This window comes from Meles meles, chromosome 18, assembly GCF_922984935.1.
Source record: "Meles meles chromosome 18, mMelMel3.1 paternal haplotype, whole genome shotgun sequence".
Classification (NCBI taxonomy): domain Eukaryota; kingdom Metazoa; phylum Chordata; class Mammalia; order Carnivora; family Mustelidae; genus Meles; species Meles meles.
In genome coordinates, this window is record NC_060083.1 from 58,709,651 (window position 1) to 58,814,931 (window position 105,281).

Genomic DNA, 105,281 nt, shown 5'->3' on the forward strand with positions numbered 1-105,281 from the left:
GCCACCCGGGTGCCCCCAATTTTATGTTTTGATGTGTGCGTACATTGCCATGCGATAGTGAGCATATGTCCGTGACTCCAAAAGATTCCTCACCTTCCTTTATGATCCCACCTTCTTCTTCTCTCTTCCCCAGGCAATCACTGATCTGCTTTCTATCATGTAGTTTAGTCAGCCTTTTATAGAACTTTATATAAATGGGATTATACCTGATGTTCTTTTTGTCTGGCTCCTTTCCCTCAGCATAATTACTCTGAGATTTATCCATATCGTGTGTATTATGAGTTGATTCCTTTCTCTTGCTGAATAATATTCCCCTGTATGGCTGGGCAACAATTTGTTTATTTATTTGGGTTGTTTCCAGTTCAGGGCTATTACAAACAAAGCTGCTGTAAATATTCATTCACAAGTCTTTGTATGGACATCTGCCTTAGTTTCTCTGGGGTGTAGACTTTGGTGGGGAATGACTGGATCATCGCGTCAGTGTATGTTTCACTGTTCGAGATACTGCCCCATTTTTACGAAGCGATCGTACTATCTCACGTCCCTGCGTGCAGGACGACTTTTCTAGTTCTTCCACATCCTCGGTGAGGTCATTCTTTATAAACCTCTCCATCTTAACAGATAAGTAGTCAAATCTCACTGTGGTTTTAATTTGCATTTCCCTAGTGACTAAGGTTGAGTGCCTTTTTGTGCACTTACTTGCTATCCTTATATCTTCTTGGTGAAGAATTGGTTCAAATCTTTCACGCATTTTTAATTGGATTGCTTTCTTCCTTATTGTTGAATTTTGGGAGTTTTTCCGCTTTCTGGATATACGCCACTTGTCATTATATATGTAGCTTACTATTCTTTTTTTTTTTTAAGATTTTATTTATTTATTTATTTGACAGACAGAGATCACAAGTAGGCAGAGAGGCAGGCGGAGAGAGAGGAAGGAAGCAGGCTCCCTGCTGAGCAGAGAGCCCGACGTGGGGCTCGATCCCAGGACCCTGGGATCATGACCTGAGCCAAAGGCAGAGGCTTTAACCCACTGAGCCACCCAGGCGCCCCTGTAGCTTACTATTCTATATGTGGCTTGAAAGACTCATGTCTTTCAAAGAACAGAAATTCTTAATTTTAATGAAATTCAGTTTATTGACTTTTTTCCCTTTACTGGATCATGTTTTTGATATCATACCTAAGAGTTCCTAGCCTAGCCAAAGGCCATAAGGATTTTTCTCCTACATTTTCTAATAGAAATTTTGTAGGTTTAGGTTTTACATGTAGGTCTCTGATTCATTTGGGGTTCTTCTTCTTCTTCTTCTTCTTCTTCTTCTTCTTCTTCTTTTTTTTTTCAGGCAAGCTCTAGGCCCAACATGGGGCTTGAACTCATGACCTCAGGATCAAGAGTCACACGCAAGATGCCTGGCTGACTCAACTGGAGAATGTGTGACTCTTGATCTCAGGGTCATGGGTTTGAGCCCCACATTGGGTGTAGAGATTACTAAAAAAATAAATAAACTGAGAGAATTGCAAGCTCTCCCAGCTGAGCCAGTCAGGCACCCCTGGTTTTACTTATGTGTATGTGTGAGATATGGATTAATGTTCTACTTCCTTTTTTGGGGTTTTGGGTTTTGTGTTTGTGTTTTTTTGTTTTGTCTTGTTTTTGCATTTGGATATTTCATTGTTTCAGCACCTAGAAGTCACTGTTTTTGTGGAAAAGTCTATTCTTTTCCCCCTGAATTGCCTTTTGCCCCTTTGCTGACCCACCCAGGCACCCCTTTGTAACCTTGTTGAAATCAGTTGTCTCATATGCGCACAACGTTTTGACTTCTGCTTCTCTTCATTCGATGTTAAGTGCTGATAAGCATGGTCCACACGGGAAAAGGGTAGTTAAAAATGTTAAGGTGGGGCGCCTGGGGGGCTCAGTCGGTTAAGTGTCTGCCTTTGGCTCAGGTCATGATCCCAGGGTTCTGGGATCAAGTTCCGCATCCGGCTTCCTGCTCAGTGGGAAGCCTGCTTCTCCCTCTCCTCCCTGCATGTGGTTTCTCTCTCTCTCTCTCAGATGAATGAATAAAATCTTAAGGAAAAAAAAAGAAAAAAAAAATGGGGCATCTGGGTGGCTCAGTCGGTTAAGCATCTGCCTTTGGCTCGGGTCATGATCCCAGAGTCCAGGGATCGAGCCCCACGTTGGGCTCCCTGCTCAGCGTGAAGCCTGCTTCTCCCTCTCCCTCTGCCTGCTGCACCCCCTGCTTATGCACTTTCTCTCTCTGTTACATAAATAAATAAATAAATAAATAAATAAATAAATAAATAAAATCTTCTAAAATAAGAAAAAAGAAAAAAGAAAGTTAAGGTGACCCATAGTGGGCAGAACCAGGTACAGAAATTTGACTTTCTGTCCTTCTTTTTTTTTTTTTTTAAATTTATTTGACAGAGAGAGAGATCACAAGTAGGCAGAGAGGCAGGCAGAGAGAGAGGAGGAAGCAGGCTCCCCGCAGAGCAGAGAGCCCGATGCGGGACTCGATCCCAGAACCCTGAGATCATGACCCGAGCCGAAGGCAGCGGCTTAATCCACTGAGCCACCCAGGCGCCCAGTCTTTCTGTCCTTCTTGAAAATGCGCCCCACTTTGTCCTCCCTTACCTCCTCTACCTCTTTGCTTGGTCATTGCCTTATGTCCCCATGAAAGCCCAGCCTCTGTGTTATATGTCTGTTTTCATCAGTTTTGTGGGCTGACTGCTACCTCTCCCCACACAATCTCCTCAGCTCGAGAGACCTTTGCTTCTATTTTGTTCTGGACGAGAACGAGCCCCCATTTCAGAAGAGACCTCCCGATGGCCACCCCACACCTAAGCCAGCAGGACTTTAGCTACTGGCTAATTGCGGAGTGAGTTAGACCCAGGCAACTACAGATCGTGAGAACTGGAAAGACTCATGGAAATCACTTAGTCCTGCGGGGTCGGATGGCAAATTTCTGGCCCAGCTGAAATGAGATCCGTAGCAGGTGCCGGCTTTCCTGGGCTTACACCTTGGCTCCAGTTTTTGTATATTTAAAATCTGGTCGTTTCATTTCAGGTTAAATATGTTAAGTAAGTCCTATCACGTGAAAAGAGAAACCAGAGAAAAACGTTTCCCGTCAGCATGGGGAAGTGAATCCTTCTGTGACCTCATCAAAATTTACCCTAAAGAGACCTATTAAAAGCTTCCTTGGACTTCCCCTGCCTCCTCAGAGGAAGTAAATATCCCCTTGGCCTTGACCAAATAGTGTCGGTATTTATCAACTGCCTCACCGATGATCTTTTCAATCACAGGGAAAGAGTCACTTACTGCCTGAGTGGGCTGGTCAGCCGTGCCATCCGGAAGAGCCCTGAGATCCAGGAGGTCACTCGCTGTGTCTCTGTGGCAAGGCGCTCCTTTCCCTGGGCTGCAGCCTCCCCACCTATGAAAACGGAGGCTTTGGATTACAGGCTGTACAGGCTGCCCAAGCTTTGCTGTTTCTATACCTCTAAAGGTCTAAAATAGCTGCATTTGTAGTGGGCGTTCAAGGGTTCTCAACTTCAGCTCAAGACCTGGGATGCTTATTTTAAAATGCAGATACCCCTCCATAGGGACGCTCATCCTGATCAAGCGGGTCTAGTTTGTGGGCCCGGGAATAAGGATTTTGGCTGGTGGTCCATATTTGGATGGACATCGAATTAGGGGTACGCATCTTAGCTGATCATCCAAGGCTCCCCTTGTTTCTTTCCTCTTTCTTATGATTCAGGAGGAGATGAAGGGCCTCTGTGCCCCATCACTTTTTTCCATCAAATATTGATTGAGGGTCTGCATGGCCAGACACTGTGTTAGAAGCTGGGCATCTAGCAATGAACAAATCAGACTTTCTTCCCTTTTGGAGCTTTCTTTCACTTAGAAATATGTATCTAAGTTTCTCTATCTATGTATCTCTCTGCAGCGTGATAGCTCACTTCTTTCTAGTGCTAAGTAATTGTCCGCTGTCTGAACTTATCACTCATTCTCCTACTGTAGGACATCTTGGTTGCTTCCACGTTTCAGTGATTATGAATAAAGCTTCTGGAAATAGGGTGCCTGGGTGACTCAGTTGTTAAGCGTCTGCCGTTGGCTCAGGTCATGAACTCAGGGTTCTGGGATCGAACCCCGCATCGGGGGGGGGTCCCTGCTCAGCAGGAGGCCTGCTTCTCCCTCTCCCACTCCCCCTGCTTGTGTTCCCTCTCTCTATATCAAATAAATAAATAAAATCTTTTTTTAAAAAAAGCTTCTGGAAATATCTGTATGTGGGTTTTTGTGTGCACGGAAGTTTCCTTCATTTTTACTTGCTTATTTTTTACGCTTTGGGCTGTAAGTTTGAGAAAATCATGAAAAAGCAACAACTGATGGAGGGCTCCTGGAGGAAGCTCTAATGGGCCACATGAGGCCAAAGATAGAGGCACGGCTGGTCAAGTTCCCTTTTCTGTCCTTTCAGATTTACTCAGCAAATGAGTCAAAGACCAGTAAATTAACCAAAGGGCAAGGGGGGAAGCACAAGAAAGAAGGAGGATTCACTGTCCAGTAACTTTAAAGAGCTGATTCCTTATGCATTTTAACTTTCTTCTGCTGTTCTTCTCAGGACAGCCAAACGTCAAGGGGCCTATCAGGAATGTCAATGTCACCCCAAAGAGAAAAAAGCTTCCCAAGTTTGCTGGAGGTGTCTCTGGCTTCCAGCTTTCTGGTTTTCAGCATTTGGTTCTCTCTGATGAGATCATCCACTTTCATGGGTGATAGCATCTTTACCTGCTACCCATTTCTGAGCTCCCCCAAGGTGGTTTCCTGGGGTGTCCATGCGAAGACAGTCTTCACTCACCACCCAGTGCTCAGAGGGAGAGCGGGTGCGGCTCTACCATGAAGGAAGGGCTGGTGTGTGCCAGGTTAACGGCAGACCACCTCTTCTTTCTCCACGACTTCTAATCTCACCAGACTCAAGGACGACTGCTTCTCGGCCGGTCGAATTTGGATGCAGAGTTGACGATAAAAAGGTGAACAACCCAATAAACAAATCAGGCAAGAGAGTCGCGCAGACATTTCGTAAAGAGAGAGAGAACCAAGTGGGTAATGAGCAGAAAAGCACTCAACATCGTTAGCTCAAAGGAAGTGCAAATTAAATCCGTAATGAAATACCACCACACATCCGCCAGAAGGGCTAAAATGTAAAAGATCCATGACATCAAATGTTAGCGTATCTGTGGAGCAACTGGAACTCCCTCACACTGTCAGTGCGGTTAAGAAATGGTACAAACATGAGAAGAGGTCAGGCAGTTTCTTATTAAATTAAATATCTACACACCTGTGACCCAACCATTCCCACTTCAAGTTTTATCCAAGGGAAATGAAAACATGTTTACAAAAAGATTGTGTAAGAACGTTCAGTGCAACCCAGACTGGAGAGATCTGAGATGCCCATGGACAGAATGTGTAGGAAGTGATACATCCAGGCCACGGACTGCCACTCAGTGATAAAGGGGAAAGAATGACGGAAACCCCCCACAAGACGCATGTCTCAAAAACATCCATGTCTTCTGCTACATTCTGTTCTATTCATCCAACTCTTCTGAGAGCAGAATTAGATCGTTCCCTACGCTTGATCTGGTGGGCAAGTTTGATTCTTCTAGAATTCAACATCCTTTATGTACACGTGTGTATATGTGTATGTGTAAAATTTGCTACTTAAAATTTAAAAATTTGGGGCGCCTTCGTGGCTTAGTGGGTTAAAGCCTCTGCCTTCGGCTCAGGCCATGATCCCAGCATCCTGGGATCGAGCCCCACATCGGGCTCTCTGCCTGGCAGGGAGCCTGCTTCCTCCTCTCTCTCTGCCTGCCTCTCTGCCTACTTGTGATCTCTGTTTGTCCAATAAATAAATAAAATCTTAAAAAATAAATAAATAAATAAATAAATAAAATTTAAAAATTTAAAAATATTTTATTTTTTAGTGATCTCTATACCCAACGTGGGGCTCGAACTCATGACCCTGAGATCAAGACTCACATGCTCTATGCCTAAGCCAGACAGGCTCCCGATTTTCAAGCTTTTTTTTTTTTTGAGAGAGAGAGACAGACAGACAGAGTGAAAGAGCATGAGAGGGGAGGTCAGAGGGAGAAGCAGACTCCCCATGGAGCTGGGAGTCTGATGTGGGACTCCATCCCAGGACTCTGGGATCACGACCTCAGCCGAAGGGCAGTCGCCTAACCAACTGAGCCACCCAGGCGTCCCTCAAGCATTTTTTTTAAAAAAAGATTTTATGTATGTTTTTGAGAGAGCTAGAGAGAGAGAGAGAGAAAGCATGAGTAGGGGGAGGGGCCGGAAAGGGAGACACAGACTCCCAGCTTAGCATGGAGACCTTTGTGGGGCTTGATCACACCACCTCAGGACCTGAACTGAAATCAAGCATCAGAGGCTTCACTGACGGAGCCACCCAGGTGCCCCTGCAAGGTAGATGAACCTTGAAAACATTCAAAGTGTTTTGAATGTGAAAGAAGTGAAAGAAGACACAAAAGGAATATTGTATGGTTCTACTTATATGAAGGGTCTAGAATAGGCAAATCCATAGACATGGAAAGTAGAGTAGGGGTTTCCAAGGACCAGCAGGAGGAGTGGGATGGGGAATTATTGTGAAATGGCTACAGAGTTTCTGTTTGGAGGGATGAAAAACATTTTAGAATTAGTGATGGGTGTACAACATTGCAAATGGAGCGAATGCCACCGAATTCTACACTTAAAATTGGTTGAAAATTGGGGTGCCTGGGTGACTCAGTTGGTTAAGCATCTTTCAAAAAGACAGGTTTATTTATTTGAGTGAGAGAGAGTGAGCAGGGGGAGGGGCAGAAGGAGAGGGAGAAGGAGAGGGAGAGAAGCAGGCTCCCCACTGGGGACAGAGCTGACACAGGGCTCAATCTCACGACCCCAAGACCACGACCCAAGCCAAAATCAACAGTCAGATGCCCAACCAACTGAACCAATCAGGTGCTCAATAAATACATCTTTAAAAAAAATCTTAATTATCTTAATTATTGCATGAATCAGAACTTCATTCTTTTATATGGCTGAATAATATTCAATTCCATGTATATACCGCATTTGGTTTATGCATTCATCTTTTTTTTAAATTTATTTGACAGAGAGAGATCGCAAGTAGACAGAGAGAGAGCGGGAAGCAGGTTCCCTGCTGAGCAGAGAGCCCAATGTGGGGCTTGATCCCAGGACCCTGAGATCATGACCTGAGCCGAAGGCAGATGTTTAATGACTCAGGTACCCAGGTGCCCCATTTTTTAAAAAAATTAATTTATATAATTGAGAGAGAGAAGGAGAGAATGCAAGTGGGGAGAGGGGCAGAATGAGAGGGAGAGAGAATCCTCAAGCAGATTCTCCGCTGAGTGGAGCCTGAGGCAGGGCTCCATCCCAGAACCTCGAGATCACGACCTGAGCTCAAATCGAGAGTCAGACACTGAACCAACTGAGCCACCCAGGCGCCCTAGATGTCATGTGCTTCTGCATATACAATTTTCTCTTCTTTCCCTCAGCGTCTCTCTGAAGCCAGTGTTCCCCTGCCCTCCCCGTGCGCCCACCCCTATCCTGAGATAGGTCATCGGTCAGCTTCCTCCACGTTTTGAGCTCCCTGAAGGTTGGCATTTGGTGACCTTCCCATTCTCTCTGTCTCCAGTACCTGGCACAGATCCACGTTCAAGTGCTCTGTAGTTGGGGCACCTGGCTGGCTCAGTCAGTAGAATGTGTGACCCTTGATCTCGGGGTCATCAGAGTTCGTGGCCCATGTTGGGTGTAGAGATTACTAAAGACAAAAAAACAAAAAAACTTAAAGAAGAAAACCAACTGCTTCATAGTTGATGCTACGGAGTGTAGGGATGGACGAAACCGTACCCCACTCTGACTCCAAATGAGATGACTTCCCCCTTCCACATCTGCCTCCAGCCCTCAGAAAGTATTTATGGACCGGGAATGTGGGTGTGGAGGAGGGTTATACACGTCCAGAGCTGAATGGGGAGAGGCTGTGAGGCATCTCTGGATGTCTTTTTTTTTTTTTTTGGCTCATCTTGGGTGTGTACTCCCGCCCCCTCCTTGAACTCCGGAGAGAAAGAGCAGTCAGGGAATGTGGGGAATGAGCCCTCGGTAGGCACGCAGGAACGGCAGGGTATCAGGGTTAGAATCAGCCACAGGGAGAGTGACAGAGCCCTACAGGAGCAGCGGTTAAATTCATCAAAGTCCAGGGTAGGCTGTCCAGGGCTGGTCTGGCAGCTGTCCTCACAAACTTCCCAGGGGCACAGAGTCCTATTCACCACGCCAGCATCCTAGGTGTGGCCCTCACTGTCTGACCCAAGGCAGCAGCTGGGATTCCAGCAACAGAACGGAGGAAGGACTGAAGCAGAAGGGAATTCTGGGAGGTTACGTGGAGTTGCCACGTGAGACTTTCGCTTGAATCCTACTGGCAAGAACTCAGTCACAGGGCCACACCTAAAAGCTAGAGTGGCTGAGACAAATGGTCTTTATTCGGGCTAGTAATAAAGGAACAAGGTACAAACGAGCATCTGCTACTCTGGAGGAAGAGAAGAGGATAAAATGGCGGGTAGCCAGCCCCCACCGCACATGGATGGAGAGAACGATGTACTGAGCAAATACCATATTTCCAGCACGTGCTCGATGTCGTGGATATTACTCACTTCTCCCCAAACCCTAGGAGGCAGACACCATATTCCATCATACTGATGAGGAAACAAAGTCAGAGCCGTTGGGTAACTCACCCAAGGTTACACAACTGTCCAGACGAGGACTACAAACTTTGCCATCGACTGAATGTGGGTGTCCCCGCCCCCAACCCTGCCAAACCCAGATGTTGAAGCCCTAACCCCCAGTGTGATGGTCTGAGGACGTGGGGCCTCTGGGAGAGAATTAGATCTAGATGGGGTGATGGGATAGGGGTCTTCATGGTGGATTAATGGTCTTATAACCAGAGCTCCCTCTTTCCCACTTTGTGAGGAAGAGAGACTTCTCCAAAAACCAAACCTGCCAGCTTTGTGATCTTGGCCTTGCCAGTCTCTGGTATTTTGTTACAGCAGCGCCAAGCTGACTGACACAGACTTCAAGGCTCTTCCCACCACATCCAGCTACCTTGGGAGTCACAGAGGGTGGGAGGTGGGGAGAGAAGTCCAGTCATCTTTTTTCTGAAGTTCAGACCAGCTTGCCACGCCAGGAAAGGCAGCAAAGAAAGGCTTGAGGGGTGGAGGAAGTCCTATTTTTTAAATGTATTTCCTCCTTGTTTTCACCTCTTAGGGTAAGGGATGGAGCTGGAGAGCAGGAGGACAATGTTGTCACTGGTCTGGTCCTCACGGCACTGAAAACAAGATGACTGTGCAAGGAAGAACTAGGGGTCTGAACCCTTGGACAAACCCCTCAATACTGCCTCTGGGTGTCTAATCCCTCGCTCATCCTGTCAAAGGAGGACGGTGGGCTAGAGCAGGGCTCATCCTGTGATAGAATTGTTGGGGAGCTTTGCAAAGAATATTTTTCTTACATGCGTATCTCCTACTTTCCCTTTTCTGTGAGGTTCCAGAACCAGCTGTTATAGCCAACAATGTTTATTTTCTTTTTCTTTTTTTTTTAATTTTTTTTTAAATTTTATTATTTGTTTGTCAGAGAGAGAGAGACAGAGAGAGAAAGATCACAAGTAGGCAGAAAGGTAGGCAGAGGCAGAGGGAGAAGCAGGCTCCCTGCCGAGCAAGGAGCCCGATATGGGACTTGATCCCAGGACGCTGGGATCATGACCTGAGCCGAAGGCAGCCGCTTAACCAACTGAGCCACTCAGGCGTCCCTATTTTCTTTTTCAAATTAAGTAGGCTCCACTCCCAACCTGGGGCTTGAACTCATGACCCTGAGATCTAGAGTCACATGCTCTACCGACTGAGCCAGCCAGGCACCCCATTTCTTTCTTTCTTTTTTTTTTTTAAGATTATTTATTTATTTATTTATTTGACAGACAGAGATCACAAGTAGGCAGAGAGGCAGGCGGCGGGGGGGGGGGGGGGGGGGGGGCGGAAGCAGGCTCCCTGCCGAGCAGAGAGCCCGATGCGGGGCTCCATCCCAGGACCCTGGGATCATGACCTGAGCCGAAGGCAGAGGCTTTAACCCACTGAGCCACCCAGGCGCCCCTCTATTTTTTTTTTTAAAGTACGCTCCTCGCCCAGCATGAACCCATGACCTTGAGATCAAGACCTGAGTTGAGATCAAGAGTTGGACTCTTTTTTTTTTCTTTTTAAAGACTTATTTATTTATTTGAGAGAGAGAGTGAGAGAGAGAGAGAGAGAGAGGGAAAGCACAAGAGGGGAAGGGTCAGAGGGAGAAGCAGACTCCCCGCCAAGCAGGGAGCCTGACGTGGGACTCGATCCAGCATCATGACCCAAGTCAAAGGCAGATGCTTAACCGAATGAGCCACCCAGGCACCCAACTGAACTAGTCAGGGGCCACCCACGTTGTATTCCCACCAACAGTACAGGAGGGTTCTGATTTCTCCACAGTCTCACAATACTTGCTGCTTTTGCCTTTTTTTTTTTTTCTTGATAATAGTCATCCTCACAGATCTGACATTTTCTGGAAAAGGCAACCTCTCCTCACAGGTTACTTTTCTCAGGCTATAAAAGTGTTCGTAAGTTTATGGTCAAAAAGCATTTGGAAAAGAACTTGTATCCTTTGCTCAGAACAAAATGTTTGAGCTAAAAAAAAAAATGTTTAGAATTTTGTGCAAATCAGATTTTGGCACAGAGAGAGCCAGATTTCATGACCGGAGTCATCGAGCATCTCATTTAGCCCTTCGTCTCGTAGACTCAGTCGTTTGCTTATTAAATAAATTCTGTGGGGGGCACCTGGTGGCTCAGTCATTAAGCGTCTGTCTTCGGCTCCGGTCATGATCCCAAGGTCCTGCGATGGAGCCCCACATCGGGCTCCCTGCTCAATGGGAAGCCTGCTTCTCTCTCTCCCTGTGCCCCACTTCTGTTCTCTCTCTCACTCTCTCTCTCTTTCAAATCTTTAAAATCTTAAAAAAAAAAAAAGAAGCTTCTCTCTCTCCCTCTGCCCCTAACTTCACACCCCCCATGCACTCCCTCTCTGATATAAAAATAAAATAAAATAATTCTGTGGGGCCAGTCCCAGTGCAGAGAGGTCTAGAAGCAACGGAAGACCCTTCTCAGAGCTGCCCTAGTTGTGGAGTTTAACCTTGAGATTTAAACACACTGCCAAACCACTTCAAACAGTCCAGGAATTCAGTAGGAAAGTGAGATCAAAACCTGTATCAAGAAATCGATACCTTCCCGTATACAAACACCCAGCAGTGAGACGGCATGACCGAAGAGGTCTGATTTCCAATGTCAACAAAAGAGATAAAATATCTGGGGATAAACATCACAGGAAACATGCAAATCCTCCCCGAGGAAAACTCTGAAGCATTCCCAAAGGACATGAAACTGAAAAGAATGTGCTGTGTTCTTGGAAAGGGAAACCGACCATCATAAAGATGTCAGTTCTTCCAAAGGTAGTTTATAAATTGAACAGGATCCAAATAAAAACATCCAAAGCCTTTTTTTCCCCCCTAGAACTAGAAAATCTGAAGTTTACACTGAAAGCATGAAGAAGCAGAAGAGCCAGGAGAACTCTGGAAGGGAGAGAGGTTGGGGAGGAGTGGCCCATCAGACACCCAAACCTTCTGGGAAGCCTCGGGAACGAGCGTGGTGGGCGTACCCAGCACCATAATGGAAACTCAGCATGTAAAAATGCATCCTCTCAAATCTGACAGCTGACAAAGGACAAATTTATTTTGTCAGCAAGCTGTCAGCAAGCTGACAAATTTATTTGCTTGCTTTGGAGAAAGAGACCGCGGGTGCAGGGGGCAGGGGACAAAGAATGTCCAGTAGACTCCCAGCTAAGTGCAGAGCCCAATAGGGGACTCGATCTCACGACCCTGAGATCATGACTTGAGCCAAAAATCGAGAGTTGGATGCTTAACCGACTGAGCCACCCAGGTTCCGCTGACAATGGCCCTTTTAGTAGATACTATCTGGACAACTGGGTAGCTTTCTGGAAAAGGACAGCGGGGTCTAGGGGTCTAACCTCATGCCCATCACCAGGGTAGCCTTCAATGGGTCCAAGGTTGAAACATAGAGGAGTGAAAATACAGATGAATTCTTTTGCCCTTGACAAGAACGGGAGCTGTGGGTGGACCCAGGGCGGACGGGGAGCGTGCATGGATTGCCAGGTTTGGGAGCTGGCAGCGAGGGGCCCACAGTATCCCGGGCGAGCCTCGCGGAGTTTGGGGAACCGGGTTTCTCGAGGCTTAGGAAGGTAGCTTGTGTAAGGTCTGCTCCCAGTTGCTCCCAGAACGCAGGAGGCAACCTGTCCCAGGCAGGCTGGGGTCTGGGTCCTAACCATGGCTCTGTGGCTCCTGACTGCAGGTAAGAGCGGCCACCAGGGGGTTACTGAAGAGGGGTGCTGGGCTTGGGGGCGACAGGAGGGCGGGTCGAGGAGGGGGCCGGCCTTCAGGAGCAAAGAGCCTGGAGACACACCGGCTGGACCAAAGGCCGGCATTTGGGTTACGAGGCCGGGGCGGAGCAAGCAGAGCGCACCGGGAGCTGGTCAGGAAAGGCTTCTCAGAGGGTGTGGGGTGCGTGGAGGCAGCACATGGTCGGGCTGAGGGTAAGTAGATGGCAGAGAGGGAGAGAGTCCACGGCCTCAGATCAGGGAAAGAAGTGGACGCTGGGTAAAGCCAGGGACTCTCAGAAGGGATGTAGAGGCCAAAGAATTGGAGAATTGGCCCAGAGAACCAGGCTCGGACTATAAAAGGCCTTGAATGCCAAGATCATAATTAGTGTCGATCCCGGAGCACCTAATAGTTTGAAAACACCTACACAGGGGCGCCTGGGTGGCTCTGTCCGTTAAGCCGCTGCCTTCAGCTCAGGTCATGATCCCAGGGTCCTGGGATCGAGCCCCACGTCGGGCTCTCTGCTCAGCAGGGAGCCTGCTTCCTCCTCTCTCTCTGCCTGCCTCTCTGCCTACCTGTGATCTCTGTCAAATAAATAAATAAAATATTTAAAAAAAAAAAGAAAGAAAACACCTACACAAAATCGCCTTGGATCTTCAGGCCAATCTGATGACATTGGCTTTTATTTTTATTATTTTTTTAAGATTTTATTTATTTATTTGACAGAGTAGGCAGAGAGGCAGGCAGAGAGAAAGGGGGAAGCAGGCTCCTGCTGAGCAGAGAGCCCAATGCAGAGCTCGATCCCAGGACCCTGGGGTCATGACCTGAGCCAAAGGCAGAGGCTTTAACCCACTGAGCCACCCAGGTGCCCCATTTTTTTTTTAAGGTTTTATTTATTTATTTGAGAGAGAGGGAGACAGAGAGAAAGAGAGAGCCCGAGCAGGGTGAGCGGTGGAGGGAGAGGGAGAAGCAGACTCCCCGCTGAGCCTCGATCCCAGGACCTGGAATCACGACCTGAGCCAAAGACAGACACTTAACTGACTGAGTCACCCAGGTGCCCCACCCCCCACTTTTTTTTTTTTTTTTTAAGAGATGGGCAGAGGGATTGGAGTTTAAGGCGCTGGCCAAAGTCACATAGCCCGGATTAACGCCCTGGGCCTCCGACTCCTGTCCTGCCCTTTCCCCTACCTCACACCATTCCTGAGGGTCAGGCGTCCGCCCTGCGTCCTGGAAGCTGGGGCAGGTTTCTCCGCAGAGGAGGGAAGAAGTGGCAGGGCAGTCCCAGCTGGGTTGGGGTGGAGGCCGAGGGGCCGGCAGAGGATGGCCTCTTGTCCTTGAGCCCCCGGGCTGCCTCCCTCCTCTTCCGCCCCTCCCCTGCTGCTTCCTCCTCTCCCCCCTGTCCCGCTCTCAGGGCCTGGCCTTCCTCGGGCCCCACCGCTCTCTGCCCTGTTCCCTCACCAAGAGTGGTGAGTATGGGGTCCCAGCCAGGGCTGCGGCTTCGGGGCCACCTCCATGCCCACAGCCCCTCATCCTGGGTCCCTTGCTCAGATTCGTGTCCCTGAGCAGCAGGTGACAACGTCCAGCTGCCCCGAGGCCTCTGTCCGGTGACACTTCCAATTCCACTTGTCCAACCCTTTTCCCCACCTCAGCCCCGCTCCCCCGACTCCAGGGCTCCCCGACCTACCAACCCCCGCGGCATCCGCAGGCCCCCACTACTCAAGCAAGGACCCTGAAGGTCATTGGCACCCCTCTGAAGGTTAAGCTCCAACAGGTCTCCACTCTTGTCTCGCTTTTGTTTTCCGAGAGAGTGTGAGCAGGCGGGGACAGGGCAGGCGGGGAGAGAATCGTAAGCAGGCTCTGCGCCTAGCGCGAAGCCTGGCCCAGAGCTCGATTAACCCACGGAGCCCCCCGGGCGCCCCGGGTTTCCTCTGTCATAAGGCAAGTGACTGGTTAAGCTTGAATGGCTGATCCACTTCCGACGGCTCTCGGGAATAGCACACCGCCAGCCCCACGACCGGAGAGGGCGAGAGCCTGCTGCTTCCCAGCACTGAGGCTCCTTTGCTGGAATGATCCCGGTTGATTTCCATGACTGATTCCACTCACTTGTTTTTTACCCTTCCTGAGCTTTAAACGCCCACTCCTTAACACCCTCGGCCTCCACCCTGGGCCCCAATTAAAGAAAAGCCCAGGCCCCTGCCGCCGCCTTCCTTCTCTCTCCCTGTGACCTCACCAAGTGGCCCCAGGTGTGCTGTGGAATTTCCAGGTCCTGTAAGTGGCGCGTCTTTATTTTTTCAGTTTCCTGACGGTTATTGCTGAAGGGCGCCTTGTCACCACAGTAAGAACCACGAGGGCCTGTCCAGTCACAGCCCTGGTTACCGATGGGCTGAGGCTCGCACGCAACACCCTCCTTCCTCCCCGCCCCCCCGCTCCCAAGTCTTGCCAACCTGTCCTCCTAAATACGGCTAAAATCACCCAGTTTCAATCAATGAGTGAGAAATGAGATGTATCTCAGTAAAGCTATCCTTACTCCGAGCCCCAGCACATTCCTGCTGCACCTGGCCTCTGCCCTGTGCCAGCTCCCTCCTTGGGCCCCGGCATCCCTCCAACCCCACACTCAGCTCTTTCTGGAACTTGGCTTGTCCAAGGCTTCCTCCCTGGGGTATATTCCTTCCCCCTCTCCACAGAGCAGTCATCCTGTCCAGCTTTTAGCTGGGTCTGCCTGTCTGGTCTTCCCCGAGCTCTAGACAGGTGGGAGCCGCTGCTGAATGTCCCCCAAAGTCCTGCACTGCCCTCAGCCATGACACTCCTCCCACTGGGTCGCTATCTGGCTGCCCTCCCTGCAGGCGGGAGGTTGGGAGCGGCTGGATATCACTGGCCTTGTTCATGAGCAGCGACTCTGGGACACAGCGTTGTTAAATCAGACCATGAATACGAAGGCCACTCGGGATGTTTCCGGCACTCTTCTAAGTGGGAGGGGGTGCAACGGTGCCCGAATTCTGGCCCTGCCGAGCGCAGGTCGGGGAGATGGGCAGAGAGACCGTCTACCTTCTATAAGGAACCCGGGAGGCAGTCAGAAGGGCTGTGAGGAAGGACAGCACCATAGGGAACAGAGAGTGCTGGGGGCGCGGCGATTACTGATTATATTTCGGGACGGCCTCTCTGGGCCGAGGACTCCTCTTTGAGCAGAGGCCTGAATGGGCCCCATGATGAACTCAGCAAACTCCACCCCAGTGACGGATCAAGGACACCAGATGGAGGGTCAGAATAGTAGGAGGGAAATGGGCAGGCCGGGCCAGGGAGAGGAGCACGGCCCCCGGGCACCGGTGGAGTCCGCTGGAGGACGGTCGGATGCCGGTCAGCCCTCAAGCTTCTCCCCTTGCTCGCTACTCCCCAGCGTGGCTCCTGGAAAGTCAGGCTCGGGCGACAGCTGTAGCTAAGAGCCCCTGATGTCGGCAGAGCAGCACGGCCAAGGACAGCGGGAGGAAGGAATGAGGGGGTTCACATGGGCCAGACAAGCCTCGAAGTGGCACGGGTCACATTCCAGGATGTCACGCGGCCACATGGAACTGCAAGGAGGTTGGCACATAGTCCAGCTGACTGACTGGAAGGTGGGAGAAGCGGGCAGGGCTTTGCTGGCCTTCTTTATGCCCTTGGACTATCACGGCCTCATCCGCCTCATCCGGGCGATCCTGATTTGCTCTGGGCACCCATGCGCGGGTCAGGTCTCCCTCCAGCTCAGGCCTTGTGCTGTGCATCTGCAGGACCACGGAACCCTTCGTGCCCGCAGTGACGTCAGTGACATGGCCATTGCTCGGCCGGTGCAGAAGCCCGGCAAGACCAGCTGGAATCCTGCCTCCGTGAGGAAGGCTCCTTGAGGAGGCTGCTCAGTTTCCTTCATTCATTCAGGATATTATTTCTTTATCTGATAGAGGGAGGGAGCACAAGCAGAGGGAGAAGCAGGCTCCCCGCTGAGCAGGGAGCCTGACGTGGGGCTCGATCCCAGGACCCTGGGATCATGACCTGAGCCGAACGCAGATGCTGAACCGCCTGAGCCCCCCGGCGCCCCTGCTCAGGTTCCTTTACAGCATCCAGAGGCCATGCCGGACTGGTCTCCAGCTCACACCTCTCCCAACCCTGAACCTCCTGCTGTGTGTGGGTGCAGCCTGCTGGTCCCAGCCCAGACAGCCTCCCCCAGGACCGGGCTCAAGTCCCGCCTACCCCATCCTCCACACCCCACAGCAACTTTGAAATTCTCTCCCCCGCGGGCTCGCAGGCTCCCAGGGGGGTCGCTCCGGAGGCAGCATCGGTGTCCTGGCGCAGAAGCCTCAAGCAGGGTTCTCTCTAGTGTCAGGCCGACTGAGAGCCGCGGTGGAAATGGGAAAGGAAACGCGCTCCCCTCAGCCTCTAGCTGGAGGGGCGGGTGCGTGTCACTGGCTCGAGGCAGAAGAGAACACCCCACGGCCCAGGACCCCAGCCGATGGTGGAAATGGCTCCCAGGTGTGGTCAACAGGCCTGAAAGGGAGGACACGGCAGGGTGGGGGCACCCGGTGCCCTTTGATTCCCCAGCAGAGGACAGACCAGGGCAGGGGAGGAGCGAGAGCAGGGCCCAGGCCTGCGCCCTTCATGCCTCAGGGCACTTGCACACGCCCAGAGCAGACACGCCGTGGTTCTGTGGGAGGCCAGTCGGACTCAGGACAGCTGCAGCGACGGCTTTCTAAACCGGAGTTCTGGGTACGTCTGACGAGGGGATGCAGTCTTTAAAAGTAAGACTGTCCTTGGAGACCGAAGACCAGTGTCGCTTATGCGATGGGCCAGAATCAAGTCTTGAAAGGCTGTCTTAGTAATCTTTTTTTTAAAAAAATATTTATTTATTTATTTATTTATTTGACAGAGAGAGATCACAAGTAGGCAGAGAGGCAGGCAGAGAGAGGAGAAGGAAGCAGGTTCCCTGCTAAGCAGAGAGCCCAATGCGGGGCTGGATCCCAGGACCCTGAGATCTTGACCTGAGCCGAAGGCAGCGGCTTAACCACTGAGCCACCCAGGCGCCCCAGTAATATCTTTTTTTAAGTTTTTTTTTTTTTTTAAAGATTTTTATTTTATTTATTTGACAGAGAGAGAGATCACAAGCAGGCAGAGAGGCAGGCAGAGAGAGAGGAGGAAGCAGGCTCCCTGTGGAGCAGAGAGCCCGATGCGGGGCTCGATCCCAGGACCCTGAGATCATGACCTGAGCTGAAGGCAGCGGCTTAATCCACTGAGCCACCCAGGTGTCCCCCTTTTTCTAAGTTTTTAATTCCGGTTAACATACAGATTACATTAGTTTCAAGTAGTATCTTTCAGACGGGAGATAGTATGCCTTTTAAACGAACGACCTTAGGGTGTCTGGGTGGCTCAGTCCGCTGGGCATCCAGCTCTTGATTTGGGCTCAGGTCACGCTCCTGGGGTTGTGGGACTGAGCCTCGCCTTGGGCTCCGAGCCCCGTGTTCGGCTCAGTGCTCAGTGCTGAGTCTGCTTAGGATTTTCTCTTTCCCTCTCCCTCTGCTCCTCCCCATCCCCTACTCATGCTCTCTCTTTAAATAAAAAAAAATCTTAAAAAAAATAAACTAACCTTGTCAATAGTAAGAAGAAATAGTATTGTGCGATGACAGAAAAAAAATCACCTGAAGAACTACAATGTAGCAAAAAGTAACCTATGGCAGAATCTGGCCACAGACAGGGGAGTATTTTGTTCCAATCCGTAATCTCATCTAATTTTAATAAAATCCTCACATGTCTGGGGACACATGGCTGGCTTAGTCGGGAGAGCACACAACTCTTGATCTCGGGGTTGTGAGTTCAAGCCCCACATTAGGTGTGGGGGCACCTGGGTGGCTCAGTGGGTTAAAGCCTCTTCCTTTGGCTCAGGTTATGATCCCAGGGTCCTGGGATTGAGCCCCTCATCGGGCCCTCTGCTCAGCAGGGAGCCTGTTTCCTCCTGTCTCTCTGCCTACTTGTGATCTCTGTCAAATAAATAAAATCTTTAAAAAAAAAAAAATCTTCAAGGCGCCTGGGTGGCTCGGGTCCTGGGATCGAGTCCTGCCTGGGGCTCCCAGCTTCTCCCTCTGAACTTCTCCTCTCTCATGCTTTGTCTTTCAAATAAATAAATAGTCTTTTTTTTTTTTTTTAAGTACAGCTATTTCTATTAAAAAAATAATAAAATAAAATCTTCAGGGGTGGAGAACCTGGGTGGCTCAGTTGGTTCAGTGCTCGACTCTTGATTTCAGCTCAGGTCATGATCTCAGGTGGTGAGACTGAGCACCATGGCGGGCTCCGCTCTGTGCTGGGCATGGAGCCTGCTTAAGATTCTCTGTCGCTCAGCCCCCAATCACCCCCAAACACATGCTCCCACTCTTGCTGAAGAAAAAAAAATATCCCCAAGTCTCATTATTTAAAAAAAAAACCCAAACCCACAAGAAAAAACCCCACACCCCAGGACATGAGTTTTAAATGTTTTAAAAGTAGTGTTTGGAAGGCTCTGAGTACCAAGTGGGTTAGTCAACAGCATATCCGAGCTGTTGGCACACGGAATTGTTCTTCCCTCCTTTTTTTTTTTTTTTAAAGATTTTATTTATTTGACAGAGAGAGAGATCACAAGTAGGCAGAGAGGCAGGCAGAGAGAGAGGAGGAAGCAGGCTCCCTGCGGAGCAGAGAGCCCGACGCGGGGCTCGATCCCAGGACCCTGAGATCATGACCCAAGCCGAAGGCAGCGGCTTAATCCACTGAGCCACCCAGGCGCCCCTTGTTCTTCCCTCCTTAACAGCGATGGACAGCCCACGATATAATGGTGGTTCAGGATTCTGGTGTCGGCCATCTTGGTAGTAAGCACAGGGCTCACTTGCCTCAGGGCTCTGCCTGGAGGGAGGGGCCTATGGCCCCCGGGACTAAGCTTAAGAACCCCCCAATGAACACACACTCTAAGAACATACACAGTATCCCCTTGTGCTTTAATATAAAATAGAGCTCACAGGTCGTGATCCCAGAGTCCTGGGATCGAGCCCCACGTCCGGCTCTCTGCTCCGCAGGGAGCCTGCCTCCTCCTCTCTCTCTGCCTGCCTCTCTGCCTAGTTGTGATTTCTCTCTGTCAAATAAATTAAAAAAAAAAAAAAAAAGAAAAAAAGATAAAAAAAATATAAAATAGAGCTCAGACCTGGAGAATTTGCATTTCATGGAAGTTGAGTGTCTTAGGAATGAAAGAGCTGCCAGGGTGCCCAGATACAGTCCCACTTTCATTTTTCCCAGTTATCCAGGCACTTTGGTAAAGCAGAGTTCAGCCTGAAGATTCCCCTACGGTCAGCAGGTCAAGGCCACTTGTGCCCCTTGCCTTAACCTCTTTCCAACATCAACCGTTTGGGCCGCAACCACCATGCCGGAGGACCGGAAGGCGGGGTCCGGGGCTGCGGACGGCCGCGAAGCCCTGGGTAGGAGTGGTCACTACGGTCCCCTCTATAGCCGTGCTTGAAGATGAATCTGTTACAAACTCCCAGGTCCGCGAGCAGGTGCACTCGGGCTCCAGCTGCTGCAGGTCACAGAGGTGAGCGCAGGAAGAGGGAGCCTCGAGGCCACTTGCCCACCGGTTCCTCTGTCAGCAGCCGCAGCCGAGCTTTCCGCGGTGGAGTCCTCCCTGAGGTGCTCCCACCCAGATGCCTTCCCAGAATTACAGCTCCATGGCGGAAGGGGATAGAATCAGCAAGAAGCCTGTGACCCAACCGTGCAAAAGCATCGACCTTCCCATTAATTACGATGCTGCTGAGGCCAGGAGTCAGAGAGAGCACAGTCTCACCGAGGCGGTCACGGCCTGAGGTTCTCACCTCAGTGGCCCCACGTTGGAAGCATCTGCACACCGTAGCTCACAGGTGGTCTGTGAGACCGGCAGCGTCCAGCAGGACGGTGTCAGGTCAAGTTCCTTCTCCCCGAGGTCATCACAGAAAAGCGAAGCGGACGACTACCACCCAAGTAGGGGCCCGCCGATGAGGTAGCACGACGCACTCTATTTACGAACGGGACCAAGAATGTGAATGGAAATTCCTTGGGTTTAGTTTCTGTCCACGCTCTCCCTAACCACCCCCCTCTGGTCTACAACAGCCGGCGCGGTGTGGTTAGGCCTGGCCTCAGCCACCATCTCCCAGCTCCCGAGGGCGCTGGCTGGGCGTCCACACTGTGAACAAGCCCCAGGGATTCCGATGGGCCGCTGAGTGTGGGCCGCGCGACCTCGGGGCCCAGCAAGTCCCAGGCGCACCCCCGAGGAGCTGGGGGAGTGGGCAAGTAGGACACGGGAGTCCTGCCTGACACTTCACACATGGCTTTTAGGTTTTTATTTTAAGTAAGGTGGAAGGGGGGTGGGGCGGAAAAAAGAGCAAAGATACAGAGTGAAGAATTCATTGTATGTTTATTATTCACAGTTAATCACTACCTACCAAATGCTATCCGCGGAGTTAAAGGATTAAGTACATAGGTCTTTTTATTTAAACACTGATTTTTTTTTAAATATATACACACACATCTTCGTTCAGCAAGGCTTCATGATATACACCAATTCCAAAATAAAACAATCAAATGGTCCAGGTGTAGAATGCCAGAGATTCCTTTTATCATCACCAAGGAAAGAAGCTACCAGAAAGGGAGCGAGAGGGCGGGCGCTCTGTCCTGAAGAGCAGCTGCCTCCGGGGCCTGAGCACTCCGGGCTGAGTCCGGCTCCATAAGCAGAGTCCAGGGGAGACTCCAATCGACCACGTCAGAACCCAAAGGCCGTCACCAGCTCCCAGGGAGCCCCGTTTTTGTTGCGGGCAGGGGATCAGGAGGAGAAAGTTCACAGGCACATCACTACGAGGGACAAGCAGCTGACAAGGCGGAAGAGGGAGCTCTGCGATGGCCTTGGCCTTCGTACATTTCCCACTCGTCCTTCCCCAACTGTCCCTGATACACGGAGACACTTCCTTGGGGGGGAAGGGGCAGCAGCTACAGACACAGCCCACTGCGGACGGGGCCTCGAAAACCTGGCTGCTGCCCGCACGCTGTCCTCGAGCTCACCCGGGCAGGCCAGGCAGGGGACACAGAAGATGAAAACCATGAACGGAGACCTCGGATTTTCAGAGCAAGAAAAATGAAAGCTCCCAGGCTCCACCCCAGTGTGGGAACACAGTATATAACCCGATCCGGTCACAGAGCGACAGCTGAAGTCCCTTAGGCTTTCCTGTGTTTGAAACTTGCTGGCTCCAGGGTGTTTTCTCTGGGGGGCGCTGGAGCGGAGGGGGAGGCAACAGCCGGGTTCGCAAGGTCAAGGGCGCTCATAGCCCCATGCAGCCAGATCCAGTCGGAGGTGGCAAAAGCTGGACAGAGTCGGACCATCTCCTCCTTCCCCAGCAGCTGCCTGCACCGCACCCCTGGGACAGCCACGGCGGCCTCCAGAGGGCTGACAGACATTAAAGCTGAACCTTACAGACTCATGGCTGAGAACAGGCAGACCGCCCGCACCCCTGCCCGCGCTCGTCTCCTCCACCTGCTCTCCCCTCCCCCGGGGGAGGACTATTTACACAGAGTAGGAGACAAATGGGCTGAAAAAGCTCCGGACTGTCTTTAACTTACTTTAAAACAAATAAAAAAACACCACTCATAAGCAACTCTTGAAATAAGGAAAAAGGCACTAGGAAAAAACCAACATGCTCAGTAATGCCATGTGGCAGGGAAAACAATGTAGAAAAGAGACAAAGATTTTTAGTTTGACTTTGTTCAGGAAGCCATGAGGGGTAACAGTCCTTCCTCTTGCCCCCGCTCCATTTCCAACTTTGTCGCAAGACCCTGGCGGCTGGGGGCTGCCCCCCCGCCCCGCCCCGTCTGGCAGAAGCCGCCCAGCAAGGGCCGCCGGCCGCCCGCCCTCTCCTGTGTGTGCACGAGGAACCCAGCCACGGCTGTCCTTCCTTCAGTCACTCCGACTACAACAGACATTTTGCATAGAGAAAATACCAGCCTGCTTGGTTTCTTTTCTTTTATTATTGGCATCAGCTAGGACTATATGTGGCATTAGACGTCATGCACTGATGGACAGAAGAGAAGGATGAAAAAGAGGACAAAGGAGAAACAGGAGCAGCGGTGAAAATTTGTAATAAAAACTCTTCTTAATTTATAGGTAAGTTTTGGCATTTTTATATCCAACGCCCCCTCCCACCCCTCCCAAAGTTCCAACCAAAGTGAGAGGGTCACCAGGTGACCCAGACAGGTGTTCTGAGCTCCCTCACAGGCTGCTGTTAAGGCAGCTCGTGGGTTTAATTCTTTTGTGTTTTAAATTTTTCACTTTCTTTAAATAATCTCTTCTTGATTCTTAGACGTTCCGGTTCACAGGGGTGACGTAGTTGCGGGGGAACATGCCGGTCTGCCCGTGGCAGGCCCCTTTCCACCAGTTGGGGTCTGAGTTATCCATGACGTGGATAAAGTCTCCCCGACGGAATCCCAGCTCTCCATCCTCCTGGGGATCAAAGTCAAAGAGGGCCTGGACGTACGTCGGTTGCTGCAGAAGAGGGGCGGGGAGAGAACACCTGCTTGGTCTCTGCTCACGGCCAGCCCCCTGCTGGGGGGGGGGGGGACTGGTCACAAGAGCGCGACCGCCATGTGCCGACTCCTCCATGTTTCCCGAGACAACCTCCCATTCCTCCCCCTGCTCTGTTTATCCTTCCAGGTTCTCGGTCTACTCTCCGTGGGAGCAGGCTACGTTCACCACGGCTCCCGACAGGCCAGAACGTGCTAGGGCTCGTCCCGCCGCGGCGGGGAAGCGAGCGGGGTCCGTCGGGGAGGAACTTGGGAAACAGCAGTCAGGCTCTGGTTTACAACCTCAGGCTTGAGTTCCCATCGGTTTATTGCTTATGAAGTCCTTAAGGTTTTATGGAGTCGAAAGGTCAAGAGCTTGGCTCCAGTAAGGCGGGGCTCCCCCTAACACAGTGCTGGGGCTGCAGGCACAGGAAGGCAGGAGCCTCACAAGCGAGGTTTGCCTCCGCGCTGGCTTCCGGGGACACGACAGCGGCGGGCGTTAAAGACCGTTTTCCCACAGGGACACAGGTGGTACCTGGCAACGCACCGCCTCGGAAGGGCAGCCTCTGGGAAAGGCAAAACCATTTTGTTTCAAACTACACACCCGTAACACAAACTACAGGCAATACTTTGAATAGTGAGCGCAGAAGCCCCAGGACTCCTTCGAGAAGGCGCCTCTGCCTGCCTGAGGAGCTACTCTTAAGGGCCGGGGATGATCCCGATCTCTCTGAGGAGGCTCACCTGTGGCACCTGTTCTATGTCCCGGAGGAATATCTGCTGGTTCCTGGAGACGGATGTCGACCTGTGATAATCTACCAGCTCGTTCAGAGAATTGAATTTCACCACCCAGAGGAAATACTTTCCCGCTCCATCTCGGAGCACCTTGAAGTGCTGCACGTCATTTCCAAACCTGGGGAGGGCAGAGAACACACACGAGGGCAGGTCAGAGGGCTTGGTCCCGGCTACCAGGGGGCTGCGCGCCCATCAGATCAAGGAGGCGTCTTGTGAGAACTCGGATGCCGGCAACACTTCTCACGGCCCGAGGGGCCCTGGACTGCAGCACAAACGGCTCCCTGGCTGCAGTTAGGACACTGAGTGCCCCCGAGAGCCCTCCGGGGGACTGATGATTACCAGCGACAATTGTAAGACTCCCTGCCAGAGACGGAAACCCTGTCCTTCAGGTCACTTCTGAAGATGTCTGTAAAATAACGTCCTAACCTACGCCATGTCTCCATGCGCCCTGCACTGCACCAAGCCAGACAGAGTCTTATTCAAGGAAGAGTGTGACTTCATTAACTTTTCAAGCAAAAAACCAACCAAACAAACACCCATTAAAACCTCAGGTGATATTTACAAGCTACAAGAGGTGGGCCAGGAGGGAGAGCCAGGAGGGACTGGACACACTTTCAACAGCTCTCCTGCAACTGGAGTACGGCTCATGTCTTCCGTTTAGGGATTTTAGTTCTACTCATGGGCAAAAGGTCTCAGAATGGAACGTCACGGGCCAATAAATACAAGAGGCCGAGGCACCCGGTGCCCCGAGAGCTTTCTCAATCACCGGGTAACACGCCTCTCCTTACACCGGCCCGCAGAAGTGGGATTGCAACTGGGAGCGGACCACCCCCGACAAGCCAGGCGAGGCTCTGCCTGTCCTGCTCACTGCTGGGTCCTTGGCAAGGACGCCAGTACCCAGGCCTCCAACAGCGCTCTATGAAGACATGTAAATGAAGGACGCGCTGTCTCCTCTCCTTCAGTCTTCAAGGGAGAAAGAAATGAAAAACTTCTTAAAAACCACCCAGTAGGTGGCAGCACTGGGCTTCAAGGAGGCGATCCCAAGTGTTAGAACCGGAGCTGCTTTTTCACTCGAATCGGAGTCTGCGGTGAGGAAGGCAGACACATCCACGGCACGCTTCTGGCCCCACAGAAGCCCACTCCCACGGCGGCCATGCAGACGGTTTCCACAAGGTGCACAGGGTCCCAGACAATGACCTGTTACCTGCCATGGTGTTTTTCATCACTGACTCCCATCCTGAGACTAGAGAAACCTTTGAGAGACTGGATTCTGGAACCTCCTTTGAGAAGGTCTTTGTGTCGTTAAAGGTGACAATGACATCTGTTTCAAATTTTATTTCTAAAACAATAAACGCATGGACTTTTATTTGATAAAACGGAGTAATGGTCTGGGAGCTCGCCAGCAGCTACCACATGAGCACGCGCAGCAGCGACTGGTGGAATCAAGGCCTCCCCTGCACGCTGCCTGCCACCCCGGTGCGGCCATCAGTCAATTCACTCGCGAGTAACTGCTTGTACTCCTCGTTCTGGACTGTTTTCCACTCGGGTCAGTGTGAAATGTAAGGAAAACAGATGACAGATCCGGTTTAGTATTTTCATGCCGGGACTGAAAACGAACTTCTACTGGACACATATCTGTGTGGTGTTGTGATTATGGCCTAAAACCACCTCCCATACTTTCACTGAGAAAAAGAATATAAAAATTAAGTTTAAATCTACATTTCAAAAAACCTATACTGGTCCTAAGAGGAAACAAGATTTAATTTTGAAAACAGAAAAATCTTTACATTGTGTGCAAATGGCAAATAAACTATTTTATGGTCTTCATGTAAAAATAATCAATGTGATCTATAACAGTGACCCGAGTCTCCCCTCCCCCCGCCTTCAAGTTTTTAAATTCTAGTCCGTTAACATATAGTAGAATATTAGTTTCAGGAGTAGAATTTAGTGATTCATCACTTACATATAACACCCAGTGATCTGGGGTTCCTGTGGTAATATATTAACTAGAAAGGACTGAGTCAGAACACATACGGAAATGACAATTTGATTAAAAATCCTTATTTTGCAGATGAGAAGTGATGTGCTTGACATCCTCAAAATTCCAGTTTAGGTTCTCCACAATTCCTGGGGTGGTAAACGCCCTGCCTTCCCCATTCCCTGCTTACCAGCTCCTCTGCGCATTTTACCACTGGGGAAAGCAAAACACTCCCCCTAGCCTTGTGGTAACCTTTTAAAGTTAAACTGAGAGGCCCAGTATGGTGGTGGAGGATTTAAGCTAGACATCTGGTAAAGGTCCCCAAAACCAGCTAAAAGGGTGACCAGTCATACCGACAGAAAGGGCGGTGGGGATCCCCCGGAGGCCAATCGAGGAAAGAGGCGTGTGCAAGCGGAGAGCACAGTGGAGGGGTGGGGGAACAGGGAAACTGCACTGCTACTTCAGTCCACTAACTGAAGGCTGTTTCCACACAGGAGCCGACACTCCGTACTGGAAGAACTAATTTTTAAGAGGAGCCAGAAATTACTATTTTACAATGTAAAATATTCTGCTTTGGTAAACCACTATTTAGGCTAAACCTCTACCGGTTGGCAACCTTCAGTTTGTGTAGCCAGACACAGTTCGATCAGCAGGGAGAGGCCTCCGGGGACCAGAGCGGGAAGTACTTACTTGACGGAGAGGGAGAAGTCCCCGGGGGCACTCTCACTCTCTCGGATGAGAAAGGCCCCGTCATGCCGCTGTTTGCTAAGCATTTCTTCTGCCTTGGCTCTGGGGATTTTGCCAAAAAACCACCTAAGGAAGGAAGACAAGCCAGTCAACATCTGCTTCCCCACAAAGAGACGGGATATCCAGCCTCCCAAAATGCGAGTAACAGAACAGTTCTTGCCAAAGGAAGGGGCCTCCCTTCAACATGTCCCACAAACCACTCAGTCGGCTTCTCTCTCGAGACACGGACCATCTCCCTTCAAACGCCTTTACCCTACCCTGCTCTCCAGAAAGTGACTCAGGAGGCATGACTGTGGGCCACTCTTCTTAAAGAGGAAGACACTTAAAGCCGGACCTTCTGGGCCAGAGCCCACCAGGCTCCCTACGGACTCAGGGCACCGGGGGAAGCCCAGGTCTATCAGTATGAAGCATCGGAAGCACCGCGGAAGAGACAGGCCAGTTCTCGCGCCATTTGACAGGTCGAAGCTTTGCTCCAGTGGGATTAAAGTAAACAGAGGCAGGGAACTGGAAGGCCCCGAAACTGGAGACGGGGCTACTTCTTGTAACAGCCCAAGGTGAAGAGGTTCAGGCGCTGAGAGAGAAGCCTCTGCTGTCACAAAGGCAGGTTCCGTGACATCCCTCTCGAGGCCTCTCTCTGCCCTCACTGCCCGGAGCCGGCAGCGACGCCTCAGCTTATCCTACGCGGAGGCAGTTGGTTGCAAGACTCGGTTTTTTCACTGGAACAGGTTATAGGTCCTTCTGCTCCCAGTGCGAATTCGCCTTGGCCACAAGAAAAAGTGGGTGAATTCATGCAAAACTATGGGTGCAACTGGCCTGTGGGGGAGGAAGAGGGGGAGGTGGGGGGGGAGAGGAGCAGGAAGGGTGAAAAAAGCTTAAAGTCGCAGCCGCTATTTCACATGAAAACCATTACTAATTAGGATGGGCGAACTGCGAAAACAGTGTTCTCTCTTCAAATCTGTCTCTAAGCGCTGTTATTTTAAAAAGCAGTGATATTACTTATAGCTAATAAAGACCTATCTGGGGCGCCTGGGTGGTTCAGTCAGTTAAGTGTCTGACTCTTGGTTTTGGCTCAGGTCTTGATCATGAGCTTGTGAGACTGAGCCCCAAGGCCCTGCACCTGGCTCTGTGCTCAACAGGGAGTCTGCTCCCTACCCCTGCACATTCTCTTTCTGAATCAATCAATAAATCTTTTTTAAGATTTTCTTTATTTATTTGACAGAGAGGGAACACAAGCAGAGGGAGGGGGAAGAGAGAAGCAGGCTTTCCACTGAGCAGGGAGCCCGATGCGGGCCTCGATCCCAAGACCCTGGGATCATGACCTGAGCCAAAGGCAGATGCATACCAACTGAGCTACGCAGGTGCCCTTCATCAATAAATCTTAAAAAACAAAAAACCTCAAACAGAAAGAGGTGAGTTGCTAGTTAGGTCTGATCAGAAGCTGCCATTAATTGGATTAATCTTTAAACGTTCTTACATCGACCTTCTTGTGTCTTTCTCACTCTGAGTACTACAATGCCACCAGGCTGCTGAGCAGCTGCTAGGATCTAGCTTCTAGAAATAACCCAGAGACAAGCCCTCCAGCGCCTGGAAGTCAGGCCACACACGAGAAATTACACATTGATACGACAGAATCATCTCCGATCAGGAAAGGCCGGATGGAGATACTAAGACCACTGAGAGGTTTTCTATAGTCATCTCTAGAGCCTTCAAGTTTGCGACGCGCCCGCGGGCAGTAAGCATGGTCTGGGGAGGGGGTCAAGGCACCCAGCAGCCATTCTCTTCTCTCTTCCTCCCAAGCCAAGATCTGCCCACCAAGCAGGTATTTTCCTTTCTTTCCCCATTTAAAAATAATGAATATGAATTTTTAAAACCGCCTAGATGTTCGGGAAGCGAAAAAAGACTCCCCTGCAGCTCCCCAGAGGCAGCGAGCGCTGGCAGCTCTGCGCGGCCCTCGGCTCGGCCAGCCCCCAGCTGAAGATGAGCTCGGGTTTATTCTCAGTGAAGAAAGATAAACTTCAGTGAAATAGAGACTCTAAACTGGAACTTTCCATGACAAGCCCCCAGACCGAAAAATAGAAAATTAGCTGCAGACCATTTTATTAACGCCTTCTTTTGTATCTGTCTCCATTTTGTACTGAATTCTGTCCCTCTTTCTCTTGAGGATGTCCCACAACATAAAGGAGCTCCGCACCGCAAGAAGAAGAGCGGTCACTCTCCGTTACGACATTTCAACAGTGATGAGTGTAACTACGTGGCTACAGTCAAAATTTTTAAAATCTTTAAAAGATGGGTTTGTACGACGACACAGATAGCAAAGGAGAAAGCGGACCGGAGGTGGCGGCTCATTTCCAATTTAATTCTTCACGACATTCCGCAGGCTTCCACCCAGACGCACCAGTGAGAAAGCTCGGGTCTGGGCCCAGTCCAGCGCGCACCCCAGTGTGTTCCAACACCAGCCGGTAACCGCTTCCTCGTCTGCGTTTGACTTGTTACCTCGAAAGCTGTATTAGGTCCTACTCCACTGGAGACTTCCCTCTTCCTAGCAAAAACTGAAAGTGGCGGGAGAGGAAGGAGAGAGGGAAGAGGGGCTTGGTGCTCGGCGCTCTCCTGCCGCTGCGGAGGGACATAGTCCCTGCACTTCTGGATGTCTAGTCTAGTCACAGAGCAGTCCTGGAACACGGTGTGCGCCCGCAAGGCCAACCATTCTGCAGGCCCATGGCCATGGTCCCTTCAGCAATACGGTTTCCTGTTTCAGAGCTTTGGGGGGGGGGGGGCACTCCCTGCCTTTCAGCTAGACTCTGCAAAAAAAACACCAGCACGGAAGCTCCCCTGGAGGCTTTCCCATCAACTCCTCTTCCAGAGTTCTTTAGAGCAGACCTTTACAGAGGGTGAGGCAGGGCAAGAGTCTTCCTCGAGGGCTAACCCAGCCACCAGGCAACTGGAGCAGTAACCTGTGCTTTCCGAGGAAGGAGGCCTTTCCTGTGTTTTCTCAACGGTCGGATTCAAATGGCCTATGTCATTTCAAACAATCCGAAGGAAAACAAGGACACAGAGCCATAGACATTTCATTTAATATAAACATTACAGAGTAGGATATTCTGCTGAATTCCCTTTCAGCCTGGAAATACGAAAATGAAAAGGAACTGAGGTCGATTTCCATTATTACTGGATCGAGTACAGAAGCCAGCAACACTATGGGCCCTCGGCCCCAATATGTCCAGTTTCTGTATGGCCCACAATCTACGACTTTTACGAAATTTTTCTTAAAAGATTTTATTTGAGAGAGAGAGAGAGAGATAACATCAGAGGGGAGAGGGTCAGAGGGAGAAGCAGACTCCCTCCTGAGCAGGGAGCCCCATGTGGGACTCGATCCCAGGACTCCAGGACCATGAGCTGAGCTAAAGGCAGTTGCTTAAACAACTGAGCCAGTCAGATGCCCCAACTTTTACAAATTTTTTTTTTTAAGATTTTATTTATTTATTTGACAGACAGAGATCACAACTAGGCAGAGAGGCAGGCAGAGAGAGAGGGGGAAGCAGGCTCCCCGCCGAGCAGAGAGTCCAATGTGGGGCTCGATCCCAGGACCCTGAGATCATGACCTGAGCTGAAGGCAGAGGTTTAACCCACTGAGCCACCCTGGTGCCCCACTTTTACAAATTTTTAAAGGGTTAATTTATTTTTTTTTTTAACGGTAGATAGATTATTTATTTAAGAGAGTGAGCGAGTGAGAGAGAAAAAGAGAAGGGGAGAGAGAGAGAAGCAGATTCCCTGTGGAGCAGGGAGCCCAATGTGGGGCTCGATCCCAGGGCTCCGGGATCATGATCCAAACCGAAGGCAGCTGCTTAACCCACCGAGACACCCAGGCATCCCTTAGAGGGTTATTTTTTAAAAATCCAAAAGAATACGTGAAATGACAGAGAATGCATATGGTCCTCAAAGTCTAAAATATTTATCATCTTGTCCTTTACATACAGTTTAGCCAACGCTTCATCTATTTTGAGGACCGACTGAAGGAACAGAGTATGCAGAGTATCTGGTGTATTCAGATAGAGGGAGGAGCCGCTGTACGATCCAGAGCCGCTACCAACTGCCTCTCCCTGGGGACTACACTCCGTGATGCTGTCCGTGAAAAGCCCCCACGGCCCCCACAGCAAACACAGACACTAAGTGGCTACAAGAGCGCAAAGCTGTGCTTAGTACACTTCCCAGAACGTCTATACTGGTCTTGTGTTCATCTTTCGGAGTTTCTTGCTTACTACCACGTGTGCCTACATTTTAGTAACCCGGGCAGGATGTGTGTAAGCCCCTATTCTGGGCGTCTGAGTGGCTCAGTTGGTTAAGCATCTGCCTTTGGCTCAGGTCATGATCCTCGGTCCCAGGATCCAGTCCTGCATCAGGGTGGGGGTGGGGCGGGTCCCCTGTTTAGCAGGGAGTCGGCTTCTCCCTCTGACCTCTCCCCTCTCCCTCTCTTTCAGATAAATAAATAAAATCTTACAAAAAATAAACCCTCTAATCTAGTGTTACAGGGACTTCAAACGAAGGGCATTATTAATCCACCGACAGGGGGCCAGGAATCCCTGCCACATACACCTTTGAAGATTTTTTGCCTACTTAAAAAACAAAAAAAGATAGCAATTGGCTTACATTTAATTGCCATGGTGGTTACCTCCAAAAGGGCGATGTATGTGGGGAGAAACTCCTATATTGCTCTATGGTTTTCTACACTGTCTTTTACAATGTGAACCAAATTCATAAATTACTGGCACTGAAATAAAAATACCAGAAGCTTTCTTAATTTTTAAGATAAAGAGGAATGAACTAGATGATCGAAGGCCCCGTTGAACTGACACTGAGCTGTGTACGAGCAGGCGCAGTCAAGATCTCTGTTCTGGAGGCTCCAGAGACAAGGACAGGCACGCGTTAGAGCAGCGACACTGAAGGAGAGGGACAAGTGGGCTGCCACTCGACGTGGGTCATGTCATCTAAAGGTCTTACTTATCATTTGTGTTAAATGAAGTAGACAGAAACTACTGCTCCTCCTTGTCCCAACAGCATTCTAGTCTGGGCACTGAGCCTCAGCTCCCTGGCGTACGAGGGACGGAAGGGACCGCCGCTGAAGCAGGAGCAGGGCCAGAGGAGGAGGTGGAGGGTGCGGGTGAGAGGACGGTGGTCGGTTTAAGGGTTCTCTCTGCCCCACCACATCAAGGGGTCCCACAGCCCCACAATGTCACATACCAATATAAACTGAGTGGGGGAGGGGATGTTCCGAGGGAGGAAGAAAAGAAAAAAGTTCCCTGCTCTCAACTGCCTGGGGTAGATTATTTCGAATTCTCTGAAGTGGGAACCCTAAGTGGTAGGCAAGAACAGTAATTATAACAAGCATTTATTGAGAACCTATTATATTGCCAAGCACTGTGTTCTGGGGGATACAAAGATTATTAAGATACAGTCCTACAGGGCAATCAAACATATCAACAAAACCATGTGATAAGTACACTTTCTAAGACTCAAAAAATGGAGAATTATGAAAGAGATCTGGCCTCAGGGGTTTTATGAAAAAGAATCACGGAAAGGCATTTCTATAGTTTTATTATTTGAAGATCACTGACAGCTATTATCAATCTAAGACATGTACTTTATTATGTATTATTATATAAACTATTGTTTTAAACGAAACAACTACTTCATTAAAGATCAGTCTAAGGGGCGCCTGGGTGGCTCAGTGGGTTAAAGCCTTTGCCTTCGGTTCAGGTCATGATCCCAGCGTCCTGGGATCGAGCCCCACATAGGATTCTCTGCTCAGCAGGGAGCCTGCTTCCCTTCCTCTCTCTCTGTCTGCCTCTCTGCCTACTTGTGATCTCTCTCTGTCAAATAAATAAATAAAATCTAAAAAAAAAACAAAAAAAAAAAAAACCAAAAAAAAAAAACCAGTCTAAAACATGTACCACTGGGGCACCGGTGTGGCTCAGTCAATTAAGTGTCTGATTCTTTGGCTCAGGTCATGATCACAGGGTCGTGAGACTGAGCCCCGCAGCGGGCTCTGTGCTAGGCGTGGAATATTATTATATCATACTATTAACGTGCAAAATCAACATGCCTTGTGAATTCTCTGGGAAGACAGAGTGAAAGGTATGACAACCATCCCAAGGACCTCAATTTTAAAAACGTTATAAATTAAAATAAAAACATCATTTGAAATAAGCAGATGGGTCTGACTCTTGGAAGACCAGTAGCGTCCAACTTACGGATGTGGTTTCATTTCTATATAATTCTTGGGAATGAAGCCATCTTTCCCATTGAGTTCTGCCTTGTACCAGTTCTGATCACATTCTTCATTCAAAACCTAAAAAGAAATAAGGAGAGGGGGAAATCAAATCATTTCCTTTTCACACACTTAAAAAAGGCAGCCATTAAGACAATTATGTTGCCATTTAGGTTTGTTTGGTTCTCTGAAGTATGATCAGTTACACGATGCAAGACATCACATGACTTCAAACAACCAGCACATCTACTCTTAGAGTTAAAACTAAATTAAAAGTAAAAGTAAAAGAAATGGTCTCTGAAAAAGAGAGTCTGACCCCCGAACCTCTAGCACGAACCCCTCGGTAGGAAAGCAGACGGGAGCAGGACAGGTGAAACGAAGTCTCGGGAACCCAGCAAGTGCTGGTGCTGGAGAATGAAGGGGGCCCCCCCAGGGATTAAATAAGGCGGGTCTCTGCCGGGGGAGGCAGGGAGCAGCAGCCGCAGGGAGAGCTTCAAGACTTCTCTAGAGCTCCTCTGGGCCATCTTCAGGATCACAGGGATCCAATCCCGGGTCAGCCACCCAACAGGTGTCCAGCTGCTGCTAGCAGGCACCACCCACCCACGTGTCCTCACACACAAAACGTCTTCCAGCGGAAAAGCCCCACAAGTCCCACTCCACTTACTCTCAGAGCCACAATGGGCTTGAGTGAGAGAATGCTGGAAGCACAACCACTAGCCCAGTTCAGGGGGGAAGATCCAGAGGCTATGAAGCTGCAGCACTGCGTCCCCAGACTGGAAACACTCTCTACAAATGTGACATGACGACTCAAGGCTGTGTGTTAGCACAGCACACCCAGATTTGAAGTCCCAGACTGCTGCTCGCTACATGCGTGGACCAAGCCAGGACGCGGCAGGGTAGTACAAGGAACAGAATAGGTGTAGAAGAAAAGCCACCTCTGAATTCTAGATTTCTAACAAAAGGCAAAGGGCAGGATGCATTTATTATTTCTGGCGGGGGGAGGGGCAGAGGGAGAAAGGAAGATAGAGAATCTTAAGCAGGCTCCACGTCTAGCACAGAGCCCAATGTGGGGCTTGATCTCACGACCCCGAGATCATGACCTGAGCTGAAATCAAGAGTCGGGACAGTCAACCAACTGAGCCACCCAGGTGCCCTAAGACTCTGCCCAGGCAGAGGCATTTTAAAAAGCTGGTGGCTGGGGCGCCTGAGTGGCTCAGTGGGTTAAAGCCTCTGCCTTCAGCTCAGGTCATGATCCCAGGGTCCTGGGATCAAGCCCCACATTGGGCTCTCTGCTCAGCAGGGAGCCTGCTTCCTCTGCTCTCTCTGCCTGCCTCTCTGCCTACCTGTGATCTCTGTCAAATAAATAAATAAAAAATCTTAAAAAAAAAAAAAGCTGGTAGCTTAAGAGAGAAAATAGAAATATGAGCCCAGGGGCGCCTGGGTGGCTCAGTGGGTTGGGCTACTGCCTTCGGCTCAGGTCATGGTCTCGGGATCTTGGGATCGAGTCCTGCATCGGGCTCTCTGCTCAGCAGGGAGCCTGCTTCCTCCTCTCTCTCTCTGCCTGCCTCTCTGCCTACTTGTGATATCTCTCTGTCAAATAAATAAATAAAATCTTAAAAAAAAAAAAAAAAAAGAAATATGAGCCCAACTCAAAAGTGCTAAACACAAGAAAGTAGAGAGACCAGTACAACAGCAGTTAATATACACTATGCAACAAAGTTCTATAAGAAAGCTGGTAAAGTTCTTTTTGTTTTTAAGTTTATTTTTTTAGTAATCTCTACACCCAACATGGGGCTTGAACTCATGACAGCAGATGAGAGTCACATGTTCTTCTGACTTCACCAGCCAGGCACCGCCAAGAAAGTTGATAAAATTCTTTACAAATGATTTATTCAAGAAACTGAATGACGCCATACTCTTTACCATATCAGAACTTAGACTGTTTCATCAGAATGTGTGATGTGTAGGTAGAGACAGCCCCTCACTTGCAATGGTTCAACTTATGATTTCTTGACTTTATGATGGCGTCAAAGTGATAGGCATTCAGTGGAAACTGTACTTCCAGTTTTGAATTTTGATAGTTCCCTGGGCTAGTAATACACCATCCTGTGCTCGCTCATGATGCTGGGCGGCTGAAGCTCCCAGGCAGCCATGAGCCGATGCACTGACTGCTGTCCTGCCCGACAGCCGTTCTGCTTCTTACTCAGTAAATTACGCGAGACAGTCTACGCTTCATTTATGAAACAGGCTTTGTATTAAATGATTCCGCCTAAATGGAGGTTACTCTAAGTGTTACTCTAACTCTAATAGAGGTTATTCTAAGATCCCATTTAAGGTAGACAAAGTTAAGCTATGGTGTTTCATAGGTTAGGGGTATATTAAATGCATTTTTTAAGGATCTGATTTATTTACTCATTTGGGGATGGGGGGAGAGAGAGAGAGAGGAGCAGAAGGAGAGGCAGAGAATCCCAAGCAGACTCCACGCTCCAGTGTGGGGCCTGATCCCACAACTCTGAGATCACAGCCCAAGCTGAAACCAAGAGTTGGACACTCAACCGACTGAGCCACCCAGGCGCTCTTACAAGCATTTTCGACTTGTGATGGTCCTAAGTTGAAAATGGTTCGCACTGGCTAAAGTGGCAAATCCCTCAAGAAGCTAATAAATGTGAATAGAGAGATCTGAGAAAAGAAAAAACCAAACAACACAGCGGCAGGTAAACCCCAGCAGCCTCAGCGATGAAAACTTTTCATTAGTTTTTCCCTTAAAAAAAAAATCATTATATTTTATTAACTCCTGCAATGATATAACCAATATGTGTATCACCTGAGAGGCAGGGACCTCAGAAGGGAGCTCATAGCTGTGCAGGTGCCACAGGAAACTCAACAGCATGAGAGCAAAGGAGAGATTTTAAAAGTTGCTTAGGGACAGTATTTTGTTCTCTACCAAAAAGAAGGGCTTAGGGGCGCCTGGGTGGCTCAGTGGGTTAAGCCTCTGCCTCCGGCTCAGGTCGTGATCCCAGGGTTTTGGGATCGAGCCCCGCATCTGGCTCTCTGCTGAGCGGGGAGCCTGCTTCCTTTCTTCTCTCTCTGCCTGCCTGTCTGCCTACTTGTGATCTCTGTCAAATAAATAAATAAAATCTTAAAAAAAAAAAAGGCTTAAAGAAAAATGTGGCCTAGTAATCGCCATCTAAAGCATTATCCTATAATAACAACAGTGAACCTGTAGCCTTACGAAGAGTTTTTCAAAACGTCTTTAAAGGTCCTGAAATGGTGCGCTGTGTATCTTACGCTACAGATTTCCTGGAAGACAGAGTAGGATGAGGCTGACAAGGAAGTGACTCAGGCCCATCTGGGCATCAGAACAGAGTAAGGTAACCATCTAGAAAAGAGCAGTTTTAATTTGTGGCCAACAAGCTTGCAGAAAAGGCGGACTGCGTTACCGCATGCTAGTTCATACGGCCGGGCATCCTCCCCACCTTTGGTAAGATAGAAGCAAGCCCCTAAAAATGTTCCCCTTAATAATTTATGGGGCAACATGCAGATTTGGCACCAATTTAGAATGACAGTTTCAGCAGAACAAAAGTATCACCAGGTGTTCAGTATGCTTTCCTCCCAGGAAGACGGGAAAATACGGAATTAATGCACTTAGTTTATTTTTAATGTACATGAATAATTAAAATGTTGGTTCTCTGAAACATTCTAGTATCTAGAATATCACGTTACCAGGAAGTCAAAATTTGCTGTGCATGCCTCTGCACTTCTTTACTCTAGAACTTAAGAAGACTGGTTCTGCTGGAGGCAAAGCCCAGGAGACAGCGTCCCTGCCAGCGTGGGCCGCCCCGCGAGTCAGGCACCAGGCCTTCTCATCCAGCGGCTCCACTCACCCATCAGCACAACGTGCAAACCCTGCAGCTCCGAGGACTTAACAGATACTTACCAATTAAATTTTATTCAAATGTTTAAATGCGTAAAGCAGCCAAAGACACAAACTAGCCCAACTGAGGTCCAAGTGGAGCAGAGGAGGAGACGAGAAACCCGAGAACCACGTGCGCGTGAGTCTGCGCCGACACAGACTGTTCAGTTTCCTGCGGACTGACGTGAGCACCCACGTCCTCACGCGAATTTAAAAAGCCTCATCAGAGTTCCGAGAACGAGGAAGTTCCATCTCCACTCTCCATGATGGAAGAAACGCTTACTCACTCATTCATTCCCCTGGAGCTGGGGCGGCATCCAACAACCAAATTTTCATTCAGTCTTGGACATCTCAGGAAATGCCTTTAGGTTTTACCCCACAGCTGCACCTTCACAGTCCCTCAAATTAGGACTTTGTAGCCACACAAAATACTCTAGTTTAACGGAAGTAAGTTGATCAAGAAGATGAGATTATGAAAGGAGGAAGTGACAAGTTTCAGTGTCTTTTTTCCCTTCTTGCAAAAAGACTGAAAATAATGTCAGAGCCCAAATCAGGAAGAGACCTAAAAATGAGGAATGCTGTGAAGCTTATACAGGACACTTAAAACTATTCCAGTCAATCAGGGCGCCTGGGTGGCTCAGTGGGTAAGCCTCTGCCTTCAGCTCAGGTCATGGTCTCAGGGTCCTGGGATCAAGCCCGCATCTTGCTCTCCGCTCAGCGGGAAGCCTGCTTTTTGCCCCCACCCCCCACCCCCGCCTGCCTCTCTGCCTACTTGTGATCTCTGCCAAATAAATAAATAAAATCTTTAAAACAACAACAACAACAACAACAAAACTATTTCAGTCAATGGATGGGGACACAATGGGGGCATTGAGGGAGTCAGTAAAGCTGTATTTCTTTTCTGCATGCTGGCTACCTGGCTGTGTTCAGTTCATGAGAATTCACTGAACTGGGTACTTAGGATCTGTGAACTTTTTTATATCATATTTCAACTGAAAGTTAAAAATACAGGGGCGCGGGGCAGGCTCAGCTGGTGGAACATGTGACTCCTGATTTCAGGATATGAGTTCAAGTCCCACGTTGGGTGTAGAGATTACTTAAAAATAAATTTTTTTTTAAGATTTTTATTTATTTGACAGAGATCACAAGTAGGCAGAGAGGCAGGCGGGGTGGGGGGAAGCAGGCTCCCTGCTGAGCAGAGAGCCTGACACAGGGCTCAAGCCCAGGACCCTGAGATCATGACCCGAGCAGAAGGCAGAGGCTTTAACCCACTGAGCCACCCAGGTGCCCCCAAACTAGCAATTTATAAACAAAATACTTACCTACCATTTTCCTAAAAGATACCTTTTCCAATAATTTGTGTAGAAAATCAAGTACAGTTCTTATCTCCCAATATCTGTGAGACAGGGAAAGGAATTAGCTCTCGTAATCCTTGAACTCTGCTTGAAAGTCTTTTTTGAAGTGAGCCCAGAGTCTCCTGGTGGTGTGTTTTCAGAATAAAACAAAGAATCCCAGTCCTCTTCGTTTGGATACTGTTGGTGTCCGTGAAAAGCATTATATTGAAGATACCTGATGTAGTGAAGGTAGAACTTAGTCCTCCCCAAAATTGCCCCTTTTTGTTTGACCTAATATTTTCATGTGTAAGTCAGAGTTAACTGTTGTGAAGTACATTTGTCCACTGAGACAGCTGTACTGATGGCTACACTGCTTATCACATTTTCTTACTTAATCATCTCAGTAACCCTGGGAGATGGAGGGGAAAACTAAAATTTAGACAAGGATCATTTGCCCAACGTCACTTAGTTCACTGCTGAGATTGGTATTTGAACTTATGTGTTCAGCCCCTTGAATCCAGATCAGGTGGATCATAAGGGACCTGAGACCTAAATCTTTGACCCTTTTTTTTCCTTAACTGTTTGGAAAGCTTTGACGTCCTTTTGGTATAAATGGAAATTGTCATTGCTTTAAGAATGGTCTCAGATTGAGAGTGAGGGCAGTGGTGAATATTATCAAAATCACATAATATAGAATAGTAGAATCACACAGTAAAGAAGGCTTCACTTCAGGAAATTTTTTCCCCATAGAATAGTTACGGTAAGCTATCATTTTGGGGATTTCTGGAGTCTCACTGTTGTTTTCTCCTTTCCTATGTATTTTTGGAGTGTGAAGTTTGTACCCAAGGTATATGAGGAGGCCCTGATGTGATTTTCTTATGTGCGGACCAGAATATTACTATGTTCTCTTGACTGAAATATTTCTAACTTTTTTTTTTTTTTAAGATTTTATTTTTAAGGGGCACCTGGGTGGCTCAGTGGTTTAGGCCTCTGCCTTCAGCTTGGGTCATGATCTCAGGGTCCTGGGCTTGAGCCCTGTGTCAGGCTTTCTGATCAGCAGGGAGCCTGCTTCCCCCCACCCCGCCTGCCTCTCTGCCTACTTCAGGTTTATTTGACAGACAGAGATCACAAGTAGGCAGAGAGGCAGGCAGACATAGAGAGAGGAGGAAGCAGGCTCCCAACCAAGCAGAGAGCCCAATGCGAGGCTCCATCCCAGGACCCTGGGATCACGACCTGAGCTGAAGGCAGATGCTTTAACCCACTAAGCCACCCAGGCGCCCCCCCCCCCCTTTTTTAAAGAGCAGGGGTATGTGGAGAGGAGAGAACAGAGGCAGAGGGAGAGTGACAATCCCAAGCAGGCTCTGCACACAGTGCAGAACCTTACATGGGGCCTGATTTCACAATCCCGAGATTATAACCTGAATCAAAATCAAGAGTTGGTTGCCTAACCCACTGAGCCACCCAGGTGCCCCAGTCCGTTAAGCATCTGACTTCAGCTCAGGTCATGATCTTGGGGTCCTGGGATCCAAAGCTCAGCAGGGAGTCTGTTTCTCCCCCTCCCTGTCTCTCCCTCTGCTTGTGCTCTAACAAAACAAAATAAAAAAAAAAGAGGGGTGCCTGGGGGTCTCAGTCAGTTAAGACCCTGCCTTTGGCTCCGATCATGATCCTGGGGTCCTGTGCGGAAAGTCTGCTTCTCCCTCTCCCTTTACCCCTCCCCTCGCTTATGCTCTCTCTCACTCACACAGTCTCTCAAACAAATAAAAACTTAAAAAATAATAATAATAAATAAATAAAATAAGAAATGTCAATTGGGGGGCGCCTGGGTGGCTCAGTGGGTTAAAGCCCCTGCCTTCAGCTCAGGTCATGATCCCAGGGTCCTGGGATCGAGCCCCATATCGGGCTCTCTGCTCAGCAAGGAGCCTGTTTCTCCCTTTCTCTCTCTCTCTCTGCCTGCCTCTTTGCCTGCTTGTGATCTCAGTCTGTCAAATAAATTAAAAAAAAAAAAAAAAAAAAGAAAGAAAGAAAGAAATGTCAATTGGGATATTGGCATCAAAAAATAAAAATAAATATGCAGTGCAGTTATGGGCCAAGCCAAAATTTTATCAATGCCTAAAGCAACTTGCGTAAGAGCATCCATACATGAAAGATAATGAACAATTACGTATTTAGGCTCCTACACATACCCCTCCCTCAAAGCCACTTATGTATGGTCCCTGCATTAAAGAAATCAACATAAGTCAGTGAGCTTCTCCTGCTCTTCAAGGCCAATCAGTCCCACAGGAACAATACTGAAATACTGCCATGACCTGAAGACAGATTAAGAATCTGGTGATCCTGGGGCGCCTCGGTGGCTCAGTGGGTTAAGTCACCGCCTTCAGCTCAGGTCATGATCGCAGGGTCCTGGGATCGAGCCCTGCATTGGGCTCTCTGCTCATCGGGGAGCCTGCTTCCCTTCCTCTCTCTGCCTGCTTGTGATCTCTCTCTCTGTCAAAGAAAATAAATAAAATCTTTAAAAAAAAAAATCTGGTGATCCTACCATATTAATTCTGAGTTCTTAGAAAGGGCGAACACACACGCACTTCTTAAAGACTTGAACCCCTTAACAAAAATGTGACAGGGCCCTAGTTAGGGTAACTGCACTGGGACAGCCATTTAAAAACGCACTGTCTTCAGCTGCCTGTTCCATATTTTACTGGAAACTCTGAGAATGCTCTTCAACCTTACACCCCCTTAGCATGGATTACTGACCCGGTCTCAGACTGCACGGGTTCGGATTCACTGAACACTTCAGCTAAGTGCTTTACACATCAACGCCTCCGTGTGCTACAGGTTTTGCTCAAAGTGAAAATAACCGTCTCGGTTGTGCTGCCTGTTCTACTGTGTGCCAAATCATGAAAACACCCACGCTGTAGATAAGCTCTTCTGATTTTAACGATGAGATGCCCAACTTAAAGGCAGTTTAATAATTAAGGTTCCCGGACCCACAGAAACCTTCAATTGTTTACTCAAGCACACAGAGAGCAACAATTCTCCAAGTTCACGCTGCGTGGTCAAGTCTTCAGGCTGAAGAACTACGTTTCAGTCAAGACACTTGACAGGTAGTCGGCCCTCAGACACCAGAACACTGAGAAGAAATGAGATGCATTTATGAGGTTTTAAAACTCTCCCGATTTTAGCAGATTTATGAATCTGTGTGTGAACATCAAATTATACTGTTTCATTAAATAGTTTGAAGATGGGATGCCAGGGCTGGCTCAGTGGATAGAGCATTCAACTTTTTTTAAAAAAAGATTTTATTTATTTATTTGACAGAGAGAGAGTGAGAGATCACAAGTAGGCAGAGAGGGAGGCAGAGAGAGAGGGGTACACAGACTCCCCGCTGAGCAGAAAGCCTGATGTGGGGCTCGATCCCAGGACCCTGAGATCAGGACCTGAGCTGAAGACAGAGGCTTAGCCTCTGAGCCACTGAGCCACCCTGGCGCCCCTAGAGCATTCAACTCTTGATCTCAGGATGGTGAGTTCAAGCCCCACAATGGGTATACAGCAATAAATGGTTTAAAGAAAGTCTTCATTAAAAAAAGTATTCATGTAACAGTATCAAAACAAGGGGGTACTTTACCCTTGGTGATGACCTCTCTCGTTAAAGTATAACATCTGTGCATTGAAATGCTTTTTTAGTTTCTCTCTGAAATGAGTCTTTCCAGAAGATTCATTTCTTTGGGGATCAAAGAGTCTGAAATCCTTGACTGATGTCATTTTAGGAAAGGATTTCATTCATAAAGTAAAGAAATCCCATAGGCATTGTTAGTTAAGTCTACATTCTGACTACTAGTGATACATGGTAAAAGCGGCTAGGTTTTGCCCTTTAACCAATTTTATTTTTTAAAAAATATTTTATTTATTTATTTAAAGTAGGCTTCACACCCAGTGTGGAGTTTGAACTCAAGACCCCAAGATCAAGAGTCACCTGCTGCACCGACGGAGCCAGCCAGGCACTCCCTCCCCTCTTAAACAATTTTAAAAAGAAAAGAAAAAAAAAAAGAGCAAGGGACAGAGGAAAAAAACCCACTCAAACGCCCAAATTTTTCACTGGTAACAGTCACTTATCACTTCTATACTGGCACCCGAACCCCAGAAATAGTAAATAGTATATATTTTTTTTTTTTTAAAGATTTTATTTATTTATTTGACAGAGAGAGATCACAAGTAGACAGGCAGGCAGAGAGAGAGAGAGAGGGAAGCAGGCTTGCCGCTGAGCAGAGAGCCCGATGCGGGACTCGATCCCAGGACCCTGAGATCATGACCCGAGCCGAAGGCAGCGGCTCAACCCACTGAGCCACCCAGGCGCCCCAGTATATATTTTTTTTAAATAAAGACAAGGATGTCATACATCCTGTTTTTTTTTTTTTTAAAAGATTGTATGTATGTATGTATGTATGTGTCAGAGAGAGAGAGAGAGAGCACAAGCAGGCAGAGTGGCAGGCACAGGCAGAGGGAGAAGCAGGCTCCCTGCTGAGCAAGGAGCCCAACGCAGGACTCGATCTCAGGACCCCGGGATCATGACCTGAGCCGACGGCAGCGGCTTAACCGACTGAGCCACCCAGGCGTCCTGAGAAACAGTATTTTCTTCCCTGCTGCACAAGCTACATCTCTGTACTCTTTCCGAGCAGCTGCTGTCAACAGGGATCGGTGTGTGAGGGAAACAGCATCGAATCAGTAGGCTGAGGGGCACCAAATGCCCAAGCATTAAGGGTGCACTGTTTTACCTCAATCTACTTGATGTCCCAAATCAGTACAAACCACTGGTTTTCTCCGTAGAAAGTACCGAGTAGCCTCTTCCAGACCCCAACTGTCCTCAGTCTGGCGTTCCCGTTTTTCCAGTTCGGCCAACCCTACTTCATCTGCCGACTCACCCGCTACTTCTCTCCGTTCAGTGGCGCAAGTCGACTCACCAACTTTTAAACATGCCAGACTTGCAAGTTTTCCCTCTGGTTGGACTGTCCTTTTCCTTATCTATTTGATAGGCTCCCAAGATTCAGTTCAGCGCTTGCAACCGCCTTGGTCAACTTTTCTGTGTCACTTTCACAGTATTTAATAGAGAATAACAATCCCTCAGACAGCTGGTCTACCGCCCCACTTGGTACCGTGTACTACTCGTGTGCTATGGTCCTCTCCTAAATTAAACTGCAAGCACTCTGACGCTGGCTCTGTGCCCAGTTCCCACCTGTGGTCTCCACAGCTCTTAGAATGGTATCTAGCGTATTTTGAGGAACTGACTTGTATACGGGACTGTGTTCTAAGTAATGCGTACTGTATCCTAAAGCTAGCCGGGTCCAAGAACAACGTCAGGAGCATGACACACCAGCGTCAGACTCCTTGATAAAAACAAGAGCCTCTCAAACGGACCTCAGTGAAAGAAGACTGTCATGAAAGTTTGTTTCCCCAAGGAGGGAGAGGCAAAGGAAAGCAAGTAACAGAATTAGGCAGTCAGCCTTGCTGTAGTATGAGCACCACTGCCCAAAGAATCCCCCGTGGAGGACCTCAAAGTGGCTGTGCTAAACCCTTGCCACAAGCCCACCTGCTTTTACTCTCCCCAAGATAAAAAGATACAAGGTGGGGAAAAGGGATGGAAAGGGCGGTAAGGGAGATTTCAGTATGAAATGGATACAAGCAGGTAATGATTTGGGTGGAGGAGGGAGAAAGGTGGGGTAGCTCCTACCCTGTCCACAGGAGCGCCTCCCAGCGGGGGAGCACTTCAGGGGAAGTGGAGATGCTTAGTTCCGTCTGCAAGTCTGACTTCTGACTGACTTTCTGCAGGGTGTTATTTTACAGCTACAACTCTTCCAGCAACATTTTTACAAAACACAGCCAGGAAGGGGCGCCTGACTTGCACTCAGGTCATGGTCTTGGGGTCCTGGGACTGACCCAAGCATCAAGCTCCACATTCAGCAGGGAGTGTTTCTCCCTCTCCCATTGCCCTTCCCCCCAGCCTCTCTCAGGTAAATAAATAAAATCTTAAAAAAAAAAAAAAAAAAAAGCCTGGAAAACCTTGGACTTTTCCTTTTAAATCATTTTTTTTTAAAGATTTTATTTATTTATTTGACAGAGAGAGAGATCACAAGTAGGCAGAGAGGCAGGCAGAGAGAGAGGAGGAAGCAGGCTCCCTGCAGAGCAGAGAGCCCGATGCGGGGCTCGATCCCAGGACTCTGGAGATCATGACCTGAGCCGAAGGCAGCGGCTTAATCCACTGAGCCACCCAGGCGCCCCTTAAATCATTTTTTTAAAAGACTTTATTTGAGAGAGAGTGTGCATGAGTGGTGGTGGGGGAGGGGAGGAGCAGAAGGGGAGAGGGAGGGACAAACAGACTCTGCACTGAGCGTGGGGCCCATGCAGAGGCCACGCGAGTCTCAATTTCGAGATCATGACCTGAGATGAAACCAGGAGTGGGATATTCAACCAACTGAGCCGCCCAGGCGCCCCTAGGTCTTAGACTTTTCTATTCTTCCACAGAATGGGAGATAGGTTGATGTAGACAGAAAAATGATCAGACACACATTCACACACACAAAAGGATTCTATTAAAAGCTCAAGATCACAAGTGCATTTTTTAAAAAATGTAAGACTTCGTTTAAAATATTTATACATATAAAAAGATGAACAATTAAGAAGGCCTATCAAATTACAGGATATTTCTCTTTCTCTGACAAAGAGTTAAGTATTCAAAAACCAAATCAGATACTTTCATCAACCTCTAAAGGCTCACCTGTCATTAAGAAAAGCCGCTCATGACATTTCAACAAAACAGGAAGGCAGTTCACACTTCTGTGATATTACTCCACCCAGATAAATCTGGAGGCAGTGAAACCTAAATGCACAGGCAATACCCCAAAATAAACTCTTTCTACCAAAGGGGTACTAAGAGTTTCCATTCAAAATAACTGTCCTTTGTGTTTTGTGACTCATGAAAGATGTATTTCATTGGTGTCGCTGATTGTTCAACAGAAGCGTAAAATACTCTCAGAATGTCAGAATTTCAACTGCAGGGAGTTGGGAGAGATGAGGGAGGGGGAGAAATAGAGATAGCAGGGAATTTCAAGAGAGAAAATGCTGTGCCTTTGCAAAATTCGGCAATCATACGACGGCCCGCACCAGGCAAGTACTATGTCACAAGAGTGCCAAGCCCTAAGCTAGGTAAACTGAGAATACAATTACACCCCCCAGCGAGCCAAGAGTTTAGTCAACTGCTAGGTGCAACACAGGGAGATGGATGCCGGGAGAGACGGTATTAACGGGGACTATGATAAGTGCCAACTCAAGAGAAAATGCCTGTGGTTCCAAACACCGAAGAGAAAAAGATCTGAGTCCGGGACATGGGGGGACACAGGAAAACTTCCCGGATGAAGTGTGAACTAGGTTACACTCTTGGTTCGCACCTTTAGCTCTGCTCAGCCCATGCAGAGCTGTGAGAGCAAGAAGCATAGCACACTTCCCCACTTGCTACAGACAGATGGGGGACGGGTCATCTCTTGGCCCCACTTGGCTGCCATTAACTAAATGACTGGTTAAGCTTCTTTAAGTTGAAAAGTAAAACCTTTACTAATGGTATCAGAATTTCCCAACTGGAAGTGACCAAAATAATTTCTACCTTTAACAATATATATTTATAAAAGATACTATCTTTGCCATATTATTTACTGACAACAGAGGGCTTTCGATCTTGGGTCAATTTCTGCAACCCTCTCCTCCAAGAACCAAACAAAATAACAAAACAAGACGAAGGCCGGAGCACAGGAGTTACTGTTTTCTAAGGAAGGCGCCAACACCACCCCCTGAGACCTACTTACTTCCGGCTGTTTGTTTCACCATAATAAATACGAGAGGAGACAGGAGCTCCCAGACCTCCCCACCCAAGCCCCAAAAATTAATGACTATTAATAGAGTTTATTAAATTTCACTTAAGGCTTTAGCGATTCAAGATGTGCACCAGAGTCTATTGATTTACAGTCGTTCTGTGACTCCAGAGCCACCTTAGAAAACGTTAATTAGGACAGTCTGCCGTCACCGGAGAGGGTACTGGGTAGGGTGGTAAGTCCCCACCTCCTGCTCCCACAGTGGAGGTGAGCGCAGGCAGCCAGCCATGCAGCTAATTCCAATACTACGGTGAAAATGTGGATTATTAAGCACAGTGTGAGGGAGCACAAAACACAGGACCTAATCTAGTCAGGGGTTTGGGAGAGGCAGTCAGAGAGGGACTCAGTTTCTCAACCTAGGAACCTGGTTCCCAGCTCTGGACACCGCCCCACCGCCTGTGGTTTTTCAGAGAAACCCTGCCTCCACCTGTAAATAGTCTCATTACTAAAGTCTGCTCAAATGAGCTGATTTAAGTGTGTCATGTATCTGCAACCAGGACCCCGACGGAAAGGACTCCCGAAATCAGGTGTATCTGACCTTTGGGACTCACTAAGGAGACATTTCGCAATATGAAGGGGACATCTGTTACGGGGCAAGGAGAACGCAAGAAGTATCCGAATTCTACCGACCAATTACGAACAGGCCTTGCTTCGTGAGGGCCGCCGTTCTTGAGCCGCCAGATCATTCCGTCTTGCTCATGATGCCAGCAGTTCTAGGGGGCTGGGGAAGGGGCTGAAGGCCGCGACGGCTGCCGTCTGGCTACGAGAGGGTCGCAGCAACCGGCAGTGGCTCTCCTCTTCGCCTCGCGCGTTAGCGTTTACGCGGCTGTTACAGCGAAAATGTGGTGCTGGGAAGCTACACCGGGAATGAAAAAAACAAAACCGGAAACGAAACACGGTCCTGCCCTGAGAAGCATTTATGAGCTACGGGAGCTGTTTACGTAAACCGTGAGGGAACGCGTAAAACGTGGCACAAGGGAAACTGCTGACTGTGAGCGCAGCACGGAACCCACAGCTATTGGTTTCCAAAGCGGCTGCCTGGCTGATGTTTCTAGAAAATTCAGTTTCTGTTTGGGAACTATGAAAAGGGCAACTTCAAAGGTCCAGGAATAGAGCAAGAGCCTCCAGGTAGAGCAATTCGGTACGTGAGAGGATCCAGTAAGCAGACGACGCTTCCCTTCGGTACTCGAACTGGGGTTCGATGACAGAGGGAGCCGCTGCCGTTCTAGCGCACTTGCCTGCGCCCCTGCCGGGCTACAAGGTGCCCTCCTGCGGCGAGGCGCTCCCGTGTGTAAAGACAGCTGGCCGGCGCTGCGTCAAGCAGGCACCTCTCACAGGCAACCACTCTGGCGACGCTGTGGCACCTAAGAGCAGCTACTCCCTCCGCTGCCTCCCCCTCCCCCAGCCAGAGTGTCGCCAGAGTGACGGACAGCCCTGGGGTCCCGGCCATCTTCAGGGACAGGATTCCATGCAGGCGCGCCTGGATACCCAGATCAAGGGGCCCGTTCCAAGTCTTCTGTTTCTGTCACTCAGGTATCTGGCAGATGGGCCTCCGTCTCCCTTTCGGATGATCGTGTTGGCGAAGACGAGAACAAGTTAACACTCGGAGTGGTGGGATGGTACTGGCGGAGCTGAAAAAGCCATACACATTCAACATCTGAATTTTCATACCTACTAACCCAGTAATGCCTTTCTTAGGGCTCTATCCTGACAAAATAATCAAAAATGTATGCGAAGGTTCAGGGAGTAGACAGGAATGCAGCGGGTGCCCGTTCTGAGTTAGACACTGGCCAGGGATACAGTGACGAACTGACCCTTACTTGCACGGAGCCGACAGTGCGGGAGACGAGGGAGTTACAGCCTCGGGGAGGCTAAATTACATGATGAAAAGCCCAGGGCGCTTTGCAGGAGAGCCCATCTTCGGAGACCTCGTCTCACTCTGCGCAGAGATGGGTGTCGAGGAAAGCACACCAGGGCAGTAACACCTCACCTGAAGCCCAAGTATGAAGACACGATTAGAGCGAGGAGAAAGAGGGTCACCTGGGTGGCTCTGTGGGTTAAGCCTCTGCCTTCGGCTCAGGTCATGATCTCAGGGTCCTGGGATCAAGCCCCGAATCGGGATCTCTCTGCTCAGCAGGGAGCCTGCTTCCCCTCTCCCCTGCCTGCCTCTGCCTACTTGTGATCTCTCTCTCTGTCAAATAAATAAATAAAATCTTAATTTAAAAAAAAGAGTGAGGAGAGGGATTCTAAGCAGAGGGAAGAGCACCAGGAGAGGCTCCTGGTGAACCTCTGAATCCCAGGGAGGACGCCCACAGCGGCGGGGCTGGAGGTCAAGGAGAGAGAACCGGGCAGGCCTTCGGAGAACAGAATGAGGATTCCGGGAGAACAAGCGCTGAATGTGCTCTTTGAGATGATGACTCTGGCTTTTGTGGGGCCCAAGTGGCAGCAGGAAGAGCAGTTGGTTAAGAACCTATTGTAGCAAGTCAGGCAGGAGGAGATGGAAACTTAGACTAGGGTGGGGGGATTTTGATGGTTCTGAAAAGTTCTAAAATAAACATTTAAAGACCCATACACATTATTTTAAGAATCTAAATTTACTCCTCCACCTTGCAAAATCCCCCTTTGTTTGCAGAAACAGGGAACAAAGTACAGTATAGGGGGAGACAAAAAAAACTTTGTGCCATATCATGGGCTTTTCACGGTGACATAATTTAAAAGCTGGATCAAGTTTAGGTATCATCCACCATTAAAAAAAAAAAAATCTACAAAAGGTAAAAGGATGGGGCGCCTGGGTGGCGCAGCTGGTTGGGCAACTGCCTTCGGCTCAGGTCATGATCCCGGAGTTCCAGGATCAAGTCCACATCGGGCTTCCCTGCTTAGCTGGGAGGGAGTCTGCTTCTCCCTCTGACCCTCCTCCTTTCGTGCTCTCGCTCTCTCAAATAAATAAAATCTTAAAAAAAAAAGGAAAAGAGATAACCCTTCAGTTCTTTGAGAACACAGGTGATATTTTAATTGCTATACAATTAAAAATAGCTAGACAAAACTGATTCTTTTTCAGACAGTTCAAACACATATAATGTGCAGACTCCAGAATCCATGAAAATATTCCATTTAAACTAGTATACCCTAACACACGCTTCTTCACTTTCTCTATTTCCAAAAGTGACATGAGGAAAATGGGCACAAAAGCCCAGGACAGGACAACTTTTTCTCAGCACCTCTAGCGGAACCGGAGAGGAATACTCTGCAGGAAAACTCCAGAGCGCCCTTGGCCGAGGCGGCGCAGGCCTCCGTCTCCCATGATCACCCGGCTCTGCAGCCTCCTGAGGCAGCTGCAGGGCCAGAAAGAACAGGCTCCCGCAGGGCTGGGGTGACGCTGGGGGCCGTGGACCATCAGATATGACAAGCCCAGCCTTGCTCGCCTGTTCATCTTCTTTCTAAGCACCTACACACTGTTCCCCGTGGACAATCAGTACTTTCGTCCCACGGAAATGTCACCACCTGCAGCGCAGAGGGACTCAGAGGACTAACTAACAGGATATACTAATGCGAATGACAGGTCTGTCAGACCCTCAATTCTAGACTGTAAGAACAACTTTCTGGATGCCCGTGGCATTTAAAGTGGGAAATTTGGTGTCACTCCCACACCACCCCCGAGTCTGGGGTAGCCACACAACCAAGTGAGTACAGAACGAATCCATGCTGCCTGGAAATGCAAGAGGGAAGCATGCACGTGGGATTCCCGCCCTTGCCTGCAATAACGAGTAGTTTCCCCAAAATGATCAGACTTACTGCGATCAGCTAAGGTACGACTATTCTTTGCAGCTGCAGGATGCTATGGTTGGGCCCTTATAAGCCTCCTCCATGCAGCAAAAGGATTTTAATGTCACGAATGGCAGAGCACAACAGACCTGTAATGACGAAGCTATCTAATCCGAAAGGACTAGAACCAAAAAGTACATCGGCGTACTTCCCCGTGGATACCTCGGCGCACAACTACTAACTGCATTTAGATATGACTTGCAGTGCTTTCTTTCAGTGTAAAACTTACAGGACCCCCCCCCCCCCAAGTTTCCTTTGCCCCCTTCCCCAGGCCCACCCTTCTCTCGAAACCCACTCCCAAGCATGCGTTTGCTCTTGCCACGGCACTAGAACTACCTGGAGAAGTCACTAATGATCTCCGACTGCTGAACCCAGAGGTCGGTTCCCTGTCCTTCTCTGACTTTGTTATGAGCAGCACAACACAGAGGTGATCATTCCCTTCACCTGAAGATACTGCCTCGGCTGCCAGGACCTAACAACACTTCCTAGGTTTTCTTCCTATCTAACTGTTCACTCTTGTTCAATCTCTTTTGCTAGTTCTTTTCCATTAACTTTTTTTCTTTTTTAATATTTTATTTATTTGACCGAGGGACAGCGAGAAAGGGAATACAAGCAGGAAGAGTGGGAGAGGGAGAAGCAGGTTTCCTGCTGAGTAGGGAGCCAGATGCAGGGCTCTATCCCCGAACCCCGAGATCATGACCTGAGCTGAAGGCAGATGCTTCACTGTGCCACTCAGGCAACCCTCTTCATTAACTTTTAAATGTTAAAGTGCTCTGGGGGGCGCCTGGGTGGCTCAGTTGGCTAGGTCCAACTCTTGATTTCAGCTCAGGTCATGATCTCAAGGTCGTGAGATCAAGACCGTGTTGGACTTCAGGCTCTGTACTCAGTGTAGAGCCTGCCTGGGAATCACTCAAATAAATAAATGCTAAAGTGCCCCAAGGGCTCCATCCCCGAACCTAGATATCTTCTCTATCTGCATTCACCATGCCTTAACTTGCTCATCCAGTCTCACGGCTTTTACATATCGCAAATCACAACATTCAGTCCCCTTCTACTGCTGACACTCTATAGTCCAAGCCGCCATGACAACTGCTTGGTTATTAAAGTGGCTTCCTAACCGGTCCCGTGCCTTTCATCCTGCCCCTTTCTGAATGTCCCCAAATCTTCAAACTAGAATTACATCATTAAGATGTAAACCAGCAATCCAAGCAAACAAGACAACTAAAGGCAACGTGGTATCCTGGAAGGGACCCAGAAAGAGAAAAAGGACATTAGGGAAAAACTAAGGAAATCTGAATAAAATATGGACTTTAGTTAATAATAATGTATCCAGGGCGCCTGGGTCTGCCTTCTGCTTGGGTCATGATCCCAGAGTCCTGGGACTGAGCCCTGTGTTGGGCTCCCTGCTCAGTGGGAAGCCTGCTTCTCCCCCTCACACTCCCTCTGCTTGTGTTCCCTCTCTCGCTGTGTCTGTCAAATAAATAAATAAAATCTTTAAAAGAGATTAAAAAATAAATAAGTAAACTGCAACAAACCACCCATAATGTAGGAGCTACTTGGTTAAGTGTGTTAGAGCTTTTAAAATTCTAATCAAAATGTTACATTTAAGGACTTCTTTCATAACAATATAGGTAAAATACAATCTGGAATCATTCATCTTAGCAGGTCTTATGACCAAATTTTTATTTTTATTATTACTTTTCAAGATTTTATGTATTTGAGAGAGAGAAAGCCCAGGGGTTGGGAGGGGCAGAGGGAGAAGCAGACTCCCCGCTGAGCAGGGAGCCCTATGAAAGACTCAGGACTGATCCCAGGAGCCCGAGATCATGACCCCAACCAAAGGCAGATGTTAACTAACAGAGCCACCCAAATGTCCCCCTTTTTATGGCCAAATTTTTAGTTTAAATATTTACTTACTTATAAAAGCTACTTTTTCTTTCTAAACTTATCTGTGTGGGCAGTGAACCTAGTAACTAACTCCAGTGGAAGGCTGCAGAAAATCAGTTCCAGAAAGCTCCCAGGACACTAGCACAGCAAACGCTACCAGTCATGCGGTGCGGGACCCTGACGCCCAGACAGGTGTGCGGCGGCACAGCGGCTCCGCGTCAGGCCCCCACCTGCCTCTCCAGCCTTCATGGCTGCGACTTCCGGCCTTGAGCTCCAAGTTCCAATACTGCAGCTCCAAGTGCCAAGATGCTTTAGGGTTTTCAGACTTGGGATATGCTGTTTCTCGACTTAAAATGGCAAACTCGAGAGTCAACCCAAGACTCACTTCCTCTTTGCTACCACTGGCCTTTGAATTATCTCAGTTCTACCATCGTACTTGTCTCGACAGACCTTAAGCATTCGTCTTCTCTGCGAGACTGGGCTACTCGTGGGCCGGAGCCCCGTCTGTCGATCTTGGTCTTCCCCACGGCATTCGGTAAGGGTTGGACAGCTTGACCTGTCTTGCAAAGACAAGCGGTGTGCTACAGAAATATTCTAGTTCTTTGTCTCTTACAAGAAATGATAAAGACCTCCCAAGTGTAAATGAGGAAATGTGATTATTACATAATGAATTTTTATGGCTGGTTTTCTTTTTTACTCATAACAAGCAAATGCTTCAATAGCTTAAGTCTCAAAAATATGGTTTCAACAGATTGCAGCCATTTCGAGTATGTCTCTCTCTCTCTCGCTCGCTCGCTTACTCGCGCTCTCTCTCTCCTGGCCCTCCACCCACCCACCCACATCCCAAAAGATAATTCTGGACAACGGGGACTGGTTTTATATGTGTTTGGAATAATTCCTGGTAATTGTAAGCCCTTCACACATAAAAATCAAAGGACCAGATGGGCTTTCAGGAGATTTTCCAATCTGTTTTCCTATTATAAAGCCTAGTAAACGAAGTCACAAAGACAGACAAAGGAGTTATCCCATCTTAGAAGGCTTCCTCGGAGCCACCCTTAGGAATCCACACGGTGTGATCACCGCCGGTGCAGCGCAGGTCTCTCTCCGCGTTAGCTCGCACACGGCCACCACCATCACCACGTCGGTCCTGTGAGGAATGTGACGCCGAAGACAGGTGTAGTGGGGAGAGAAGAACGGAGCTCGGGGCCACGGTGCGGTAGCTCCCTCTCAACCCCGCTCCGGTCCCTCAGGGTCTGGGCCTCACGCGAACCCCTCACACAGGGAGAGTACGAGGCTGAGCTCTACAATTCTAGCTGTGCCTGCGCCTTTTTTTCTTTTAAACTTTTTTTTTTTTTTACAGCATATTGTGTGTCTGTTATATAACCTTTATATGCATATTAAAAACAACCCCTTTCAGAGAGGGTATTTTTATTTGCAGATGAACAAAGTAGGGCTCAAAGACATTCATTAAACACCTTGACCACAAACACAGTTAATACAAAATGAAACCACAGTCTCTCTTGTTCTAGAAGACATTTTGCAAGCAGGCCTCCTGGAAAAGGGGGGAAAACCCCAAAACTACAGAGTGGCAGAGATACAAATAAGTATTTTTCCTTCAGGCAGTGTAAGGACAGAAAAATAGGTCAAGATGGTCTACTATGCCATGGAGACGGACAGGGAAATCCTAAGAAAAATGGGCCCAAACATTGGCTCTTTTACAATGTCATTATAAATTCTATCATTTCTTTTTTGATCGCTTAACTTATCAGGAAATACCATCATACTAATCTCATTAATCTATCTGCAAAATATCAGGCATCTTGAATGAAGGTCTGAGGCGGGTCCTCCCAAATGAGCATCCTCTCAGTATCACGGTGGAGAGGAGGGCAGGGTGGGCTTGCAGGGCAAGGAACGCCCACCAAATGAGGACAAAAAAATTCCCCATTTAGTAGTTTCTAACATCCCTGAAAACAGCATGATTTCAAGAGTAAAATATATTATGCTCATTAAATGTCTGTTGCTAACTGAGTCAACTCCACTCCTGCAGATCATTAATACTGTAAAGTATAATGGTGTAAATATTTTAGGATTCGTGTCTTCCCACCCCTGGTACTTTTTTTAAGCTTATTTTCTCATGTTTAAACCAACCTCAAAGTTGCCTGATGTAGGGGGACTATGTAAATATAGTTTTTGAATCATTACATATACAGTGTTAGAATCACATAAAATTCTTTAAAAGTACCCATAAACATTCTGGAAACACTTCAGACTACTGAGACTTTAACACCCTTGAACCAGTTTTAGAGACGAGAAAAATGAAGAAGGTGCACTGGGGGCAGGCGGGTGGCTCAGCCGGTTAAATATCTGACTTGATTTCAGCTCAGGTCATGATCTCAGGGTCCTGGGACTGAGCCCCCGTCAGGCTCAGTGTTGAGTCTGCTGGAGGGTTCTCTCCCTCTGTCTCCCCCTCCCCCACCAAGTTTTCTCTAAAACAGAAATTTAAAAAAAAAAAAAAAAGTGTACTAACACCCTCAGACAGACACACAGAGTCAGAACATGACAGGCACGGGAATGAGGTACCCCGCATTCCTCAGCCTTAGGGGAAAAAAAAACCACCACCAAGCAACCAGCTCCCCCAATGAAATTTTGATACAACGGATAGATTGCGTATCTATTTATGCACTATATGCATAAAAAGAGTAAGGTTTCCTTTCACTCTCCAACCACCAAATTTCATCCCCATGGGGGAGAAATCATCCTTGGGTGGGAATGCATGATCCAGCTCACTTCCTCCGGAAACTGCTCGGCACGCGTGAGCGTCAGCAAGTGTTAACACTCTGCGCGCCAGCAGGTATTTTTTAATGTGCTCATTTTTTTAACCAATAAGCAATACATACAGGTATTGATTACTTTTTACTGAATCTCTGTTTTGAGTATTTTAAATTGCTGGATATAGAACAAGAAAAACAGAAATAAAAGTTCTATCTGTTGTAAAGTTTATCCTTGGGCCCCATGAGGTACATGGGCTTTGCCTTGCCTTTAAAAATTCTACATACTCACGCCCCCAGCATCATGCTTTCGCATTCGAAATCCAGCCAGCCTGCCTCTGCTCCTGTGTGGGTATCTAAGTACAAGGATGTGTGGGCCAATCTTCAAAAGGGCAGAACGGCCCCCCACCTCCAGCCAAGATCACCCAGTTACTAATGTGACAGATACAGCTAAATAAAGGCTTCCTCATCTTGGGAGTACAGGGAAGAATAGTGAGTCTGGAGGACAGGGAGAGAAACACATTTAAAACTGTTTCGGTCGGGTAACTGAAGCAAGAAACAAAATGAAAATAAGGGTGTCCAGCTGAGGATTTGTTCCGACCCCACACTTCGTAACTGATGCCGGTCACAAAGTATGTGTGTCTTACTTGCTCAGGGTCGGGGAATCTTTCCCATCACATAGATCTCAAGAATCAATGGGGCGCCTGGGTGGCTCAGTGGATTAAGCCGCTGCCTTCGGCTCAGGTCATGATCTCAGGGTCCTGGGATCGAGCCCCACATCGGGCTCTCTGCTCCGCAGGGAGCCTGCTTCCTCCTCTCTCTCTGCCTGCCTCTCTGCCTACTTGTGATCTCTCTCTCTGTCAAATAAATAAATAAATAAAATCTTAAAAAAAAAAAAAAAAAGAATAAAGACACACTCTCTTGAGGGTTTTGAGCACCTGAATTACCTTCTTCAGTCAGCGTCCCCCCCCCCCAACCCCCACTGAGAAGCGACCGCCAGGTCTTGCACTTCACTTCCGAAATCAGCTCCAGGGAGTCGAGGACTACCATCTTCCCTCAGAGCACCTTCTGCTTCTAAGCTTTCTCTTTGGAACATCTCTTCCACTCTCGAAAACTATGTGGGTTGGGTAGAAGACAGTGATAGGTATTTTGTTTGATCATTTATCTCAGGAATCCAAAATACAAAGAATGCAAAGAATGCTGGGTTTTCAAAATGCTTTACACAGAGTCTCATTCTTAAGAAATCACAACTCTGAATTTTGGTTAAGCTTGTCCTAGGAGCAAATCAGCTAAGGGACACAGAGACACAACTGACGGGATGCCAGGAAGTCAACATTATGACTGAAGAAAGATACCGCGGCTACAGTCTCGCGATGGCCTCTTTCGGGTTGACTTCCCCAGCCCGAGTGGCTCCGTGGCCCCGCTCCTGCCAGCTCCTCTTCAGATGTCTGACATTCTCCACGTTCTCTTCATGGTACTGCTCTAACCTTGCAGTTTCATTCTAGAAAAACCTCTCCTCTGTGCAAACTCCCATTGGTGCTGCCATTCTACTTGAATACGCGCAAATCTCTCTAGTCCAAACTAACCTATTTAACTAATGAATCTCTTTTCTTGCACGTCTCACCAGCATCTCAAGCTTTATCATAACCACATGGAGCTCAGGATGTTCCAAAAAACATTCTATATCCCGTATTACCTGTCCCAGTGACCAGCACCCAGTCACGCACTAATCAGACTTCTTCCTGACCTGTCCCTAAGTCCAGCTGTCAGTCATTTCAGTAGATGTTCTCTTCAGTTGAAATGGCCTCCATCTCTATAAAGTGCAGTGTCCTCACCGAGTTCCTTCTTCATTACTCTACTACAACAATTTCTTTTTTTTTTTAAAGGTTTATTTACTTATTGTGGAGAGAGAGACAGCATGCACGCACGAGTTGGGGCCGGGAGTGGGGGTGGCGGGTGGGGAGGAGGGGAGCAGGGAGAGAGTCCCAGACTCTGCGGAGCTCAGCACGGGGCTCAATCTCACAACCCTGAGCCGAAACCAAGAGTGGGACGCTTAACCAGCTGCGCGCCCAGGCGCCCCAACAATTTTTCTTAAAATGCAACTCTGAGGTTATTTCCATGCTTAACATCCTCCAATTACTTCCTACTCTTAAAAGAGTCAAGTTCAACGTGAACTCCCGAATCATACAGTTTCTGCCTACCTCGCCAACTACCTCTGCCATTTCCCCACAAAGACCCTGCTTTGTGACTCCGGCAGAATCCCCTGCCGTTCCCCTGCCTTCCATGTGGTTTCATCTCTGCTGTCTGCCCGCAATGCCCTAACCCCCACATTTCTGCTCCTAGTCTAATCTCACTCTTCAAATGCAGCTGAATCGCCCATCTGTGGAATCTATCATCACCGCTCTCCTTGCTAGCTCCCTACCCTGTGCACATCTCCACTAATGAGACAAAACTTACTACACTGCCAAAAAGCATATATTCCTCCGTTCTGCAGAGAGGCCAGTCTTTGGTTTCGTCACACACCTAGATACGGGAGACACAAAACGCCAGTCTGAGGAGTGAGTTAATCCCTCCTCTAATGAGTAACACAGCTTACCTTTATCAAGCATTTACCATGTGCCCGGATTCATGACCGACTGGGCCACTTCATCCTCATGACAACTCCCCAAGGTGGGCAGGCATTATTCTATTTTACAAATGAGGAATCTAAGGTCCAAAGAGGCCAGATAACTTGCCCAAGGAGACAGGGCTTGTAAAGAAAAGGGAGGACTGGAAGTGAGGTCTGATGGATTCCAGGGTTCGTGCACGTAACTGTTACGTACACCGCCTGCCATGTGCTGTTTTACACTTCCCTCCCAGACCTTCCCAAAGGGTGCTGTTCATGGCATTTGTGACCAATACTTCACGAAATTATCTAGCTGTGTTTCTATTAGGGCTTTATACTTTCTGCAGCTGAAGAAATACAGTTATTTCGGACTAAGGATGCCATGGGAAATGAGCTCAGAATAACAGGATTACTGTAAGCTGTCCTGCGTATAAAACCAAACAGAAAAGGCAGCTCTTTGAGGTCCACAAAGGGGAAAACAAACCAACCAACCAACCTACCAACTTCTTATTTACTTAGGTCAATCTTCAAAAGGAGTAACTCCTCTCAATTTGTGGAAGGCAGGGCAGTCTGAAAATATAAAAATTCTTTTTATTTGCTGGTTTTGAGCCTAATAACTGAACTTTTGACGGCAGACCATAAAGACAAAGTAAGACCAAACTAATCTTGTAAGCCTCTCCTCTGCTCCTGGCCGTCTTTATTTTTAGGACATTCTCTGGCAGTTCTAGTATCAAATGATTGCTGTACTGAGAATACGGAAGCTGGCAGGTGTCTGATACCAATCCTGCAGCAGCTCCATCTGCTGCTCGCCCAGATGCTTACATTTAAACTGGGAAAAAGTCCATGAAAGGAGTAGAAGCTAACGGCTCATCTTATACCAGATCGCCTACTTTTGTCTCAGGACAAAATAAAAACCCAGGAAATCAGAAGAATTTAAATCTTTCCAGACAGAACCTTGTATCAAAGAAATTCTCAATCCTCCTTTACTGAATTCCATTTTGCTGTAAATGGTACAGAAAATTAAGCTGCCCTTTTACTCAGAATAAACCAGTTATTCATTTTTAATAGAAGTGGAACAGTAAAACTAGAAGGGGACAGCCGGGACAGGTTACTAAGGCCAGAAGTTGCCTTTAGAACTGTGGCAGTAATGACTGACTGGTCTGACTTGAAAAGGAACATCTGGTACCATCTCTATCAAGGTGAAAAGTTCAAATCAAAGTATAACGGGACTGTGGGGGGCAAAGAAAATAATGAGTAAAAGAAAAAAAAGCACCATCAGTAGTATAATGACTGTCTTTACAAGGTGAATACGTAAAAGTAACTGGAAACAATTAATAACCAACAGGGACCCAGAGGTTGCTCAGGAACACCAAAAAAGATGACTAGAGTCATCAGAGGAATGGATCTCACTCAACAGGTGGAAATCAAAACCAATCACCCCCCCACCCCAAGCCTCCCTACTATCCACTTGTAACTGTCTATGGTCATACCACTTTCACAATGACTTCTTCTCCCTTTCTTTCATATTCACACTACTCGGGTACATAGTCTTATTTAATATCTCTAAATATAATAAGGATGCTCACCTAAGCATTATTTAACATTGTGGGGTGGGGAGGGGAAACATTCTAAAATGTCTAACTGTAGTGAAATCGTTCAAAATTATGGTTTCTTCATACAGTGAGATAGTCTGCAGCTGTTACAGATTTTACTTCTAAGAGTTTATAATTGCATGGGTGGGGCAGACACTGGGTGGTCTGGTCTGTTCAACCTCTAGTCGGCCTCTGTGTGACACGGATGAAGCCTGCGTGGGGATGGACCCCCAATCAACTCTCTCCTAACCCCAGTGACTGGCTTAGCCCTTGTTACTTGAACCAACCAACCCAAAATTCAGGACTTTTGCTGGAGGTGGGAAGGGCACACTTTTCTCCCCTGCTAATGTTCATAAGGTGTCTTCTAATCAAGGGTATCCGGAGACAGCACTCTAGTCACAAAGGAAATGAGCCTCAGAGCAAAGCTAACACATGTAACAGGGCACAGCTACCAAAAAGTCATGGAGACACGGAGCTGGAACCCTGATCAAACCATAGCTGATCTCTACCCTACCTTTGATCTTTCTGATAACATATGACTACATTCAGACTGGCAGTAGTAGCATATTCTGTTATTTGCAAACAGCTGCTTAACGCAATGGAAAAATAATTTTTTTTAAAAAGTCAATTCCAGGGGCGCCTGGGTGGCTCAGTTGGTTGAGTGACTGCCTTCGGCTCAGGTCATGATCCCGGACTTCCAGGATGGAGCCCCGCATCGGGCTCCCAGCTCCTTGGGGAGCCTGCTTCTCCCTCTGACCTTCTCCTCTCTCGTGCTCTCTCTCACTCATTCTCTCTCAAGTAAATAAATAAATAAAATATTAAAAAAAAAAAAGTCAATTCCACGTAGAGTGTGATCTCCACTTTAAAAATGTCAAGAAAAATGATTATTAGGAAAGAAAATAAAATATAAACAGTGATTATTTCTGGGCAGAAGATAGGGCTAGTTTGGGCAGTGATCAAGAACAGTAACATATTCTTTAATTACAGAAAAAAGACTGCCACACTGATCAGTTTGAAACTCCTATTCCATGTACATGCCAAGCCTTTGTGAATACTACCACCTTTCTGGACCTATCCAAATCTCAGCCACTTAGGATCAGTACTTCTTTTCCTTCCTACCTTAAATCCCCAACAGCTACTTTCTCTGAATGCTTGATGCCTTCAACAGTTAGCAGGAGCCGCTTTGTAACACCGACCTCACTGAACACCTGCTACAACAACATCTACGTCCTGGGCGCTTTGTGTTACTACATTTAAACATATAACTGTTCCTATATTAGTAATTTTTTAAAAAACACTTTTTTAAAAAAAAAAGATTTTATTTGACAGACAGAGATCACAAGCAGGCAGAGAGGCAGGTAGAGAGAGAGGAAGGGAAGTAGGCTCCCTGCCAAGCAGAGAGCCTGATGCGGGGCTCGATCCCAGGACCCTGAGATCATGACCTGAGCCAAAAGCAGAGGCTTAACCCACTGAGCCACCCAGGTGCCCTTAAAACACTCTTTAAAAAAGATTTTATTTATTTGACAGAGAGATCACAAGTAGGCAGAGAGGCAGGCGGGGCGGGGGCGGGGGGAGCAGGCTCCCTGCTGAGAAAAGAGCCTGATGTGGGGCTTTATCCCAGGACACTGAGATAATGACCTGAGCCGAAGGCAAAGGCTTTAACCCACTGAGCCACCCAGGCGCCCCTGTATTAGTCATTTTTAAGATTTTATTTATTTATTGGCACCAGTGGGGGTGGGGAGGCAGAGAGAGAAGGAGAGAGAGAATCTCCAGCAGACTCCCCACTGAGCATGGAGCTCAGTCCCAAGACTCTGAGATCATGACCTGAGCAGAAACCAAGAGTCTTGATGCTTAACTGACCAAGCCACCCAGGCGCCCCAGGAAATAGTTTTTAATAGAGTTTCAAAGGTGTGACCTCCAAAACAGGTTAAGAAGTACTACAACAGAGATTCGACTAACGGTTCTTTAACAGTAACTAAACAGAGGAAGCCAAAGACTCCCAGGGAAAATGGCCACACACCCGCCAGCACAAGCAGAGGGACTGATTTCTAGTCCCATTCTGAATATAAGACAAAGTCATCTGAATGACTTTGAAGCTATAAAGTTTTATGGGGTGCCTCAGTGGCTCAGTGGGTTAAAGCCTCTGCCTTCAGCTCAGGTCATGATCTCAGGGTCCTGGCATTGAGCCCCACATCGGGCTCTCTGCTCCGCGGGGAGCCTGCTTCCCTCCACCCCCCACCCCCGCCTCTCTGCCTACTTGTGATCTCTGTCAAATAAATAAATTAAATCTTAAAAAAAAAAAGCTATAAGGTTTTAAATTACAAAGATTTTTAAAAGATTTTATTTATTTGACAGAGGGAGACACAGCGAGAGATGGAACACAAGCAGGGGGAGTAGCAGACGGAGAAGCAGGCTTCCTGCCAAGCATGGAGCCCCATGCGGGGCTCGATCCCAGGACCCCAGGGATCATGACCTGAGCCCAAGGCAGACGATTAATGACTGAGCCACCCAGGCGCCCCCACAAAGAGTTCTAATGACATGGAGACAAACACAACTTCTCTCTGACAGCTGACAGGACCGTGAACGGTCCCTCTCCACTGCACTTACGAAGTACCTGTGTTCTCAACCTTCTGTCCATATGAATTCGCTCTGTTGAACCTGAAATCATTCTAGCTGAGCCCGGAAGCTTTTCCTGGGCCTGCCATAATAAGCACAGCAGCATCATGGCGCTGATGAGTATAAAACTCACACAAGACTCAGTACTTGAGGGTCTTATCGCTGAGATGTGGGAATTCTCACTAGACTCGTTTATAGGGCTATGCTATTCTTACTATTTAGCTATAAATAAAAATCGTGTTCCGGGGTGCTGGATGGCTTACTTGGTGGACCATCCAACTCTTGGTTTCAGCTCAGGTGGTGATCTCATGGGTCATGGATGGGATTAAGCCCCGTGGTGGGCTCTGTACTCAGCACAGAGTCAGCTTTGGATTCTCTTTCCCCTTTCCCTCTGACCCTCCCATGCTTGTGTGGGCACATGCGTGCGCTCTCTCCCTCTCAAGTAAATAACTCTTCAAAAAAAATTACATTCAGGGTGCCTGGGTGGCTCAGTCAGTTAAGCATCTGCGTTCAGCTCAGGTCATGATCCTGGGGTCCTGCAACAAGCTCCCTGCTCAGCAGAAGAGTCTGCCTCTCCCTCTCCCCCTGCTCATGCTCACTCTCTCAAATGAATAAATAAAGTCTTTTAAAAAGTTATATTCCACTGTAACCGGTTTAGAAAAGTGACTCCAATGGATTCTAGCATTTGCCACAAAGGGTCATCCATCACTCTACTTTAAGACAGATAGTGAGGGGCACCTGGGTGGCTCAGTGGGTTAAAGCCTCTGCCTTCGGCTCAGGTCATGATCCTGGGGTCCTGGGATCGAGCCCCGCCATCGGGCTCTCTGCTCAGCGCGGAGCCTGCTTCCCTTCCTCTCTCTCTGCCTGCCCCTCTCCTACTTGTGATCTCTGTCAAATAAATAAATAAAATCTTAAAAAAAAAAAAGATGGACAGTGAAACAGGAATTGCCTGGAGCAGTCACAGCAGAAAGTCACTCATGCTCCTCCAGGTTAAGGCTGCTTCTTGCCATGGAAGACACAGAAGGAAGTTACCCTGGGAGCAATGAGGTGGCTCCTGTTACTGCGTACTTTATTCATCTCTGGGGAGAGTCTGAACAATCCGCACTATTTTTGTCAAACCTCTTCCTACAGCTCAACATTCAAGCTCTATTTTCCCCTATTAGCGAATTCCTACCTTTCCCAGCTTGGTCAGTGGTAGCAGGGTGTCCCAGCCTCGAAGCCTCCCAGGCCTCCCACTTGCCTGCATCTCTTGCCCAACCCTGCTATCTCTCCCCTTGTCACACCCTCTCCAACGGGATTCTTCTCGGTTCCTGACAACTTATTCCATCAGCAGCCTGCAACAAAACTATTTTCTATTTGATAATAACCCCACAGTTGTAGTTTAGAATACATCACACACATTTCAGTTCATTTGATCCTCACAAAAATCGGAGAAGTACTATTATTATCATCATCCCTTTTTACAGTGAGGAAATTTGGCACAAAGAAGTGAAAAACTTGCCCAACATCACACTCATGGCAAACAGCACAGATGAAGTCTCAACCCAGACTGTCTGGCTCCAGCTCTGGCTCTTCACCCCTACACTGTTATCTTGTCTCTATCCTTTCCCTATTTCTAGCTGTACTAGTCAAAGTCATCTTTCCAAAACACAGCTTTGGTGAACTCACTGTTCCAGGACCTATTAGAAAATACTGCTGTCTGTTACATCAACATAAACACCTGCCTTCTAATCAGCCCACAGTTCGGAATCGGAACCTGATGAAGTTATGCTCAAATGCCTACGCTCCTACTCATTACATGTGTGATTTCATGCAGGTTACTCAACCTCTCTGAGTGTCTATTAAGGCATTTGAAGATGCTCTCTCACTGAGCTGCTGAGAGGATTAAGGAATAGACAAATACCTGGTACAAAGCCTGCCTGGCTCCCAAGACTAATTTTCTTGCCCCATCAAAGCTTTAGTTCAGTAAGACATCTCCAATTCATGTCCATCTCTGCACTCCTGTTTCTTCCTGCCCAGAAGAGCTCTGATGATTCAGATGGTAGCTGTCATTTCACGCAGCACTTCTTAGTATCTTGAGTCCAAAATTTAGTTACAGTCCACAATCACTACACCTTGCTATAAATCCTCTAAATTAGCATTTTAAAAATTATTTTTTAAAATAATTTTTTAAAAAGATTTTATTTATTTGACAGACAGAGATCACAAGCAGGCAGAGAGGCAGGCAGAGAGAGAGGAAAGGAAGCAGGCTCCCTGCCGAGCAGAGAGCCCGATGCTGGGCTCGATCCCAGGACCCTGAGATCATGACCTAAGCCGAAGGCAGAGGCTTAAACCACTGAGCCACCCAGGCGCCCCTGTTTTTTTTTTTAAATAATTTTTAAAATTACATTATGTTAAATCAGTGTTTAATCAGAAGATGCATTTCAAAGAATGGTCTTTTTTACACACTGGTTCATAGGGACACACTAGCCCAACTTGATGACCCAAGTACTCTGAAATGGTCTCCCTGGCACACATGCAAAAGCTTGCTGGCTGATCTGTACATAGTATGTGAAAGAGAATCTTAGAAATGTATTATGGGGGGCGCCTGGGTGGCTCAGTGGGCTAAAGCCTCTGCTTTCGGCTCAGGTCACAATCCCAGCGTCCTGGGATTGAGCCCCACATTGGGCTCTCTGCTCGGCAGGGAGCCTGCTTCCTCCTCTCTCTGCCTGCCTCTCTGCCTCCTTGTGATCTTTGTCTCTCGAATAAATAAATAAAATCTTTTTTTAAAAAAGAAGAAATGTATTATGATTTTCTTCATTTCACAACTTATTGCTAGATATTCCTGAGATCAAAAGGAGATATATCAAAACTATTTAACTCATTTCAATGCTAGAACAAGGAGTAGCAGCTTAAAGACATAGCAAAACCACAGTGCCATGACCCGAAGACAAAAAAATTAAGAAGGCAAACAAAACTATATGCTGCTTACTCAAGCTTAAAAGACTGATCAACCTTCTACTGAGAAAAACTCCAATTCATTTCATTGCTTCTTTTGAGCTCAGCTGCTTAGTCACTTTACAAGGCTTCTGAGACAAGTGAGGACTGTGGGCTGATAGGGGAAGGGCTGCTCAAAGACGGACTTTCTGACTCTCGTCAACCAGCCTGCTGCAGAATGGTACAAGTCATGACAGACGGTGTTTAAGAACTTTTCAGATGCTTTAATGCAGCTAAAAAACAACTCAAAATGTTCCTAGTCCTTTGCTTTAAGGATAGCATTCATTATTCAAAACATAAACCATCATATTACTGATGAAGAGGCACCCACATTTAAAAAAATGTTTAAGCTTTTTGTTATTGTTTAACTTATGGTCCATGCCCAAAGGGGGGCTTGAACTCACAACCCTGGGGATCAAGAGTCATGTGCTCTACCCACTGAGACAGCTAGATGCCCCACTAAAATTAATGAATACTTAAAGTGGAAGCTTAGATCAACTCATGGATTCAACGGCTAAAGCATCCCAGCACTACAGATTCAAGTTCATGATTCTGTGAATATCACATGGTTAGAATGTTAACACAAGTCAGCCACTGTCTGAGTTCCAAGTTTATCACCAGTTACATGTACATTTCCAAGAGCTGGCTCTATGGGTAAATTTATTAATCATTATTTTTTAATTCTTTTTTAAAAAAGATTTTATTTATTTATTTGACAGAGATCACAAGTAGGCAGAGAGGCAGGCAGAGAGAGAGGAGGAAGCAGGCTCCCTGCTTGGCGTGGGACGTGGACTCAATCCCAGACCCCTGGTCCGGGGATCATGACCTGAGGCTGAAGGCAGAGGCTTTAACCCACTGAGCCACCCAGGCGCCCCTAATTCTTTTTTTTTTTTTTTAAGATTTTATTTATTTGAGAGAGAGAGAGAGACCGAAACCCCGCTGAGCAGGGGAAACCCCGCTGAGCAGGGAGCCTGACACAGGGAGTGATCCCAGGATCCTGAGATCATGACCTGAGCCGAAGCCAGATTTTTTTTTTTTTTTTAAAACAACTGAGCCACCCAGGCACCCCTCTATGGGTAAATTTAAAAGGAGGTACTCTGGCCTTGTTGACTGAAACCACTACTCAGGGCCCAGAGAAACTGAAATGTCAGTCTATGTCAAATCTTTAGAAGCTCATCGGATCGGCCTGCACTGCCTCCCCTGAAGACCTTCCCGACTCAGAGAGTGTCTGCACCACTTACTCGTGCACTCGCCTTCAGCACCTTGTTCGGTGTGGCCTGTCCCAGGCTGGCTACCGCTCCACCAGGCACCACGAAGCGTGCCTCCCCTCCTAGCTGTGCTGCTAGTCAGAGGTCAGAAAGCACCCCCGGAAGTACAGCGACACAAGGAAGAGCTCAGACAACTGTCTGTAAGCGAAGTATTCTGGCAAAGCCTGAGAAACAAGAAATTCTTCCCTCTTCCCTTCAAGGCACCTCACTTTTCAGCGGTAAACTCAAGAGAACACCTGAGAAGAAAAACGTCCCTCTCCCCTCAATCCAGTGCTCTGCAAAGCTGTTCACTGGCACTTTCTCCAAGGCTCTGGGTTGTGTAAACTATGTAAATTAGAACAAGTCATCAGGATTGCTTCAAACGATTTCTTGGAAAATGTGTTTTCCTGTTTTTCTTACACACTTAAAGAATAAAGGACAGACCGAGGAAAGAAAGCTCAAGTGTTCAGAATCTCCTCTAGCAATATTTTTTATATACATATGGACTATCTGCTGGAATAAATGTCCAAAAACAAAAACTGGTGGAAACCGTGGAATGTTTTTTGAACAGTAGCTTAAAAATAAAACTGAGTATTTTTTAGATTTCACGCACAGAAAAGTGTAATTATACTTTACAAAGACTCAATGGGGAAGCAGCTAAGAAACCTAACTAAGGTGGTGGCAAAAAACAAGGGAACAGAAAACGCCACAGAAATTCGAGAACTCCTATTTCTGGTATACGTCACCCAAATTAATGCAAAAACAGCTGAGGCAACACAAGAACCAAGCCCGACCTCTGACAGTGCATTGCTGGTAACAAAGACAGTGTCAGCTACAGACGTGATTTATATTGCGTAGGACAAACTCGGTGTGGGTTTCAAAGCTTCCTCCATTCCACCCCCTGAACTCCCATGTTGCTAGGCACTGTGCAAGACACCGAGACACAGGACCCTACTGAGATATGGGGAAAAAGAAATACGCTGTGGCCACATGTATACACAGAACTAAGGGGCAGTGGAGAGGCACCCAGGGGAGAGAAAAGACGCAGGAAAGACTTCTGGAGCTTGGGGTGGCTCTAGGTAATAAGGGAAGAATGGCAGATGGCCAAGATTACACCAGATGAAAAGAACAACATGACCAAAACCCAAAAGATGTGACATAGCAAAGTGCCCAGGGAAGCTATGCGACTAACTGAAAACTGACCAAATTTTGTTTAAAGAAGCCACAGGAGGGCCTGGGTGGCTCAGTCGGCTAAGTGTCTGGCACCAGCTCAACTCAAGATTTCAGGTCTTGGGATGGAGCCCTGTACGGACCCCTGGGCCCAGCTCAGCAGGGCTCTGCTTCCACCTCTCCCTCTGCCCCACCCCTGCTTGTGGGCACGCACACGCTACCTCGCTCCTTGTCTCTCATATAAATAAATACGATTTAAAAAACAACAGCAAAGAAAGCCACAAAGATTAACTGGCCCATTATTTGGCATTACTGGCAAAAATGTTCATCAGCAAAACACTGCAGAGTTTTTCGGGTGAGGATATTAAATTCTGCAAAATTTTAGTGCAAGTTAACACAAAGAATCAAAATGACTCTACAATAAGACTCAGACTTTCTCTAGGATTATTTATGTAAAACAGTTCTGAAAAGAAAACACAATAATTATGGTTTTGCTGAATTCAAAGAAATGCTGCCTCTGCTCTCTGGATGCGCCTCAGACGCTGCCGTCTGCACATTCAGCTCAAGACCACATCACACATCCAGTGACACAAGGAACCCAAATTAGAAGACGCCCCGCTAGCCTGGGGAACCTCATCGGTCACGCCAACAAAGCTAGTCTATGAGTTCTCCTCTTCTGGGCCTTCAGTTTTCACTAGAAAAGACACAGAACCAGGTAGGCAACAGGCTCCCAGTATCTGCCTCTGCACAGGCTGGAAGTGGGGAGGGCACAGCACTGTGAAGAAGGGGGTTTGGGAAATCCAAGGCTCGCAAGGAAAGGGAGGAGTCCAGACAGAGAAGAACTCCTGAGAAAGACAAAGCGCACCCCAGTTCCACCCCACCTCTCCACCCCCCCACCCCCCCCACCCCCGGTCTACAGCAGCTTCTGCCCAAGGGGCTCGCTTCTGGCTTCCACGGAAGAGTAACCACAGACGCTTTGCAAGGAGAGCAGTCAGGATTCCTGGCATTTCAAGGCGAAACCCAAAATACTTTGAACACAACAAGGTAGTCTGGGTAGTGAAAATCTACAACAGAACTGTCCAGACACACTTTCTGCAATGATGTAAATGTCCTGTATCTGCACCATCTAATATAGTAGCCACCAGCCACATGTAGTGCTGAGATCTTGAAATCTGAGATCTTGAAATCTTCAGTGAAGAAATGAATTTTTTTTTTAAGGATTTTATTTCTTTACTTGACAGACAGCGATTACAGGCAGAGGGGCGGGGGTGGGGTGAGGGAAAGCAGGCTCCCCGCTGAGCAGAGAGCCCGATGCAGGGATCGATCCCAGGACCCTGAGATCATGACCTGAGCCAAAGGCAGAGGCTTTAACCCACTGAGCCACCGGGGCACCCCTGAAGAACTGAATTTTTTAAAAAAGATCTTATTTATTTATTTGAGAGAGAGTGAGCACATTTGAGCAGAGTGGGGGAAGGGCAGAGGGAGAAGCAGACTCCCCTCCTGAGCAAGGAGCCCAATGTTGAGCTCAATCCCAGGACCCTGAGATCATGACCTGAACCAAAATCCAGAGTCAGATGTCCAACCAACTGTGCCACCCAGGCACCCCTATTTATTTTTTTACGTAGGCTCCACAATGGGCTTGAACTCACAACCCTGAGATCAAGACCTGAGCTGGAAAACAAAACAAAACACCTGAGCTGAGATCAAGAGCCAGACACTTAACCTACTGAACCACCCAAGTGCCCTAATTTAAAAATGTTCTACAAGTTTTTTGAAAACTGATGTTAAAAAAAAAAAAAACAAACCCCAAACCCAAAAACCTATATTCAGTAGGGATGCTGTTAACAATTTTACCTTTAAAGGAGAGGGTCCTGATTGAGAGCGCAGATGGCACAGGTGTCTTGTTCTACCCTCCCTGTAAACAGAACACTGAGTTTTGGGGTTTCCACACTCACCTTTGATAAACAGTATTAACTGGGAGGGGGTGCCTGGCTGGCTCAGCTGGTAAAGTATATGATTCGTGGAGTTGTGAGTTCTAGCCCTACACTGGGCATAGGGCTAACTGGGTAAATGTTTTCAGGTCTACGAAGAGGGATCCTGAGGTTCTTAATGTACTTGAGCGATTTTCTTTACAAAGACTTCATGGAAAGGTATTCCATTTCCCTCTTCTCTGACCATGGACTTTTTAAACTTTAGAAACTAACATGCAGATATCAGGTTTCAGATATACACCAAATCTGGACTACACACACACTTGTTAAATATAAGTCATATTCTGGTGATGGAGGAAATAAAAGGCTTAAGCCTTTCCAATTCTTTTTTTTTTTTTTTAAAGATTTTATTTATCAGAGAGAGATCACAAGTAGGCAGAGAGGCAGGCAGAGAGAGTGAGAGGGAAGCAGGCTCCCTTCAGAGCAGAGAGCCCGACGTGGGACTCAATCCCAGGACCCTGAGATCATGACCTGAGCCGAAGGCAGCGGCTTAAACCACTGAGCCACCCAGGCGCCCCAGCCTTTCCAATTCTTAAATCACTAACACACTAGCATTAAATTCATGCTACTTTCAATACATGGAAAGTTCTAGTTAAAAGTACTTCCACTTAGGCACCTGGATGGCTCAGTCAGTGGCATGTGCAACTCTTGATCTTGATCAAGAGTTCAAGATTATGAGTTCGAGCCCCACACTGGATAGACTGCTTAAAAAGAAAATCTTAAAAAAAATAATCCCACTTAAAAATGTTACTCAGTGGGGCACCTGGGTGGCTCAGTGGGTTAAGACTCTGCCTTCGGCTCAGGTCGTGATCTCAGGGTCCTGGGATCGAGACCCGCATCAGGCTCTCTGCTCGGCGGGGAGCCTACTTTCCCTTCTCTCTCTGCCTGCCTCTCTGCCTGCTTGTGCTCTCTGTCAAATGAATAAATAAAATCTTAAAAAAAAATGTTATTCAGTATTTTCTACTACATACAAACATATAAGCAGAAACCTATTTCCATAAACATTTCCTTCAAGGGGGTGGTAGTGTTAGACACAAAAAAAGTCTTTAACAAAATGTGAAATAAGGGTCATAATTACTTTGAAGCTCTTCGGTATGCCATGCTGTTATCAACAAGGCTCTCACATCTACTCTTGTAACTGCCAAATACAATGCAAGGCCATTAACCTTCCTAGGTGAAGTGTTCTAGGAGAGTTCCAACAACTCTTCAGAGCTGACAGTAAGCTTTGCTAATGTTAGAAACAGCTGTCAGTCAGTCAGGCGTATCTGGACGGACAAAGTAGTCCTGAGCGTTTCTAAATTATCTCAAAAATTTTTTTCAATACTCATGTCTTAGTAAGTCTGTTTCATTCAGAACATCCAGTGCATGCCCCTGGCACAGCTCTTAAAATAGAATATTACTAAATATCAGGTCTATCTTGAACAATTTTGCACTAAGTGTAGTATCCTATGATTTACCAAGATACTGGATAAGCAGTCATAAGAATTCACCAAAATTCTACAACTATCATGACATACTCAGGGGAAAAATAATTAACTAGACGTCCAAGACATCTGAGTTAGTTAGTAAGTAAGTTCTGTGGCCATCGGGGGGCTTGGGGCTTGAACTCACAAACCTGAGATCCGGAGTCACATGCTCTACTGACGGCCAGCCAGGTGCCTCACCTTGCAGACATCTATAGAACTCCACCCAGCAACAGCAGAATAAACATTCATCTCAAGTGCACACTGGAACATTTTTCAGGATCATTTGTGAAGCAACAGAACAAACATCAACAAACTTAAAAGGACTGAAATCATTCAAAGTATGTTCTACATGCACAATGAAATTAAAAAAGAATTCAATACCAAAAGAAATTTTGGGAAATTCACAAATATGTGGAAATTAAACAACACATTCTTAATCAATCAATGGGTCAAAGAAAAAAATAAGGAAAATCAGAAAATACTTTGAGATGAATGAAAACAAAAACTGCACACCTGAATTAATGGGATGCAGCTAAAGCAGAATTTAGAGGGAAATTTATAGCTGTAAATACCTATATTGAAAGATGGGCTACAGACAGTTCATTCCAAATTGAGGTTGCTACTATTTTATATATAAAACCCAAACTCAGGGGCGCTTGGGTGGCTCAGTAGGTTAAAGCCTCTGCCTTCGGCTCAGGTCATGATCCCAGGGTCCTGGGATCGAGCCCTGCATCGGGCTCTCTGATCAGCAGGGAGCCTGCTTCCCTCTCTCTGCCTGCCTCTCTGCCTACTTTAAATCTTAAAAAAAAAAAAAACTTTCAGCAGGTTACTTGAGAATATACAGATGAGAAGCATGCTCTTTTTGCTAGGCATTTACTACCCATTTGCAAAGGAGGAGAATGCAAGAAAGAACCAGCAGAAGTGTGGGTCACGCTTTAATACACAATACCAACAAACACCTAAATTTGAATATTCTACAGCCTTTTAAGACAACAGCTGTTCAGGTGGGTGTAACTGTACTAAGTGCTCCAAGAAGACAGATAAAAGGCTTCTGAACACATAGAGTATGATGTTCCAAGTTATTTAAAACAAAGTATTTGCTCTTTCTATTGCACCAGTAACCTCAATCTGGAAGGCCAATAACGTAATCAATCTCGAGAAAAGCTCTGTAAGGCTACTAGTTTCCACTTCCAGCACTACATGGCCATTAGTCACAAATTCACCTGGATATCTCATACGGACAATATTAGCACAGTTTTAGAAAACTGACACCAATTTCAGGTTCAAGATCTACTGACTCAGCTTTAGCATGTGACTTTGAGAAAGTCTTAATCACTATGATCTTCTCTAACAGCCCTGCATAGAGATCCTCCAAAATACTGCTCTTTTCTAAAGAGGTACAGTACACTTAAACAGAAACCGCATCCTCCCTTCAGTAAGCTGAAGAACCTGCTTACTTTCATTAGTAAAATTTTGAATATGGTTTCACTGTGTTTCTCACTGTATCTGGAAAGCATTAAAAAAACATAACTGTGGCTATATTCATTAATTTTTTTTTCCTGAAAGGTTACAGAAATACTGAACAATGATTTTCTCTGAGAAGAGTTTCCTTTTTTACATTTTCTAACAATAAATGAGACATTTAATTTCAAAAAAGTTATCTGATTGACAGGAGGGAGTACGACCTTTCTTCTATACTTTTTTTTTTTTACAATTTCATTTATTTATTTGAGGGGGGGGCAGAGCCAGGGAAGAAAGAAAGAGAGAACGAACCAGTTAGGAGGAGAGGCAAAGGGAGGAGGAGAAGTAGACTCCCCACTGAGCAAGGAGCCAGATGTGGGACTTGATCCCAGGACCCTGAGATCATGACTTGAGCTAAAGGCAGATGCTTAACTGACAGAGCCACTCAGGCGCCCCTTACACTTTTTTTTTTTTTTTTTTTTTTTTTTATTTGACAGAGAGAAATCACAACTAGGCAGAGAGGCAGGCAGAGAGAGAGGAGGAAGCAGGCTCCCTGCGGAGCAGAGAGCCCGATGCGGGGCTCGATCCCAGGACCCTGAGATCATGACCTGAGCCGAAGGCAGAGGCTTTAACCCACTGAGCCACCCAGGCGCCCCCCTTACACTTTTCTATTAAATAATTCTAACACGTTTGAAAGGAATAAAATGAAGACATCTGATTTTTTTTTTTTTTTTAGTGCACAACAGAGAACTAGAAACCACTGGTACCTTCAAATCTTTTTGTCTCTTAATTTTATTGCTCTAAGTTAAACATTTTAGTAAAGTTGATAAATGATAAAATGTCATCTTGACCACAGCTAAATATGGACAAAAGGAAGAAGAAATGAATGAATAAACATCTGAAAAATTGCAACTTGGCTGCATTTGTCATTTTAATCCAGTTGGAAGACTGACCTAAGTCAATATTTATATCCTGATAAATACATAAGAAAACACATACCATTACTTTCATTATCAGGTGTAGGGAAGAGATAAATGGGAAGTAACCAAGTCTGGCCAGCAAGACCATTTTTCGGGCCAATCTGTTCGTAAGGAAAGGGGCTGAGCACGCTAGCAAGCATCCCACACCATGTGGAGGACTTGTGCTTCCAGAACCAAGAAGTCTTTTAGTATCCAACAAATTTGTTCCATTAGGGTATACCCAGTGATTTTTTTTTCTCTTGTAAAAATGTAAGACATTTGTTGTTGTTGTTTTAAAGATTTCATTAGAGACAGAGAGTGCACGAGAGAGACAGAAAGAGTGCGAGCAAGCGAGCATACGTGCGCACAGGGGGAGAGGGAGAAGCAGACTCCCCACTGAGCAGGGAGCCTGATGTGGGACTCGTTCCCAGGACCCTGGAATCGTGACCTGAGCCAAAGGCAGACTTAACCAACTGAGCCACCCAGGGGCCCCTATTTGTTGATCTGTAAACTGACATCTAGAAAAAATTTTTTGAAGAGTTTATTTATTTATTTGGGAGAGAGAGTGAGCGAGAGCAGGGCTGAGAGAGTGAGTTGGGGAGGGGCAGTGGGGGAAGCAGACTCCCGGCAGAGCAGGGAGCCCAATGTGGGACTCAATTCCAGGTGCTGGGATCATGACCACAGCCAAAGGCAGATGCTTCACGGACTGAGCCACCCAGGTGCCCAATCTGGAAAATTATTGTAGTGTTTTACTGCTTTTCTGATTATGAAACTAATATATGCTTATAAAAACATCCACGACAGAAAAGCACGCTAATTCACCAGAATCTCAACATCCAAAGACGACCAACTGCTACCAACAGAATAGTTCTCTCTCTTCTTTAAACTGCAGTACCCGTGAGGACGCCTCCGCCAGCCGCTCTGCCTCCTCGTCAAAGCTCCCAGCAGAGGGTCCCGGCTCCACAGCTCAGCAAGTGCAGCACCAACTTACAAAAAACCTGGTTTTTCTAAACATAAGTTAGCATGGATGACCTCCCTCTAGAAGGATTTCATTCAGCTAAAAGTAAAATGGAATGAAAACTACACCTATGAGGGCTACCTGGCCGGCTCAGTCAGAAGAGCATGCGAGTCCTGATCTTGGGGCCACGAGTTCAAGCCCCACACTGGTGCAGAGATGACTTAAATAAATAGAACAAAACTTCCACCCATGAATCCACACCAAATTTCCCAGCTATCAAGATGACTTATTAACTTAACCTGACACAGCTTTGTAGCAAATTAACCAGTGGAAGGACTAGCAAAAAATACAATTAGCCTCTGTTGTCAATCAAGTATCTCAGATGCCGAGTGGACATTTCCTCATTTCACACATCTGGTGCCACCGTCCTATAAACACTTGTCAAACTGTGAAGTAATGTTCTGTGTTGAAAGAGACTGGCACAGACGTTAGCTGTGCTATTATTATATATTCTGGCTATGGATTATGGACCATTCTCATTTAACCTAATCTCAAGCAGGTAATCTGTTCAGCACTTTTGGACAGTAGAGTAACACATACACCAAGAGCCTCCTTTGAAATTATGAATTATTATTAGAAACGAGCTAAGTAGCCTGCAATAAGGAAATAGTTAAGTCTATTGTAGATTTTATTATTTTAAAAAATTTTTTGAAGATTTTATTTATTTGACACAGAGAGAGAGTGAGAGAGCATAAGTAGGGGGAGCTGTAGAGGGAGAAGCAGGATCTCTGAGAAGCAGGGAGCCCAACACGGGGCTTGAACCCAGGACCCTGGGATCATGACCCGAGTCAAAGGTAGATGCCCAACCAACTGAGCCACCCAGGTGCCCCAACTTTATTTTTTTTTAAGATTTATTTATTTTGAGGGGTAGGGAGCCTGCCTCACCCTCTGCCTCTACCCCACTCTCTCTCATGAATGAACATTTTTAAAAAAAAATTCTACAGAAGGCTTCTGGCATTTTGCTAAACTTAAGACTTTAAAAGACCGTTGTTAAAGAATTAGCTAAAAATTAACATAAAAAAGTATTGACATTAAAAAGTATCAAAACTTTTTAAAAAAGCCATTCAGGGGCGCCTGGGTGGCTCAGTGGGTTAAGTCGCTGCCTTCAGCTCAGGCTCAGGTCATGATCTCGGGGTCCTGTGATCGAGTCCCGCATCAGGCTCTCTGCTCGGCAGGGAGCCTGCTTCCCTCTCTCTCTCTCTGCCTGCCTCTCTGCCTACTTGTGATCTCTCTCTGTCAAATAAATAAATAAAATCTTTGGGAAAAAAAAAAAAAAAGCCATTCATTTGAGTGAGGAAATTTTCCAATATTTTACTGCAAAACATTAGCACCTGTTTGGGTAAAAATATCAGGACAGAAAACATAAGAACTACTAGAAACGGGACACCCAAGGAGACGCTAAGCTTTCCTGCAAGGTAAAGAAAAAACATAGTAAAGCAGTATGTAAGTATCCTCAGATTTTAGAAAGCTGTTGGGGAAAATCTGCCTCTTCTTGGCATTCGGACCAGAGAAAATGTTCCCTCACTGAGGACACTTAGAGACCGTGAAAGACTCCTCAGTGCCCCTGCGGTACATAAAATAATGAGCTTGCCCAAGGCTGCTGCTTCTAACATGCTCAGCGCTAGCCAACAGCACAGCCCCAAAGCTCCAGCCAGCCAAAGAAGTCTCCAAAAGAGAGGCCCCCAGCAGGATGCCGTGCAGGTGCCCATATCCCTGCTTTTGGGTTTAATCCTGACAGAAACCAAAGACTTGAAGAACAGAGAAAGAGCCTGTCTTCCTCACAACCCTCCACCAACGCCGCGCTGAACTCTGGGACAAGATTTCAACTGGTCTGAGTCCGAGGTGGCGTCAGGACCAGCATCTCGCTGCTTTTACGGGTACAGTCCTGTGACTTAGCAGTCACCTGAGCCAGGGGTTGGACTGACTTCTTATCAAAGCCGTGCACCTGAATAACACTAATAAAACTAATGGCAGGGGTGCCTGGCTGGCTCAGTCAGTGAAGTGTGTGACTCTTGATCTTGGGGTCATTGAGTTCGAGCTCCATGTTGGGTACAGAGAGTACTTAAATAATAAATCTTTAAAAGAAATTGAAAAGCAAAACCCAAAAACTAATGGCAGCTAGCATCGTCTAGGCCAGTCACTGCTTTAAGCACATGAATTAGGCTTTTCTTTTCTAAGATTTTACTTGAGAGAGAGAGCATGAAGGGAGGGGACAGGAGCAGGGGAGAGGGCGAAGCTGACTCCCTGCTGAGCAGGGATCCCAGTGATAACATGGGGCTCCCTGGACCCTGAGATCGTGATCTGGGCCAAAGGCAGCCGCTTAATCGACTGAGCCACCCAGCTGCTCTATTAAGCTTTGCTTATCTGCACGGTGACGCTAGGGAGTTAGGTACTCTTGGTCCCATTTTACACACGGGAGAACCAAAGCACAAAGTAAATCACCCAAGACCACATGTCCGATCAGCCAGTGGCAGAGCTGCGATTCAAAGCAGGCGGGTCTAGCCCGGAGTGCCGGAGCACCTGTTCCTCACCGCAATACTGCAGATGTCTCTCGTTCCACGTCCATATGGTGCGACTAAGGGAGTATCTAAAGGGACCACGATTTCCCTTGAAGTCATCATGAATCACTTTTTAAAGGAGCTAAGTTTTAGGACACTGAGTCACAGTGAATTTCAGCCTAAAGATTTAAAAGCAGGTTAAACCTCAGCCATTAGAAAACCAACCAAGCCCTGACCAGAGCCCTCTAACCTCCTGGAATATCCGTCAGGTAAAACAGATGCAAAATGTTAACTGCTGGGCGCCTGGGTGGCTCAGTGGGTTGGGCTGCTGCCTTCGGCTCAGGTCATGATCTCAGGGTCCTGGGATCGAGTCCCGCGTCGGGCTCTCTGCTCAGCAGGGAGCCTGCTTCCCTTCCTTTCTCTCTGCCTGCCTCTCTGCCTACTTGTGATCTCTCTCTGTCAAATAAATAAATAAAATCTTAAAAAAAAAAAGTTAACTGCTACTTGAATGTAACTTCATTGCTTTAATAAAATTACAAACTGATTACAGAGAAATGAGGACCAAAAAGGAGTAAAAATCACCTGAAATCCTCACCTGAAATCAAGCTCCTTGGAGGCATCTGTTACCTTCTGGAGGCGCATTCGGAAAGAAGTCCGCGTATTTAATAAGCAAACAGAACAAGCCCTAAAAGGGAGCTCCCTCTTCACTGATCTCATTTGGGTATGAGAAGTCCCTGCAGGGTGGTGGTTAAGAACCGGCCTGGATCTGAACGCTAACTTGTAAACTTGGGCCAGTTACTTAACCTTAGTCTCAGGTTCCTGATCAGTAAAATGGGGATAACAGCATCTTTGTTAGGATTCTTCCAGGGCTTAAAAGGGAATGGAAGTAAGATGTTAAGTTTAGTGCAAGGTCCTCCTGAACATCCAATGTGTTACATTACTACTTTTTCTTTTTTCTTTTTTTAAAGATTTTATTTATTTATTTGACAGAGAGAGAGATCACAAGTAGGCAGAGAGGCAGGCAGAGAGAGAGGAGGAAGCAGGCTCCCTGCAGAGCAGAGAGCCCGATGCGGGGCTCGATCCCAGGACCCTGAGATCATGACCTGAGCCGAAGGCAGCGGCTTAATCCACTGAGCCACCCAGGCGCCCCTACATTACTACTTTTTCAAAGAGGATCCATTCAAACACTTCTCTGTGCCAAGGGCAGACATTATCCTGTGTTGACACAGATTTACACCAACATGAACACCTGTACAGCATTCTGTTTTACAAGCATGATAAACCGCTTATGTAGCCCCCTACTTAGGGGTTACTTAGGTCTTTGGTGGAGTTTTGGTAATATGGTAATTCCATCAATTCAAAGATGCCTCTTTTTACACAGTTTAACATCTCTGAAACGCATCTTACAAATAGCATTTCACAATTTAAAGGCAGAAGTTTCTTTTCTAGGTGGTACATACATTACTTGAAGTAAATATCCGATGTCTACATTTAAAAAAATTTTTTTTCAGTGCTCCAAAATTCACTGTTTACACACCACACCCAGTGCTCCATGCAATTCGTACCCTCCTTAATACCCACCACCAGGCTCACCCAATCCCTCCCCTCCTCCCCTCCAAAACTCTCGGTTTGTTTCTCAAGAGTCCACAGTCTCTCATGGTTTGTCTCCCCCTCTATTCCCTATGCTCCACTAGTAAATGAAACCGTATGATAATTGACTCTTTCTGTTTGACTTATTTCACTCAGCATAACCTCCTCCAGTCCCTAATGTCTACATTTTTTAAAACTTGAGAATTTTCTTAGAATAAATTTTTAGGGGTGCCTGGGTGGAGGTTCAGTTGGTTAAATGGCTGCCTTTAGCTCGGGTCCTGATTCCAGGGTCCCCGGATCAAGCCCCAAGTCGGGCTCCCTGCTTGATGCGGAGCCTGTTTCTCCTTCTCCCCCACTTGTGCTCTCTAGCTCTCTCAAATAAATAAATAAAATCTTTTTTAAAAATAACATTTTAAAAGTAGAACTCCTGGCCCATTTTACGTTCTGATACACGTCACCAAGCCACCACGCGGAAAGACCGTGTTATTAGTACAACCTCCACTGGCAGAAAGTGACAAGAGTCCATTTCTCCACATCCTGGCCAACACAGGGTGGGGTCGATCTTTATCATTCTTGCTAATCTGACAGGCAGAATGATCTCATCTTACCCATTTCTTTCACTGTTGAACTCAATTTACTTTACATATGATGTCCAGTAAGTCACTCAGCAGAAGGAGTACCACAGACCGGCTGCTCCTGCCTGGCAGGTGAGCGAAGCAGGATCGCTCCCATTTGGTTTCCTCACAACTGACAGTTAAGGGGAGCAGTGACGTACTGTGGGGGGCATCGTAGTCAGACCTAAGATCAAGCCCAGCTGTGCCGCTTACTACACGTGCCAACCTGAGCAAATTCCTGGTTTGCCTGTTTCTACAGCCGTAGGATGAGGCTAAGGAGGGCCAACCTTTCATGACGCAAATGAGAAATACTGCAGAACTCTGTGGCCCAGTAAATGCTCCACGAATGGTAGCTTCTCGAGGATGACTTCAACCACAATGGCGTAAGAGGTGGGAACTGAAAGATTCCCCCAAGGAACATTACACCTCCTCACTCCTTTCTTTCTCCAACAGGGATGACTGGTCTTCAGCCAGGCCCCCGAAAGGAGTCTTGTACGGGAACTGAAAGCTCCTTCTTAGCACCTATTTGGAAACAGTCCATTCAGATGACAGGGGGAGAAATGAATACAGCAAAAGGCAAACAAATTATTTGCTCTAAGAGAACTCAAATCATCCTCATTCATGAAGATTATATGCAAAATTTTGGGTTTAGTCAAAATCAGCGAGAATGGTTGTGGTTTTTTTTTTTAATTTTTTCATTTTTTTAATAAACATATGATGTATGATTAGCCCCAGGGGTACAGGTCTATGAATCGCCAGGTTTACACACTTCGCAGCACTTACCATAGCACACTCCCCAATGTCCATAACCCCACCCCCCTCTCCAGACCCCCCTCCTCCCAGCAACCCTTAGTTTGTTTTGTGAGATTAAGAGTCTCTTATGGTCTGTCTCCCTCCCGATCCCATCTTGTTTCATTTATTTTTTTCCTACTCCACAAACCCCCCACGTTGCATCTCTACTTCCTCATATCGAGGAGAGCATATATTAGTTGTCTTTCTCCAACTGACTTATTTCACTAAGCATGATACCCTCTAGTTCCATCCATGTCATCACAAATGGCAAGATTTCATTTCTTTTGATGGCTGCATAGTATTCCATTGTATATACATACCACATATTCTTTATCCATTCATCTCTTGATGGACATCTAGGTTCTTTCCGTAGGTTGGCTATTGTGGACACTGCTGCTATAAACATTCGGGTGCACATGCCCCTTCGGATCACTGCATTTGTATCTTTAGGGTAAATACCCAGTAGTGCAATTGCTGGGTCATAGGGTAGCTCTATTTTCAATTTTTTGAGGAACCTCCATGCTGTTTTCCAGAGTGGTTGCACCAGCTTGCATTCCCACCAACAGTGTAGGAGGGTTCCCCTTTCTCCGCATCCTTGCCAACACCTGTCCTTTCCTGACTGGTTAATTTTAGCCAAGGAATGGTTTTTTTAAGATTTTATTTATTGGGGTACCTGGGTGGTTCAGTGGGTTGGGCCTCTGCCTTCGGCTCAGGTCATGACCCCAAGGGATCGAGCTCCCCATCGGGCTCTCTACTCAGTGGGGAGCCTGCTTCCCCCTCCCCCTCTGCCTGCCTCTCTGCCTACTTGTGATCTCTGTCTGTCAAATAAATAAAATCTTGAAAAAAAAAAAAGATTTATTTATTTCAAAGAGAGAGAGAGAGAGAGAGAAGTGAGGGCACAAGCAGAGTGGGAGACCAGGAGAAGCAGGCTCCCCACTGAGCAGAGTGTCCAGCACAAGGCTTGATTCCAGTACCCTGGGATCACAACCTGAGCCAAGGGCAGATGTTTACTGACTAAGCCACCCAGGCACCCCAAGAATTCTTATCAATAAGCAGAGAAATGCTACCAAGTACAATGAATGTGAAATCATGAAAGAAAAAACCAAAACAACAACAAAAAAAACATACAACCCCACTTTTAGGTTTAATCATTCAAACACCTGAAAGGAGACTCCTGTACCCAAATTCAGGACTTCCGGCTGCTATAAAAACTATCACCAATCAAACTCCAGTTCCGATTCCTGGCTCTCAGGAACATACTTAGTAGGCATTCATTTCTCAGTGGCACAGATTTATTCCAATGTCCCCAGCTGACAGGCAGAAATCCCCTTAGTTTTCCATTCATTCAGCATCCCTCACACCCTCCCTGCCCCATCCTTCATTCTTAGTCTCTGCACCTGTGCGGGCACTAGTCTCACAGCCGGCTGGGCCTCCAGGTTTCCCTCCTAGCCCAGAACACTTCCATCATCAGCTAAAAGCCTACAGAGGCTTCTAAAGGATAAGATCGAATTCGTACTCACTCCAATTCTACTTTCTTTTCCACCATCGCACAGTCTCCCGACTCCATTCTAGTGTTCCTATCTCAAACACAACAAGCACCCCCTGTTCCCTCCCATCCCTCTGGCGAGGTCCAGTTCAAGTCACACTCCCTCCACACAGCACTTTCCAACGTCAGCTCTTACCAGTCGCCGCCCTCCCTATGGTTACAGTGTGTGATACAACTCAGCATCTTATGAAATACCAGTTCCTTACTAAGTAGTAATTGTCGTGATCTTGGATGGATCACTTAACCTCTACAGGCCATTTCCTCATCTAAAAAATAATAAAAATCAAAATGAAGAGATTTTAAAAGGTCTTCTCCTGTTCTAAAAATCATCTAATTTTGTATGCTGCCATACCCTGTTTCACATACTAATTTCACTTCTCTTATTTGATTTTAAAGTTCCTCAAGGGAGAAAGTATTTCTCTCCCAACTCTCAAAGCAACTTATCCTGGGATGCGGCTCAAGGAGATGCTCCGTAAATGTGACATTAAAACAGGTCATCAGCACCGAGACAGAAAGTTTCAAAGAGCCAAGTGTGAACCCAAGACCTATTTCTTTTCTTTTCTCTCTCTCTTTTTAAAAAGATTTTATTTATTTATTTGACAGAGGCAGAGAGAGAGTGAATACAAGCAGGGGGAGCGGGAAAGGGAGAAACAGGCTTCCCATCGAGCAGGGAGCCCGATGCGGAGGCTCGATTCCAGGACCCTGGGATCATGACCTGAGCCGAAGGCAGAGGCTTAATGACACCCAGGCACCCCAAGATTTTTAAGTAATCTCTACACCGAATGTGGGGCCCAAACTCACAACCCCGAGATCAAGAGTAGAACACTCTACCAAATGAGCCAGCCAGGCACCCCTCAAGACCTGTTTTTAAAGCAGTATTGAAAACTGATAAAGGTAGTTAGTGCCAGACAAGTAGAAGACACCAAGATGATCCACTGTTGGTTCTTTTCTAGAATTAAAGGTCTGCCTTGATAGAACATAAGCTACTGGCTTGAATGCAATGAACACAAGTGTGAGAGCTCAAAATGGTCTCTCTCTCTCTCTCTCTTTTTTTTAAAGATTTTATTCATTTATTTGAGAGAGAGAGATCACAAGTAGGCAGAGAGAGAGGGGGAAGCAGGCTCTCCGCCGAGAAGAGACACCCAAAGCGGGGGCCTGATCCCAGGACGCTGAGATCATGACCTGAGCCGAAGGCAGAGGCTTATTAACCCACCGAGCCGCCCAGGGCGCCCCTCAAAATGGTCTCTTAATTTGCACACAGCTCTGTCTGAAGTGTGGGTACATAAGCCTCTGAACAGCAGACGCAACTTTAGGTAAGCTCGGATGTACTGTGTGCTCTGGGGAGAGAATTCAGAGGCCTTGTTTGGTGGAAAACCCCTGGGACTATCTGAAGCAGGACGACGGCAGGGAAAGTGAGTTCATTTTGGCCATGCAAGGCTGAACCCTCCAACAAAGAGCAATTCCTTCCATCCTGTGCCCCAGTGCCCTTCTCCTCCCCTCCAAAAAACGCGCGCTTTTGTAAGACCAACAGTAACAAAGGCAGATATACCGAAGTATTTAGTTCTATTTCAGGCTTCTAGGACAATGTTTTTATTTTTCTCTTCTCAGGGCAGCACAAGTCCCTATGTAGATGGAAAGTAAGTAAGCGGCCTGCTGGAGGATGGGGTCCTCGTTAACCAGAGTTAACCAGGAGCTCAAAGACAGTGAGAGGAGTAAATCCCTGGGAACTCCAGTCAGAGGTAGAGGCCCAACCCCTTACCACTCCATTACCTTCAAATAGAACGTATTTAGTACCCACATGTATATGCCCCCCCTTATGGAGAGAGCAGATATAAGCTCTGTTTCAATCAAGTCAAACTGGTCAGTGCTATTCCAGCCACTTCTAAACATGTTCTGGCTCACAGCTAACATCCTAAAGAGCTATCAAATCAAATCAAAGCCCCTCAAATGAAATCAGTTACTCCTTGAATAATCAAATGAAGGAAACACTGCTTTTTGAAATAACAGCTCTTAAGACAAAGCAATATCCCTCCTTTTCAATCAGCTGTTTCACAGAATTTCGAGACAAAGGGCAACTACGGTATTGTCACTTTTTTTTTTTTTTTTTGGGGAGTAAAGCCACAAGATTACTAATAAGCAGCCAACGGTCACCGTTCAAAAGTCATAATGACACTATGACTTCATATACCAGTCGTCTACCAAATTGGAAAGAACCAAATATATGCATTTTTCTCTCCCCAAAGAAAATCTGGAAGTAAATGTGAGCACTCTGACTCACTTTTTCTCCCATCAGAACAATTTCTGGGGGAATGTTAAACAGTATCATCTTCCCTAATTATAGGATGGGAGAGAAGGGTTTCACACTTGTTCAAGAGTTTACAATTTAAGTTGGAGAACTTATGAGATGCTCATGGTCTAGGTCTAGGATACACTTCAGTGCCTGAAAATTATTAAAAATAGACCTCAAATCCCTATTTTCGTTTCGTTGCTTTAGTGCTACATACGCAATGGGATAAACTTAGAGAAAAATATCAACTACCGGGCTTCCAGATTCAAGTTTCTTGGATAAGCTTGATGGAGAAACCCAAGTTTGCATTGTGGGGGAAAAAAAAATTGTTCCTGCTGGGTTTCTGCAGAGGCTATAGACATGAGCAGCCGATCTTTTTAAAAATCCCATTACAGCTAACACACAATGCTGTATTAGTTTCAGGTGTACAATATTTGAGTAGCCAATCTTAGGATGGTACCACGACTGTTTATCTGCTAAAAACAGTCATCACCTATGGAAATGTCAAATTACTCCTCTGTACGACCATGATAGAGTAATTTAACAGTCTAAGCTTGCTCCTTTGCTCTGACTTCTAGCTAAGAAAAGAGAAACCGAAAACGTATGGTACTCTAAAATCTACAGCTGGTTCTGTCTGCTTTCTGACACTTTGAGAAATACGCCAAAGTCTGCTGACTTTGAGAATATGCTCGGGGAGCTTGGCGTCACAAGGACAGCTCTGAAAAAAACACTTTCCTTCCCCTTAAAGGACTCTTCAAAATTGCCTTCTATGAAGCACAACCTACATGTCTAACATCAAGACACTTCGGGGTGGAACTCTGTGCCTCAGGCAAGGAGAGCAAAATAGTAACTACCCACAGGTTGGCAGGACTAAAAAAAGTGGGAAAAAAAAAATCAGCAGTCTTTTTATAGGGGACCACATTTCTACATTTCCACTTTCTTCCTCTTTGTAAAATATTAGTAACTTCACTCAGGGGTAGTAAACAAATGCGTGGCAAACTCCCAACCATCAGAAAAAATGTCAGAACTTGAGAGACAGCGAACCCGGGATATGCAAATGCGAAACTTCAGGTTCTCCTGTAGAGCTGACACATTATTCGATAACACCCACCCTTGTAAAAATAAATTACATATCCGAAAGGGCAAGCTGCTGCCGTCGATTGGGTAAACAACATAATTACCATGTGCCAGGTGGAAAGCGAATCCTCATGTAAATAGTTTGGGCTCGGAATGAGCTGCAAACTGGAAAGCAGCTTATTTTTAAACTGTCAGCAGGTTTCTTTTGTGCAATTAGAGTGTAATACAGGGTAATTGCTCAAGTTTCTTTTCAGAGAATCGCCATCTGACTCGTACAACAGCAAGACGAACCTAAGGTTTTAGGACTCCGCTGGTTTTTTTCACCAAGAATTAAAAGACACTGAGGTTCTTTAATGAGTTCTGGCATATACTTCTAACCACCTCTCCAACTAGCCTCAGGTTCCGGATTGCAAAAAATCTCTTGACTGGGTAAAGTAAGACTAATTGCACGCTTTTACATAAATAGTTCAAGTTTAAGTCTTAACAACAATAACGACAAAAGCCTTCCTCTCATACACTTCTTTGCTGCAATCATGCTGCTTTGACTTTCCCTGAATTACCAACCAAGAAGCAAACAGAAATACTCGAGGCATTCACACAAAGGCAGTTAAAGACCATACATCAAGCCAACCCTCTTAAGTCATATTTAATATTCCACTCAGCATCTGTGTCAGCTATCCGGAGCCCGCCCCACGGTAAATGGGAAAAGTGGGCACCGAGAAAGGACGGGCTCGGCTTCTTTGTGTTATCAGGGCAAACCAAGGTAGATGAGTACAAGAGGAGGCCATCTCGGCATTTGCGTGGCATCACACTTACCTTGAGGATGTCCCCCCTTTTGAAGCTCAGCTCGTCGTCAGCAGTAGCTTTGAAGTCATATTTGGCGATGGCTTCCATTCTGAGCGCTGCTCAGGGCTCAGCAGCCTGAAGCCGGGGGAAGGGAGTCTTCCCTGCCGAAGCCACCCAGCGCTCTGGGCTCGGCCTCGCCGCTCTCCCGGGACTCGCTCGTGCACTCCGGGACACACAATGCCACCCTGAATCACAAGAGGGATGGGTGAGAGAAGTGGCCAGCACCGAAGGCAGCCCCGCCCTGCCGATCGGCCCGCTGCCCCAGCCCCCACGCCCCCTGGCTCGGCCCGGCTCGGCCCGCCTCCCTCGCTCGCAGGCAGGAGCCCCGATCGCCTCCTTCCTCTTCGCAGTCTCAGCCCCCAGGCGACTGACAGGCCCGCCGGCCAATGGCGGCCGCCGCTCGAGCTATTCCCGAACACACTTCCTCTTCCTTCCCGCTGGGTGTGCGCGGTGTGCAGGAACCGGCTGGAGCCCCGCTCAGTCTCCGCCTTTCCTCCCTCGCCCCTGACGCTCCGCTCCTCCGGCCCGAAATGCAGTCCACTGCAAGAAAGGCCTCGCCCTGGGGACGGGACCCCGCTCTTCTCAGTGGCACGGGCCCATCTCCCTCCTTTCTCCCTGCCAAGCTTTCTGGCTTTCTGAAAACGCGGGTCCCCTACCCAGTCAAAAGCAAGCAATTCCGGCTCTGGTCCCGAGCCGCTTGACTGTTCTCAGAAACTAACCCTTGGTCTGCTCCTAGGAAAGCAGGAGAAAGTGAACCTCGGAACCCCTTTCTTAAATTCATTTGCTGTTCTGAGCAAGGCAGCTCCCCTCTACTACTGCCAAATGCTCAGCAAGCTCGGGTAACCAGAAAAAGGAGATCCGGCGGCGTCAGAGCCTTTTGTGGGCGAAGACCTGCTCTTGCCCAAGGCACCCTTCTCCCCTGAACACCCCCACGGCTTTGGAGTCTCAACAGCCCTTGAAATAGATGTCCAAGGTCCAGTATTTCCAGAAGCATCCTCCACATTATTTTCAAACACCCTAGGGAGCAAAGCTGAAGTCCTAACTACACTTGAAAGGAATCCCTTTTTCAGAATCTGAGCTGCCAGATGCCTTATCTGGGGATGAAAGGGCAGGGAGATGGTGCCAGTAAATCAAACAGAAGCCTCTCACAGTCACCCTGACAACAGCTGCTCTTCTCAGAGCCAGAGGGGTTCTAAAACGAGCCAAATTGCATTTTGCAGGTAAAGATTCTGTAATAACCTTTACTGTAGTACGTGATGTGGAACGGTGGGCATACAGTCTCCAGCCACAGACATGGACGTAATCTAGACCTCTGCCTAAAGAAAGGGAAATAAAGCCCCATTCTTGTTTTCAGTTCGTATTTTCATACAGGCTAAATAAAAGCAGAAAACAACACTGGCAGTGGCAGAACGGGGACAGATTATTTATAGTGACACCCTTCTTGGGTAAGTACCACCTAGCAGAAAGCTCATCTGAGGGGCACGGGTGATTCTTCTTCTTTTGTTCTAAAGTTAACAACTGGGGCATTAATCAAGCGTAGCTGCAAATGGACTAGGCTGTAAGCCAGCTGGGAATATTAAGATTAGAAGGAAATGAGTGTTACCAAGGAGGGAAGAAATCACCTGGTAATAAAAAGTCCTTCAGGGGTGCCTGGGTGGCTCAGTGGGTTAAGCCTCTGCCTTCGGCTCAGGTCATGATCTCAGGGTCCTGGGATTGAGCCCCCAGTCAGGCTCTCTGCTCGGCGGGGGGCCGGCTCCCCCCACCCACCTACTTGTGCTGTCTGTCAAATAAATAAATAAAATCTAAAAAAAAAAAAAAAGTCCCTCAGTCAAATTCTGAAAGCCACACATTCTATTGCAGGGAAACTAATCAACCAAACCAACGTTTATTCTATTAGGCCAAACCTACAATATTCCATGTGGGGCTTGCTCTAAAAGTGGGAAGACAGAGCGTAGCAAGTATATACATATTTGCTAGCGCTCTGACATATATGTGTATATACACACACACACACGTATATATGTGTATATATGTGTGTTAGAGCGCTAGCAAATATGTATATACATCTATCTGTCTGTCTCATTGTAAGTTGTTTTTAAGATTTTATTTATTTGACAGAGATCACAAGTAGGCAGAGAGGCAGACAGAGACAGGAAGGGAAGCAGGCTCCCTGCTGAGCAGAGAGCCCGATTCCGGCTCCATCCCAAGACCCTGAGATCATGGCCTGAGCCAAAGGCAGAGGCTTTAACCCACTGAACCACCCAGGAGCCCCTCATTTTAAGCTTTAAGTGATCTCTACGACCAACATGGGACTCAAACTCACAACCCCAAGACCAAGTCCCATATTTTCTCAACTGAGCGAGCCAGGCACCCCTCAGAGTATTTATTTTTGTGTGTCCTTAAACACCCTTTATTTATTCTCTCTGTAGTTGCTTTTTTTTTGGTCAAACTAATCCATGTATATAATTTTGAAAGTCACTGCTTTTAAAAGGCTTATTTAAAAAAAGGGCAGTTCCCCACCCCAACACCTACCAGCAATCACTCTCAATTTTGTCTTTCGCTTTGTATTTACTTCCAGTATTTCTAAATAATACGCTTTAACTGCTGTTTCTTAGTTTATTCCAGCCATGATCTATCGCTTGCGAGACGTCCACCTCTGCCAGCATCCCCTTGCCCATCCAATAATACCATGAATTCCGGTTTAAGCAGTTCACATTACAAAATATTCTTCACTGCTGATTGAAATATATTCCAAGCAACTTTCCTTTCTGGTACGATCCTTTACGTTTCCCTGGCATTAACTACTGCTTTTCGTTTTTTGCCTACTTTCCAATGCGTGTACCTTTTTTTTTTTTTTTAAAGATTTTATTTATTTATTTGACAGAGAGAAATCACAAGAGAGGCAGGCAGAGAGAGAGGAAGGGAAGCAGGCTCTCCGCTGAGCAGAGAGCCCGATGTGGGACTCGATCCCAGGACCCTGAGATCATGACCTGAGCCGAAGGCAGTGGCTTAACCCACTGAGCCACCCAGGCGCCCGCGTGTACCTCTTTTTATTGTGCGACAAATGTTCCAAGATCTTTGCTACATGCCTGTCAATACTTTCAATATTTTCTATCTGACCAGGTAATTTATCTTAATTGGTGTCCAGGGCTGATTGTTGGGACTATGTTTCAATGGTAGGAAGCTGAATTGAGCAGATCTAACAAGGATACAGAGTTTCGTATTTGAAAAACAAAAATCAGAAAATCAGAAACTCAAAAGCTTGTCCCAGTCAAGGTAGTATGTTGTGACAGGGAACAAACTTCGAAGTCATTGGGGATTTCAGACAACTGCAGTGTAACTAAGCAGCCACGGCATAAAAACCAAGACGGTTTTCAACGCTGGGTTTCCCTGTGACCAAACTCATCTACCACAGGATTCCTAGAAAAGCATAAACTGACTAACACTCTTGAAAATCATGTTTCACATAACTATGGCTTTGTGAGATACAGTTTGAGAGAAATGAAAACCAGGCATAATCAATACTTCCGTGGCTGTGCCAAATAAAAATAAGCAGCTCATGGAGAAAACCTGAAAGGCTCAGCGTACGAGGCTAGCCACTGAGAGAGCACACAGGCTTTAATTCAAAAGGGTGCGTTTCATGAAAGGCAAAAACAAAAACAAACAAAAAAACCCACTTACAACCCTAAAAACAAAAAAACAAAAACCCCAACAACATACCCACAAAAAACTATCATACACAACACTAATAACTAAAAGAAAACTGAAACTGGACGCAATGTATAATGATTTTAACAGAGAAGATTGGTTGAGAGTACATTGAACACTGAACTCTACTGAGAATGGTTAAGCTGTTCCAGCATACACCCTGCAGCCATCACAAGCAACGAATTTTTTTTTTTTAAAGATTTTATTTATTTGACAGACAGATCACAAGTAGGCAGACAGGCAGGCAGAGAGAGAGAGGAGGAAGCAGGCTCCCCGCCGAGCAGAGAGCCCGATGTGGGGCTTGATCCCAGGACCTGGGATCATGACCTGAGCCGAAGGCAGAGGCTTTAACCCACTGAGCCACCCAGGCGCCCCACAAGCAACGAATGTTAAGAACACAAGTGCAGGGGCCCCTGCAGTGGGTTTAGCGTCTGCCTTCGGCTCAGGTCCTGATCTCAGGGTCCTGAAATCAAGCCCCACATCAGGCTCCCTGCTCCTGGGGGGCGGGGGGGTGGGTTTGCTTCTCCCTCTCCCTCTGCCTGCTGTTCCCCCTGCTTGTGCTCTCTGTCCAGTGAATAAATAAAATCTTAAAACAACAACAACAACAACAACAAAAAACCACAAGTGCAGCCTGAATTGTTCATGGCAAGCAATGTGCACTGAATCCTCAAATGCAGTCCCCTAAGGATATTTGTAGGACTTCATTTTCTTTCTTCCATTTAACTCTCTTCTTCCCCAAATTTACAGAACATAAAATACACAACACTCACCGGGCAATATAGCTTAGTGTCTGCATGGTCTCTAAAAGCAGGCTGACTGGGGTTCAAGGAATGACCTTGATGCTTACCAGCTATAATTCTGGGTAAGCCTTTTAAACGAGCCCCATTTCTTTTTTTTTTTTTTTTAAGATTTTATTTATTTATTTGACAGAGAGATCACAAGTAGGCAGAGAGGCAGGCAGAGAGAGAGGAGGAAGCAGGCTCCCTGCGGAGCAGAGAGCCCGATGTGGGGCTCGATCCCAGGACCCTGAGATCACGACCTGAGCCGAAGGCAGCGGCTTAATCCACTGAGCCACCCAGGCGCCCCTACGAGCCCCATTTCTTATCAGTAAAATGGGGATAGTATCACCTACTTTATAAGACCCATTCATTATTAGGTAATACAGATAATATACATGAAGTGGTTTGCACAGGGCGCAACATTAAGTTACTCAAAATAAGTTAAAATGTGATTCTACTTAAAACATAAAATGTTCAAGGATGCCTGGGTGGTTCAGTCGATTGGGCCCCGTCTTTGGCTCAGGTCATGATCCCAGGGTCCTGGATGGAGCCGGCATCCGGCTCTCTGCTCAGCAGAGAGTCCCACATAGGTCTCCTTGCTCAGCAGGGAGCCTGCTTCTCTCTTGGCCTCTGCCTGCCTCTCTGCTTGTGTGTACTCTCTCTCTCTGACAAAGAAATAAATAAAATCTTTTAAAAAAATGTTCAATTTCACTGTTAAAAACTGCAAATTAACAACAATGAGATTTCCTTCACCTAACTGGCAAATTTTTTAAATGTTTATAGTATTTAGCCTCTTCGATACTCTGGGTGAACATACTCTGATTCTTTATCCAATGTTCATCCATTTAACATTTTGAGCAGTTACTATATGCCTGACTGACCATGTGCTTGATACTGTGTTATAGCAAACCCATCACAAAGGCCACACTGTAGTAGGGAATGAATCAGTTCAGTTTTTCCGGAAAGTAATTTTATAGTATACTATTTTATGTTGACAATTTAAAAATAGATATCCTTGAACAAGCAATTCAATTCCTAGATTTATCTCACTGAAATAATGACAAATACCATGTGTCACATACATACACCTGATCAATATCCGTGAGAGTATCTATGGAACAGCTACGTAAATATCAAGAGATACTATCAAGTTAAAAACAAAAATGCAGAAAAATTAGTTTATCCCATTTCCATAAAGCAAAATAGTATTTATCACATGTGTGCTAAAGAAAAACCCCAAAATGTTAACAATGGTTATCTCTGGGAGCAAGACGACAAAAAATTTTTACTTTTTCTTTTTTTTTTTTTTAAGATTTTATTTACTTATTTAGGAGAGGGAGTAAGTGAGAGAAAGAGAGAGAACACAAGGTGGGGTGGCGAGGGGAGGAGAAGCAGACTCCCCACTGAGCAGGGAGCTCCCTAGGATCATGACCTGAGCCAAAGGCAGATACTTTTTTTTTTTTAATGATTTTATTTATTTATTTAACAGACAGAGATCACAAGTAGGCAGAGAGGCAGACAGAGAGAGAGGGAAGCAGTCTCCCTGCTGAGCAGAGAGCCCGATGCGGGACTCGATCCCAGGACCCTGAGATCATGACCTGAGCCAAAGGCAGAGGCCTAACCCACTGAGCCACCCAGGTGCCCCCAAAGGCAGACACTTAACCAACCGAGCCACCCAGGCACCCCAGTATTTTTACTTTCTGCACTACAGGCCTCAATTGTATTTTCATCACTACAGTCAAACACCAAAAAATCTTACTGGCGCTCTGGAGTCCGACCTGAATTCAACCGGCCCGTTACCACTAGATGGCGACACTGGAGAAATACGTTCCCGAAATCCTAGTTTCCCTCAGCTGGAAAATGAGGGTAATAGCGCATCTACCGGATGGGACATTTGGATGATTAAAAGAGACAGCACGTGTAAGGCCTCGGAGTGGAGCAAAGGCCGTGGAGTCTCTGGCACAAAGCTGTAAGAGGTACCAACTGGCTGGCATCACCAACATCTTTTCAAGTACCAGTCCGCGTGTTCCTGCACTGTCCATCTTCTTCCATCTCCACACAAACTCAGAAGCGCTTTCTGGTAGGCAAATGAACAGCCCTATTAAATACAAACTTTAAAATTAAATTGCTCCACATCAGAGTCCTAACAATGCTCAAATATTTACACATATAAAGACTAATCACATCTATCGTCACTTATTCTATTAGGCTTTTAAATATTTACTCTGTACATACAGAAAGCGTAATTTAAGTTGACTAATTTAAAGCCACATTCCAGCCTCATGATTTTACAGCTGCATTCTGTAACAATAGTTTTGAACTTTGGACCAGCTGCATCAAAATCGTCCCATTCAGGGGTGCCTGGGTGGCTCAGTGGGTTAAAGCTTCTGCCTTTGGCTGAGCCCCACATCGGGGCTCTCTGCTCAGTTGGGAGCCTGCTTTCCCCCGCCCCCACCCCCGCCTGCCTCTCTGCCTACTTCTGATCTCTGTCAAATAAATAAATGGAATCTTTAAAAAAAAAAAAAATTGTCCCATTCAGAGACTGATTCACCATGGGGTGCCTTCTAGAGTTCTGCAATGTAGTGGCCTTAGGCCTAGAGCCTAATTTAAAATAAGATTCACAGGTAATTCTTATGCACGCTAAACTTGAACAATCACTGCTGTACTAGAAGGGTGCCTTAAGCAGATTTTAAACTTTGCATTCCAAAGGATGCACTACAACATCTTAGCATAAGATGAAAATAATGCATCCTCACTTGGCTCAACAAGGAAAAAGCCAGTTTGGACAAATAAAACCAAGGGCTCGGGCGCCTGGGTGGCTCAGTGGGTTAAGCCGCTGCCTTCAGCTCAGGTCATGATCTCAGGGTCCTGGGATCGAGTCCCACATCGGGCTCTCTGCTCAGCGGAGAGCCTGCTTCCCTTCCTCTCTCTCTGCCTGCCTCTCTTGTGATTTCTCTCTGTCAAATACATAAATAAAAACTTAAAAAAAAAATAAAATAAAACCAAGGGCTCTCAACAGTCTTTCAGTAGTGCCAGAAAGTTCTTTTGAATTAAGCAAGTAACTATTAATTTCTCTCAGGAGAGCACGGTGGGTCTCTTTTCTGTATTACTTAATTTCTCCAAAATCTATTACTCTTCTGTTCTAGGTAACAATCAGAACTACTGCTGCACAACAGGCAACATAACAGATTTTTCTCAGAAAAACTGCTAAATACCATCAACCAGTAGTATTTAAAACCTAGCAATCCCTCAAATCTGAATACACTTGCTAAGGAAGGAAACTGCCTCAAGCATTTAAATGCTTGCTTTTAGCATCAAAGAAAGCCGATTAGAAGAATTAACTTCGTTTTTTTGTTTTGTTTTGTTTTTGGGAATTCAGAAAATTTTGAACCAGGGAAGGAGCAATGGAACACACAGTTATTCCTTTCTACTGAAAAAACCCCAACAGCAATAACAAAGATGCCTGATTAAAAGAACCCTGGCAAAGAATAAATTCATACTGTCACAACGGGCAAGTTTTAATTCATCTATGGCCTAAACTCTATTCCCTCAAATATTTCATGTTACCTTAATTCTATCGTAATATAGGTCTATGGTTAGTTTTTGTTTTTTAACATGAACCACTCCAACTAAAAGCCAAAAAAATAAGTCATACAAGCCCCCAATTGACCCAATCTTCCTTAACTAATATGAGAGACACACAGGAAGAAAAGCGTAAGCAGGCACAAAAGCAGAATGTCAAAATAAAGAGAACAACTAAAACACCAATAACACAAGCAAGCTACACTTGTGACCCTGTGGCAGTATTGATTACTTACGGATGATTTCAGTCCTTTGAGCCTCCCAGTTCGGGGGGGGGGGGGGGACCTTAAAAGTCTCGCAGGGCTGACTGAAGCGGACACTTCTAACTGAAGGATAAAGCAGGAAAAGAGGGGATCTTCCCGGGAGAGAAAACGGAATCTTTACATGAGGGAGAAGACAAACTGCACCAAAGGGCAGAAAAATTATGTCGAAGAGGAGACAAAAAGGAGGAAGGGGAAGTAGATTAGAAAAAAGGGGGGGGAGGGATGGGCAAATGACTTGCATTACACAAGTAAGCATCTAATTGTCCGCAGTGAAAATAGAAGTAGAAAGGGAAGGCAAAGACTGGAGAAGTATACATCCAAAGAGACAGGAAAGCCAAAGAGACACGCTAACTTCTTTCATGTGTCTTTTGGACTCTTTTCTGAGTCCACAGCACCAAACGATAGATGTAGAGTGCACTTCGGCTCCTCTGCAAACCCAACTTTTACAATGACTCCTTCAACAAGCTATAACTCATGTGGCTTACGGAGAGCCTTACAGATGAAAAATACCGGTGCTTCTCTATCCCCTCGCACTGAAATCCCTCCTTGATGCATTCCAACCAACTGCTGCTTATTATTCTTTACAATTATTTTTCAGAGCAGCTTCAAAAAAAAAAAAAAAAAAGCAGACATCTCGACTGGCTCCGGCAGCAAAGGTCCTAACTCACGGTATTCATACGATCGGTGGGTTCCCTCCCCAAATTCGGCCCAATGACACCAGGAGATGGTGACGTGGTGGCCGTGCAGGTCGCAAGAGCATCAATCACCACATTTGCAGCCGCTGCGAATCCCCCGCCTCCCGGGCCAAGTCAGACTGACTCACAGAATGAGTACCCAGGGCTCCCGGGCTTCTCCCGACCCCTCTGCGCAAACCCTCCGGAAGAAAGCGTGAAAATTAACGAGGAGCCCCCGGCCTCCCGCCCCCGGGGTCCGGGGCTCTGCACCAAGCTAAGGGCCGGGGGAGGACGGTCCCCAGGAAGGAAGCGCCCCAAAAGGGGAAACGCGGAGCCCGGGAGCCCCGGGGACTCCGTCCCCCGCCCCAGGCCTCGCCGTCCCGAACCCGAACCCCGGCAGCCCTGGGTAGGCTGGGCCCGGCGGGCCGACTCCCGCTGCCGAGCGAGGGGGAAGAAGCACCGGAGCAGCGCCGCCGGTCGCACTCACCGTGGCGCAGCTGCTCCGCTCCGCGCCCGGCCGGCCCCTCTGCAGCGGTGCGAGCGGCCGCCGACCGCGCTGCTGCTCCCCGAGGGCAGCGCCTGTTCCCGCCGCGGTCGCCGCCTCAGTGTTCGTCGCCGCTACCGCCGCCGCTGCCGCCGCCCGCCGCCGCCCGCTCGCCGAAGCAGCACAGCCGCCTGGCTTCCGCTCCTCCTCGGGGTCCCGCGAGAACTTCCCCGCGCGGCCCCGCCCCGCCCCGCCCCGCCCCGCCCCGCCCCGCCCCCGCGAGACTTCCCCCGGCGGAAAAGGCCCAGAGCGCAAGCGCTCCTCCTGGGCTCGGGCCCCGCAGGTAGCCACCATTTAGATGCCAAGGCGCGTGCGCCAGACCGCCCCGGAGCAGGTGGCACCGACATGGCTCCGCCTCCCGGTCGCTGTAACCCTCTCCGTGCCTAGACGGGTCAATTACAGCTTAGCCCCGAAGGCGTAACTCTTCACCACACCCCAATCACTTCCCTTCCCCTCTTCCCCTGCCACCGAGCCGAGGCCGTGGCGGGGGGTGGGGTGCGGGACTCTCCCTCCACCCTGAAACACTCCAAATAGACGACCAGCTTTTGAAATACTTGAGAATGTGGTCCAAACTGCCGTGCTAGAGGAATTAACATATTCTTCGCTCGCTTCTGTAACCAAGCGCCTACTATGTGCTAATCACAGGTATAGGTACAGGTGTTGGGTATAGAAGGCACAATGAGGAACAGAGGCATCCTGGCCCGCGAGGAATTCGCGGTCTGGAGGAGCGGAAGAAAAGTAAACAAACAGATGCCACAGGCAATGTTAGAATTATTGGGGGGAATGCTGAGGAAGCTAAAAAAGATGGGGAAGGACCGCTACTCCGCCCATATTAGAACAGCCTTCCCAGAGAAGGCGATGATGACGTCTGAGCTGAGTCTTGGAGGGCGAGTAGGAGTTCACTAGACAGAGAAGTCCGGGGAAGAGCGCTCCAGGAGAAGGGAACTGCGCGCACGCACAGAGGAGCAGAGGCGGGAGAGTCCTCTTCTGTGTAATGCTAAGTAGTTCGATTTCTGTAGCGGGCGGGTGAGTACGGGGGAGCAGCAGATGAGGCTTGAAGAAGTAACTCCTATTTTTCAGTTCCAAAAGCTCTTTCTAATTAAAGAGAACAGAACGTATTTCATGGTAATGTGCTCCCTGGAAGCCAACAGAATAGTGCTGAGATGAGAATAACCAGCCGTCTGATTCTGTAGAGAAAAGAAGCCACTGAAATAAGGAAAATGAGTTGTTCTCTCACCGGGCATTTTTTGAGCACCAACTGTATTCAACGCACTTTGCAAGATAATAGATGAACCTACCAAAACCTCTGCTTCCAGCAATTTGTAATTCACAGGACAGCCGCCTGTTCTGCAAGGCAAAAGATCGGGCCTTAAGTCCCACTGAAATGCACACAGGACCTCAGGGGAGGGAGCTAGTTACTTAGTGTTCAGGTAATCAGGGAGGACTTGGTGTTTGAACTGCAACCTTGAAGCTGGGAGGAAAGACTGAAGGAATTAGCCAATATTTTAGATTGCCCAGATTTTAAGATTAGGGGTGGGGTGGGGGAAGTATTGAGAGACAAGGCCAAGATGTATGGCTTAGGGTTCATGGTCAGGTGATTAGCAACCTCTGAAGGTTTTTGAGTAGGACACGTCCGATATGTAGTAAAAATAATAAGAGGGTTATCTATTTACTGCCTGAAGTGCATGGTGTTTCTAGAGGGTGGATAATAAGTATTCCCATTCATAGACTCAGAACTGAGGCTTAGAGAGGTTACTGATGTGACCCAAGAAAACCCAAGTGTAGTAGACCCAAGACTTGAACCTAGGCCTATCTTGTTCTAAGATCTGTATTTTCCCCACTATGATACTTTTTAATTACTTAGTAATTCTAGAATGGTGGCCAGGAAAAAAATAGAAATGGAAGGGAAGGACATAGCTCCTTAGCAGAGAGGAGGAGGAAGTGAGGGAAAAGTTGGCTTTCTTTGTTTTGAGTGGGGAGAACAACAGGGAAGTGTGCCAGCTAAGAGGAGTACCTAACTGGGCAGGGGTGGGGTGATGCAGGGAGGAGGCAGGGAAGGAGATGGTGACGTCTAGTTTTGGACATGTAGAGTTCATCGTTCTAGGAGACATGCAGGTGGAAATATCAGTATGCTGCTGGAAAGCTCAATGTATTCATTCATTCTCCCCACACCAACTGAGCATCTGTTTTGTAGAGAACAGGACGACCTGTCACAGAGCTTGCACCCAACGGGGAACATACCATTGGGAGTATGACATTTGCAGTAGTGGCAGCTTTGGGATCATATGGCAGGGGACCTGACCTAGCCCAGGATCAGGGAAGGCTGAAGAGGAAGGTTTGAGACTCCAGTCAGCCCAAGAGGAAAAGAGTGTTCCAGGGGAGGGTGTAGCATGTACAAAGGGCAGATGGTGAGAAAGGATTCAAGGAAGCCATTTATACCTGGGATGAAGAAGAATGTGGCACGTAGGTAAGGCATTTGGAGACGCTCGTGCAGGGCCTTTTCAGAGCTGCTAAAAAAACTAGGCACTTGATCCTATAGGATACCAAAGCGGGGGAGGCAGGACACAGTCAGATTTCCATCTTCAAAGTACTTTATCACTCTGGTTGCAGAGAGAAATCAATGGGAACTAAGATACTTATCATCCACAAGGCACTATCTCAAGTCCACGCAAGACCGTTATGGATCTGGCCCCTGCCTGCTCGTCCTACTCTCTGTCTCCAGCCAACACACACTCCAGCAAAACTAAACCACTGTGGTTTCCAGAAGGTACCATAATCTTTTGAGCATCCATATCTTGGTATATGCAGTTTCCTCTTCTCAGTTGGACTCCTGCCTCCCACTTTTTAGACACCTAAGCCAGTTTTAGGGTTTCTTCCTCAAAATTCCCACTATACCTCAATCTCATTGCAGCCTTATTTGTTCAAAGCCTTCCTTCTCAAGTTCTACGAGCTCTCAGAGAAACAGAACCGTACCTCTACACATTTGTAGTCCCAGCCTCCAGCACAGTGCATGGAGTGAATAAATGGATGCCTAGAGAATAAATAACAGAAGTTGACTAGAGATAAAGATGTGGTCGCTTTTCTGTGCCATGTGATATTTGAAGCTAAGGAAGTGGGTGAGATCTCAGAAGAGTACAGAAGCCTAAGAGAACAGGAAAAAAAATATGCACTTCCTTTTAAAATGCAGCATTGATAAAACAGACTCTGAGTGTGTCTATGCAAAAATATATGCATATGGACCAGATTTGGAAGGGAACATTTAAAGTAAAAACAATTGTCTGGAAATGAAGCAATGGTGGGCGGTGTATTTAAAAAAGAAAAAAAAAAGCCAACAAAACACAAAACCTTCAACATTTGTTACATTGTCTTTCCTACAAAAAAATTATATTCTGCAAACAACTCAGAAACTTGAGAGAACGTTGCCCAAGATCATTCCATGTAGAGAAGGAAAAAACCCCCCAGACACACAAAAAACACTAGAGGCAATAGTTTGAATGTATGTGGCTCATATAAATCACAAAAAAATACTGGAGTAAGAAGCAATTTGCAAAGTCAAAGTCACATCCTGGCATGAAAACCTGTTGTAACTGTAGCAAAACTTGCTGATAACAAACTGGCCACATCAGTCACTTCAGAATGCACAAATTAATCACCCAAAAGTCTCTCCTTTCGGTTGGGGTTTGCGGTTTTTTTTAGTCGTCGGAAAGGGTTTCTCGCTTTGCTCTCTGTGAGTTGCGGTGCTGCCGCCTGCCGGTAATAACTGGACATTACCCTGACATTTAGTGAGCCTCCAGCTCGTCTCAGGCTCATCCTCTGAGCCCACATTGCTGAGCGTGGGAAAGAGTCAGAAAACCAGTGACAACCTAAACTTGGTCATTGAAATTCTACTGTCATCTGCTCAACTGATCTTGGAAGTTCTCTTCTTAGAATTTCCTTTGGTTAAGTTGTGAGCCAGGGCTTCCGCAGCTTCTCAGGTTTTGAAGGTGACCTTGGACATTGAGCCTACCAGGCGGACACCTAGTCCTGTGGCTTCCCTTCCTCTATGTCCTGACTCCATTTCTATCACCTGACCTGTCCACATCACCATCGTTCCTCCTCTCTGATGATCGTGCCCTCCCCCCAATCATTATCTACGCTGCAGCCACAGTGGGCTTTCTAAACTTCAAATTGAATTGGAGTCAAGGATAAGATCCAAAGTCCTTAGCATACCCCCCAGAGCCCTCTGTGGCTGGCCTTTTGTTTCTACGCTTCTGATTTTAGTATATGTGCTGCCGAAGCGAGCACTGTTTCTACGCTTCTGAATGACCTGCAGGTTCCCGAATAACTCTACAGTTCTCTTACTTCCTCTCCCTGCCTTCCCCATCACCACCTGGCTCCTACCTGTCCTTTAATACTCAACTCAGGTGCCACCTCCACCAGGAAGCCTCCCATGATGCTCTGGTTCCACTAATAGCACCCTCAACATATTGCATCCTCACCACATTCTTTTTTTTTTTTTAAGATTTTATTTATTTATTTGACCGAGAGATAGAGAGAGAGCACAAGTAAGCGAAGCGGCAGGCAGAAGGAAAGAGAGAAACAGGCTGTCTGCTAAGCAGGGAGCCCCATGTGGGGCTCCATCCCAGAACCCTGGAATCATGACCTGAGCCGAAGGCACCTACTTAACAACTGAGCCACCCAGGCACCCCACATTCTTTTTTTTTTTTTTTTGACACAGAGAGATCACAAGTAGGCAGAGAGGCAGGCAGAGAGAGGAGGAAGCAGGCTCCCTGCTGAGCAGAGAGCCCGATGCGGGACTCGATCCCAGGACCCTGAGATCATGACCTGAGCCGAAGGCAGAGGCTTAACCCACTGAGCCACCCAGGCGCCCCTCGTCACCGCATTCTTAGGACCATATGTTGGCCATCAACTTACTTGTCCTTCTCCCCTTTAAACTATGAGTTCTTCAAGAATAGGTGCCACAGGGCGCCTGGGTGGCTCAGTGGGTTAAGCCTCTGCCTTCGGCTCAGGTCATGATCTCAGGGTCCTGGGATCGAGTCCCACATCGGGCTCTCTGCTCAGCAGGGAGCCTGCTTCCTCCTCTCTCTGCCTGCCTCTCTGCCTACTTGTGATCTCTCTGTGTCAAATAAATAAATAAATAAATAAAAATCTTTTTTAAAAAATTAAAAAAAAGAACAGGTGCCACATGTTTGTTTTTCTTGACTCCCCAAATAAAGCCTGACTCTAAATAATATGACCCCGACCGACAAGTGCTCCAAGAGCACGGAGACTCAGTGTTAAAGGAACCTAGGAGAGAGAGAGAGAGATAAACTGAGGGCAGAAAGTCCAAGAAGTCTTCATGGAGGAGGTGGTAGCTAAGTTGTCTTGAAGAATAGCTTATGTTCCATCAGGTAGAATCAATGGAGGCCCCTCGAGACCAAAGAGCAAGTTTTTAAGAAGGAGAAAAGGGCCAAAAGTTCTTGTTTAATGTTCTCACATTTTCATACACAAGAGAATCACCTGGGGATCTGTATAAATTGCAAATTCCAGTATCCCAGAAATATTCAACTCATTAGGTCTGAGAAGGGCCCAGAAATACGCATTTAAGGAGTCTCATGCTCTACCAACTGAGCTCTCCAGGCACCCTGGAAATGTGCATTTTCAGCAAGCGGCTACAGAAATTCTTAGCCTGTTCTTTGGACTAGACTTCAAGAGACAATGTTTGCTGAATAACTGCGTCATGGGGATTCTGGGGCCTTCCCAGTATGTCCTAGATTTATAGGAATCAGAATGTGAATTGCCGTGGGCCCAGAGAAGCTGGGGACTCACTCTCCTGTGTACTCCCTTGGGATCTTTAGGTGCCTGTGGCTGAGAAATGCCAGGAAAGGCCATTGGTGTGGGCATTATCTGGGCGGGTGGCGCTTAGCGCCACAGTACAAATAAATAAAAAAATAAAAGCGCAGATAAGCAAATGGACTCTGGTCTTAACTGCTCTCTGTAGCGATGCCAGAGTCAAGTTCAGAGGAGGCTGGCGCTCTTCTATTCCTTCTGTTAGAACACATTCTGTTCACTAAGGAGATGAAGTCAGTTCCATTTTGGCTGTGAGCTATAATGGAATTGACGCATCCAAAGGGTGGAAATTTCCCCACTGTTCCTACGCTTCCAAGAAAGAAGCATTAGCAATTTTAATACAAGAAAGGTTCTCCAATATCGGTTTGTTATATTCTTTTTAAAACATTCTACATAGGAGACTTTCCCTTTTTTTCTCCTTCAACATTTTTTTGTTTTTTAAATTTATTTGAGCCTCTGATGTCCTTTTGCTTTTTATTTTTATTTCTTTTTACAGAATGAGTTTTCACTAGGCAAATATTACATGAATCCATTATCTCATAAAAGATGAAAATATTCAAGACGAGCTGGAGGTATTGAGCACCAGGGAAATCTAAGGGTTTTACGTACTTTATCTCATGTAGTCCCTGCAATAACTACACACAGGAGATGTTATGACTATGTCTCTTTTATCGATGGGGGAAATTAAGTGTTTCCACAAGGAGGATGTAGTCAGCCATGTCCAATGTTACCAAAGGGGACCGGTAAGAGGAAGACAGAGGCTACCATTGGATTTGGTGACTGTTGGTGAAATGGACAAGAAGAGTCCTGGCAGGAAGGTCGGGTGAGAGCCTTATTGGAGGGGATAAAGAAGGGCGAGAAGAGAGACAATGTACATAAGGAAGTAAGGCAGCAAGGAAGGGCCCAGTCAAAGAAGAGTTTTGCTATATGGGCCTCTGGCCGGCTCAGTTGGTGGAGCGTGTGGTTCTTGACCTCAGGGTTGTGCGTTCAAGCCCAATGTTGGTTGTAGAGATTACTTATTACATAAAAAATGAAATCTGGGGGCCCCTGGGTGGCTCAGTGGATTAAGCCGCTGCCTTCGGCTCAGGTCATGATCTCAGGGTCCTGGGATCGAGCCCCGCATCAGGCTCTCTGCTCCGCAGGGAGCCTGCTTCCTCCTCTCTCTCTGCCTGCCTCTCTGCCTACTTGTGATCTCTCTCTCTGTCAATAAATAAATAAAATCTTTAAAAAAAAAAAAGAAATCTGAAAAGCAAAAAAACAAAAAAAAAAACAAAAAAAGCTTTTCTATAAGGCCAAGCAAAAAATTGGATTTAAGGGACCAAGGAAGAGATTTTATTTTATTTATTTATTTTTTAAAAAGATTTTGTGTATTTATCTGAGAGAGAGAGAGCATGAGCTGGGGAGGGGGAGAGCGGAAGAGGGACAAGAAGACTCCCTTCTGAGCAGGGATTCCCCGCCCCCCACCCCCGGACCTGGAGATCTTGACCGGAGCAGAAGGCAGATGCTTAACCGACTGAACCACCCAGGCCCTCCCGAGGAAGGGATTTTAAATATGGGACCTGTTAGGACATGCTTTGTATGCTCAAGGGGATTATCAAGGAGAGAGGGAAACTCTGCGATGCAGGAGAGAAGGGGAAATTAGGGAGCAGTGTCTCTGCAGCTCATGCATTTTCAGACAGCGAGCAGCGCAGGTGAGAAAAGTACAACCTCTTTGCACGGCAACTTCTAGCGGGGTCAGCACCTGTGGTGGGGGAGGGGAGAAGAGAGCAGGAAGTTTGTTTTTGTCAGAAGGCATGAAACTGAACTTTTGGACTATGGAGGATGAAATCAATTCAGGAAACACACATCGCAGGTGCCGCTGCGGTCCTGCTGGGTTTGGTTTTGTTTCTTAAGAGTTTATTTATTTATTTGAGAGAGAGAGTGAGAGAGAGCACGGATGGTGGGGAGAGGCAGAGGGAGAGGGAGAAGCAGACCCCCGGCCAAGCGAGGAGCCTGATATGGGGTTTGATCCCTGGATCCCAAGACCATGTCCTGAGCTGAAGGAAGAAGCTTAACCAACTGAGCCACCCAGATGCCCCCACTGGGTTTTGTGATTGTAAATTTCAAAAGAGGACACTCAGCCTGGCTGCCTGTTTTTTTTTTTTTTTTAAAGATTTTATTTATTTATTTGACAGAGAGAGATCACAAGCAGGCAGAGAGGCAAGCAGAGAGAGTGAGAGGGAAGCAGGCTCCCCGCCGAGCAGAGAGCCCGACACAGGACTCGATCCCAGGACCCTGAGATCATGACCCGAGCCGAAGGCAGTGGCCTAAACCACTGAGCCACCCAGGCGCCCCTGGCTGCCTGTTTTTAACCAGTTAAATCCTGCTGCCTGGTTGCAGACCCAGTGCGGGAGAAGAGCCTGGTTTAGCCAGGTTGGGATTTTTGCGGGGCCGATACCCCTGAGGGAGAAGGCCCCGGTGTAGAGCACACTCGTAGGTCAGGTATTTCTGTGGAGCAGGGAATCCAAGTGAGGCAGAAGAGAAAGGCGGAGGGAGGCGGCAGTGTGTGATGGGGACACAGTTTCTGTTTGGAAAGATGAAAAAGCTCTGCACATGGGAGGTAGTGATGGTTGCATAACCGTGTGGATGTGCTTAATGTCACTGTGCACTTTTGATGGTTAAAACGGTAAGGATGATGTATGTGCTACCACAATAAGAAATTTTTTAAATACACTGAATATTAGGGACGCCTGGGTGGCTCAGTGGTTAAGTGTCTGCCTTTGGCTCAGATCATGATCCCAGGGTCCTGGGATCAAGCCCCGTGTCTCAGGCTCCCTACTCAGCGGGAAGCCTGTTTCTCCCTCTCCCACTCCCCCTGCTTGTGTTCCCTCTCTGTGTCAAATAAATAAATAAATGAAATCTTTAAAATACATTGAATATTAAAAAGCATAATGATTCCTGGCGCTGTCCCAGATAAAGTAGAATCCCCAGAGTTGGGGCCCAGACATGATTGTACTAGACCGTGGACTTGCTGAATGAGCATGTTTTTCCCTCGTTTGTTCCACAAACACGTATGGAAGGTGCATTATGAGCTAGGCACTGGTGAATTTAAAAGAACCAGGTTCCTGCTCTGGGGCAACCTACAATCCTGGCGGTGGGGGTGGGGGGTCTGGTGGAGGACAAATAGGTAAACAAATAAATTTTTAACCACAATTTCAGAAGCTTGTTGCAACCATTTAAGTGAGCCTGGACTGGGTTGGTGAGTCAGAGATGTCCAGAGGGGCTGTGGGATGGGCGGGCTGGAGATCTTCAGTGCCGGGAGAAACCACAGCTTGCAGTGAGGGAGCGTGGGGGCGTGTGGTTACACATTGCTGCATCAGAAGGGAGAGGTGAGTGACAGCAAGAAGTAGTAGATGACTCCCTGGCTTGCAGCTCGAGGACAGGAGGACCAACCCAGGAGACACAGCGAAGCCAAAGCAGGATTTCGGTGGAAGAAGTGGTTCTGGGGATGCCTGGGTGGCTCAGTCGGTTGGGCGTCTGCCTTCGACTTGGGTCATGATCTCAGGGTCCTGAGATAGAGCCCCGTATGGGGCTCCCTGCTCAGAGGGGAGCCTGCTTCTCCTTCTCTCTCAGTCCCTCCCGCTCCTTGTGCTGGCTCCCCCCACCCCTCCCCAAATAAATAAATAAAATCTAAAAAAAGAAAGAAGTGGTTCTAGTGCTAGCCTTTCTGTTTGAGGACTGTGCGATCTCCGGCAGGGGATATGACTTGTTTGTGACTTAATTTTCTTGTCTGGAAAAATGAGGGTGATGATACAACTCAAAGCAGCTGACATGAAAATGAAGCAAAATTAGGTAATGCAGGGCGCCTGGGTGGTTCAGTGGGTTAAGCCTCTGCCTTCAGCTCAGGTCATGATCTCAGGGTCCTGGGATCGAGTCCTGCTTTGGGCTCTCTGCTCTGCACGGAACCTGCATCCTCCTCTCTCTCTCTCTCTGTCTGCCTCTCTGCCTACTTGTCATCTCTGTCTGTCAAATAAATAAATAAAATCTTTTTAAAAAATTAGGTAATGCATTGTAAAAGTGCTACAAGATATTTCTTTCTTTTTTTTTTTTTTTAAGATTTTGTATTTATTTGAGAGAGACAGAGAGAGCAGGCACACAAGCAGGGGCAGAGGCAGAGGGAGAAGCAGACTCCCCGCTGAGCAGAGAGCCCAGCAAGGGACTCCATCCCAGGACCCTGGGGTGACGACCTAAGCCAAAGGCAGACACCCAACAGACTGAGCCACCCAAGCACCCCTGCAAAATGTTTCTTAATCATAAACCTTTTAACATTCACGTCTCAATGTTCCCTTTCTTCCTCTGACCCCTATGGATCCATTTGCACACTTACTAAAAAATCATCAGGCTGCATCCGTTAGCTCTTACCTTCTTGAGCGGATCCACCTATATTCTCAATTTTCCAATGACCTCAAGATGATTCTTAGATAATCACCATTTTTCTCCTTTAAAGTTGGTTGTTTTTTTTTTTTACCAAAAAATAGTTTTATTAGTGCAATGTGACATTATGGCCTCGAGCACAACAGTTTATCCTTTTCTAAGTGAGCTCCAGCATACGGTTTCTGCCACAAAGCCTCTAGAAAGGAAGTATCCCGCCGTCACCCTGTAGCTGGGCCGGTTACACCCCTTGATAGACAAGTGTCTTGTTCCAGTTCAAGATCCTCGCTGCCAAGGCCGGGAGACTGGGCACATCTGATCATCCGGTGGCTTCATGTTTTACAGAAAGTGTACTTCACAGCTTTAATTGGCAAGGGCAATAACTTCGACTTACTCATGCTGTCAACCCTACCTGTCGTCATCGACCACAGGGCAATTAGCAAAAGAAGCGGGAGGCTTCTTCTGTGACAAGGAGTCCAACGCGTCTAGCGTGATGTCTTACATAGGCTAGAATATTGGGCAACTCCCTTTGGCGGCCAGTAGAGGTCCCTCTAGACAGGCAAGAGCCTCCCTTGAGGTTGTAGCACTAATTGTAAAGGAATGCTGGGTGTTTGGCTCCAAAAATGGGTCTGACCTCGCTGCTGCCGGGACTGGCTGCTGTTGAGTGCCAG

At 47.1% G+C, this 105,281-nt stretch overlaps 1 protein-coding gene and 1 long non-coding RNA gene across 2 annotated transcripts in view; both read right to left on the reverse strand.

Annotated features, from left to right (window-relative positions):
• Positions 1-20,906: 20,906 nt before the first annotated feature.
• On the reverse strand, positions 20,907-94,527 carry GRB2 (growth factor receptor bound protein 2). Its single transcript, XM_045984973.1, has 6 exons — positions 94,315-94,527; positions 84,792-85,006; positions 32,820-32,917; positions 26,518-26,640; positions 23,799-23,967; positions 20,907-23,040 (listed from the first exon to the last, which is right to left on the reverse strand). The coding sequence occupies exons 2-6, from the start codon at positions 84,867-84,869 to the stop codon at positions 22,855-22,857; spliced, it is 654 nt and encodes a 217-aa protein (XP_045840929.1). The 5' UTR covers positions 84,870-85,006; positions 94,315-94,527; the 3' UTR covers positions 20,907-22,854.
• A 10,166-nt stretch (positions 94,528-104,693) lies between these two features.
• LOC123929750 overlaps positions 104,694-105,281 on the reverse strand; it is an 8,592-nt gene continuing 8,004 nt past the window's right edge. The window contains exon 3 of the long non-coding RNA XR_006815959.1: positions 104,694-105,281. This exon is cut by the window's right edge and continues 78 nt beyond it. This is a non-coding gene — a long non-coding RNA (uncharacterized LOC123929750).

Coding starts and splice junctions, on each gene's coding strand:
- GRB2 (XM_045984973.1), bottom strand. CDS start 84,869: ATGGAAGCCATCGCCAAATATGACTTCAAAGCTACTGCTGACGACGAG. Junction 23,968..26,517: donor GACTTCTCCCTCTCCGTCAA/GTAAGTACTTCC, acceptor TGCCCTCCCCAG/GTTTGGAAATGACGTGCAGC. Junction 23,041..23,798: donor ACATAGAACAGGTGCCACAG/GTGAGCCTCCTC, acceptor CCTCTTCTGCAG/CAACCGACGTACGTCCAGGC.